Raw genomic sequence first — 134,112 nt, forward strand, 5'->3', positions numbered from 1 at the left:
GGAGGACACATAATGAGGAAAACCACCCCAAATGATGCCAAAGAATTCATCTACCGCTCTCCTTGCTGCTGCCACCAAACAAGATGCTACAGCATGCCTTACAGCTCCACTGACCTGGGCATGGATACAGTTGCTAGTACTGCTATCACTACCAGCTACTCTGTGACTTTGATCTTGCTACATTTTCTGCTGCTGCCAAAGAGGATTTTCCAAGATCACGGCTACTTTGTATCCCTAGCTTCCAACTGGTGTGCTCACATGATAGTTCAAGCCTAGGTCAGGCTCTCTTGACATCCTCCCATTCCCTTGACCAGTTTGTCTTAGTCACCTTTTTAAGCCCATCTTTCCCACCCCTTAAATGTTGATATTCATAGCAAAACTAATCATGGCGAAAGAAGCCAAAGGTGGGGTTACCTTTGGGTGGGGGACAGGGAATGATGGGGTAGTAGCATAAAGAATGCTTCTGGAGAAAAAAAAAAAGCTTCTGGGGTGTTAGGGTGCTACTAATGTGGGGGGATCTTTTTAGTTGGGTTTTGTTGTTGTTTTGTTTTGTTTTGTTTGTTTTAGTAATGTTCTGTTTCTTGATGTGGATGGTGGTTATTACACCGGTGTGTTCACATTTTAAATTTTCATTGAGCTGTACACTTATAAGTGGTCCATAACAGTCAATGTACTTTATACCTTAATTTTTTTAAAGATCTTTTTTTTTTAATTTTTTTTTTTTTAAGATTTTATTTATTTGACAGAGAGAGACAGTGCGAGAGGGAACACAGGCAGGGGGAGTGGGAGAGGGAGAAGCAGGCTTCCCGTGGAGCAGGGAGCACAATGTGGGGCTCCATCCCGGGACCTGAGCTGAAGGCAGAAGCTTAATGACTGGGCCACCCAGGTGCCCCTAAAGATTTTATTTATTCATTTGTCAGAAAAAGAGCACAAGCAGGGGCACGGCAAGCAGAGGGAGAAGGAGGCTCCCCACTGAGCAAGGAGCCCGATGTGGGACTCAATACCAGGACCCCAGGTGTCCCCAAAATTAATTTTTAATTAAAAAAAAATTTTTTTAAAGAGGGGCGCCTGGGTGGCTCAGTCGTTAAGCGTCTGCCTTCCGCTCAGGTCATGATCCCACAGTCCTGGGATCTAGCTCCGCGTCGGACTCCCCGCTCAGCCGGGAGCCTGCTTCTCCCTCTCGCACTCCCCCTGCTTGTGTTCCCTCTCTTGCTGTGTCTCTCTCTGTCAAATAAATAAATAAAATCTTTAAAAAAAATTTTTTTTTAAAGAACTGAAAATATGGGCGCCTGGGTGGCTCAGTCGTTAAGCGTCTGCCTTCGGCTCAGGTCATGATCCCAGGGTCCTGGGATCGAGTCCCACATCGGGCTCCCTGCTCGGCAGGAAGCCTGCTTCTCCCTCTCCCACTCCCCCTGCTTGTGTTCCTGCTCTCGTTGTGTCTCTCTCTGTCAAAAAAATAAATAAAATATTAAAAAAAAAAAAAAAAGAACTGAAAATATGTTGATGTCCTCACGGGGCTCTGTCTTTTGCCTTCTTCTCTCATTCTACAAACTCTCCTTAGGTGTTTCTGATTTCACAAGCCACTGGCAGTATGACCTGGGGCAAGTTACTTAACTTTTCTAATCCTCAATTATAACTAAAATTGGAACAGTATTTCCCTTTCTTGGTTGTGAGAGCTGAATGAGATAATGTAGGTAAAGTACTTAGAAGTCAAATTGGCGTGTATTAAGTGCTCTGTAAATGTTAGCTGTGGAATGGATGATGATGGTGGCGGTGGTAATAATACAAAGCGCTTAACATAAAGCCTGAAACAAGAGCTCAAAACACTTAAATTCTCAGGCTTCACTCATGTGTATACTGACGACATCCATTCTATACTCCAGCACAATCTTCTCCCCTGTGTTCAGATCCAAACATCCTCCTATCTCTGGATTCCTACGGGCACCTAAAACCCACATGCCCAATAAAGAACTAATGTATCTGCCCCATAAATGAGCTCCACCTCTTAGGTTTTCTAGCTCAGTTCGTGGGGCAGCCATCCACCCAATCGCCTGAGCCAGAGACCAGTGTGTAAGCAGGGACTCCTTGATGCAGTCCATTACCTCACCCTGTACAGAGTCCCAGAAACAAGTATTCCACAAGTGCCTGGATTTATTTACATGTCCACCTTCCTCCACTAGACCAAATCTTTCAAGAGTCTCACTTCAGTCTTATTGATATTATCATTTAGAAATGTGTTCCATTACCAGAAATAGGAAACCCTAGCAACAGTGACTTAAATAAATACAAGTTTTTTTTCCTCATGTGTAATAAGTCTGAAGGGAGGTATTCATTGGCATTGGCTCAATGCTCAACAAAGTCACCGAAGAGACAGGCTGCTTCCACCTTTGTCTGTACTTCACAACCTGGCTTTGGCCCTCAGAGGTGTGCATCTCATCACTGTAAGGGGATTGCTGAAGCTCCAGACATCCCATCCTCATTCATGGGGATAAGGAAGAAAGGACAGTATCAGCAGCAACTACTCCTCCTCTCAGACCCAGCAAAAAGTCTTAAAATGGGGTGCTTGGCTGGCTCAGTTGGTGGAACATCTGACTCTTGATCTCAGGGTATTGCGTTTGAGCCTCACATTGGGTGTAGAGATTATTTTTTTGAAAGTTGTTTTTAGGGCGCCTGGGTGGCTCAGTTGGTTAAGCGACTGCCTTCGGCTCAGGTCATGATCCTGGAGTCCCTGGATTGAGTCCCGCATCGGGCTCCCTGCTCGGCAGGGAGCCTGCTTCTGCCTCTGACCCTCCCCCCTCTCATGTGCTCTCTCTCTCTCTCTCATTCTCTCTGTCTCAAATAAATAAATAAAATATTAAAAATAATAATAATAAAAAAATAAAAAGTTGTTTTTAATAAACTTAAAAAAACATCTTCTTGGGGCACCTGGATGGCTCAGTTGGTTAAGCATCTGCCTTCAGCTCAGGTCATGATCCTGGAATCCCAGGATGGAGTCACACATCAGGCTCCCTGCTCAGTGGGCAGTCTGCTTCTTCTCCCTCTCTCTCTGCCACTTCCCCCTGTTTGTGCCCTCTCTCTCAAATAAATAAATAAATAAAATCTTTTAAAAAAATTAAAAATAAATTTAAAAAAACATCTTCTAGAAGGTGCCCACCTGCCAGTAATGAGAGGACAGACCTTTCCCTGCCCTCATGGTGTTTATAATCCAGTGAGGGAGACAGACATGAAACAGGTGTTCACATAAATAAATTCACACAAGTTGTGCTTACTCCAAAGGCAAAAAACAGGGATGAACAACTTTTACGGTGACTTGTTAACAACGGTAGTAGAATCTGAATATTAAAGTCCGTCTTTATGGCATAAAGTTCATGCCATGCTTCTCGCTCACAGATTCTTTCCTAGAGCTTCATTTTATCCAGTACCCAGCACAGTGCCTAACACATAGTAAGCATTACATCAGTAATAATCACGGTAATATTATTAGCTTAAGAAGTTAACTATAGGGATATCTGACTGGTTCAGTTGGTAGAATATGCAACTCTTGATTTCGGGGTGGTGAGTTCAAGTCCCACATTGGGTGTAGAGTTTACTTTAAAAGAAAAAAGTTAACTACATTTATTTAAGATTTATTTAGTTATTTGAGAGAGTGTGCGAACATGCAGAGGGGAGGGGCAGAGGGAGAGGGAGAGAGAAACCTAAGCAGACTTCACACTGAGCAGGGAGCCCCACGCAGGGCTCGATCTCACGACCCTGAGATCAGGACCTGAGCCAAAATCAAGAGTTGGATGCTTAATTGACTGTGCCACCCAGGCGCCCCTAAAAGTTAACTACATTTATTGAGCACTTACTATGTTCTAGACACTATGTTAAGTGCTTTATTTATACATAAATTGTTTACACTGTCATTGACATTTTTCTTTTTATAAAAACAACTTTATTGAGGTATAATTTACATAACATAAAATCTGCCCATTTTAAGGGTATAATTTAATGATTTTTTTTTTAAGATTTTATTTATTTATTTGAGAGAGAGAGAGAATGAGAGAGAGCACATGAGGGGGGGAGGGTCAGAGGGAGAAGCAGACTCCCTGCCGAGCAGGGAGCCCGATGTGGGACTCGATCCAGGGCCTCCAGGATCATGACCTGAGCCGAAGGCAGTCGCTTAACCAACTGAGCCACCCAGGCGCCCTAATTTAATGATTTTTAATAAATTTACCAAGTTGTGCAACCATCACCCAATCCAGTTTTAGTACATTTCCATCACCTCAATAAGACCCTTGTGCCCAGGGATGCCTGGGTAGCTCAGTCAGTTTAGCCTCTGCCTTCGACTCAGGTCATGATCCTGGAGTCCCAGGATCGAGTCCCACATCGGGCTCCCTGCTCGGTGGGGAGTCTGCTTCTCCCCAATCTGACCCTCTGACCCTCCCCGATCTCGTGCTTTCTCTTTCTCTCTCTCTCTCACTCAAATAAATAAATAAAATCTTAAGAAAATAAAAAAGACCCTGTGCCCAGTTACAATCACTGTCCTTACTAGCAGCTCCAGGTGACCATTCATCTACTTCCTGTCTGTATAGATCTGCATTTTCTAGACATATAAATAGAACCATAAAATATGTGGTCTTTGTAACTGGCTTTTTTTTTTTTTTTTTTAGATTTCATTTTTAAGTAATCTCTACACTCAACCTGTAGCTTGAACTCACAACCCCAAGAACAAGAGACCCGTGTTCTACCTACTATGCCAAGCAGTCAGGTGCCCTCCTGTTGTACCATTATTAGCTAGGATGCCATGGGAAGTTACTCAGCAGAAAGGACAAGGGGAAGGAACAAAAGCAAGGAAGGAATGTGTTTTATTTTGCAGAACCAACAGTTCCAGCCAAGGAGACACCCAACTAGGTTTTTCACCTGATAACCCCTTGCTAGAGGTATGTCTCACCTGATAGCCCCTTACATGAGCCACTTAGAGATGGATTGGAGCTTCAGACCTACAGATAAGTGCCCCCCACCCCCCATCCCCATTGTCCTGAGGTTACCTTTAGCTCATTATAATACTATGATCTCCTTTGTGTGGAGTTTCTACCATTTTTTGTTTTGTTTTGTTTTCCTCCATTTTTTTTAAAAGATTTTATTTATTTATTTGTCAGACAGAGAGAGAGAGAGCACAAGCAGGGGAAATGGCAGGCCGAGGAAGAAGAAGGCAGAGGGAGAAGCAGGCTCCCCACTGAGAAAGGAGCCCGATGCAGGACTTGATCCCAGAGCTCTGGGATCATGACCTGAGCCGAAGGCAGATGCTTAACGACTGAACCACCCAGGCACCCCCCCCCACCCCCTATTAAACTGAATAAAAACGTCCTCTGCCAGCTCCATGGGGAGACAGTGCTTTAAGCACTGCCTCTCTGTCTCCTTACTTCTAGCAAGTAATAAAGAGTTCTTTGCTTTCAACATTTTCTTGGGTTGTGTTCAATTTGGTGTACTCCAAGGAGTGAACCTTCTGAGTTAGGTTACAATATTGATTGACATTTGGGCTCTTTCTACTTTTTGGCCATTATGAATAGAGCTTCTATAAACATTTATGTGGAAATCTTTGTGTTGAACATGTGTTTTCATTTCTCTTGGGTAGATAATTAAGGGTGGAATTTCTGGTTGCAAAGTAAATTTATGTTTATCTTTTAAGAAACCACCAAACTGTTTTCCAAAATGGTTGTACCACTTCACATTTCCATTAACAATAGACGAGGGTCTCCATTTCTCCACATCCTTGTCAACATTTGTTATTGTCTGTCTTTCTGATTATAGCCATTCTAATGAGTATAAAGTGGTATCTCATTAGGGATTTATTTGATTTGCATTTCTTTAATGATTAATGATGTTGAACATCTTTTCATATGCTTATTAGCCATTCATACATCTTCTCTGGTGAAATATCCATTTAAATCTTTTGTCCATTTTTTAATTGAATTGTCTTAACATTGAGTTGTAAGAGTTCTTTATATACTCTGGATACAAATCCTTTATCAGATATAGGCTTTGTAAATATTTTCCCTCATTCTGTGGCTTGTCTTTTCATTTTAATAGTGTCTTTTGAAGCTCAAATGTTTTTAATTTTGACAAAGTCCAATTTATTGAAAAAATTTTTTAAATGAATTGTGCTTTTGGTGCATTGACATTAACATGTATATAGTTCTGCTCTGCCTGCAAAACACATCCCAAATCCAGCACTTACCTCCACTTCTGCTGCCACCACCCTGGGCCAACCCACCATCATCTGCAGACTGATCAGGATTCTTCTCCCTGCTTCTGTCCCTGCCTGTTACAGTCTCCCCAACATAGCCGACAGAGTGATTCTTGAACATTAGAAGCCGGATCTTGGTGCTCCTCCTCTTAAAAACACCAAATGATAGCCTGTCTCGTTCTGGAGAGAAGCCAAGTCCTCTGATGGCCTACAGCCTTCCCCTACCCCCATTCTTTTTTTTTTTTTTTTTTAAGATTTTATTTATTTATTTGACAGAAAGATAGAGCCAGAGAGCAAAAGTGGAGAGAACGGCAGAGGGAGAGGGAGAAGCAGGCTCCCCACTTGAGCAGGGAGCCCAATGCGGGGCTTGATCCCAGGATTCTGGGATCATGACCTGAGCCGAAGGCAGACGCTTAACCATCTGAGCCACCCAGGGGCCCTCCCCTACCCCCATTCTTGTCTAACTGCTCTCTCAGCTCATTCCACTTCCCCATTCTCTCTGGTGTTAATGGCTTGCTCCTTCACCTCCTTCAGAGCCTTGCTGACATGTCACCTCCTCTGTGAAGCCTTCCCTGACCACCACTATATGCTTTATTTATTTTTCTATCAACTCTCCCCATTTGAATGTCTGCTCCATGAGGGCAGAGATCTGTGTTTTGTTCACCACTATCCTGAGCACTTAGGACAGCCCCAGCCCTTTGTGCTAAATATTTGTTGAGTGAATGAATTTCATCCTCCTAATGAGCTTCAAAAGAAGGCATTATGACTGTCCCTGTTTTATAGCTGAGGGAATTAGGATGCTGAGGATTTCGGGAACTTGAACACCCGACTGGAGGGTATTGGTTGAATAAACGATTGAGTGATGAACTGAATGAGTAAACAAGCAGGAAGGACTGTTTGTATGCTAACGATGCTTTCGGTCTTCACCTCTGGGTCAGTCTTATTCCAACCCTTGCTTGTGGGCACTAACTACTAAACTTAAACATTTCTCTCTGAAGAAATGTTTTTGGAGGCTCTGGGCAAAGTGCCCGACACCAACTGCTCAGAAAGGAAGCTGTGCTCGGGGCTCCACAAGCAACAGGAACAGGGCGATTCAGCCTGACCTGCTCGGGCCCTGGTCGCTGGGGGCGGGGCTTGAGGTTCTGCAACCGGGTCAGTCCATGCAAATAAAAAGCGAATTTGGCCTTGCAGACAAGGTCAAGTTGGAAAGACCAGGGCCTACTAGCCTATGAAATATAAAAATACAGGGCGCCTGGGTGGCTCAGTCGTTAAGCGTCTGCCTTCGGCTCAGGTCATGATCCCAGGGTCCTGGAATCGAGCCCCGCATTGGGCTCCCTGCTCCGCGGGGAGCCTGCTTCTCCCTCTCTCACTCCCCTTGCTTGTGTTCTTTCTCTCGCTATGTCTCTTGCTGTCAAATAAATAAAATCTTTAAAAAAAAAAACAAATATAAAATGCTTTGATGCGACACACACATGCCCAGAAATACACCCTGGATCCCTCCCTTCAATAAAAACGTAATTTTTCCTAGCCCTGACTTATTTTCTGGCTCTGCAGAGGATGGCCCCGGGTTAGAGGCAAAGGCACAAAAAGCCTTGGTGAGCGCTAACAACAGGCGCCGCGGGGCCACTCCTACATCGCATTCAGCCCTTTATTCTTTGCTTCCACCAACTGTTCTATTTGGTTTTGGTTTTGGTTTTGTTTTGGTGTCAGGCGCCAACAGGTCTTCATCTCAAAGGCCAAATCCATCCATTCTTCAAGGTGTGACTCAAATTCTACTCATCTGTGTGTTCTTTTATTTACAGATGTTTTAAATAAGCACCAATTTTGTGCTGATTCTAGGGACCCAAAGATGAAGACAACTCTAATTGCCCACTCGGACTATTACTGGTATCTCAAACTCAACAAAAGCAAACTCTTGGTTCTCCCTGCAGCCCGCTCCTCCCTCAGTGTTCCCCTTCTCAGAAAAGGCACCATATTCATCCAGGTGTCCAGGCGCTCTAGATCCTTCTCTTGTAGCCCACGTTCAGTCCTACTGGCCTTAATTTCAAAACTATACCCCACATCCCGCTTCTTCTTCCATTGCCTGCCCCTAGCATCCCACATCAAGCCACATCACTGTTTACTTGGACTGCTGTAACCATTGCCCCTTCAAATCTGTTCTCCAAACAGCAGCCAGAGCGATCGTTCCAGAAAGTGAGTCTGAATTCACCACTCTGTTGAAAACCCTTTAAATCTTCCCAAGTCCCTTGCCTTGGCCAACCAGACCCTGAGTGATTTGGCCCCTACCCTCTCTACCCCGAACCCTGCACCACTTTCTGGTGCTCTCTGGGCTCTAGGCATGCTGGCCTATGTCCTGTTTTTCTAACATACTCGTGCGGGGAGCTGTGTTCCCCCCAGCTCAGAGCCTTTACTAAAGACCACAGAAGCCTGAGTCCCACGCCAGCTCTAGGCTGCTTTCATTGCATTTGGTGCTTTGCCCACAAAGCATCCAGGAGCAGAGCACCTAAGAGTTTGTAATTATGTGTGTACATAATATTTCTGGGACACCAGACTAAGCCTCTAAGGGGAGGGCTTTGTTTTCCACCATTGAATCCCATCACTTTGTGCAAAGCCTGGCTCAGGTAACACTCCTGGAATATTATTTGTGGAAGGAATGGGTAAATGAAGCCACACGGATCGCAATTTATATAGTAGTTAAGCATTCAGGCTCTGGAGTCACACAGAGCCAGGTTTATATCTAGGTTCTGCTCCCTTCCTGTGTGAGTTAGGGTGAGTTGCTCAACCTCTCTGAATCTTAGTCTTCAGCTGCAAAAGAAGAACATATACAACCAACTATTCAGGGCTGTTGGGGGAATTAAATTTTAGCGACACATGGCTTGATCTCGGGGTTGTGAGTTCAAGCCCCATGTTGGGCATGGAGCCTACTTAGAAAAATAAACAAAAACAAATTTTAACAAACCAGGTAGAGTGCTTGTCAATTTAAGTGATTAGCAGGATCACTACAGCATGTAATAAGTGTGTATCATGTTTGTTGGATTTAGGTCTTCAAGACCACTCAGAAGCTCAGATAGGAGTCACTGCAGAGACTGCCCTGAAATGAGGCTGGAAAAGGCCATCCCTGCAAAAAGGTTTGGGCCACAACGTGATTGAGGGGCACCCCACTTCTGGGGCCAAAAGCCTCTCTGCAGGTCAAAGTCTAGTCCAGGTCCTAGGTGACCCTTATTTCTTTATTAAAAAAAATACTGGGGGCACCCGGTGTCTCAGTCGGTTAAGCGTCTGCCTTCGGCTCAGATCATGATCCTGGGGTCGAGCCCCGCCTCAGGCTGCCTGCTCTGGAAGCCTGCTTCTCCTTCTCCCTCTGCCTGCCGCTCCCCATGCTTGTGTGCACCTGCTGTCTCTCTCGCTGACAAATAAATAAATGAAAAAAAAATACTGGGAGCACCTGGGTGGCTCAGTTGGTTGTCTGACTTCGGCTCAGGTCTGATCTCCCGGTCCTGGGATCAAGCCCTGCATCAGGCTCCCTGCTCAGCAGGGAGTCTGCTTGTCCCTCTGCCCCTCCCCCTATCATGCGTGAGCACTCTCCCCGTCTCTCAAATATAAAAAAAATCTTTAAATAATATTTTAAAAAAATACTGTTGGGGGGCGCCTGGGGGGCTCAGTCGTTAAGCGTCTGCCTTCGGCTCAGGTCATGATCCCAGAGTCCTGGGATCGAGCCCCGCGTCGGGCTCCCTGCTCCGCAGGAAGCCTGCTTCCCCCTCTCCCACTCCCCCTGCTTGTGTTCCCTCTCTCACTGTCTCTCTGTCAAATAAATAAATAAAATCTTAAAAAAAAAAATACTGTTGGGGCCCCTGGGTGGCTCAGTTGGTTAAGCGTCCAACTCCTGATTTTGGTTTAGGTCATATCTCTGGGTCTTGAGATAGAGCCCTGTGTTGGGCTCGGCACTCAGTGAAGAGTCCGCTTGACGTTCTCTCCCTCTCCCTCTGCCCCTCCCCCTTTGTGTGAGCTCTCTCTCTCTCAAATCAATCAATCAATCTTAAAAAATAGATACTGTTGCTTGGTAAATTTCCTTTTGAGCTCTTCCCGCCATTGGTGTGGGGGAAGGGAAGAAAAGCAGCTCATCAGGGAGAGGGTGGAGTCTGGTGTGGCGGATGCAGGTTCTTAGTTGAGGCGGCTGGGAGATGAGAAGTCTCTCCAGGAGCTGACTAGGATGTGTGCTCAGGGTGGGAGCAAAAGGAAGGCCTCAGAGGAGGTGGGAGAGGAGATGCTGAGGGCCGAGCGTGCTGGCAGCCCAGGCCAGAATTCCTCCTGACAAATCAGATTTTGCTTCAGGACCTGGGCAAACACCTCTCTTTCATCCCTTAGCAAATATTTATTGAGTCCCTACTTTGGGCCAGACGAAGCTGGGAGGCAAGTGAGACATGGTCCTTGCCTTCAAGAAGTTCACAGTCCACTGGAGGAAACAGATGAATCAAACCATAATTATAATGTTAATTTGCATTTCCTTTCTGCACTGCAGCCTGGATAATTTCTTTGGTATTTTTTTCCTATTTTAGTTTGTGAACAGCTAAAGAAGCAAGAATAATAATTTTGGCACAGTGCTATGGTTACTGGACCAACAACACAGCTGGATGGGAGGCTGTCTGGTTGCGGGTGGAGGAAGAAGGGGCTAAGACTGGGATTTCTCGGAGGAGATTTCCTGGGTCTTGCCTGAGGTGTGCCAGGAAGGGTGTCCAGGCATGTTCAGCCATGGCACGGACTGTCCTAGAATTGACACATTCTTATGAAAACGGTGTGTGTCAGAGGTAGAAAAACTAGCAAATGCATTTAAAACAGGGAGCATCACTACCTGGAAAATCACCGCGAACATTTTGATGTATATTCTTGCCAGTGTTTCTCTAATCTTAACACTCATACAAATACCTCAAGGAACTTTCAGAATAAAAACTCTGTTTCAGTAGGTCTGGGGTGGGACCTGAGATTGTTTCTAAAACATCCCCAGGTGAGGGGCTCCTGGGTGGCTCAGTCGTTAAGCGTCTGCCTTTGGCTCGGGTCATGATCCCAGAGTCCTGGGATCGAGTCCCACATCGGGCTCTCTGCTCGGCGGGAAGCCTGCTTCTTCCTCTCCCACTCCCTCTGCTTGTGTTCCTTCTCTCTCTGTGTCTCTGTCAAATAAATAAATAAAATCTTTAAAAAATAAAAAAATAAAACATCCCCAGGTGATACGGATACTGATGGTCTCCAAATTCACTTGAGCAAGATTGAAGACTATGTAAGTGTTGGTGTGGGTACGGGTATGTGTATTCTGGCTTATTTCCAACTTTTTACTATTACAAATGATGCTGAAACTATTACAAATGAATCTTTGCCCATAGATTTTTTAAAAACTATATATATAAAGATTTTATTTATTTAATTGTCAGAGAGCAAGCGAGCACAAGCAGAGGGAGTGGCAGGCAGAGAGAAAAAAGCAGGCTCCTCACTGGGCAGGGAGCCCCATGCAGGGCTCCATTCCAGGACCCTGGGATCATGACCTGAGCCCAAGGTAGATTCTTAACTGACTGAGCCACCGAGGCATCCCTGCCCAAAGATTTTTAACTATTTGTCTGATTGTTTCTTTTATATAAATTCCTAAATATGTATCGTTGGGTCAAGGATAAAGCATGTTTTTGTGGGTTTTTTGATATTTATTTATTTGTTTGACAGAGAGAGAGAGAGCACAAGCAGGGGGGAGTGGGAGAGGGAGAAGCAGACTCTCTGCTGAGCAGAGAGCCCGTTGAGGGACTTGACCCCAGGATGCTGGGATCATGACCCGAGCTACCCACTAGGTCACCCAGGTGCCCCAAGGATAAAGCATGTTTTAAGGCTTTTGATAGATATTGTAAATATTCCTCCAGAAAGGTAGAACCAGCTTATATCTTCACTAACAATATGTGTCCAGTTCCCCATACCATATTAACATATAACTTCTGCCAACCTGATAGTCAAACAATAGTACCTCTTTGTTGTTTCTATTTGCATTTCTTTTTTCTTTTTTCAATTTGCATTTCTTTGATAGTGAGGTTCGGTACCTTCCACATTTTTATTGGACTCATCCCAATAAAAATGTATCCCATTTTGTAAATTGCCTATTTGTGTCCATACCCATCTTTCTATTAGGGTGCTTACTTCTGTTTTTATTGATTTGAAAGAAGCGTTGGATTTAATCCTTTCGTTGTTGCAGATGTTTGGCATGATGTACTTAAGAAACAAGTATTTAGATCAGCCTGGGGTAGAGGGTTTAAGGAGAAATGAGCCACGTGTTGAAGAAGAGCATGATGGTCTCAACTGCCAGGCTGACGACACTGGGGATGATAAGAGGCTGCGGCATCCTTGAGCCGCACTACAGCACTTGTTCTAGAAGCTGGGATGACTGCAGACACCACACAGCGTCCCCTCCCTTTCAGCAGTGCAGGATGAGCACAGCTTGCTTTTGATCCCAAATCCTAGGTTTCACTGAGACTTCAGCCTTTCTTTGTTTTATGTTAACACATATTCCTCAGATACATTGCTGTCAGTTTTATTTATTGAGGTACAATCAAATCTGCAACCAACATTGAGGGAGGGGAACTTTCCAAACATAATCTAGAATCCGGTTAGAAGAAAAACAGGGGAATAGCACTACTTTTGAAAAAAATTAAAAGGTAATGCTGGGGGGGACCAGCTGTGTCAGGTAATTAAACAAAGCCACAACAGTTAAATGAGTAGTTTTGGCTTTGACTAGATAGATGAATGAAATAGACTTGAGACCCAGAAGTAGACACTGTATTTACAATGATTTCATGGGTGATAAAAAGGAGGTATTACAAATCAGTGCAGGGAGAAAGGTGATCTAACAAATAATTTGGGGGAGGAAGCCAACTCACATTAACCATACACCAAAGTATCTTTTTTTAAGTAAACTCTACCCCCAATATGGGGCTTGAACTCAGGACCCTGAGATCAAGAGTCACACGTTCTACAGACTGGGCCAGCCAGGCACCCCCACCAAAGTATTTTTAAAAGTAAGAATTCCAGGGACACCTGGGTGGCTCAGGTCATGATTCCGGGGTCCTGGGGGATCCAGTCCCACATGGGGCTCCTTGCTCAGCGGGGAGTCTGCTTCTCCCTCTGCCTGTCACTCCCCATGCTTGTGCTCACGTGCATGTTCTCTCTCTTCTCTCTCTCTGACAAATAAAAAATAAATCTTAAAAGAAGACTTCCAAAAAATAGTGAGCAGATTGTTGGAGAAATGGGAGCTGAGAAAACCACATTTTCTTAAACACAAAACAAAAAACTGCCACGTTCTTCTTTAAAGCCAAAATACTTGAGTCAAAGGTTGTTCTTCCCAAGAGAAGCTTGGACAGGTCTTAAGTTCAGAGTCTACAAATAAAAAATCAAAGTGGTCTACTGGGCAAATATCAGGGTAATTTGATAAGGAAACCCATTAGCAAAGCCTCCACAGTTGCCAAACAACCCCTCCTCTTTCAGCAACTAGTTAATACAGAACTAGGAAAAATACCTTCAGGTTTCTGGGGAAAACAATTTTTTTTTTTTTATAAAGAAGCCCATGCCAGGTCAAGTTAATACTGCGAGTGAGTGTAAAAGAAAGCTATTTCAGACATACAAGAATCAGAAAATTTCTAATCCTGTGAGCAAAAACCTCACAAGGGAGTACTCGCCAAAGAAAAAAATTAACAGCAGCTGAGTGTGATCCACAAGTGAAGGAAATAAAGAAAAAAATCAGAAAAACTTATTAGAAATTGGTGCTTGAAAGATTTTTCATAAACATACAATTAAAATGATGTTTATTGGTTTTCACTTTCTAGAATGGAAGACTTAATTGCACTAATAGGACAGAAAATATTGTAAACCTTGACAACGTGAAGTAACAAAAAATGGTAGGTGGAGGAGGGAGGAGGGGGAGTCCAGGAAAGTGAGCTCATGTCCTCATTCTTCATAGAGGACAATCAATAGGACCGCCGAAGGCAATAAATCAAGACATAGATGTTTAAGTATGTTGCTTAAAGTCATAAGGGAGGGGCGCCTGGATGGCTCAGTCGTTAAGCAGCTGCCTTCAGCTCAGGTCATGATCCCAGGGTCCTGGGATCGAGTCCCACATTGGGTTCCCTGCTCAGCAGGAAGCCTGCTTCTCCCTCTCCCACTCCCCCTGGTTGTGTTCCCTCTCACGCTGTGTCTCCTCTGTCAAATAAATAAATCTTAAAATAAATAAATAAATAAAGTCATAAGGGAGTTCCGGAAAAATGAAAAGTAATAATAGAGCTAACCAAATCAGGAGGTACAGGTGGGAGGTCACATGAATTGATTAAGCCCCCAAGCCTGGAATCACCAGGTGCTGTCTACTAAAGGTGCAACTCATCCTTCAATGCTTACCACCCCAGAAACTACTACCAGAAGCTTCAGGGAATCAAACGAGCTGGAGGGAGGAGAGCTGATCTTTTGTTTCATATCCTTCAAGATTTAATTATTTTTATCTATAACGTGCTTCCATTTTTTGTTTAGTAAAAAAACTGTATTGATAACCATTTTACAAACTTAGGGTGATGTGTAACAGTAGAGCGTGTAGCAGTTTAAAAGATGAGGTAGTGACGTAGGAAGGAGTCCACAATATATTTAAATGAAAAAGGGCAATTTGTAGAAAGACAGGACTATGATTCTAGTTGTATAAAAGAAATAGTTTATATACATGTTTGTGTATTCGTAGAAAATGCCCAGGAGGATATAGACTAAATCATTGTGACACCCTCTGGGGATTTTGGGGGCTGGGAAAAGAATGGGGACTTTAACATTTTCCGATTCTATCCTATTTGGAAGACTTTTTTTTTTTAAGAAAGAAGTATTCATTGTACAATTTTAAGTTTGTCTTTTAAAAAAATTAAAGTGATATTGGGGCGCCTGGGTGGCTCAGTTGGTTAAACGACTGCCTTCGGCTCGGGTCATGATCCCAGGGTCCTGGAATCAGTCCCACGTCTGGCTCCCTGCTCAGTGGGGAGCCTGCTTCTCCCTCTGCCTCTGCCTCTCCCCACTGTTTGTGCGCACTCTCTCTCTCAAAAATAAATAAATAAAATCTTTAAAAAAAAATATTTTATCTGTTCATTTGACAGAGCGAGAGCGAGAGCACAGGCAGGGGGCAGGGGCGACAGAGGCAGAGGGAGAAGCAGGCTCCCCACTGAGCAGGGAGCCCGATGCGGGGCTCAATCCCAGGATTCTGGGACCATGACCCGAGCCAAAGGCAGTCGCTTAACCGACTGAGTCACCCAGGTGCCCCTAGATAAAATATTTTCTAAAAATTAAAGCAATATTAATTCTTTCCAGTAAATTTGAAAAATTATGAAGAAAATCACCTACCTTCACAACTGTTTTTTAAATTTTTTTAAATTAAAAAAAAAATTTTTTTTTTCACCTCACAACACTTGGTGTATTTCCTTCCAGATACTTTTTTCTCAGTGTATCTCACTGTTCCTAGCTACTGGCAGGTAGCAATGTGGAAAGAGCCCTGGAGTCAGACAGACCTGGGAGTACCACCAACTCCACCATATTCCAGATGGGGATCCTCGAGTAGGTTATTCAACACTTATGTTCAGCCTTCCCATCTCAATAAATGACAACTTCATCCTTCCAGTTGCTCAAGGCAAGGTTGTGGGGCCAACATTAACTTTTTCATCTGGTCCCTAAGCAAATCTTCTTAATGCCACCTCCAAGATGAACCAGTGTCCGGCCACTTCTCTCCACACCTGGGTTTCTGCCAAGGTCCTCCCAAGGGCCTGGGCCTGGCTCCCATTTCCTCACTGACCTCATCCCCCACTGCTCTCTCACGCCTGGCTCACGGTGTCACGGCCACACCAGCCTCAACAATCGGGCGCATTACTGCTCAGGACCTTTGCTCCGCCTGCTCTTTGTGCCCGGATGCTCATGCTTTGTGGAGGCAAAAATCCCTCACCAGCTTTGTCTTCTTGACATTCAGTCTTTTTTTTTTTTTTTTTAAAGATTTTTATTTATTTATTTAACAGAGATAGAGAGCACAAGTAGGCAGAGTGGCAGACAGAGGGAGAGGGAGAAGCAGGCTCCCTGCTGAGCAAGGAGCCCAATGTGTGGGGCTCGATCCCAGGACCCTGGGATCATGACCTGAGCCGAAGGCAGATGCTTAATGACTGAGCCACCCAGGCGCCCCGACATTCAGTCTTTTCAGTGAGGCTTTGACCACTCTTCCCCACGTGCCTGATCCCTCCTTTCCTAATCCCCTCCCCATGGCACTTACCAGTAACAAACGACATATACATTTATTATTTTTCATACGCTCCATGTTTCCTCCTACGGATATAAATACTACAAGGGCAGAAGTCTTTGTTCAGGTCGCTGGTGTGACTAACACATAGCCAATGCTCATTAAGTATGTGTTGAATGAGTGGATGAGACCTAATTTTCTCATCTACAAAATGGGCATAATAGGACCACACTGTATTGTGAGGATTACATGAAAAAAAATTCAAATTACTTGCACAGGAGGGTCACTTAGCCTCATTTAGGATGCTTAAAGATAGCTTCTGAAGGAAATATTTCAGTGAAGACCTAATGAGCAGGATTTAGCCAGCTAGAGAGGTGGGGGAGAATGTTCCAGAACAGCTTGTGGGAAGGTATGGAGCTGAGAGGCGGAATGGTGAGGTAGGCACAAAGCTGAGAGAGTAGACTATGTCATGGCTAGAGGGCAGGGAGCAGGGGGCGAGGGGCAAGGAGGCTGCAGAGGCCGGGTTCTGCCACCTTGGAAACCCACGGAGTTTGGGCCAACTGTGAGGGCTTGGAAGGGTCTGGTCAAGACAGGGACATGGTCACGCCTGTCCCCAGGAAGAATCTTTCTGGCTGCTGTGCTGAGAATGGGTTGGCCAGGGCGGGGCTAGGGGCAGGCAGACCAGGTAGAAGGCAGGGCAGCAGTCCAGGCAAGAGAGGGTGATGGGGGGCACCAGCAGGGGAAATGCAGAGAATCGAACAGATGAGCAAGAAGGCCGAGGGGGCGGGGTTTGCCGATTAGCTGAATGTGGGGTGAGGGAGGAAACTGAGTGGATGGGATGCTACACACTGTGATGGGGGGCCCAGAGGACTGGGGGGGACAAGGCAGGGGAGGGGGGTTGACATGGGGCGAGGGGAGGGGCAGAGACTCTGGCGGACATAACCACGTGTGGGTCCCAGCTCTGGCGCTCACCTGCCCTGTGGTCTTTGACAAATGAATCCACGTAAGCCTCAGTCCTGTCCGTCTGTGAAGTGGAGAGGAGAGGGTCCGCTCAGTGGGGTTTTTCTGAGGCTTAGTGATCATGACCTAAAATACTCTGTGCAGAGCCTGCCCGGCAGTTCTCATGCTCTTGTTCAAGTGACAATCTGATAGTTCTCCCTCACTTGGAGATGTTTGACGGTTCGTTCTTTTATTTAGTAAACAATCACTCAAATTTAATACCATCAAGAGTAATGCGAGGATGATGTCATTTTTCTAAACAGGTAGAAATAGGCCAGGCACTGACCGAGGTGCTGGGGAGCCCAAATCCCAGGTCTTGGTCACTCATGGCCCCCAAGGAGACAGTGGCCAACACCAGACGGCGGCAAGGCCCGAGGTGGGAGTGGCAGGACGTGACGGAGGGACTTCACCTGCCCGGGACTGCATCCCTTCCATGTCAACTGAAACCTCTCAGCTGCGCCATCTGGCTGCTTCCAGCCAGCCTTCCTCACTGCCCCCCAAACTGCACCCCTCACAGTCCCTCCTATTTGTCCATCCGTTTCAGGCTTCCAAGCCTTTGTACAAGTTGCTCCCTCTGTTGGAAATGCTTCCCCCCCTTTTTAAAAGTGATCATTGCTCGCCCCTATGAAATGCTCAGAATCCAGTGGATGTCCCTTCCTTGGGAAGCCTGCGCTGATCCCGCTGCAGGGTCCGGGGCTGCCTCAGTGTACCCACCGCCCCTCCGTGCGGGGCTCGTCACAGCACTAACAACCTGGTCACTGCTGACTTCTCTCTCCCACTTGTTCTGGGTCCTATTTGTCTCTGTGCCCCAGGGAAGTTCCACGGCTCAACAAGCTGGTAGGACTGGTCTGATTGAGCCCATGCTGCTGTGTGTCTGGGGGTCGGACGGCCACACTGGGTCCAGAAGCCATGTCGGAGGGATGACGAGAGTCCTCACTAACCCATTTCCATCCCGTCCCTGCCTCCACCGGCACGTGCCATCTCTGTCCTCCCAGCAGGGGGGGCGGCGAGGGAAGGGGAGGGGAGGGTGGGGTGAGGAGTGGCAAAGCGCCTGCTCTTTGCCTAGGGAACTGGGGTCCCAGGTGGGTTGCTCTTGATACACACTGGGGTCTGGTTTTCAGGGTTCGTAATGCTCCTTTCAGAAAGTGAGCACCAGGGGCGCCTGGGTGGCTCAGTCGTTAAGCGTCTGCCTTCCGCTCAGGTCATGATCCCAGGGTCCTGGGATCGAGCCCGGCATCAAGCCCCGCATCGGGCTCCCTGCTCAGCGGGAAGCCTGCTTCTCCCTCTCCCACCCCTGCTGCTTGTGTTCCTTCTCTGTGTCTTTCTCTGTCAAATAAAATCTTTAAAAAAAAAAAAAAAAGAAAAAAAAGAAAGTGAGCACCATGCTGGGAGCCCCACCTGCCACACATACTCAGGACAGCCTCACTGTTCCCTTCGGAGCAGGAAATCTCCAGAATCTACCCCTAGGTACTGAACTGACAGAGCCCACTCTTTAGTTCCAGAAAGAGCTGAGACAGAGGCCCGGTTTGTAAGAAATCTTGATTATTCAAATTTATTACCATCAAGAATTATGCAACGATGCTGTAGTTCTCTTAACAAATAGAAAACAGACTGTGTACAACAGTGGACTCTACAGCACTAGCATCCACAAGGTAAAAATGAATGTTTCATCCAACATTACCAACCCTGGATTGTTGATCTTGACTGAGCCTAGCTAGATCTGGGGACGTCTGCTCCACGTCCCTCGGCTACAACAGCTATGCACCCTTCCCCGCCCCCACTTACCTACCTAGATAGTGCTGCCCAGAGGCCCTCTCCCTGCCCCTCAGCGAGCCGAGAGAATAAGGATTGATTATAGTACCATTGAGAGAAGTCCAGTAGTCTTGCCACATTGGTTTCTGAGGGCATCTTGAAGGAGTGGAAAAGAGGGACTCTCAGGGGCTTTGAAGACAGCTGCAAACCAGGGAGGGAAATCATCTGGCCCCTGCTCTGAGGACAGACGTGTGCTCCCAGGCCCACTGGCCTGGACCCGAAGGGCCAGCTGTGCCCCTGCTCGGCCCTGAGGTGTGCGGGGCGTGGTACACACCCTGACCTGTGTCAATCACCGAGGCCACACGGCCGGATCCACAGCTTACCAACACCACGCCATACCGCAATGCTGGGGACGAAAGCAAGGCTCTGTGGGCCCAGAGGTCAGCCCGGCAGCTCCCCCGGGAAGCCCAGGCACAAGGGGCCACCTACCCTCTTGGGGGTTGGAAGCAGAGGCCAGGGGGAATGATTCTGTTTTTTTTTTCTTGGTGGTTTTTTTTTTTTTTTTTGATTTTTTTTGTTTTGTTTTGTTTTTTTGTCTTTGCATTTTTTAACCTTTGCAAACACGATGGTGATGAGGAACGCCTTTGCCAGGCTCCCCGAGACACGTCTGTGGTTCTGGGCTGTGAATGTTCACACACACACACAGGAACAGACAACTGGAGATGAGTGTTTCCTATCTCCTCCCCGCCCACCACTGTCAGTGGCGCCTCAAATAAGGCTCTGAAGGAAAAACAAAGCAAAACTCAAAAAGAAAAAAAAAAAAAAGTAGTCGTGTTTCCCCGCTTTTGGCTGAAACAGGATCTCATCTGAAGGGCTGGAAGAGCAGCTAGATCAGTGGTGCCTCCCAGGCCCACAGCTGGGCCTCCACTCAGCCTGGTGGCCCCAGCTCCACACAGAGGAAGGCATGTTCTGTCCTTCAGCAGCAAAAGTCATACAAAAAAAAAAGGATCCAAAGTGAACTCAAAAAAGAAAACAACTGAACCCCAACCCCCACAGCGGCCCATTCTGCAATTAAGGATTTGCAAAAGGAAAATCAGAGGGAAGAGGCTAGAATCCCTCAGTCTACCCCACTTAATGTATAAAAAAGGAGATCTGCCCCCATCCCCACCCCATGAGAAGAAGCATGAGAAGCGCGGCAGTGGAACAGAGAGCTCGAAGCAGGCTCTGGGCGGGCCTAGTGGACAGAGACGGGCCACGGCACCTGCCTGCCGGCCCACCCACTCGCCCAGGGGTGTCCCGGGCTCTCCATTTGGTGTGGCAATGTTCCTGAAACGCTGTGACCCCGCAGGAGGCGAGACGATGGTCGGTATGGCTCAGAGGAGCTGGGTCCCCTCCGGAGCCCAGGCAGGGGCGGCGGAGGAGAGGGGAGCGCTAGTTACGTTGCATAGTGGTCAAAGCTGCCAAGGTACTCCAGGGCCGCACGATAACATAGCTGGTACTGGTCCTGCCGGGACAGGGGGCTGGTCAGCCGCAGCCCGGGGGGGGGGACGCTCCCGACACACCGGCCGGGGGCACTCCCGCTGCAGCGGGGGACCCCGGGCAGGTGCTAGCCCCAGATGTCGGCCCCAGGTGGTGTCCAGAGAACCTGGAGGGGCCTCTGAAGGCTCAGCTCTCCCCCTTTCCCACTGCCCTGCACCTACCTGCCTCCCCCCAGCCACCCCCATCATGTTTATATCTGTGCCCCATAAAGGCTGCTGTCCAGCCCTAGCCGGGAGCCAGGCACACTGCCGGTGCTCAGTGCAGAGCTGCGGAATGGGGAGCATGTCCACTCGTTGTTGCTCTGCGCCTCACGCAGAGCAACGGTAAATGTTGGCAGCTCGTGCCGGTGAGGGGCTGGGCTGACGCGCCAGCCGGTGGGCCCGCGTACCTCCGTCTGCACCATGGCCGGGCGCTGCGTGCGCAGGGTCTTCACGGTCTGGAACATGTCGACCACGCCCTCATAGCGCATCCGCTCCAGGACGATGCTCAGAGTGATAAACACGCCGGTGCGGCCCACGCCAGCGCTACTCAGGGACAGCACTGGATCAGGGGTCCTGCCCCCCAGGCCCACGGGCCCCGCGCCCTCCCCCAGCCCTCCACGGGGTCAGCCCTACCTGCAGTGCACCGTGATGGGCCCGTCCTGCCCGAACTGCTCCTTGGTCTTGTGCACCTGCCCGATGAAGTCGATGAAGCCCTCACCCGTCTTGGGCACACCCTGCTCGGGCCAGTCTGTGAACTGGAACTGCCGGATCGTCCTCGACTGCCCATCCTGGAAGAGGCGGGTCGGGAACACGGTTAGCACGTGTACCTCACGCTGCAGCCCTACCAGGCCAGATGGGCAGTGCAATAACACATGTCCGCAACCCATGAAATCCTGACACCCGAGGCCCCCGAGAAAGGTGCTCATGCCCCCCACCTACACCCTCACCTCAGATTTCTGCAGCTTGAGCCAGGGCACCACCCCACACGTACTCGGGCAACGTTAGAGACACGCTCTCATGCAAGCATATGCACTCCCCTCGCCACACTTACACGGGCGTCCGTGACCTTGAACTCACGCAGGATGTACTGGGGCATGTTGTACTCGGCCATTGGGTCAACGACAAAGTACTGGTAGCGAGCAGAGCGCTCTGCTGGCCAATACTGGTGGCATTTCTCCTGTGGACAAAGGGCCCGGCCCCCATGAGCAGGTAGGGAGGAGTGGGGGAGGAGAGCTCCAGGTTTCAGAGGAGTCTGGGGCAGGACGCTGCGGGTGGTGAGAAGGGGGTCTGACGCTCTGCTGAGGGGAGGCTGGGTGTGAAGGGAGAGAGCCGTGCAGAGGTGGTGGGTGTGCTCCCAGGTGTGGGAAGGGCCCTGGGCGGCGGGCGGGGCGCTCACCCTGCCCATCTCCCGAAGCCTGGTCAGCATGACGATGATGGTGGAGTTGTGCTCCCATAGCATGCGCCAGAAGTCCTCGGTGCTCTCTGCCAGAGGCCCCTGTGTGGCTATGTAGGCCTTCTGTTGTCTGGGGTGGACAGAAGACTGGACATGCTGGAGGTGCTGCTGCCCCCTGAGTCTCCCCAAGACTGCCTAATCCCTTGGAGTCCCACTCAGATCGCCTACCCCTCCTCCGGGAAGCCCACTCTGATCTTCTAGGCTGGCCCTACTCTGTTGTGCCCCCAGCTAGCCAGCTGCAGGCCTAGGCCCCTGGAGAGCGTGGTGGGCAGTCACAGGCATGCTGACCTATAGCCATCCAAGAAGCTGGCATTGATGTAGTCCGAGCCCTCCACGCCACGGATGGGCTGCAGACACACACGGGTCAACTCATAGGGCATGATGTTCACCAGGCGATTCTTGAACTTGTTGCAGGGCAGGTTGGCGCTGATGAAGCGGGATGTGTGGGCCTTGGAGCTAGCCAGCAACTAGACAGAGGGACGGGCTGGTCAGGCTTGGCTTCTTGGCGGTGGGGGGAACATCCCCATGACCCAGTCCAGGCCCCTGAGCCCACCTTGAACTCGAGCTCCATGGCGGTCACACTCTCCCCAGGAGGCACTTGGCCCAGCTTCTGGATATGGGCATACAGGCTGCGGGCAGGCACCTCTGTGTGTCCACACGTGGCGGCCTCCAGCAGCGCCTCGTGGATGAACACATACTGGTCCTCGGTCTGCACCATATAGTTCCGCTGTGAGCGCATGCACGTCACGTGGCCGTAGATGTCCACCGTCTTCTCGTGCTTCATCCGCTCCAGCATGGCATCGATCACGATGAAGCACCCCGTGCGGCCCACGCCCGCGCTGCAGGACAAGGGCTTGGCTTGGGGCAGAGGTCCAACCACCCTCCCGCCCCCCCCACCCCTCAGTGGCAGCCCCTTCTCACCTGCAGTGCACCACCATGGGCCCTGCATCGAGCGGGTTGCAGGCCTTGACCCGCCGCAGGAAGGCCAGGATGGGGGTGGGGTACTCGGGAACCCCGTGGTCTGGCCAGGCCATGAACTGAAACTGACGCAGCTCCCGCTTCTCACTGGAGCCACTCTGGGGAGAAGAGTACGGAGACATGATGGGACGGGGCGAGCATGTCTGCCATAGACTCTGGACAGGACCTCTGACAGGACTCAGAAGCCAAGGAGGCGGCCTGAAGGAGCTTGAGGCGCTGTTTCTGGTCATCCCACCCGTGGCTCCGGCTGCCCCAGGGCGCTCACACGCCTCTGAGCCCCCACTTCCGGCACCAAGTTCTCGCTTACCCATCCCCAGGACACCGTGCTCAGACCACTTCCGGACAGGGCAGGGCCATACCTTGTGGAGTGCGAAGGTGCGCACGGTGTAGGTGGCCAGCTCCACTGTGTCCAGCAGGGTCACCTGAATGAGGCCGTACGTCTCAGTGCCCCGGGCCGGCCAGTACTGGTCACACTTCACCTACAGAGCGACAAGTGGGGCAGGTGCAAGGGTGCTTAGAGGTACCCAAAGGCTCAGATAGGCGGGGGCCCTGGGGCAGAAGGGCAGAAGGTCTAGCTGACCTGGCTGCAAGGCCCCCAGCCCTGAACTCTCAGACCTGTGATGCCACCCCCCTCACCAAACCACATCAGGTTCTCCTGCTACGTTGCCGTTCCTGCCCCAGCTGGGAGAACGAGGGCCGTAATTGAAAATTATTTATTCATGACCAGATCACACCAGGCACATTTTCTGCCAAATTTACCCATAACGTTTATGCGCCATTTTCAAGCTCTGTAAATTTTACGTTCCAGTCGATGCTTTGCAGTGCGAAAGCAGATAACGGCAGCTCTTTCCACTAATTAACTTAGGAGATGTGTTAATGCCCCAGGAACACTCCAGCATCTGGGGAACACGTGAACATCCCGGGAACATGCTAGCAACTGGGGAACATATTAACATTCCTGGAAAATGACAACATCTGGTACAACATATTAATATCCGAGGAACGTGCCAGCATCTAGGGAACGGGCCACATCCCAGGAATACCCAGCAGCTGGGGAGCATGAGAACACCCCAAGAAGACAAGAGCACTTGATGAGTCCCTTGGGGAACTTTTGACAGAGACAGGGAAAGGTGCCTGGAAGTCATTTGGTGCCTGAGTTTCTCCCACCCCACCTCCTGGCGGGAAGGCCCCCGCAAGGTCCTACCCGGGACTTCTCCTCCAGCCGTGTCATCATGACCACAGTAGCTGTGCGCTGTTCCCACACCATCCGCCAGAAATCGCCCATGGTCTCAGGCAGAGGGCCCTGCGTGGCAATGTAGGCATTCTGCTTGCGGTAGCCGTCGATGTAGTTGGCATTGATGTAGTCACTCCCTGGGACAGCTGGGAACAGGAAGGGGCACAGGAGAGCATTATCCCCGAGCCCCTGCCCAGCCCACCATACCTCGGCACACCCCTGGGGCTCCTGGGATGAAGTGTTGCCCCTGCCAGCAAGGGGGCGGGAGGGGGCGCTGCGCTCGGCTCACCGTCGATGGAGGTAAGGATGACTCGGGAGTGGTCGTAGGCAATGACATTTGCGTAGCGGTTCTTGGGCTTGTTCACCTCTAGGTTGGAATTCTCCCATGTGAACTGCTGTCCAGGGTCAATGGACTATAGGAAATGGAGGAGGCAGATACAGCAAGCAAAGAGCTGGGGTGTCCCTACTCCCCCCAAGACCTGGGCTGCCAGGTGGTGCCCACATGGACCAGGGGCCCTTCTGACCATGGCACCAAATCCCCTTGCCCAGCAGAGCGGTCGGGGTCGGATGGGGGTAGGGGACAGTCCCTCCAGTCCTGCCCCCAACTCATGAAATGAGTACAGACCAAGATGGAGCCATGGCTACCCGGGTCATGCTGTACCCGACACCGCTGCGGCTTCTGGGCACCTGCTGCATCACCCTGTCCAGGTCTCCTCCTACCTCCCTGGCCGTTCCCTCTCTGTCTCCTCTCCTTCCGCTTGCCCTTCCTGCGGGCAGGGCCAGCACTCCTCCGGGGTTCATTCCTGGGCCTTCCTTGCACTACAACCTTGCTGGGGCCCTCATTTGCTCGTAGGGTCTTGCACTCACCTGCTGGAGCTGCCCGCGACCCCAGCCGCAGCCCGGCCCCCCTGAGCTCCCAAGCTGAATGGGCAGCAGCCTCCTGGGCAACCCCACCTGGGGGGCCCCACGGGCCCTGCAATCTCAACCCTTGCTAAGCAGAGATCATCGGCTTCCCCCCACACCCGGCTCTGCCACTGGAACACCGTCTCGGTCAAAGGCACCTTCACCCGTTTACCCCCAAACCCCAGCCAGAACCCTCAAGTCATCCTCAAAAACGCCTCTATGCTCCTGTTTCCTCAGTCACCATGTCCTCATGCTTCCCCACCCTCTCAGCCTGACCGCCCCAACTCGGACTTGGGCATCTCCCTGTCTCTTCGCTTTCGCCCCACTCTGACCTTCTCTGTCCTGTAGCCAGAACAACCCTCAGAAAGTGCAGCTCTGATCATCATTCTCCTGCTTCAGTGCCCCCAACGGCTCCTTATGGCCACAGATCATGATAGTGGAGACTCAGTGAGAGCCCTCTGTGTGCTTGGCACTGTTCTAAGCACTTCGCATGTTTCCTCCCCTCATCCTCCCATGAAGCGGGCTCTATTATCATCCCCGTTTTACAGAAGGATATAACCCAAGGTTCTCAGCAGAGCACACGATGCCCTCCGTGTTTGGGCGCCAGCCTGTTAACTCTCCACAGGACAGCAGGCTCTCAGCACACCCCACCCCTCAGCCTGCCTTGGTGCTGTCGGCCTTTCTCCGCACATTTTGTCATGTTTAATACGAGCGCAACTGTCGTACTCAGTCGGTTATCTGTCTGAGCTGGCCTTCCCACTGCCTGAGCTGCCTGACGTCTCCACATCCCCAGCACTGAGCACGTGTGACGACCGACTGACCGTTGAAGGAGACAGAGCTACGGGACCCTGGCCGAGGGAAAGCCCACAGCAGGCCCGGGCAGGCAGAGGCGGCTTCTTGGAGGAGGGAAAGCTCACACTGGATGACAGAAGTGGGCAGAAGGTGAGAGGGGGAGCACCGTGAGCCTGGACAGCGAGGTGCAGAGTCTCGTGGAAGGAAGGGCAGGCGTGGGATGGGGGACTGGATGGGTGTGGGCAGAGAGCACAGAAGGCGCTCCGGGCCGGTGAGAGAAGTGAAAGCAGGGAGCATAATTCCCCAACTTTGTTACCTCCACAGCAGGGCCTTACTGCAAAGCAGGCCCCCGGGGGTGCTCTACAGCTGGAGGTGACATGCTTTCCTCACAGCAGGCATGTTCATCAGTTTGGCGGCCAAGCTCAATTTCCTCTGCAGAAACCTGGCCCTCAGCCCTCGGAGCCTACCTGGCCCTCAGCCCTCGGAAGGGGAATCCTGGGACCCCAGGGAACCACACACAGCTGACGGTGGACATCTGACTAGAGGGAGCAGACTCACAGGCTGGGCTGCGCCAGCCCACCAGTCACCTGTGCATCCATTATGGATGGAGGGCGAGTCCTGGGCCAGGCCTGGGCTGGGGGCACGGGCAGCAGCAGGAAAGGAGCCGAGGCAGAACACCACCTCTGCGTGTGCTCCTTAGAGGAGGGGGGGCTCTCCTTTATCACCTCCTTCTCCAGCAGAGCCCTCCCTAGCTGGGCCGCCTGCAAGCCCTCAGACCCCCGGAGCCAGGACGTTGGAGCCCCCAGCAGGGGGCAGGTCGGAGTCAAGACCAGAGTGAAGAGAGCGCACGGAGGGCCGTGAGCAGGACGGTTTGTGCAGCCTGAGCAGCGAGCCTGGAGGCCCCCGATTCCCCCGCTCTGTGACCCGTGTCGCTCTGAGATCGCATGGGAAGGCATGCATGTGCAGGCCACAGGCTGTCAGGCAGGCCTGAGTCTGACTTCCGCTCCACTACGCACCAGCTATTTAACCTTGGGCAAGTCACTTCCCTTCTCCAAGCCTCAGTTTCGTCATCTGTAAGATGGGCTAATAAACGTACCATTTCATACTGCGAGGAGGACAGAAGGAGGGGACGCATGCAAATGGCCTAGCCTGGTCTCGCCTGCGGTTACCTCTTGATAAATGAGCTGTTCCTACTGATCCAAGTGTGTGTAGGGGCGACCTTTTGTCTGCTTCTGTTAGCATGTGGGCACGTGTCTGAGTGTTCAGACATGGGGTGCTTGAAAGGGCCTCTGCCAGGCCTCTGCCCTGAGGAGCGGAGTTCCCCACTCGCCACAGCCTGGAGCCCCCCCCCCCAGCTGGGGCCCAGGCCAGGCGCAAGGCAAGGGGTGAGGACGTCTCACCTCATACTCCTGGGAGAACTTGAGGCCGTCGTTGGCTTTGAGGCGCTCGATGTTGTCTGCCAGGTCGGTGATGGGGATGGGCGGGTGGTCTCGCATACCTAGGGGAGGGGGCACATCAAGGCGGAGTCAGGGCGAGGCCAGCGCCGGGTGGTGGAGACAGCCCTGATGCATGTGATGCGCACATGTGAACACGTGTGACCATGGAGCACTCGGCACTGGTGGCATGGGGACAGCAGCACATGCGGCGACAGGGATGGTGGGGCACACAGCGGCCGGAGGGCAGGAGAGGACAGAGGCAGCGTGTGTGCGTGAGCACGTGTGAGCGTGGGGGGTGGGGGGCACCAGGGCCCCGCCTGGCGGGTTCTCAAGAGGGAAACCAGGCTTCCTTCCTCCCGGGCTGGGGCTGGAAACCCAGGTGGGGGGTAGCTGCACACCCAGCCCACAGGCCCTGCCTGTGGGCAGCCCTCCTGCCCCTCACTGGCGCCAGTCACCGTGGGAGACTCAGTGACGTGGTCTCTACACCGAGCGCGTGGATGGAGTGGACATGGCAGAGTGACACGGAAGAACCCAGAGAGAGAGAAGCAGAAATAAGGAGGGAGATGGGGAGACAGGAGACAGGAGAGCCACCCGACAGGGTGTCGGATGGGGACTGGAGGCGACAGGGGCAGAGAGACAGGGCAGGGGTCAGCGGGAGGGAAAACAGGACTGGAGGAAGTTGTGGGGAGAGGAGGGTGGAGAAGGGGAGGAGAGCGGAGAGAAGGGAAAGAAGAGTTGAGAAAGAAGGGAGGCAATGGGGTGAGAAAAAGTTGGAGGAAACAGACACAGAAGCCAGAGTAGCCCCCGAACTCGGAAAACTAACTTGAGATATTCGGGCAACTGGGGACACTGGAACCTGCAGAGAAAGAAAACAAAAACTAGCGGGGCAAGAGAAGAAAGCCCATCAACCTTCTCCAGTTCAGGGGACACGTGGAGGGACGGAGCGGGAGCGGTGTCCCCACCACAGGGCCCCCAGATCGCCCCTTCCTGAGGAACGCAGGCCCATCTCCCACCCGGAGCAGAGTGCTCCCAACCCCCTGGGCAGGCTTGGGGGAGCCTCTTTTTTAGACCAAATTCTAGATCCGAACCAACCCTTATCTCCTCTGGTATCAAAATTTGACCTTGGCTATTTTCAGATAATTAGGCGAAAAGGGAGTGTGCCTTCACATAGAGAGATGGGGCACGTATGGCCAGAAACGACAGGGTCAGTCTGCACAAGGATACGCAGATGACGGACTGTATTTTCTGTGGGTTTGAAGAATTTTCAGAATAAAGATTAAATTATAGGAGAAAAAAAAAAAAAGCTTGCCGAACTAAAAAAATAGGAAGAAAACTCGCCATGCCCCGGATCCCTCCCCACGTCCCTCCTGGTCCCAGGTATCTCAACAATCCGGGGACCACCATGTCCGGGGATGCCTCTCCCCACTGGCAAGCCCTATTCCTTGAGCTCTGCATCTCTGGTGACTCATGGCTGGCCGCTTCGGGACACCCCCATCCCTCTGCACTTGACCTTTACCCCACCTGTGCACCCCCTCTTCATCGCTCCTTTCCTCTCAGACCCCTGTGATTTCCCTCCAGCCCCGGCAGCCAACCCTGGGCCCTTAGCGGCTCAGCAATCCTCCCAGGCATGCCTGTTTAGTGCCCACACCCAGGCCACACCTTCCCTGATGCTCTAACCACCTTCTCCTCTTCGTGGAGAAAACCGGGGCCACCAGTCCAGAGCTCCAGCAGCACGTTCCCTTGCACCAGCTCCCCCCAACTCCCATCCTCTTCGGGCCTAGAGCTCGGGAAAGCATCCCCACACTGTTCCTCTGGGCCACGTCACACCCCCACACCCAGGCCAGGGTCTAGAGCTGGCTTCTGGGTTCTTGCCCCACAGGCGAGCATTGCCACCCCTGCATCTCAAATGCTCACTTGAAGGACCACCAGCTGTAAACAATTTCCATATTGGTAAGAAGAAAAATCCTTTTCCAACCCCATACCCCTCTCCTCTCTTGCTGTGGTCCTGCCCATCCTATCCCTCACACCCTGGCCTCTGAAAGGGGTTTCTCCACCTGCTCACTCCCCACTCACCGCCCCTCAACCCACCGAGATGCTTCTGCCCCCAGGACTCGGCCACCATGCTCTCTCCACAGTCGCCACTGCCAAAGCCAACGATCCTCTGGGTACACAGCCATTCCTGCCCGGCCTTGGCTTCAGGGACGCCCCACCCTTCCCGTACTCTTCCTCTCTGGCCGCTCCTTCTTGATCTCCCTGGATACTCTTCATTCAGCCTTCCTCAACATTTCACCTCCTTCTTGGCTGCCCCCCATTCTGTACTCTGGCTTTGACTACCACATGCTGCTCATCTCCCACGTCCGTAGTTTCAGGCGGGTGGCAGTGAGGAGGTACAGACCCGCAGACCCGGGTGCTGCCTGGAACCCCCCCTGCCCATTGCTCAGCCATAAGCCCAAGCCCTGCTGCCTCCTCACACTGCCAGAGACTGCCCTCCACCCCCACAGCCACACTCCTCATCCAAGTCCTCGCCACCTTTCACTCATTCCCTGGCTTTCTAGTCTCCCAATTTCTCCCCTCCAATCTGACTTCCACATAGTAGCCAGCACGAGATCTCCAAATCACAATTCTGACCCTGTCGCTCCCCTGCTGAAAACTTTCTAAAAGATTTTATTTATTTGAGAGAGTGAGAGAAGGAGCAGGGGGAGCAGCAGAGGGAGAGGGAGCAACCCCCCCCCTGCTGAGCAGGGAGCCCCACGTGGGGCTTGATCCAGGGGATCCCTGGGATCATGACCTGAGCCGAAGGCAGATGCTCAACTGACTGAGCCACCCAAGCACCCCGCCCTGCTGAAAACTTTTAATGCTTCCCTGGTATCCTCATGATGAAGTCCAAACCCCTTAGCCTGGCACTCAGGTTCCTCTGTGGTGGACCTCTGCCTACCCTCCACTCTCATCTGTGGGCTCTCGGTACCCCAACTCCAACGCTGCAGGATACCCAGTGCCTGTGGGCTGCTTCCGCAGTGCTGTTTCCACTGGAGGGAGCCCTCTCCCATCTCCCCGTTTGCCTGACTCATGCCCACATGGCTTGGCATCCCCTCTCATCGGAGGCTTCTCTGCTCTCTAGGCCCCCAGCAGCCTAGACAGCTGATTCCTCACAGATACGATCGTGCTGGGTTGCAACAGCCTGCTAGGTGGCCCAGTGCACTTGCTGTCAGGATGCATGCCTTTGGACCCCAGGCACTGTGCTGTGAGGGAGCCCAGGCCAGGTGAAGAGGCCTCATGTGGCCGTCACAAGCTGACAACCCCAGGTGGGCTCATAGCTGACTCTAGCATCAGTGAATGAGTCCTCAGAATTCAGGGGACAGGAAACTTTTCCATAAAGACCAGATAACGAATATTCTTGGCTTTGTGGACATATGGTAGATGCTAGTTAACTTTGCCTTTGTAGTGTGGAAGTAGCCACAGATAATATACAAATGAACGGATATAGCTATATTCTAATAAAACTTTATTTGCAAAAACAGGTGGTGGGCCATATTTGGCCATGAGCCAAAGTTTGCTGATCTCTGCTTTAAATGATTCTAGCTCTCGGGGCACCTGGGTGGCTCAGTTGGGTAAGTTTCTGCCTTCAGCTCAGGTCATGATCTCAGGGTCCTGGGATGGAGCCCCGCGTCGGGCTCCCGGCTCAGTGGGGAGTCTGCTTCTGCCTCTCCCTCTGCTCATGTTCTCTCTCTGTATCTCTCTATCTCAAATGAATAAATAAGATCTTTAATAAATACATAAATAAATAAATGATTCTAGCTCTCAGACTTCCAGAGGAGGGCCCAGACATTCTGAAATAGAGACAAGCTTTTCCTGCTATACTCCTGTCTGAGTTTTTAATCCATAAAAATAGTAAGGGGTAACACATACCTATTGTTGTTTTAAGCCATTAAGTTTTGCAGTCATTTAACATGCACTAACTTAACTAGCTCACGTATACGTAAGTCCTGTGTGTATGTTAATTAATTCACTCAATTCAGTTGTCTGTGTGTCCATCTCACAGGTACCCCCTTAGAGCCCACTGCGTGCACAGTACAAGGGATGGTGATAAATAAGACACAGTTCTTGGCTCCACAGAACTTGGATTGTCATTGAGGCCATTCTCACCCAGGGTGAGAGGTGTCATTGTGGAAGGAGCAGAGAGATTCTGGAAGCCAGGGGAGACCCCCAGGCCTGTGTGGGGGCTGAGCTGGGCTGGAAGACCTCACCTCGGGGAGCGGTCTGAGCTGTGTCTCCTGGGGCATGGGGCGGGGGGAGGGGGGAGTGACATTTTAGGAAGAACGGACAGCCAGAGAACCATGGGAGAGTGGCCGGAGAAGGAAGGGCAGGTATAGTGCCCTGTGTGGGGTCCCTGTGCTCACACAATTAAGTCTGGGCACCCTATCCCACCACAAGTGTCTAATGGGGCATTTCCCACGAACAGACCCCTCTTCAGTGCGGAAGGGACAAAACGCAGGTGCAGACGCTGGCCACCCTGTGGCTGGGATGTGGGCTCTGTGAGGGTCCTTAGCTCACATTCGGAGGCCTTGAGCCAAGACGAGGCAGGGCCTAAGCAGCTGGGCCTCCCCCGAGAGGCTCTGGGGCTCCCGGGCTCCCGGGCAGCTGTTGCATATTGGAGCTTCTGTCACAGGGCACAGGGAGCGGGCAGCAGGAAGAAACAGGAGTAAGAAATGGGGGCACGAGGCCATGGGCTCTTGGTAGAGACTCCAGGACCTGCAGGCCTGGGCTGGGGCAGGTGGGCTGGGGCGCCACCCTACCTGGCGTCTGGTAGTTGAGCCTCCGCATCTCCACGGGGTCAGAGGAATGGGCCAGCAAGGAGTCCTTCAGCCCGACTGACTGCTCATCCTTGGACGATGGGGAGTGGGTCCTCTTCCTGGAAGGGCAGAAGGGCAGCTGGTGAGAACTTGAGGTCCAGGCAGAGGACAGAGACGGGAGGCGTGGCTGGCTGTGGCAGAGACCCTGTGTGTACGGCTCGGTCCCTCCCGCTGCCCCACCCCATCCTGGGGCCTCTGAGCACAGGGGGGTCAGTGGCAGAGCGGTTTAACACGGAGAACACAGGGTGGGGCGGGTAGGGACGCAGCAGGACTGGGGGACGGACGGAAGGCCAGTGCCACGAGGGGGGAAGGGGTTGCAAAGGCTGGTGGTGCCTTCCAACAGAGGGCAGGTCACTGCTGGGCAGTGGCTGCTGTCCCCAAGGCCGCCACAGCTGAGGCAGCAGAAGCCACCAGGAATAAACATGCAAACGACACACAAGCTACGCAAACATCACAGAGAGCTGGGCCCCAGTTGTCTGTCTCTCAGTATCAGGGTCAATGTCCAGAGCGGCAGGGGAGGGCCGGGGAAGGCGTCACCCTAGCTGGGCAGAGTCCTCCCTCACTGGCCTCAGCTCCCCTGTCTAGAAGGACAGGGTCAGAGACAGACTATGGGGTCTAGCTGCAGACGAGCATCCAGGAGCCGCTCCTGCTATGTGGACACAGGTGTCTGCGTAAGTGTGCACAAGTGTGTAAAAACACACACCTCCCCCTGCCTTGCAGCCAGTGCTCTTTGCACACACGTCTCCTGCAGGGCTTAGGTCATCTTAGAGAATCGGAGCCCGGTAGAAGGCTCTGGGGAGCTCGGAGTCAGTCTGTGCACTCAGGGAGGGCAGTGAGGTCTGCACTATGCTTGCGCCCTGGGGAAGGGGCGTCCCCTGTGCAGGGTATGAGTCGAGAGAGTCACAGAGCCCACCCTGGAGCCTGCTGAGCTGACCAGACAAGCAGAGGCCAGGAGGCTTCTGGTCAAAGCCCTGCCCCTCCCTGCTGGGCCTGAAATGTGCACAGGGGTAAGATGTGAAGGGGGAGGTGTGTGAAGAGAGAAGGAATGACTCCTACCTTTCTTGTTTACTAGGTCCCGAAAGACAGGCAAGGACAGAAGAAAGGAATGGTCATTGTTTCTGCCAAGCATTCAGGCCCTCTTACGACAAGGGGGACGCTGAGGGACCTCTTTATGGCAGTTACGTGGCACTCACAGGCAGGGGTTGGCTCTCCTGACAGACCTCAGGACCCAGATGGGGTGGGAAGGGGGATGAGTGGGTGTGTGGGACACTCCCCGGGCCGCCCCCTGGTCTCCATGCCCTGGACCAGGAAAGCCTGTGCCTTATTCACCCTGGGAGGAAGGAATGAACTCTTCAAGAAGGAGGCCCTCGGTTCAGGTCAGGGCCAGGGGAGAAATGGAGCACGGAGCAAGAACTGCTATGTGGAGACGAGTTCAGACATACAGACCAACGTGGGTTCGCTGCAAGTATTCACGAACATCCCCTATGGGCTCGGCAGTGTGGTGGGTGCTAGAAACACAGGCCTTGGGATGTGCCCACTGGGGCAGATGGGGGACAATGTGGGGAAGACGTGGGGACCCAGGAGAGTCTCGTGGGTACCAGAGTCTGGAAGGGAGTCTTTTTTTCTTTTTTTAAATTAAGTTCTAGGGGCTTGAACTCACAACCCCAAGATCAAGAGCTGCATACTCTGCTGATCGAGCCAGCCAGGTGCCCCTGGAGGGGAGTCTTGAAAGATGCAACGGCAGCCGCTGGGTGGGCCTGAGCGGGACAGCTGCAGTGTGGAGGGGGCGGAGCCTTGGCCGGCGGGGGGACTGCAGTAGTTCAGTGACGATGCTGGGAATGGCAGGAGGGGCCAGACTAGCCAGGTGTTTGATCGTCAGGTGACAGAGGTCACCAGTGTTTCATTTTGGGAGCCACTAAAAAGTTTTAAACTGAGGGTGACAAATCTCTGGGGAGTACCTTCCAGGCTGGCACGTGGAGAGAGGGAGCAGCTCCAAGAGGAGGGGGCTACTACCACCCGAGAGAGAGGGCCGAGGAGCACTGTGTGCCAGGTGCCCAGCTATGCCCACACATGTTGCCTTGCGGGGAGCCTCCGGGGAGAGCAGGAGCAAATGTAGCTATCCTCAGGACAGAAGTCGTAGGGGACCGGGCGGAGTGACAGGGGAGAGGGGGGTGAGGCTGGCACCCAGGTTTCCGGCTGCTAACTAGGTGGAGGGACCGGTCCCTTGTGATAGGGACTGCAGGGCAAGAAGGTTAAGGAGAAGGTTCGAGACACACTGAGTCTGGGACAGCTGTGGGTGCTGTGGTTACCCCAAGAGCTCAATCAACGTGTGCCAAGTGAATGTCCGTGGACGTGTGGGCCTGCCGCTGGGTCCGGACCTCTCGAGGCCTAAGTGGGAGAGCCAGGCTGGGGAATCACCTTGGGATGGTGGCAGAGCGAGTGCTGAAGGTAGGAGACCAGGGAGGGCAGTGTCCTGAAGCTTAAAGACAGACATGCTCACATCCACCGAAACAGAGAGACAGATGGATAGACGTGCCCAGGGATGCAAGTGAACCAGCCCTCTGTGAAGCTTTGGCTCCTCGACACACCCAGGTTACTGCTTCCACTGTTCCGGGCTTCCCACTGAGCCCAGGAGCTGGGGTGCGGGCCGCTGCGGCTGCCCCGCACCTGCAGGACCCATGCCAGGAAGGACCTCCGAGCCCAGGGGCAGGTGGCTGTCCCCCCGGAGCCCTGAGTGCAGCACTCACCTCTTGAACAGGAGAATGGCGATGACAATGAGGATGATGAGGATGACCGCCAGGACGGGGCCTGTCACCCACAGCATCTCAGGCTCCTCCTGCTGCTGGGCTGGTGTCACCTGGACCACGATCTCATCGGAGTAGGGGCTGGAGGCATAGCGCTTCTGTGGCCCAGTGGAGGAACAGAATGGGTGATGAGCTCAGTGTGACATCCCCCACCCTCTGCCCACCAAACCCGGAGGAAGGGCTCTGGGGCTGGGCTACGCTGGGCTCGCTGGGCTGGCTCCTAAGTGGCTGACCTGAGCCTGGCCAGCTGACTAAGTCTCTAGAGCTGGATCAGGTCTGGCCTCCTGGGTCCTTGGGGCTGATGTCTTTCCAGATAACCTAGTGCAGGTCTGGGGTCTCTGGGGCAGCCCTAGGTCTGGGATCGGCCCACTCTCGGGCTGCTGAGAGCTCAGGCGGCTAAGGCACACCTGGTCCATGGGTTCCTTCAGGGAGGCGAGCACAAAGCACTGATAGCTCAGGTCCGGAGACAGGGGCCGGTTGTAGAAGCCCCGATAGCTCTTCTTGTCCCCCAGGGTGAAGGTCTCGGGGAGCACGTCCACCTGAGCAGCCACGTAGGGCTTCAGCCGCTCTGCCTGCCGCCGACGTCGCCGCTCCCCACCGCCCTGCTCGATGGCCTCCAGAAGCTGACAGAGCAGAGCACAGGAGTCACGTCCGACCTCAGACCACGTGTCCCTGGACCTGTGGCCTCAGACGCCTTCTCCCTGGACCGAGACCAAGGCTCACCCTCTGTGTAAGGGGCCCGAGCCTGGCCTGGTCCACTGTCCTCGCGGAATAACGCCACACACCAGCACACAGCAATGCCACCCCCCCCACGCACCCTCCACCCTAGTTAGAAGAGGGCCCCTGGGCCACTTGCCCCCCCCCCCCCCCCCCGCCAACCAGAGAGGGCTGGCTCCACATATCTGCGAGAGCAGGATAGGGAATTCCCAATATGCTGGGGGTTCTACTCCAGCCCCACGGGACTGCCCCAAGTCTCTAGGGCTCAGGAGCCTCTAGACCTGCAGAGTGGTCTCTGCTTCCTCCTGTCCTGGGGGATTCTCAGCAAAACCCTCCAGGGAGTCTCTGTAAGCCTTCCAGGAGTTTCCTGAGAACTCCCAGGGGGCCGCTTCAGAGTCCCAGAGAGGCCCAGGCTGTCAGCCAGAGCAGCCAGAGACAGATTCCAATTTGGGGTTGTCCCTGGGGCTGCAGCCAACCAGTGCAATGGGGGCTGTCACGAGTGGTGCCCCATCCCATCCGCGGGTACCTCGTCCAGCTCTAGCTCCTCGGGGGTGCTCCATCTCGGGGCCAGCATGCTCCCGCCCACACGGTCCACGGGTACCACCACGATGTAGAACCACCTGGGCGGGCAGAGTGGGAATCAGGGCTGTCGTCGTCCATGCTCGCGGCCCCGGCCCTGCCTCTCCCCCGCGCGGCCTCATCTGCACACCTGATGAGGGAGGTGTCCTGCACGTGGGGCATGGAGAGGGTGAAGCGACCGTCCTCTACGTAGGCGGAGGCGGGCAGCGGCTTGTGCGGCAGGAGGTCCGGGGCCGTGCGGATGGACACGAGGTGCTGCAGGCCCCCAGCGCTGCTGCCACGGCTCATGAGCACAAACGAGTACTCTGTGTTTGGCTGCAGGTCTGCAATCAGTTTCCGCATGGAGTGCCCGTCCACCTCCACACTCTGCCCGTTGTACAGAATCTGGTGGGGGGAGGGATAGGCAGTGCGCAGAGGTGAGCCTCCCCATCATGGGCCCACGGGGCAGGGCAGGTGTGCGTGCCCAGCCGGGAAGCTGCGGCACCAACGCCCACACGTGGGACCGGAGGGACAGCCCCCGGCAGGGCCCTCACCCACCTTGAAGGGTACAGCTGACTTGTAGGAGTCGGGGACCTCCCAGCTGAGCAGCACAGACGTCTTCATCGCGGCCGCCACGCGGAAGTTCTTGGCAAACACTGTGGAACACAACGGCGGGGGGAGGGGACCGTCAGCTCTGGCCATGTAACTGGGCTGGGGAGAACGGTTCCCTGCCGGGAGCAGGTGCCGGTCAGGGCTGGGGGTCAGGAATGGCTGCAGAGGCCAGGTACCCCACTCCTAGCCAGCTTCCAATCAATCACACAGCTCAGATCTCAGCCCAAACTCCTCTTCACAGTGAGTACCGAGCCGGGCAGATGCCACAGGACCCACGGTCGGCATCTCCAGAGGTGCTGGTCAGTGACCAGATGTCAGTGGGATTTGGTCATGAGCAGCCTGTGACCCCACACCAGAGCACAGTGGAGCATGTTCACTAGAAGTCAGTGGGTCAGGGCCTTGAGAGATTAGTGTCCCACACCCAAGCATGGTGATGCAAAAGAGATCAGCGGGTCAAGGTCATGAGAGATTGGAGTCGCACAGCAGAGATCAGTAGGTTAAGGAGAGCAGAGGTTAAGGGTCGCACACTGAAACCGTGGCGCCTGTTGGCTAGAGGTTAGTAGTCACGGTCATGAGAGACTGGAGGGTCACACAGCAGAGGCTGGTGGATCACAGTCACCAGAGGTCAGTGGGTCAAGGAGAGCAGAGGTCCCCAGGCGCGGCCACGTGCCCGCAGCACACACCTTGCTCCATGGGCATGGTCCGGGACTGGATGCTGGGGCTGAGTGGGCCGGCGCCTTTGCTGGTCCGGGCTCGGACCTTGATGTCGTAAGTGGTGTCCGGCTTGAGGCCAGAGAGCGTGAGGCGGGTGTCGGCGGTGAGGTTCTGCAGCTCCTGCTGGCTGTTGATGTCACGGTACAGCACGGAGTAGCTGGTGATGCGCCCATTCCTCTCCGCCAGCACCGGGGGGTCCCAGGTCAGCTCCGTGGTGGAGGTGGTCAGCCCTATCACACGCAGGTTTTGGGGGAAGCCGCTGGGTATGTCCTCGGGAGTCGTGATCTCCTTCTCGAACTCCTCTCCTAGGCCAGCCCGGTTCTTGGCGGCCAGCTGGAAGACGTAGGTGGCTCCCTTGTGTAGGCCGATGACAGTGAAGTGCTGTCGGTCCTTGCCAAAATCCATGACGTTGGGCTCTGCCTCGTCGGCCCGGCGGTACTGCAGCCGGTAGCCCAGCAGTTCCCCGGGGAGCTCCTTGGGGGGTTGCCACTGCAGCAGTGCGGTGTTCATGGCCGTGGTGCTGACCATCATGGTGGGCCGGCCTGGGACTGAACAACCACGCGCCGGGCTCTGGCGCCGCCCACCCGGCTGCCCGCCCCCCCCCCGCCCCCCCCCGCCCCCCGGCTCTATCCCTGACCCCTCACTCACCTGCCCCCGTCGTCGCGACAATTTTGGGCTTGCTGCGGGCACCATCCCCCTTGGTGGTGTAGGCGGCGACGGTAACGGAGTAGGTAGTCTCTGGGGTCAGGCCGCTGATGGTGGTTTCCTAAGGAGGAGGAGGGGCTCGTTCCCATCACCGAGGAGCAAGGAGGCCAGACCGTGCCAGCCACCTCAGGACCTCAGCTGGCAGGGAGTCTCTGGGGCACACGGGGCCAGAGGTCCTGGGGGCGGCGGGGCCGTGCAAGGCTGGACGCTGCCGGATGCAGGGCAGGCGGGTGGGATGTGTGCCCAGGAGGACCCTGCCCGTCCCAGGAGCTGCACGCCGGGAGCAGACAGCTCCCTCTTCCTTTCAGGTAAGAACAAAGGCTACACTGTTCCTCGACTCCACTGCGCCGCGGATGACACCTCACGAGGTCTGTGCACAGGGGACACACGGGGCGAGCACCTTGCATGGCTCCCGGCACGCATGTGCACGCAGCCTACAGCTCCCATGTAAGCAGGCAGAGGGCCACCGCGGTGCATGCGCCATGCACACACCCGTCCACACTCACTCCCACAGGCAAGGTGGAGTGGGTCAAGGTGCTACCCTGCAGGACCAGGTCAGGGCCCCGTCTAACCTCATGTAGGAATGGGCTCTGTGAACACCGCGTGCCTCGCAATACCTCGTGAGACGGGGAAGAGAAACGAGGACAGAAAACCCCCACCGTGGGGAACATTACTTCCCTGCTGTCTCGGGTGAGGCCTAAGGAGTCAGCCAGGGCAGGGTGTCCCAGCCTCGGCAGGCCCCGCCTATGCCCATCTCCAGCCGAGGCATCACTTCCAGACATGCGGAGGAACACCACAGGAGGCCAAGCCACGCCACACGGGTGGGGGTGGGGGTGGGGGGAAGAGTGGGAAGAATGGGGGGGGACCACCGTGCGGTGGGAACAGAGCTGTCACCACCAACCCTGGTGTCCCTCCAGCTCCGGGTCTCAGGTGGGGCCACTGCAGCCACCACCGACCCCTCGCAGACACCCTCCTGCCCCAGCTGGAGCCCCAGAATGCACCAATGCTGGAACCGGCTCCCCAGATTTCCCTCCCAGCCTGGGCCCGGGAGCAGGTGATTTTTCACTCCAGGGATCAATAAGGCCTAATGATCAGGATCGGATTTAACTGCATCCCCGTCTGGCCAGAGCAGGGGCCAGGCCCTGGTCGATCACAAACACTGGCCTGAAATGGCTGCTCGACAGGCGAGAAGTTAAGGATTAGAGGAAATGCCAATCGCTGCTCAGCTCGCCGCCTGAGCCTAAATGCCAATTTTCTCCGGATGTGGCTGGTGCCCCGCGGACCTCGGCGGCTCAGGCTGGGGGGAAGGTGGGGGAGGGGAGCGTCCCGCGAGCCCAGCCTAACCAAGGTCTCGCCCGCGCTCGCACACCTGTTACTTACATAGTCCTCGGACTCCTCTGGCCGCCACTGACCGCGGGAGGGAGAGAAAGGGAGACAGGATGTGAAGGACTCTGTCTGCAGCGGGCCTGGCCCAGGCAGGGCACAGGGAGGGCACGGGCCTCTACAGGGCCTGCCCATGGGGGTATCACCCCAGGACCATTCCCCATCCGCAGATCCCAGCCCATGCTGTTTGCCAGGGCTGAGGAGGGGAGTGAGACTGGGAGGGCACACAGCCTGATGGGGAAGCGGGGGGGGGGGGGAGAAACAGCTCCAGGACACACAGGGACCAGAGAGCGCCACCTACAGGTGCTTTGAGGGAGAGGCCACCAGACATGGGGGAAGACACCCTACTCCTCTGGCAGAGTCTGGCCTGGGCCAGTCCCGGCCTATGCCTGTTGTTGTGGTATGATTATTCAGTGTCTCCTTCCACTTTCCCAAGTCTCCCAGTTGGAAGACAGATTACGCAGCTGGCCCAGGCAGGAGCGTAGCCCAGAAGAGAGCTGCACCGGGGCCAGGAGGGGGGCGGGCAGGCTGGCCAGCAAGATGTTGAGAGTGTGAATGCCAAGTGTGGAGCCTGGGCCCCTGCCCACAGGCACAGGGGAAGCCCTCAAGATGCTGTTCCTTCCTGGGGGTGCCTGAGATCTCACTGCGGTGGGAAGGCATATTTCAGGGCTGGCAATGTCGGTATTTCTTGGTACACTCTTCTTTAGGCCACAGTGTGTGTAGGTGCACTAGCTGGACAGACGGGGAGTGAGGTGTCCCTTCTGAGGTCCTGTGGCACCGAAGGGCTGAGGTTGGCCAGTGTCCAGCACCGCAGAGGGACCATGAGTCCTCTGGCCCAACCACCCTCAAAGTGCTGGTCTGGCCTCTGTCCCCTGACTCCAGTTCCTCCTGTTCTGGGAAGCTCTGTTGGAAAGGTCTTACAAGAAGCGTGGGACAGAATATGGCAAGAGGCCATCAATGGGTCCCGACTGGCCGTGACCACCTTCAACGGTGTGGCTGGGCCCACCTCTGCTCTAGCTTCCTTGTTGGGGCGGCGGGGTGGGGGTGGGGGCGGGGTGGGGAAGACTCTTGCTATCTATGCCAGGCCTGGGCATGAAGTCCTCACAGAGCACCTCTCCTGTGTCGGAGGCAAAGTGAGGGAGGAGAAGGAAAGACAAAGTGGATGAAGCAAAATGGAGGGAGAGAGGACGGAAGGGAGCAGCAGAAAAGAGAAAGGCGAAGAGACTGAGGCAGGCACAGTCAGTGGGAGGAGACAGAGAGAGGGAGGAAAAACGTACTGTGAGAAACAGATAAACCTGAGATGGAGACATACATAAAAGGTGACAGGCCTGGCCGCACACTCAAGGGGGGTGTGACCCCTGTGCTTCTTCCAGAACTGATGGGGGCCCTGGGCTAAGCGGCTGGGGCTGCTGGGTGAAGAGGGACCGGCTGTGGAGTCCTGGACGGGGTGGTCAGGGGACAGCTGGGCCCTGTGGCCAGGCTGGGGACCAGGCCCTCCACCTTCATTTAGCTTTCCTGGAGCCCCGGGGTTAATGTCCACCCCGTCACAGCATGTCTGAGGCCACAGGGACAGCGTCCCTCCTCCTGTGGCCCAGCTCCCTTCCAACCACTTGGAAGCAGAAGGGGGCACCTGAAAGGGTGGCTCTGAACCCCACTGGCTGCAGCTGTGCCTTGGCCCCCAAGGATGGGAGGGGCTGGAGGGAGCCCATTCCCGGGATGTTTCTGGGTGGGTGTGTCTGTGGAGGCTCCAGGAGGAGTCCTCAACCTGCCCCAGGAATGCACATGTCCGCCTCCTCCACCCTGGTTCTCTCTCAGCGCTGGCCAGGCTGAGAGGAGGAAGACAGCCCCCTTGGGCCAGAGAGGAATTTTGGCTGAGTGCTAAGCCCAGACGGAGGCATGAAGGCCCCATTTGTCCGTGTGGGTGAGCCCACCCTGAGCACAACAGCATGGAGAATACAGGGTCTGTCCTTGCACCTCTGGGCCCTGCCCAGGGACGGGGGGAAAGCTGGACAGGGTGGGCATGTGGGCTCTGAAGGGAATCTGGGCTCCTTCCCCCAGGGCTGGCTCAGTGCTGCCCACTGTGGATCCCCTCCCAGGGGCCTGATTCTGGCTAGGGAGACCTTGAAAGCAGACCACACCAGGTGTTAGGACTCTTCGGCAGAATATTTGGGGAGGAAACTCGCCATAGCAATTACAGCTCTCTCCAGGAGTCCAGAGACTGGGTTTCCTGTCCAAGCTCAGCCACTGACTTACTTACTGGGAAATTCTGGGCCATTCACATAACCTCCCAGTATCCCAGATTCTTTCCGGAATAGCAAGCCAGTGCTCAGGATACCCCGGGGACCTTACCCCAAGTGCACAGAGGAAGACATGAGGCTGGCTGCCAGGCCCACACCTTGAGTGTAAACACCAAGGGCTGAGCCATCCTCCTGGGGGCCAGGCCCAGAGCAACAGCCCAGCCCAGCCAGTCACAAAACTCCCTCGAGCGGGGGCAGACGGCAGCAGGAGCGCTGTCCCCGCCCTGGCTGGGAGAGGAAAGGCCGCCCAGCCCAGCCCAGCACTGTTGAGAAGGAAGGCAAATCTTAAATCCCAGCTTAACTGACAGTGAATGCGCTTCCTGCAAAACACAAAGCAGGGCTTGGTGGGGGGCGAAGCCTGGGCAGGGGGTGAGAATGGAAGCCGGGGTCTGTGCTCCTAACTGCTAGTGCCGGTACGTGAGCCACAGAAGTGACTGCCAGGCAGACCCAAGATGGCAGAGGGAGTGTTCCTGGAACCTAGGCCTAACCTCCTGGTCTGAGCACCTCCCAAACCTGACGCACAGAAGGACATCTCAGTGTCTGAGTCCTCTGAGGGCAGGCAGGGGACAGGGACAAACCTGGGCTCCACAGAGGTAGAGAAGCGTGCTGGTCTTGTCCACCTTCCCACCCCCCTACCTCCCAGGAGCGCACCTGGGCCTCCGCCAGCATGACGTCCTGGATGATGGGTGGGCCGCGGGGCTCGCCGTTCTCTAGCCGCACATAGGTGACCTGGTAGCCGCGGATCTGGCCATGCTGCTTGCTGGGGACGGGCAGCTTCCAAGAGACATGCACAGCCGTGGAATTCAGTGGCTCCACCTCTACCTTCCGTGGTGGCCCACTGGGCACTGGGGACCAGGAAGAGAACAGAGTCAGGCCTGGTGGAATGGACCTTGGTTCGGGGTGGGGGGGTGGCACAGCACGCTCCAGGGCCTTGCCTTTGCACTCCACTGCCCCAGGAATGGCCCTGGTATGGTTTCTGTACACTGTCCCTGCTGAGAACAGGGAGGGCTCCCTCTGCCTAGCACAAGGAAGGCCTGCCCACCCCTCTGGCCCTGAGCTACCTCACTTGGTGGGGAGAGTAGGGGTGAGGCACAAGGCCTTTGGCCACCCTAAAGTCAGCACAACCTGTCCCATCTTCTTCTGGGCCCCCTACATCATGCCAATGTCTGGCCAAGAACAAGTCTCGTTGATTCTACTCTGAGCGTCTCTTGCACCAGTCTTTCTAATCCCCACCTCCCAGATCTTAGGTGGGGGCTGCTTCCTCTGTCTTAGCCTTGCAAGGCCCCAGCTGCCTTGGAGCTAGCCCCACAGGCTGCGATTTGGGCACAGGCCATCCCATCAGCTGCATTTCCCCAGTGTGGGCTACTAAGCCTGCACCAGGAAGGACTCGCCTGCCTGGCTTGCGGGAGGCAAAGGCCCTGGGGGTGCGAGGTGCATGGTGTCTGGGAGGGGTGCCTCCCCTCCCCCGCCCCTCCCCTCGGCACCACTGCCTACCGTCCTCGTCTGTGCGCACTAGCACTGGGCTGCTCTCCGGGCCGGGGCCTACGTCTGTGTGCGCCCGCACCCACACCCGGTACTCCGTCCACTTCTCCAGGCCCACCAGGTCCCAGCTGGAGTGCTCGCGACCGATGCTCTCCACCACATGCCGCCCTCGGTCCTCGCCGTCCACTGCCTCGTAGGCCACCGAGTACTGGGTGATGACACCGTTGCGGCTGGCGGCCGGCGGCGGGACCCAACTTACCCGGACTGTGGTGGAGCCCGTGCTCACACAGGTCACCTTCTGGGGAGGGGCAGAGGGGGCTGGGGAAGACAAATGGGGGGAAGCAGGCAGATGGAGGGTGGGGGTCGCAGGCACAGTGACTGGTCACAGAGGATGGAAAACTCACCCAGGCGGGCTACTTCCTGAGCGCAGAATGGCTATCCCAGGGCCCCCCCTAGGCAGGCCGTCACCACCGCCGCCAGCCAACCCGGCTCCCTCTGGCCCACAGGCTCTACACACGCACGCGCACACGCACGGGGCCTCCCACACATACATATGGTGTCTTTCACACATATGGGGTCTAACAACACCTCACACACACAAGGTCTCTCCCACACATAAGAACTGTCTCGCGTAAAACACACACCCTGCCGCATACGCACAGATACGGGTCATGACTCCCAGACCCCTCGCCCCTGGTCACACACACAACCACGCATGGAGAACCCCCCGCTGCTGGGCCCATAGCTCTCGTCGGAACTAGCAACCCCAGTCTTCTGGCACAAGGTCGCTGTGACCTGTGCCTACTTGGACAGGGTGCCTGTGCGTGAGCCACAAGCAGCCACAGAGGCCAGAGGCCAGATGGGAAAGAGGCCAATGGCCCTGGCTAATTTGGAGAAAATGCACCCCATGGAGGTGCTCTCACTCAACGAGTTCCTTGGGGTTAGAACTGTGCCCCCCTCGTTCCCAGCGACGTTTCCAAGCCTTGTCCTCATTGAGGAACCTGGTGCTATTACACGGCTTCCTCGCCATCTCGAGTTCTGCCCCCACCCCTTACCAGAGTGACTTCAGCAGTCTCCCTCCCCGGCCCCGGAGCCCCTCATCTCCAGGGCTTTCTCCCCGGCCCTGCTGTGGCCAGGCCCTAGATATTGCCACGACTCAGAATGGCCCTACTCCCCAAACTGGGGCCTCCAACATCCCCTTGCAGACCCTCACCTTGTCCCAGCGCAGCTGCTCAAGGTCCCCAGCACTGTGCTGGCTCTTCACCCCCCTGGGGGCCTCCACCCACGGACCTACCATCCTTACCACCCTCGATATTGGGCTTTGACCCCGAAGTCCTGTACCTCACCACTCGACACATTCCCCCAACTCCCCACCTACTTCTCTTCCCACACTCCTGCCCAGCCTGTGCCAAGCCCTGGATGGAGCCAATCCTCTGCCCTCTTCAAGGCAGTGCTGTCAGCTGCCCTGGAAGGCTGGCATCCTATGAGCACGTCCCCAGTGGCCTCACCTGGGCCTTGCCTGCAGCCCGTGGCCTCTGTTCTCTGCCCAGCTCCCTCCGCCGCAGCTCCTTCCGCTGCTGCACACAGAACGCTTTCAACCTCCTCCACGCTCCGCTAACCTCCAGCTCTCAGCACACAACTATCTCCCACTTTGCAGAGAAAACTGAAGCCTCCCACCAGCAGCTCCCTCCATCTCTCCCTACCAAACCCACCGAACAATTGCAATCTCACTGAGCCACCCCTTGCTTCCCACGAGGAGGGAGGTGTGCCCTGCCATCTAAGGTGGAGCTCTCCCATCCATGCTCTGTCCCTGAGTCCCCCAAATCCTTCTCTTTCCCGAATTTTCAACTTCTCCATGTGGGCTCATTCCTAGTTCACATTTAAACATGCTCGAATTTTCCTATCTTAAAAGACAAAACCCATCCTCAGGCCCACAGCACCCTTCCTCCCGCTGCAGCGGTCCCCTCCCTCCAGCTAGTCCTCACAGCCCTCGTCCCAGGCCCCACCCCCAGGTACCCGACGCCGCGGACGACGCAGCGGATACTCCTGTGTTCCTCTGGCCCAGACGGCTCGGCAGCAGCATCTCATCTGCTCCTTCAAACTCTCTTCTTCCAACCTCCAAGACGCTCTCCTCTCCGGGATTTCCTGCTGTCTTTGGTCATCCTCCTCAAGGTCTCCCAGCTCTAACCCAGCATGGCCGCTCGCACGGCATAGGGCCTCCCTGGCTGGGGTGCCTGCTTCGGTCCCACTTCCAACCCTCTTCCCAGGTCTACACACCAGAAGCACAGAATTCGCACGACGCTCCCCTTTCCCTCAGCATCCCAAAGCCAGTCCGCCACCAGGTCCCGGGGAGCTGGCACCCCAGACGGCTCTCTAATCTACCGCCACCCCGAGCTGAGCTGCCACTTCTGGCTTCGACTACCGCCCGGCCTCCTCACCGGTGTCTGGCATGCTGCTGGGCTGTCCCGCATGTTCTCGCCCAGTGGCCAGCCAGCCCTCCCACCTGTCCCCTCAACCTGCGGCCAGCTGCTTCAGCCACACTGGCCCCCTGCTCGCCCCTGCCCACAACTAAGTGCCTTCCCGCTTTGCACCTGCTGACCTCCTGCCCGGGGCCTGTGTCCCCCCAAGGAAGCCCCCCCGCCTGGCCCCCTCAGACCAGACGAAGCTCCCACCCCGTCATCTCTCCATTGTCTGTCCCCTCCACAGCACTTTACCCAAATGTAATTAAAAGCTCATTTGGGTAACTGCAGGTTTAATATCTTTCTGCCCCACCAGACGAGGATCCCTGCAGGCAGAGGCCAAGCCCGGGTCATGCTGCCAGGCCTGCACCATGCACGGGCCCCGCAGGAGCGCAGCAGATGCTTGTAGGATGAACCCGTGCACACTAGGTCACGCGTGGCCTCCCCTCATCACTGGCACACTCACACCCAGTCCCATGTCACGTGGACCGCCTCACAGACACTGCTGTGTTTAAGGCTGTCACATGTGCTCACTGCCCCGTGCCGTGGCCCCCACGGTGAGGACACAGAGCCTCGCGGCCACTCAATCACTGCGGCACACCAGACGCTCACTCCTACAGATGCGGCACCGCCAGGTGGTCGGACGGGGTCGCACGCGGCCTGGTGGCGTCCGTTCCCCGTACACAGGAACGTATACGGAAACACAGTTAACACACAAAGCCACAAGGCAGTCACGCAAACGGGCTGGCGGGCAGCCTCACACGCGGAAGGCTGCACGCTCCTAAGGCAGGCACGTAGACCTTCTCACAGACGTGTCCCTACGTGCGGCTGGCTCAGTGGGAGATGACACAGCTCACATACTCTTCTCATGGTGGGGGGGTCACGAGGCAGGGAATGTAGGTGATAGGGGAGATGAGATGTGGGGATATGGAGAGGGGAGGACAGCTGCCAAAGCGGGGACATGTCTGAGACACGGCAAGCATGGCCGTCCCACCGCTGAGAGTGGCCTAGTCAGCTAGTGTGACCAGCACAGACGGGGGAGGGGGATGAGTCACAGACACAGAACTTACCTGGCCGGGGTGGGGGTGGGGGGCTGGGGAAGGGAGGGGCAGAAGTCGGGTGGGGAGCAGCGTGGCCAACAGCTGCCTGGACGCGGACCGGCGGGAACTTACCTGTCCCTCTCTCAGGGTCCGGAGCCGGAGCCCAGACCAGAGTCCAGGCCAGGGCACAGCAGACCTGACCACCCCCCTGGCCAAGGGGGAAGGGTGTGTGTGTCTGAGTCCCAGCCCAGCTGTAAGCAGGCAGGAGCCTCAGGAGACACTTACTGGACTGTGCCGTGCGGGCCTCAATGGTGGGGGTGGAGACGCCCACCCCCATCTCGGAACGGGCGGCCAGCTGGAAGTGGTACAGTGTGTCAGGCTTCAGGTCCTCTAGGGTGTAGGAGGAGGTGGGATCGAAGGTCACCTTGTGCTGGAAGAGCAGGGAGCACTCACTGACTGCTCTGACCTCACAGGTCACTCAGAGGCTGTTCCCCAACATGGGCTGCAGCTGACCCCCTCTGGACCCACTGTGGCTCCAGGGCTGGCTCCATGTCACACGGCCACCTGGACTGCACAGGGGACACGGCGCAGCCCAGGCCACGGACACCTCGCTGACTACACAGCCATGAACGCCTGAGACAAGGGCCTCCGGTGGGGAATTTGAGGGCTCTGCTAGTGCCATGTGAGCCACAGAGCCGAAGAGACCCAAGGACAGACCTGAGGACTCTGCCCCCAGCACAGGGGTGACAAGGACTACAGATCATACTGGCCACGTGAGCCCCAGGGCCCCAGGGAGAAACCTGGGGCCTGTGTCCATACAACCACAAAATCCAGAAAGCCTGCCGGGGTGAGCCCACCACAGACAGAGGGGCCCTCCTCCGTCTCTTGTCCCCGCCGAGCACTCACCTGCTGGCCTTCATCCTCTGCTGCCCAGTACACCAGTTCATACTTGACGATCCGCTCCTGCGGGGGCAGCAGCCATGAGAGCTGGATCCTGGTGTCCGACTCCGCCTCCGCCTGGAAGTCCGCCGGTTGGGCAGGCACTGCAACACCCCCACGCCAGGCGCCGTGAGCCTTCCCAGTTTCCCTCGAGGGCAGGGGTGCCCAGAGAAAGGAGGCAGGGGAAGACGCCCCCGCACCCCTGCCCTGCATCCCAGGCGACCACACACGTGGGGAATACAGGCCCTCCTCCTCCCGCAGCCCCTGAGCCCACGGCCTGAGGGCAGGGGCCCCGCCACGGCCTTGCCCGCCCCGGCTCCGCTGCCGCCGCCCAGCCGGCGTGCTGCCCGCACCTACCTCCCTGCTGCGTCTTGACCTGGATGGTGGGGCTGGGAGGGCCGTCGCCCACGGCCGTGAAGGCCAGCACGCGCAGGCTGTAGGTGATACCAGGCAGCAGGCTGCCCACGGTGGTGAGAAGCCCTGCATCTGTGTTGTGCTTGTGCCAGGCGCTCAGGGGGCGGCGGGAGTCGGGCGTGTAGTAGACGCGGTAGCCTCGCACCAGGCCGTTGGGCTCCTCGGGCGGCTCCCACTGCACCAGCATGGTGCTGGCGCTCAGCATGCGTGCCTGCACGCGGCGCGGGGGGCTGGAGGGCGCCTGCTCCCCCGTGCGGGCCCGCACCGCCTCGCTGGGCGCTCCTCGGCCAATGCTGTTCACCGCCAGCACGCGGAAGGCGTACTCTGAGAAAGGGCTGAGGCCGCCAATGCTGTAGCGGGTGGTGGCCACGCCATCCACCTCCTGGAAGGGCCCCTCCGCACCTGCCGCACGGTACTGGATGCCATAGTAGGACACAGGCTCAGAGTTCCCAGAGTCCCAGGTCAGGGTGACGCTGGTGGCAGTTGTCTCTGTCACCACGAGGTCAATCGGAGGTTTCGGCAGAGCTGGGAACAAAGTGGGAGGCTCAGAGCTGCCTGAGGTCATGACCCCAGGAGCCAACCCTGCCCTTGGTGTTACCCAACCAGAGTGTGGTTGACCTCCACAGCCCACCTTGAAGAATGGCCCGGAAAGCTCTAGGTGACCTCTAAGGGCACCACCTAGTGGGGGATGGTGACACTTGTCAGCGCCCCCAGGGGCCTTTGGTCACCTAGTGTCTACCTGCACCACTTCCAGAACTCACTGGATCCCCTCCTAATAGACCCAGAGGTGGTGTAGCCTGACTGGGTCTCGTGCAGATGGAAGGCGCACAGGCTGGAAGGTGGAGGTCTGCCTCTGGGGCTTGCCTACGCTCACCTGTGGCCACTCACGTATAACTGGGGTTGGTGTCGGGGACAGACGTGCCGGAGAGAACAGCCTGGATTTTAGAGTGATGGGGCTGCTGGCCCTACACACCTGTGGCTTGGCTCAAATTGAAGGTGGAGAAGTCCCAGACCCACAGCCAACCACTTAACAAGTAAGTACCAAGTGCCTACTAAGTGCTGGGCACTGCGCTGGGGCTGAGGACACAGGTCGCACAGTTGGGTCATATGCCTGCTCTCGTTTACATTCTAGGGTGAGTGGAAAGCGCCGAGTCCATAATCATGACTCTGGGGCAGGCAAAGAGAGCGGCAAGCAGGATGCTGAGCTGGGGCAAATCCACGAAGGCCTCACAGGGCTGAGACCTGGACAGTGAGAGGGCCAGCATGGCGAGGGCGCCGTGAAGGCCCGGTGGAACTGAGCTGAGCCAGTAGGGCCAGGCGAGGGAGTGAAGATCCCGGTCTTTACCCTAAAAGCAATGGGAAGTCACTAGAGAGCCGTTTCTCAAAACAGAGCGGTGACATCCTGCTTGACATCTTCAAAAGATCATCCTGGTGGCAGAACGGAGGATGGCTCTGAGCGGGGAGGAGTGCGCGTGCCTATCCCAGGGCTCAGGTGGAGAGCCCACGTCCCCATGGCCATTCTTTCACCACATCCTTGCCAGGAGGCTGGTAAACCTGAGGGTCTGGTGCCATGTGTAGTGGCTAGGGGGCCGTGCTGAGGCATCAGACCCCCAAGGGTTCAAGTCCCTGCTCTGTCATTTACTCCCACATGACCCTGCACCTCCGTTTCCTCATCTATACGAGGGGGACGGGAATGTCTACCTCCCAGGGTAGACACAGACTGAACAAAGTGATCTGTGCTTGCCACCACGGCATCTGCCCCCAGGACGTCAGGCCCTGTTGGCTATGATTATGAACACCAAGAATTACAGAAACCCCTCTCTCCACCACTGAGGGCCAGCAGGACCCCAGGGGGCACCCAGAAGAGGGCAATGACCCCTCGACCTCACCCACCCCCACAACAGCCGCGCTCACCTGCTACGGGTGCTGGGACCTCCTGGTGCCCTCCACAACGGGGCAGGCCACAGGCCACGGCAGGCACGCGTGTGGCACTCACCTTTCACTGTGACCTGGGCTGTGGCCTCGATCATGCCTAGAGAGGAGATGGCCACGCAGGTGTAGTTGGCAGAGCGCACGACATTGCTGAGCTCCAGCACATTGCGGCCGACCGGCATCTCATCCTCCTTGGTGAGCTCCTCGGCCCCCATCATCCACTTCACGTAGGGCATGGGCGCGCCCACCGCAACACAAGTCAGGTTCACGCTGCCACCCGGCATCACCTCCTGGCTGCTGGGAGGGATGGAGAAACGAGGAGCCACACGGCGCACTGTGGGAGGAGGGAGAGAGACACTCACAGGCCGGGCAAGACACTCAAGAGGATGGAAGGGCAGGGGCCCCTCATCCAGCCCCTCTTGTCAGAGCCGAACCCACCTCAGAGACAGGTGGGGCGGAGTCCCTGGGCCCCAGCTTACCACCTCCCATCCTGCTTTTGGGCTAGGAGTAGCCCTCACGCTCAGAGACTGGAACACGAGAGATTCCACAACCAAGCTCCCATTTTACAGCCTAGGAAACTGAGGCCTAGGAAAGTCCTGCTGTCCGCCCAGGGTCACACAGGGACTCAGTGCAAGGTTCAGGCCTCAGGTCTACACTGCGGGCCTCGTCGGGGCCACATTCCAGGTTGCCTTCCAGTGCTTGTCCCTACCTGCTCCTGCCCCTGCCCCCACCGTGGGTCTCCAGAGGGGCTAACTGGGGCACCAGTGGGAGAAGCCCAGGCACTGAAGGGGGGAGGACCTCAGAGCATGGCTGGGGCAGGGCAGAGGGGCAAGCCAGGAGTGACATGGCCACCTTCTCTGCAGTCACTGCCTCCACCTCCCGGCCATGATCCGAGGGAAGAGATGATCTCAGCCATGCTCCAGGCATAGCCTGGGAATCCAAGGGGAAGGGCCGCCCCTCAGAAGGGGCTGGGCAGGGGCAAGGGATCAGGGTGGGCCAGGGACGTGGTCCGCGGGCAGGATGGGCATGACGATGGCAGTAACATGATGAGGGCGCCGAACAAACGGCTTTCTGCGTCAATGAACAAGGGTCTCAAGGGGGAGGGTGGCTGTGCCTGGCCATGACCTCCGGCCTTGGGCTTCCCAGGCCAGAAGCTGTTCTGAGCTTCCCAGGCCAACGTGCAGCCTGGAACCCCCCAAAGTTGCAAGCTTGGCACAAACATTCGGAACATGCAGAGGGAGGGCAGTCAGGCAAGACCTAGCCGTGGGCAGGCATGCTTGGCGTGCTGACGGGTCATGCAGCTGGTGGGCCGAGGCTGAGGTGTGTCCTTCACAGGCACCCTACAGACAGGGCTGGAGAGGTCAGGCAGCGAGGCTACGTGACCAAAAGGCACCACTGAGAGTGCGTGTGGGTCTCCGAGGACCCATGCTGGGGAGCCTGGCATGCAGAGGACCCGAGCCGTCACATCAGGGGCCCCTCCACTAGAGGTTCCAGACTCTGCTGCTCGGATAGCCTCAGACCACAGAATCAGAGCCGGAAAGAACTACAGAAACCGCCCGGTCCGACTCTGACCTCGCTGCACTGGGGTCAGGCTGTGGCCCAGAGACTAGATATCCAACGAACCACCAGGTCCTGTTAACGGATGGCCCAAGGTGTCTTTCAAACCCACTAATTTCTTTTCAAACCTAGAGGCTACCGCCCCCACCAGAGCCTCAGCCACCGCCCTCTCTCGGCACCGCTGTATCAGCAGCTCTCTTCCAGAACCGGCTCTCCACCAACAGCTAGTGCGAGTCTGTTCACATCACCTCTCTGTTAAAAACCCCGGCATGGTTCCCTCAGTGATTCCTCAGGCCACACGACTGGACCCCACCTCACTACGCCCCTGCCTCAACTTTCCACACTGCCTCAGTCCAAGGCCTCCGGACAGAACCCCCAGGCAAGCCATGTGTGACTGACATCATGAGCTGAGTCCCCTCTGTGCCCCCAGGCCCACTGGGGGCTCAGTGTGTCTCGTGGACAGCTAGTGTTCTACCTTACAGAACCGGCCTCCTCCTTTTCTTTAGGGGAACCACCTCTTCCCTCTGTCCTTGCTATGTGGGCCACGTGACCCAGATGTGGCCAACAAGATACAGCCTTTAGACTTTTGCAAAAACCATTAGAACAACAACTTTCTCTCTGTACTGCAGTGCCCAGCTTTAAAGGAACTGAGGACCACCTTTCATAACACATGGGAGAACACGCTGGAGAACAAAGAAGTCAACTGTAGAGAGCAGAGCTAAGAGACAAACACAAAAGCTTGATCAAACTGTTTAAATATCTGGATCCAGCCCTCCCTGACACCAAATCTACTTCTACATATTTTAGTTTGATAAGACAAGAATCTCCTTGTTCTGCTTAAGCTGATTAAGTAGGTTTCTGTCACTTGTCCCAAAGCTGGGAGTCCCCACGGAATGATGACAGCATGTCATCATCGGCAGAGACTTCTGCATGGCAGACAATAGGTGGATCCCGGGCATGGCTGGCGGGGGGGACCCACGACAAAGAGCACCCTTTGAGCACTCCCTCAAATGGCGCAAGAGTGAGACCAGGAGGCATGGACATTAGCATCACCCAGCCTGGTGCTGCGGGCCCTCCCCGAGCTCTGGAGCTGGGCCTGGGGGCGGGCCGTGGGAGGAGAGGCCTAGGCAGGCAGGTCCGTCTGCTGACCAGGCCCAGGTCTGCTGACGAAGGGAGGGGTCCAGCACGGCCCTGGTTGGAGCAGGAAGGCACAGGGGCACAGCCTTAACTGATCAGGTCTTTATTCTCAGCCAGGGGTGGCCCATCTGCTCTCTGTTCACAGGCATCAGAACAAGCTCGGGAAGGGAAACCACTCTTGAGCTCCTACTCAAGGTGAGGAAAGTTCCCTTGCTATAGATCCCATCACCTCCAGACTGCAGACAAGGGGACGGACTTAAGACTCGAAACTTTTAAGTGACATGCCCAAGTTACGTATTATCAGGAGGTCGTCAGTGTGATGAAAAGCTCACACCCTTTTGAGGTCTGGCTGATAGGTAGATAGGCTGATAGGCACGATCTCCCACAGCTCAGGCTCATCCTCCCTGCAGTGTGAGCGAGGTTAGGGTATGTCTATGGAGGGAGGGTGGGGGCAAGAAAGGTAAGACACAACCTCCAAGGATCCCGAGAGCCAGTGGGGCCCTGCGTCCTGGACCTGCCTGGACAGTCACCCCCATCCTGATGGCCGGGCGTGGCTGGTGCCTCCCCACGGCAGTCCTGCCGCCACTCCTCCCGCTGTCCCAGACACGAGGCCTCCAAAAGGGGCAAGACTCGCCCTGGACCCGGTCTATTGACAGAAGCAACAGCAGGGAAGAAAAAACCAGAGCCAGGAAAAACGCACTCAGGGTCTGATCTTGGGCTCCAACAATGCCAGCCTATTACTGTTCCCCGTGCATCCTTGCTGCTGACATTTTATAGACAATTTCCAGAACAGGGCTCTGCCATTTCTGGATTATATTTCAACTGTAACTTTTAAGTCTAATTATTTGCACTGACAAGCCCGTATAATAGGGCGGTGTGGTGCCCGAAGGCATCGGCATTCAGTGGAGTGACAGCCTAATTGCAGGGGGAGGGTGGCCCCGCAATCTGCATTCACTTGCAGGGATTTCTCTGATGAAAATAACACAACATTAAGGAGGGGATAAGGGGCAGGATCCACTGTATCAAGATAAAATAACTCTTTAATAAATAACCTTGTGGCTGCCGCAGAGCAGTAATTAAATGCCGGCGCACTCGGCACACAGTTTTAAGTAAAGCTGGAAAAATGTAAGATGTAATTATCAGCGCCAAACAAATTACCAGCCCGGCAAATCCCCCTGGAATATTTAGAAACTCATTTCTGCCTTCCCGTTAAATATTTGTGCACGTGCTTTATTTTTGGTGGGACCACAGAGGGGGAAAAGGGGAAGGGACCAGGGACCAGGGCGGTCGGGGGACAGCGAGGACGGGGAGGTGGCTGAGGGCTGGGCTGTCTCTGCTGATGACTGCTTTCTGAACGCCCCGGCAGATCCGCCCGGTCAGCGAAATGGTGTAACCTAAATGCCCCAGAGCTCAGGAGTGCACATGGATGGATGCTCAGGGCTGATATCTGAGCTGAGGCTGCAGCCCTCCTCCCAGCTGGCTCCCTTCTCCCTCCCTTCTCCCAACTGGCTCCAGGCTACGGAGATGCCACGCAGAGGGGAGCAGGTGGCCCAAGTCTGCTCCCTGGGGCTGAGCCTAAAGCCCAGCGGACAAGTGAGTCTCCTCTGACCACGCAGACCATGTGACACAAGAATGACCGTTAGCCCCTGCTGCCATCCCCAAGACTAGGGGTAGCGGTCTGGCCCTGAGGGTGGGGCTGAGCACCGAGTCCCACATGAGAGTGCTCTGGAGGGGGCTAGAGCAGGGTCTCCGGGGAGCCCTTCCCAACCTGTGGCCGGGCTGGGGCCTCCTCTGTGCTCCCATGTGGGCCTCACTGAGTTGCAGTCAACTGTCCAGTCTGGTGGGAGCTCCCCAAATGTGAACGCTCGGCACCCAGCACAGGCCTGAGGAAACGGGAGCGGGCTTGGGGGGCCTGGGCAGAGGGGCCTGGGGCAGGTGGGAAGATCTTCATTTGGCTCTGGTCAGGGAGGGAAGAGACAAGAGTGTAGATTTCCTCCATGCCTAAGATGATGCCAGCCACCTGTGCCATGGACACCAAGCTTCGTGAGGCAGATTGGGACTGGCCGCCCCACTGAGCTTGGGGGGTACCTCAAGGTCAGGGCAGACCTGTGGGACTTTTGTCCTGTGCTGTAGGACCTTGAGGTGTGAGCTCATGCTAGATTAGCCTTTTCCCTGGGTCTTCCCAGTGGCTGCGGCTGAGCCGGGGCAAAGGTGGAGTTTAGGGGATGAGGTTGTGGAAGGAAGGCCCCACAGGCACGCGTGACGCACTACAGCTCTCACAGCTCCCCCGACCACTTCCGAGCCCCACCTGGAACGGACAGCTGGCCCGGCCCAGGCATAAGGGCGGGGCACAGTGTCCTGGCATGCACCATGCCTGCTTGACCGCCCCGGCAGGGGGGCCCAGCTAAGGGGACATGCAGACACGTGGCACATCAGGGACCCAAGCAGCAGAAGCATGCAGGGCAGGGGGCCTGCCCACCCACCCCTAGTCCTGCCGGCCTGCCGGCCCAAACAACGCAGAGCAGAGCCCGACCGGCGGGCAGGCCTGGCTGGAGCGAGCCCGAGGGAGCCGACTGAGCCCGCTGGTCCCTACTGACGGGAGCATCCCGTCGATGGGCGAACTGTAGATGGATAAGAAGTGAAAAGGACCAACCTTCTCGCTGATCTGAGAGATGAGAGTTTGGGTTGATGGCAGAGTGCGATGAGGATGAGGAGGGAATAAAAAAAGACAAGGAGAAACACAGAGAGAGTAAAAACAGGCCAACCTTCATCTGCCCACACAGCACGGACATGAGACAAGACTCTTGTGCCCCACGCACACGCACGTGCACGCAGGTGCGCACGGACCACGCCGCTCATGAAAGACTCAGGACTCATGGAGGACACGGTGGACAGGGCTGGGTCCCACTGGCAGGTGCCGGGATACCAAGGGCGGGACAGGGAGGGGTGGAAGGGGAGCACAGGCGGGCCCCCATGCCTCACGCACACCCCACGGCTCGACAGACCCAGTGAGCTGGGCTTTGGGGTCGGCCCCCGCACCCACCAGCCCACAAACCCACCAAGGCACACAGGCCACTAGATTCCCACCACCTTGAGGAAGCCCCACACTGCACTGCCCCAGCGTGAGGAGCTGGTCTGGGCACCTACGGGCAGAAAGGCTGTGGAGACACCGCCCCGTTTAGAGACAGCTGTGGCCAGCAGCCAGTTCCCTGCAGAGAAGGGGGACGGTTGGGGGCAGTTAGGGCACGGCCACGCCCTGGCCCCTGGCAGCTCCGCGTCCTGAAAGCTGGAGGAAAGAGACGCTGTGGAGGGAAGGAGAGGGTGAGTCACTCAGAGAGGGAGACAGATGGTGACACAGGCCGGTCCACCCAGCCTGCCTGGGCCTGCTGGACTGCGGGTGCAGCTGCGGGCAACTGAGCCAAGGCAGATGTGAACGGAAGACGCATCCCCCAACAGCTCTCCTGACAGCAACAGTGGTCACCGGCCACTAAGCGCTTCCCGTGTGCCCGCCACTGTGCTGGGGGCTTCCCACGCACTGTCCCGTTACATGCGGCAGGTGCCGGGGCCCAGAGAGACAGTGGGGCCCTCAGAGTCCGGGGGACAGAGGAAGGATGTGAGAAACTGAAGACCAATCCAAGGAGGAGATGTGGCCTTGAGCCCAGTGGACACAGCGGGAGAAGAAGGGGATGGAGGGAGATGAACACTGGCAGGAGGCTGTCCATCTAGAGCAGTGGTTCCCAATGTGGGGGGTGGGGAGGGAGCCCCCCAGGTGACACCGGTCAAGGTCTGGAGATGTTGTGGGCTCTCATGACTAGGGGTGCTGCTGGCATCTAAGGGGCCAGAGCCCCACATAACTGAAAGTCATCTGGCCCCAAGTGTCAATGTGCTGAGGCTGAGAAACCTGGGCTAGAGGCCACAGGGGCCCCGATGTTGAGGCTCCTGGCAGCTGGAGCCCAGTGGCCTGGAGGGGAACAGGTGCCTGCTCTGGAAGGGGGTCTCACAGCCGCTCTGTGGCGCTGGGGGATGTCTCCACGGGTGGCCCACTCACAAGCAGGCTTCAGGATAGAGCTGGTGGCCAGCTTGGGAGAGGCTGTCTCAGAGGAGCTGGGGCTGATGGGCCCTCAGTACCGCTGGGGACAGAACGCGCGGGTTTTGCCAGGCCTGAGATTAAAAGCTTTTGCCACACCAGAAGCAAAAGTCCTAGGAATTGGCTTTCTAGATGTCGCCAAGTCTCCTTAGTAGGGTGTGTCCTGGGGCTACAGGGCAAATTGCTCTTGACAAAACAGGGCAGGTACAGGTGCAGGTGGGGCCTGGCTAGTGGGCGGGTCTCAGGCACAGAGATAGGACTGGCCCGTGGGCATCAGGAACACGTGTGTGAGAGAGGGAAAGGCAAGCAAAGCCGCGCTGGGACAGCCTGCCTTAGGGTCCCTGGCAAGTGGGGCTAGAATTAAAGAAGCCCCCACACTCACTGCCCAAAAGGCCTGTGGGTGTGGGTCGGAAAGGTGATTTAGGAAGGCTTGGTGGGAGTGGAGAATGGGCCATGTCGGGACCCTGCCTGAGCCCACCACGTGGGGCTGGAGGTAAGAGCTCCCTGGTCAGTGCCTGAGCTGTGGCAGCTAAGCTCAGCTCATCTCCAGAGAGACCCCCCCGCCTCGCCTCAGGGCTGAGTCCAGTGTGAGGGTGACTTCAGAGAATACTACCCAGCCAAGATAATAATGCAGGGTCCATCACCTATGTCTGGACCTTCTCCTGCAGCTCTGGTCCAGAAAGTGTGCCCATTAGACCATGCCCATGCAGCTTGCTTGGGTTTCTCAGAGGCTCTGCTGGGCCGCTCCTCTCCCTGGTGCAGCCGCATACAGCAAAAGGCTTTCTTGGGACCTCCACTCTTTGGCCCTGTGATCTTTTGGAAGAAGTGTTCGGTCAGGACCACATAATGGTCCGGGTGGAAGGAGGCAGGTCTTTGAGTAGGGCTGTTCCAGCGCCTCCTCCCTAGGAGGGGGACTCGTCAGAGCCCCGTGCGCCCATCAGAAGCTCTGCCTGGAGCAGTGTGGGGGAAGGCTGTGCACTTCACAGCTCTCCTCATCTCGGCCATCCGGGTGGCTCTCGGGCTCCCGGCCTCTCTGTTCTCATGCTGTTCCTTAAGACAGGCCCTGGGGCCACTGAGGCAAGCACTTGGTGGGCAGGACACCTGACAAGGGGGCCAGTGGGAACCTCCCACCCCACACCCCCAACTCCAATGAAGTGTCATCCATGGTCTCTGAGACACAATCTGCCCGTCACCCGATGGGCTGGCAGCCTTGGCCTCTTGGGAACCTTTGCCCCGACATGGAGCAGCTCCTCAGTAACTACATGGTTGATGGCTTAATTCTCTCTGCCTTGTCTGACCATGTGGCTGGCCCTAAAGAGTGGGACAGGCCGCTGACACTGCCTGGGCGGACAGGCAGACGACCCCCTGGAGAAGCTACACTCAGCACTTAGTGTGATGAAGTCACCGCTGCAAGGAAGCCGTGTCCACTTTCCTTTTCAAATCCCCCGAGTGGAGATAGTTTCACTTGTAATGATGCCCGTCTGTGCAGGAGGGCTAAGTGAGGGGGTGTGGGGGTAGGAGGGGCTCCTAGGGCCCCTCCCGGGCACTGTGCATGTTCTCAGGAAGGAGCGGGTGGCCAGCTTTGGTCACCCCTGGGCTGTGAGCCTAGCAGACACTGGACACTCCAAATCAGTCCCCAGGCCCTCTCTGCTGGGTCCCTGGACTTGTGAAGATGCACGGTCCACCAAGTCTCAGCAAGGAACACCTGAAACACAGTAGGTAAGCTCACCTACAGGGGCTCACAGCTGCCTCAGACTGACCTTCTCTACAAGGGTCCTGACTGGTGACAAAGCACAGCTAGCTCCTCCTCCAGGAAGGCCCTGGGCAGACCTGGCCAGAGGGCAGGCTCACCTGGCCTGGAGCCCTCCCTGCTGGGGCGGGCAGGACAGACTCGAGGACTACCAGGGACGTATGCCCGCGTTTACACACAAATGAGTGTGCCTGCTTGTGCACACGCACGCACACACACGCACACAGTGAAAAGTCTGCTTGGAAGGCTCTAGACTCCCGTGGGGCTCTGGCACACGTGGCAGGACCTACAAGAGATACAAATGCTCCCAAGAGTTGCTGCGTCCCAAAGGGCCTGCAGGGAAGGAAGGCAAAGTGGCGGCGGACACCGGGAGTCTGCCCAGTGGGAGCTGCTGCGGTTGTTCTTGCTGCGGCAGAAAGAGGCAGGGAAAGGAGAACCTGGGCCGAGGGCAGCCCCCACTGCCCACACCAAGGGCTCCAGACAGCGTGCCCAGCAGGGCCAGTTCAGCTCCGTGGAGACAGGGCTAGGCACTGCCCACATCCTTACCTCGCACATACAGGTTGGCGGGGGCCGAGTAGCGAGTGCCTGCAGAGTTGGTCGCCACACACTCGTACTTGCCTTGGTCCGACTCCTCGCTGCTCTCAATCTGTAAGGCACCTGCGGGGACATAGCGACAGTCAGGCCTGGATCGTGGGGAGGAGTCTTGATGGCATTTGGGTTTGTGTTGACCAGATGTTGAAGATATCGGGGCCACACCTGGGCACCAGTGTTGCCTCCAGGAAGCTCTCCCTGATGAGCCCCCTGGCCTCGTGGCTGGAAGCAAGCGTTGTACTCTGCAGCACAATCCCGCTTGTCTTAACCCTGCAGCCTAGCAGAGCTTGCCGGCTGGGCTGCGGGCTCCATCCCATCCCCTAGCTCCATGGAGTGCCCAGTCCTGGACTCCAATCCTGGAGCCCATTTGCCAGTGAGCATGCCCATGAGTGCTCCCAGACCTACCAGCCCTGCCAGGCCACGTGGAGCCAGGCGTGGGTGGGAGCAGCCTGGGTCCCTGCTGGCCTGGGAGTTAGCTGCAAGCATGCAGTGGCCCTCATCGGGCAAGCGCCTGGGAGTCTGCCGCCCACCAGAACTCCACAGGAAGGAAGGGGTTTGCTCTGGGGGCCTGGTGCCCGGCAGCCTCTGCTCACAGCACCCATCCTCTCCTCCCACCCGGCCCCCACCCCGCCGGCCCCACCCATTCCGGCTCCTCTCCTCAGCCTGGTCCCGCTAAAGTGCTTCGACCCACCGCGGCTGCTGCATAATTCAGGAGGCTAATGGAGGCTGTAGCTCCCACTCGGGCCAGTGCCTGGAGGGGCTGCTCTGGCCGCAGACGGACAGACAGGAGCCAGGACTGGGGGGGAGGCAGCTGAAAAGGACCCTCACAGAGGGCCAGTTCTGGCAGGTCCAGGTAGGGGAGTCCAAGGCAGCAGGAGGTGGGGGGTGAAACCACTCAACGTGGCCACCCCCCAGCTCTGGCAATAAACACTTGAAAACACCGTTCTTGAGAGGACCCCAGGCAAGCCGTCTGTGACAGTAACACCCCGAGCCACAGGCAACACCCCCTCCCTGGAACAAGCCGACAGACAATCAAACCCACACAGGACAGTCCAATGGACACTTAATAACCCCACAGCACACAGCCTGACAGAAAACCGCCACCTGCACAGAACAGCCCCTTCCCAGGCCTCAGGCTGGCTGACGGTCACCACACCCACAAAAGACACAGACAGAACCTGCCGAACCCCACCTGAGCGGCCTGGATGAGAGCCACAGGAGGACTTCCAGGTCAATACTCTCATGGCCCAGGCCCCAGGGGAGGACCACCATGGGTCCCAGCTGCAGCCCCTTCACTGCCTGACACCCCTCTTCCATACCCAGACCCAGGGCAGCAGGAGGGGCCCTGAGCACGCTGGGGGCTGGGGGCTGGGGGCTGGAGGTGGGAGAAGCACCTGCCAAGGCTTAACCCCGGTGCAGGACAAAGGGCTGGCCTGCTCCATGGTCCTGCCTTCAGCCCTTCCCACTGGACATCAGGGAGCAATGCCAAATACCCATCTCCTGCAAGAACAGCCCTGATGGGCACCCAACAGGTCATGTGTATGGGATGGATGGATGCTGTTACAGAAAATATTCCTTCAAGCAGGTGGGGTCAGGCTCCCGGCTGGGGGCGGGGGGTGCTGCACTAGGTCAGCTCAGCTGGGGAGGGAGGGGAGACCTGGTGGCTGGTGCCAAAGGCAGGGACAAGAAGTAGTGGCTGGGTGAGACCCCTGCCGGGGGAGGAGGTTCCCTTGTACGGAGAGCTAGACCTGGTCAGGGACCCAACACAGCCCCTGAACCTGGATGCACACAGAAACCCCATCTGGAACCAACACCAAGACCCAGTGGCAGGGGCATCAAGAGCTAGTGCAGGCGGACAGGATGGGGGGGGTCTGGAGGGCGAGTCTTGGCCTCGGAAGGTAGCGGACCAGATGCCCCACAGGGAAGCAGTGGCTTCTCTCAGCCCTGGCTTCTGACCTGAGACCACCCTGGTCCTGGACCGAGGATCTAGATGTGCCCAAGGACGCTGAGGGAGGTGTGAAGAAATGATGTGAATATAATCAGTCCAGAAGCAACCATTTTCCAGTGGGCCTGCTCCAAGCCAGACACGGCCCAGACCCCTGTCCCTTCCTCTAAACCTCATGAGTCGTGAGGTGGGCCCTGGCCCCGATTTAAAGAGCAGGAAGCAGACTTCTGCGAGGTGGATCGCCTCTCTGAAGGCCACCCAGGTGAGTCAAACTTGCACCCGGATCTTTGAGTCCAGAATGTGATTTCTGAAGCCCAAGCCAGGCCACAGGGCTTTGGGGCACGAAAGCAGCCAGGCTCGGCAGGTCCCCATGTCACTGCAGCACCTAAAGTCTTCCCTGGGTGCTCTTCCTCACATGTGCTGGGCTACGGGGATTTACAGGATGGTCCTCACCCTGCTCTAGGGCCAGGATGTTAAGGGAAGTCAAGCAATCACTGAGGGACCCAAGAAAAAAGGAGCTTCTTAGGAGGAAAGGCGAGGCCTAGTCATGCTGCCCCATCTCCTGGGAAGACTCTCCATCTGTGGCCAGGCTTGGGGCTCAGCACTTGGCTTCCCTGTGGGAGCTGACAGGCTCCCTTCTGTGGGATTGGCCTGGAAGGCCCGGGACGTAGGGCTTGCCATCCCCACGGCAGGGCTCAGCTGAGTATTTCTACAGTCCAGACTTGCAATGGATGAGTCCACAGGAGGGAATGACCGAGAGTGAAGGTGTGTGGTGGCCGGTGGTGCTGAGGGGACCGGAGCTGGAGATGAGGAGGCTGGAGAGGTCAGGATGGGGATGGGGGAGGTGACGAACTGGACGGGATGGAGTGGTGGTGACAGCAGTGGCGTGTGGCGTGGCGAGATGCACGGACAGCATTCTTACCTCTGATTGGTGAACCACCTGGCGAGGTAATTTGAATGCAAATAAGATCAGAGAGAAGCATTAGTACAAAAGGAAGGAAAGCCACAAAAAGCCAAATCAGATAAAATAAAACATGAGAAAGGGCCTTAAATACACGGAGAAATCAAGGCCTGAGTTAGGCCGACGCAGGTGATAAGTGCACAAGGGCCAGGCTGAGCCAGGCCGAGTGTGGGTGAAGCGGGGTCCCCCAGGTCAAAGGCACTGTTCTGAGGCGGGCAGGGGTGGGGACTGGGGCTGGGGTCATGGGGCCGGAGGTGATGGGAATCAGGAAGGTAGAGTCGGGGCTCCTGCAGACCCAGCTGGCTGAAGCCAATGAGGAGAAAGTCAATAAAAGAGGGAGCAACCCCACTCCTTAGGGGCACCCACATGTCCCAGGTGGGCAAGATTTCAAAACAAAGCACTTACCAAAACCAACCAAGGAGGTTAAGCACACAGAAAGGGCTAAAGGGAGGGCCTGCCGTAGGCCACCACCAGGCCAGGTCTCCCTCATGCAGACACACCAGCCCAGCCCTGCCGTGGGACTTGGGGTGAGCTTACAACCCAGTGGCGGATGCCCCGTAGAGCCCACTCAACCCAGATAAAAAGTGAATGACCTTTGAGCTTCCCCACAACCAGACTGGCGAGAGCCAGAAGCCAAGGCCTCCCCCTTGCCTGTTCAGTGCCTCAAGCCCAGAGGGCCAGACGCACACTCTCCAAATGCCCCATGCAGGGCTGCTATGAGGTCTGAACAGCGGCCTCCTCTGAGGCTGTGCTCAAGCCCCATCTACTCCAGCCTCATCCCGAAAAGTGAGGAGCCCATGGGTGGGCCTGGGCCCAATGCTGTCCACCCTGCCCCTCTCCCCACTCTGCCCACTGCAGGGGAGGGAAGTGTGCCAAGGGACAAACACTGATCACTCTCTCATTGACCTTGATGACACCTGCCTAGGAGGAAGTACCCATGTCCACATAGGAATGATGAAACAAGCTGAGGAATAGTAAGTGGCTTCCCCAAACCCAAGGTCACGTGGCCTATAAGTGCCGTGGCAGGAACTAACCAGGCCTGCTGCACAGGCTTCCCACCGGATTAGGCTGCCTCCTGCAGACACAGAGGCTGGAGCGGGGGCAAAGGCAGTTGCTGGGAGCTGGGCTGGGTGTGGAGGGGCTGCAGAGAGTCTGGGAAGAACCATCATCACAGTGATCCCCCAGGCATGGTCCCGGGACTGTGAGTGTCCCCGAGACCCTTTCAGAAGATCCACAAGGTCAAAACTATTTTCATGACACTAAGAAGTTATTTGCCTTTTCCACTCTTGCTCTCTCATGAATATACAGTGGAGTTTTTCAGGAGCTCCGTGAAGTGTGATATTGCAATAGACCAAATGCAGAAGCAGACAAGAGAATCCAGCAGTCTTCTATCAAGCCCCCAATTAAAGAGATTTGTGAAAATGTAAAACAATGCCACTCTTCTCACGAAATGTTTTTGTTTTAGAATACAATTATTTTTCATTAAAAAAAACTTATTTAACATGTAATAGGTTTTTAAATTATTTTAACATTTAAATATTTAAAACCTTTTCTTAACACCTAATATGGTAAATTTTGATGGATAAAACCTACACAAACAAAAGCTCTCTGAGGTCCTCTAATATTTACAATCAGAGGTCCTGGAACCAAAAAGTCAACAACCGCTGATCTACTTCTACAGGGTAGACCCGGCCTGGGAGGGGGTGGCAGTGTAAACGGTCCAGGCTTCTGGCCTCTGCTCTCCCAGAACCTAACCTGCTGTGTGACAAGTCTCTGGACCTCTCAGAAGAGTCATTTCTCCACCAAACTGAAAGAAGAATTTGCCTTACCATTTTACAGGGTGGGCGTGGGAGACTGGACGGCCCTAGGAGTCAGCGCTTCTCCTGAGAGGTGCCAGTGTGCTCAGGCCAAAGGAAAATAAATCATGACCCTGCACCGCCAGTGTGCCCTCCTGCAGACCCAGTGGAGGGGTGGGGCAAGTGGGGGGACAGGCTCTGCCGGTCAGAGCTGGGCCAGCCAGCAGGGTAGGGGACAGCAGCCCTCAGGCCCACCCTGGAGTCTGCTCTGCGCCTGGCTCTGGGTCCCATCTGCCAGGGCCAGTGGGCCCTCTCCCGCAGCCAGATGCTGGCATCTCTGCTCAGGCCCTGCAGTCTCAGCTCAGGTGTCAGAGGATGTGCAAGGAGACTGTGCTCCGCGTGAGCACGTGGATGTGGTGTATCAGGTTGTCCTCAACGGTGATGGGATGGCGGCATGCACATTCAGGCCAAGGGGACGAGCGGAGCAAGGGAGGTTTCCTCGGCGCCCTGTCCAGGCTTGGCAGAGCGTGTGGGCCACCAGCTCCTTTCAGGACCCGGAAGTGGCTCTGAGCCCCACTTGGAGATCAGCCTCTGCTTGCTGCCCCAGTGACACCGTCTGCTCCTGACTTGATTTCCACTCTCCCTGAGTTTGTCTCCGTTCCTCCTACACCCACCCTGGGCTTCAAGGTCAAATTCCCAGGAGGCTCTTGTGGCAGCACGTCACGTCGCTTTAGTGAGGAAAACGCCTGTGGAGCAGAGCTCAGGCCTGGGCGGCGCCCACACTAGCGGCCCCCCCACCCCAGCTCCTGTTCCGGGCGCCATGCCCCGTGCCACGGCCTGCAGCTCAGCCTGCAGGTGCCTCACAGGTTCTGGGGGACAGCTCAGGGAGGGTGTGAGATCTGGAGAGGACAGGACTGCGGAATCTGCAGTGCTCACAGGGTCCAACCATTCCCCAGGCCCCAGGTTCGGCATTTGTGACGCCAGAAGGCCTCCGGTGACTGCACAGGGGAGCTCCCTGGCCCTGGATCTCCACGTGTGACCCCAGGGGCTCCCTTAATTCAGCTGTAAAGTGGGCATGATAATCACAGCCTGTCCTACTTCTCAGGGCTGCGGGAGAATCGAGTACAACAAAAGGCAGGGAAATACTTTGTGATCCATTGGTGATGCGTAAACTGTGAAGGTCCCTGTAACCAGCCGAGTACTTGGAGGCCTGATTCCCCTCCACGAAGGGAAGTCCCTGTCAAATGTGCGGGGACTGGCCCCAGCACCCTTTTACATGGTAATAGACAGGGCCAGCAGCTCCTGGAGTCAAGGGCCTGGTGCCAGGGCCAGGCAGGAATGGTGCGGGGAGACAGTCCTGTCTGTTACTACAGAGGCAGGATGATTAAGTCCCCTCAGGTGCCATCCCAGGAACTGGACCCTGGGTCCACAACCCTCAGGTTACAGCTTCCACGTAGCAGCAAAGGTCAAATAAGGTCCTCCTTGGACCTAAGAAGCAGGGGGAATGGACATTTGTCTGCAGGGACAGGGCCTGAAGGTCTCGTTCACGAGATACCTGTGCTATAGCTGGGCTTGTGCTGGGAGCTGAGGGAAACCTTGCAGAGGGGAGCCAGACCCATGCCCTCCCTGCAAGGAGTGCCAAGCCTAAGTGAGCAGAGCTGGAGCCAGGCAGTAACAACACGGAGTGGGGTGTGTCTTGAAGGAGTAGGCCTTACTTAGGCACAGAAGGGAGAGGCTTCCTGATTTGGTGAATTAGAGCAGACGGCAAGGATGGGGTCAGGGTGGCTCCGTGCAAGTGAGGGGAGGCCAGAGCCCTCCCCCATATGCCAGGCAGCGAACTAAAGCTTCGACTGCTGTGGTCTCGCTTAATCCTTTTTAAAGGTGAGAGAACAGAAGCTCAAAGAAGTTAAAGAACTTCATGAGGCCACAGAGCTAGTAAGTGGTGTAGCTGAGACCCGAGGAGGTAAAGCTGGCGACCTGAGCTGGGAAGATCAGGAGGGTTCTGTGCGCCTCGTTCAGGAGCAGGTGCCTGGCCACGTGGGCAGCTGGATTCCTGGGGAGAGCCTGGAGGCAGGGAGCGCAGGGCTTGGGGACTGGGATACAGCCAAGGCAGTGGAAGGACCAAGGGGGTCCAGCGTGAGAGCCGTGTGGGTGACAAAAGGACGTGATGCCTCCTTATTGGAGCAGGAGTCGGGGTGTGTCCCCGAGAGGTGGTCAGCGGGAGAAGGCCACGGCTGTTTGGGAAGGAAGTCACCACTCCCGGCAGGTCAGGGTGACACTCAGAAGGCTGCTAGATTTTTTTAGTCTAAAGCTCGGGCAAGCTGTGGGGTGTTGGGAGACAGAGTGAGGCGTGCGGGTGTGGAGAGGGTACCTGAAGCTACAGGAGGGGGTGAGCTGGCCTGGGGTGAAGGCCCGGTCCATGGAGCAAGTGCTGGGGATGGGGGCTCCCTGGCTGGCCGAAGGGGCGGAGGATGAGGAGGCCTCAGGGAAGACAGGCGTGAGGGGAAAGCCAGGGAGAAGCAGCCGGCGGAGTAACGGGCAGTGAACGGGTGGCACGGGGCCTGGCACACCGGAAGCACCGCATAAATACTTGATGAACGAGCGCGCGAGACAGTGAGCCTTCCCAGACTGCTGCCACGGACAGCCGGGGCCGTGCTGGGGCGGAGGCCAGGCCTGCGGGGAGGACCATCTGGCTGTTCGGGGAGCCTGCCTGGAGGGACTGTGGGGAAATGCAGAGGAGCCGAACCAGGCCGGCCGCTGGGCAGTGCTGGGCAGCGGCTGCAAATGCCGCCGGACCATTTCCTGGCTCGATTATGGCTGTTTTAATTAACTGCCTTACAGCTGCCTCCATCTTGTTGAGTTTTAATTAAATTAAATGAGCTCACGCTTTGTAGGCTGTCTCAGGTGGCCATGGCTCGGGCCTGAATCCTGCCCCTGCTGGGCAGCTCATCTCTCCCTCCCCCCACACCGGGCGCTGCTGGGGCATCTCCCTGGTGGGAGGCAGTGGGGAGGGGCTGGCAACCCAGGGAGTGGCAGGGGCACCTCTAGGCCTGTAGGACCCCAAAAGGGGCAGAGTCATGTCCTCCTTTGCAGTGCTGACCTCACAGCTGACAGGCAGCAGGGGCTCTGGCTGGTTCTGGCCATCTTGCCTGAGCCCACCACCCTGCAGCTGGCAGCAGAGTTTCTGGACCAAGGTCTCTCGGTCCAGGCTCTGCCGGAGGCAAATGCAGAATGCAGCTAAGCTGATGCTGAGCTGATTCTGAGCCTCCTTTCCCGCCTGCACCGTTCCCACAAAAACTGAATCAATTATCCTGGCGGGAGCCTCGGAGGCAGATCGATCAATGGGGCGACACCTCTTGCCTGGTCATGACGGCATCCTTGCTGCCAGGGCTCTGAGCTGGCTCGACTGAGATATCCAGAGGAGACAGGTAGCCCTGGTGGCCAAGGGATGGCAGCAAGTCCTCCTGGCTCTAAGCTCCTGAGGTTCAGCCTTTTGAAGCCTGATGAATCAGGCATCTTTGGCCTCTTTTCCTGGCTAAGCCCTGCTGTCTGGAGAAGTAACGAGAAGCATCAAGTAGGCCAGACTCCAGGCAAGATGGAGGAGGAACACCCACAGAGCACCTCTGCAGAGCCCAACACCACGCCGGGCACACTACTCATGCTGCAAGGAGCCGGGCTGGACCGAAGTCTAGACTCTGTCGATCCCAGGAAGGGAAAAGCATCACTGACAACGAGCTCTTGCTGTCAAGCTCTCTTCCCTGGGCCGGGGGGGCCTGTACCAAGATCTGACCTGCCCACTGGACGCCCTCTGCTCAGCCCGGAGGGTCGGCGCCAGGCCGAGGCCTCCTGTGGCTCCCAGGCCCGAGAGGGAAGGCTGTGCTGGGTGCCAGGTGGACACCTTTCCTGAAGTCTGTGCGGCCCCTTGACCCTCGCCCTCTGCTCACCTGAACGGAGCTGCTTGATGCGACCATTGCTCGTGGCAGGGTCCACAGGGAGGAAGTCCTTGAACCAAGAGATCTCGGGGTCTGGATTCCCGCCTGCGGCGCACAGCATGGTGGCTGTGCGTGCCTTCTCCACCACCTTCAGCTGAGGCCCCATGTCGATGGAGGGGAACCCGGGGGGTAGCAGTTCCTCTGCAGACGAAAAACAGAAGTGAAAGTTAGGGCCAGCACTGCCTGCCCGCTAGAACCCTCCGCCAGGGGCAGTGGCTCCTGACTCCCCGGTTGGCTGGGACCCTCAAGGCCCCTTGTCTCCCAATTTCTGACTTCTGCTCCATGTGGGGAACCAGACTCCTGAGTCCCACTACCCAGGCCTGCCCTTTGCAGGGCCGCAGGGGGAGGGAGACAGTCGGCAGTGGAGCATCCCCAGCCCTGTCAGGGAGTTCCCAGGTCTGAGAAACAATGCCTCAGACTGGAGACGTCAGCACTTATCTCTCCGGGCCCTGGGAAAAACAAGGATTGATGCTCTGCTGGCCACAGCAGAAAGTGCTACACAGATGCTGGGCTGTGGGGCAGCCCACGGCTCATATGGCAGCACCCAGGGCCACAACTGAGCCCAAAGGCCCCCTGTGCTGTCTAGTCCCCATTCCCTTTTCTGCACATGCAGTGTCCCCTTCACTGTTTGCATTTGGCCCTTAGCTCCACAGCACAGCAGAACCCCACATCACAGCCTGGATTCTGGACCTGACTCTGGGTACCCCCTGCCCTACCAGTGACCACACCCCCACAACCCCTGGTCCTGACCCTGACCCATTCTCTACTCCAGTCTTGACCCTGACCCTCTTCCCTCACTCACTGGGGGCCATGGTCAGGCCTGGGGACCATGTTGGAGCATGAAAAAGCTCTATGATGACACCAAAATTTGATGAAGGGAGACAAAACTCCCTGGCTGCCCTTTCCCACCTTGCTGGGGGCTGGCAGTCACGCAAGAGTCAGTTCCATGGGAGCAACAGACATCAGCACACACCCACTCCCACTGCACAGAGACTCCGGCACAGAGCCCGAGGCTGGGGGAGCGAGGCTGGCCGCTCTGCACCCACAGAAGCACGAGGGTCTGGGAGCACAGGCTCTGGACTAGTGCAGGCGAGTGGGGCTTCTACCTCCACCACTAACTAGCTCTGTGACCTGTGCGTGCATTACTCATCCTCTCCATGCCTCCATTTACTGTAAACTGGGTTCCAGTGCCCACCTTGTAAAGCCATCGCGAGGACCACATCTAATGATGCACATGTGCTGGAGAGTGTGACAGAGAATCCGCACAAATGAGTATTAGGTGACATTACCATTATAATGAGCACTGGCTGAGCCACCAGGGCAGTCCGGTACCCAAGACTAGGGCCTGGGGCTGGTGGGGTCTGCCCACCAGGAGCAAACCACAGAGCGTGTTTGGGAACTCGGCAGAGCCTCTCCGTCAGTGTGGATGCTAGACACGCCCAGTGGAGGATGGGGAACACCGTCAGTCTTGCAGTGGGGGAGCAAGGCTCCGCGGTGGCAGAGACCAGGAGACAGCATCACCTGGATCTTCCTCCCTTGGGCCCAGCATAAGATGGGCGTGTGGGGACACTAGCTGAGGTTGGACTCCTGTACCAGGGAAAAGGCACACAGCACCCTCAGAGGCGATTCTAGAAAAGGCCGGCAGGGCTGATCCTCCCTATAGACTCTCAGAGACCCGGGGGGGACTGACTGGGGAGCCAGGCAGGAGAGGAAGCCAGAGGAGCCCCAACAGGCAGGGGCAAAACATCCCTCTACCTGCTGCCAGATCCCGGGGGGGCTCTGCCAAGGCTCTAGCTGCCGGGGGCATCCCAAAGGGACCGTGGCCCCACGAGGAGACAGGGTCTTGGGCTGGAGAGCGGTAGGACTCCGAGCACGGCCTTGCCTCCCCAGCCTCTCCCAGCAGCTGGCAGTACGCTTACTTCTCCACCGGCAGCCTTATAAATCCCAGATGTGAACCCAGCATCTCCTTGGCTGTAAATATGGTCCCAGTGTCCTGCCTTCCAGCTCTGATTTTTATTTATTTTTAAAAAGATTTTATTTATTGGGCGCCTGGGTGGCTCAGTTGGTTAAGTGACTGCCTTCGGCTCAGGTCATGATCCTGGAGTCCCTGGATCGAGTCCCGCATCGGGCTCCCTGCTCAGCAGGGAGCCTGCTTCTGCCTCTGATCCTCCCCCTTCTCATGTGCTCTCTCTCTCTCTCTCATTCTCTCTGTGTCAAATAAATAAATAAAATCTTAAAAAAAAAAAGATTTTATTTATTTATTTGACACAGAGAGAGGGAACACAAACAGGGGGAACAGGAGAGGGAGAAGCAGGCTTCCCACAGAGCAAGGACACCGACTCGGGGCTCGATCCCAGGACCCCGGGATCATGACCTGAGCCGAAGGCGGACACTTAACGACTAAGCCACCCAGGTGCCCCACCAGCTCTGATTTTTTTTTTTTTTAAAGATTTATTTATTTATTTGAGAGAGCGAGAAAGTACATGAGAGGGGGGAGGGTTAGAGGGAGAAGCAGGCTCCTCGCCGAGCAGGGAGCCCGATGCGGGACTCGATCCAGGGACTCCAGGATCATGACCTGAGCCGAAGGCAGTCGCTCAACCAACTGAGCCACCCAGGCGCCCCAGCTCTGATTTTTAATAGGAAAATGTTAAACAGTGGCAAGGAAGCAGGACTTGGAGTATACCAAGCAGGAGGCAGCTTCCTTTGGGCCTGCTGCTACTTGCTTTAACAGGAAGGCCTAGGGCCCCCCTCCACCCTCTTTGCCCTCCTCAGCAGCTGGGGGACACTCAGGACACTTAGAGCCACCCTGGCTCACCAGAGTGACAGTCCTCAATCCCACCTGCTCAGCCCTGCTGAGCAATGAGGGGTGCAGGGGTGACAGTCTGCCAGAGTCCCGGCCCAGGAGTCAGCTGGCCCCCATCTCCACCGGCAAGGTAGATCAAGAAGGGAAGAAGTACAAACACCTGCGGCCCAGTGTCCCGGAATCTACTCTGAATTCCTAACACGGGGAAGGTCTTGGGGATTTACGCCAAATTAAGGACAATTAATTTTCCTCCCTCAATTATCGCGCCCTCAATCGCTCCGTCCTTGGCTCAGATCATGCCTCAGGCACTGCCGCCAGAGCCTAAAACCGGCATGTGTGAAGAGCTGTCCATAAAACAGCGGGACCCAAAAGCTGGTCCCTTGTGCCAACTAGGCTTCTAGGCAGAGCTCGGAAGGCTGCAGTCCTGCACCTCCAGCAGGGGAAGCGTGTCTCGCAGGAGGACTCCGGCCCCTCAGGAGTGCCCTGCTGCCGTCTCTTCCTTCCCTGCTCCCCAGGTGGCCTCCAGTACATTCAAACGTAGCCAAGGTCAGCAGCTGCTTACTGATGCCCGTCGTGTGTCTGGCCAAGCTGGGCACTGGGCACGCTGGTGTAAACTGACCCATCCACGAGTCCGGCACATTTATCCCCTGCACACCCCCAGTACCCACAGGGGCCAGGACCACTATAGCCTCAACCACTGAGGCTACGGACCTGGGGAAATCCCTCAGTCTGACGTCACATGATCACTGCAAACCCATCAACAATCAGGAAAACTGAGGCCCAGATAGGAGGCGTAGAAGGTTATGGTTACAGAGCATTTACTATGTTGCATGTAGAGAGTTAAAACGCTTTAAAAAATGATTTAATCTCACAAAAACCCTATGCGGTAGAGGAGTGACTGGGGGGGCTTAAAAACCGGCCAAGGTCACACAGCTAAATGAGAGGTGGGGCTGGGATGACCCCGAGGGGTGGGCCCCATGCCTGGCAGGGCTGGGCCTCGGGCTCCCGGGAGGGGAGGGGTGCCCCTGGGGACAGTGCCACCATCCTGCCCCATACCACACCCTCCACCCAGCTTCAGGGCTCAGCCGCTCCCCAGAAACCCCCTGCGCACGAGCGGCAGGACAAACCCGACTGTCCCCCACATGTGGCCACCCGAGGGCACACACCCACATCCCCACACCCCAACGTATGCTCATCGAGTCCCCCCCAAACCTGTCCCGCGGGCTGCGGGTGGAAGGAAGGCCCCTCCCCCTCCAGGCCACCCGGTAACCACGGCAACGGCGGAGAGGCGGGCTCGCGGAGGAAGGCTGCGCGTGCCCGTGTCCCAGCGGGCGCGCATCCGCGATTGGTCCAAGCAGCTGCCGCCCCTCCGGCCCCCACCTGGGTGGAGCGGGCGCGCCCCCTCCCGGGACCCTGCTCCCCCATTCCAACTCCCCAACTCTCCGCTCCCCTCCCCCTCAACCGGGTAGATGGGGCTCCCCACACCTGCCTCATAGCCTCAGCCGGGCATTCGCAGTGTGTGCCTGCAGGGCGGAGGCCCCTCCATTCTCTGAGAAGGGGGTCCTTGGGGGAAAGGGAAGCCCATGAGGCCTCTAAGGGACTTTAGAGGTAGCCGGGAGCCCAAGTCTCTACAGCTGTCTGTGGATTCCGCCAGCATGCGCAGGTAGGGTGCACACACGTTCCCAAGGGTCTCCCCCCCCCCCAATCTCTGCGTACCTGTGGTGGGTTCGCATGTGCACATTAACGGCTCCTGCCTCAAACTGCACTGGTCTTTAGATACTGCAGCAGGAGATCTGAACTCCTCCCCTGCTGTCCCCACCGGGCAGAGGAAGATGACAGGGTGCATGTGTGGGGGCGGAGGGTGTTGGGAGACTAAGGCTAGGGGAGAGGGGCAGAAACTTGGCTGAGGCCCCACAGCGGTGGTGGAGCTGCTTCAACTCCATGACTCACTTGCCATCTTGGTGGCTTCCTGGAGGAGGAGAGAGACGCAAAGGTACTAAACCCTTGAGCATGGGAGGCAGGGAGAGCTTTGGGGGGTGGGGGACTGCCTGAGTGAAGGCTATGGGAGGGTGGGGGGCCAGTAGGAAGGTAAGTCTGGTTGGAGCGAAGGCAAATTTTGGGGTCCTGACAGATGAGGCTAGGGTAGGGGTAGACAGGGGATGAGCTTCGGCTGCCTGCGATGGCTGGGGGGAGGGAGGCTGGTGAGGCCCCTACAAAGCACACACAGGTTTCTTTGTCCAGCTCAGCCTGGGATGCCTGAGGCTGAGTCTGGGCCAGAGGGAGGGGGATGCACCAGGGAAGCCGACAGATGGAGGTGCCTTGCAGGGTCCTGGGGCGGGCAGCACCGTCTGTCAGCACGACCTTCTCACCCGTGTTTACCCAGCTTCACGGCGTCTCTGTGCATACGCAGGCACACACTGGCACACGCATCCACAGGCTCCCTGGGGTGGCACCATCTGTAAGCCTGACCTCCTCCCCTGTGCCTGAGTGTTGGGCCTGGCCTCACCCTGTCTCTGAACACAGACACCTAGAAACATGCACAGCCAGGGACCCACAGAGAGATACATGGAGAAAGAGACAGGTGCAAAAATAGAAATGTACGTGCGTGTGTGGAGGGACACCTGCAGTGACAGGCACCTGTGGAAACAGACTCCTGTGAGCAGATCCAGAGGCAGTGCACACATGTGGACACATGCAGTCAGGGAGACGCGAATGCTGAGGCACGTGCACCCAGAGACATGGGAGCGGCAGACGTGTAGAGATGCATGAAGGAAGCACATGGGCAGTGGGGCTGCAGGTTCCCCCAACCCCTGTGCACTCTAGGGAAACCAAGGCCACCTCAAGCGTCGTCCCTGAGGCAGCTCCATCCTTAGCAGGGTTGGGGCCAAGACACCAGCTATCAATTCGGAGGCCCTCCCCAGCCCTGGAGACTCCTGCTCTCCAGAGCGCACCCCCACCCTGCTTCCAGGCAGTAAGGGGGGGCGCCCAGGGAGCCTTGGGCCCATCTTCCTTCGCAGCTTTCAGTCTCGATTTTCAGCTTTTTCTAAGAGAAAACTCCCACCTCTTCCAGCACTCAGATTTCATCAAACTTGGCATCTTAAAAGCCTGTTTTGTTTTTGAATCTGAGCTGTTTGGGGCCTGTCGGCAGCGAGAGCCCAAGAGAGTGGCAGTGAGAGCTGAGAGCAGCCATGGCCTCCCCCAGGGCTTCCCTGGCACCTCATACTGCTCTACTCAACCCCCCCCCCCCCCAAGTGAACTGTGGGGCTATCCCCAGCCGTACACCCTACCCACACTCTGGCGTCCGGGACCTGGCCCAGGCTGGACTCTCCTCCTGGGGTTCCCCTCCCTTGGCCCTACTCCAGGAAGATTCTTTTTATGTATTTTCTCTCCGCCCCAGGTTCAGGCCCAGTCACCCCAGACCACCGACAGCCTCCCACTCACTCCTCAGACCCCTGTCACCCAGCTGCCACCCCTACTGCTTCTGGCCAGTTCATCAAGGTCAGCCACGACTCCACGGGGCTAAGTCCAAAGGACACTTCTGAGTGCCCATCTTGTCTGCCCTCTTGACAGCACCCCGCCCCACTGACCACTCCCTCCTCCTTTACATATCTCTCTTCTCTCCATTTCCACAGCCTCCCTCTGGGTTTCCCTCCTCCCTTTCAGGCCCCTCCTCACCACATTCCTATGGAAACCCCCCCCACCGCCCCCCAACATGAAGTACTAGCCAGCTGGGGCTCCATCCGGGCCCTCTTCCTCCCTTCTTGGCTCTGGCTCCCTGAGATGTGCCATTTCTCAGCCTTCAAAACTCCATTTCCAGATGTCCCTTGGAGTGCCAGGTGAATCTGAACAAGGCCTCCTGGATACCTCCCCCTGGATGCCCGCACGTGCCTGATACAACAGATTTCTAGCTGGACTCGTCAATCTGCCCCTTCAGACCGGGTCCTGAAACTTAGAAAATGGTACCACCACCTACCTGGCCCCAGAGCCATAACCCAGAGTCTCCCACCTCCTCAGCCCCACAGTAGCCAGGTAGCTCTCTCCACCGCTTGCCACCCATTCCCCCCTTCCTCCCCTGCCTGCTGCCTGGGTTTGGGCCACTGCCCTATTGCCTGGGCTGCAGGGCTGCCCCAACCTCTTACTGGTCTCCTGCCACCCCACTCTGCACCCTCAGGGACCTTTCTGAAGCATACATTTGATCTCATCATTCCTCTGATTAAAATCCTCTCTCCCCGGCAACCAGAGGGAGGCACCTACCAAGGATAGAGAATGTGCACACATACGGGCATTTAAAACCTCCAACTTGGTTAGCTGTTCCCAGACCTGCTGGCTCCACTGTGTGGTCATGAGGCTAGGGGAGAGGGGAGTCAGCGAGGGGGCCAAGCACAAACCAGGGACTAGTAAGTACCTGCGATGGAGGGGCGGGGGCAGGCTGGGCACAGGGGATGTACCTACTGTCTGGCTAACAGAAAACACAAGCATACTGCCTATACCACAGGAGGGCCATTCAGAAGGGAGTCCAGCTGGGCCCTTGGAGAAGGATCAAGAGAAAATGGGGGATTCTAGGTACCAAGAAACCCAGAGTCTGAACTTCAAGGCCCTCTTGGCAGTGCCCACCTACCTAACACCTCCCCCAGCCCCATGCCTAGGGTCCAGAACTCTCCAGGAAATGGTTGCCGAGCCTCATGTCTGTGTGGTCCCCAATGCTACAGTGGTCATGATGGGGGGTGGAAGGACAGGTCACAGAGACCAGTCACTGGACCAGAAGCACGTAGGTCATGCCTCAGCTGAGAGGGGAGGGGCAGGAGTTGGTCTGAGAGGTGACAGGCCCAGCTTCTGCAAAACCAGCTTGTTACCCAGACACCTATGTAGGCAACAGGGAGAGGGCAGAGCCTGCCACTTGGGAAGTCATCTTCTGCCTGTGGTAGCCCTTTATCCAAACGCCCCCAACCCCAGGGAGGCCTGGGCCAGGGGCAGAGAGAGGGGTAGAGTAAGGAGTGCTAACTCCCTGGGAAACTCCCAGCCATCCTGAAAGCAAGTTCCCTTACTGACTCTGCTCCAGGTCCAGCCTAGCCCAGATCTCAGGACAGGGTCACATGTTGCTTATCAGTCCGCCTGTCCCTGAGGCTGTTTCCAAAGGGACTGAGTATGGGGGTGAGGAGTGGGGGGGTGTCTCAAGAGGTCCTTCATCACCCCACAGGTCCCAAAGCCAGCCAGGGTGGGAGCCACTGCAGAACTCATGGGTCCAGGCCCAGCACTGATTGCCCTGCTACCCCAGTCTCTATCCCACATGCCTAACAGTTGGCACCCACAGAGCCTGCCACGAAGGAGGCAAGACCAGACACACTCCATGTAGGCACCTGGATTCCTGAGCCCATGTGGCATCCAAGGATGGTACGGTCCTAGTCACCCAGCAGACATCGAGGCTGGGTGGAAACAGGTGAAAGGGAGCCTGGCCTTGGTAGGAGCAGGGGAAGAAGTGGAGGGCTCCCAAGGTCTGAGCAGGATCCCTATCTGTGCACCCTCCTTCCTGGCCTGGCTGCAGAGGACCTGCTGGGGAGCCACTGTACTTGAGAACAGGTCAGCCTGACCACTCTGTCCCACGTTCATCTGTCCAGCTGCCTCGCTGACCAACAGCTCTGGGCAGGGAACCCATGGGTCCCCAAGACAATGAGCCCAACAGAGCCTCTCTGACCATGCCCCCAAGCGTCAGACTGACCCCCACACATTCAGCTCAGGCTGCTTGCCATGCACACCACACCAGGCCCCACAAACACACCCGTGTGCGCACACACAGACACTGCATGATGTTCATCACCTGCTGTATATACCACACCTCCCCACGGTGCTTGATGGGAGTGCGTGCGTGCGCGTGCGCACACACACACACACACACACACACATCTGCTGCACACCCCCTGCTGTACACGCAGCACACCTCACACACTGCCTTACCCAGGGCACGCAGGGCACCCACAGCACACACGGGGTGCGTGTTAGCTGCTGTGTCCATGATCACAAGGCAAGCACTGCCACCGGCCCTCAGCGCCAGACCCCCCCCAGGACAGAGTCACAAACAGCTCATGCCTGCTCCTGGGCTCCCCCCCCCACCCCCTGCGGTCCTCCACCTCTCCCCTCCCCTTCCGTAGCCCTCCCAGAACCCACCCAAGTCACCAGGACCCTGCCTACATCCCTGCTGTCTGGCCTCCTTTGGGGCTTCGCTGACCACTGTCCTGCCTGGCCTGGAACCCACTGGCTCAGGCAGATTGTAAGGTCCAGAAGGAGCGCCAAGCCCCGCACTCTTCCCACCTCCTGGAGGGAAAGGCCAAGAAGCAAAAAGCCTGCCGCCCCTCCCCCTCCCTGGAGAGGGAAAATGTCAGATTCTCTGTCTCAGTGGCGGCAGCGGGCGGATTGGAGGGGGAGTGATTCAGCCGCTGCCTCAAGAGTGCGGAGTGAGAAGAGCTTTTCCTGCCATTACCGGGCGAGGGAGAGGCTGGTGCGCTAATGGCTTCAATTACCACTCAGACAGGAACACTGGGCGGCAGGGCCCCACGCGCGTCACAGCCCGGACGGCTCGCCCTGGCCCGCTTATGCCGGGCACCCCCACCCGGTCCCCAGCCCCAGGGCTGGGGGGCGGCAGGCGCAGCACCGCGGGGCCACACCGGGCCACACGTGGACACACGGGGAGTGGCAGTCAGGTGTCGGGGGAGCCGGGGGCAAAGGCCGGGACGAGGGAGTGGTGGGCCCCCAAGCAGCCTGGCGGTTCCCCGAGGCTGCACCGGACTGCATATGGGGGAGGCTTGGGCTGGTGCGGAACCACACAGGGCAGGGGGCACGGGACCACAGCTGTAGGCCGGGGCTCCCTTTTGGGGGCACACTGACTCCGCCCCCTGAGCCGGGTCGCCACAGACAGCCCTCAGCCACTCCCTTGATACGCCCAGTGCACAGTAAGCATGTGCACGGACCGTGCTTTCGTGCTTTGGGGCGTACGTGCGGTGTGTGACACCCGGAAGGGACTCACTCTTATTCCCAGCCCTCAAACCAGTCTCATCCTCTCCCCAGGCCTCCTTAGAACCTGTGGAGGCCTCCCAGGAGCGGCTTGGCTCTCCTCTGGCTCCAGCCCACGGCCCCACTCAGACTACCCTTTCAGCCTGCTCCGCCCCCCGCCCCGCCCCCCCGGCCCCCACACCTTTCAGGGCGGGCAGGCAGGGGGGGGATGCTCACAGTCTGGGCTGCTTCCTCCTGGCCCCGCCTCCTGGCATCTTTGAGACCTCCCACTCCACTCCTTTCTGCCAAGCCAGGAGCCTGGTCAAGGTTACACAGACCAACACGGTAAGTCAGCATTTCGTCTTCCGGGTGCCGCGTTTCAGGAGGAGGGGCTCCCTGAGGCCCACAGTTCCCCCCCCCACCAGGGGCGGGAGCACCAGCAGGGCAGGGACCTGCCCCACACTGACCCCAACCTCATCAGACACTTCCCACAGCCTAGAAACATCCCCTAGCCCCTGCTAGAGGAACCTTCATTCAAGAATGCCCCTCAGGATGGAGGGGTCCCCTCCAAGTCTGAATCCCCCTCACCTCAGGACCTGAAAGACCATCCTCCTCCTCCTCAATCCTATAAAAGATAAAGCTGCCTAGGGCAGTGCGGGGGAAGGAGAGTGCCCACAAAGGAACTGGGGCATAGGGATTCTGGGGAGGGGTGCTTTTCTTTCAACATTAGCACGGAGGTCCTCTTTCTTCAACAAGAGTCTGATCAGATGCCCTCTGGGGCAGAAGCCACGGTTCTGACCCTTTAGCCATCTCCCAAATGCCAGGGTAGGACAGATGGCTCCCTGCTGGTGCAGACGCCAACAGGAGGGAGGGCAGGACTGAACTACTTGTCCCTGGTTACAGTGACAGAAACTGAGGTCCTGGCCCAGGGCCTGTCCTCTGGGTCCCTGCTCCACAGGTCAGTCCCCTCCCCGCCGTGAGAATGGACAGTGGGGCTGCACCACCTAGATGATGCCACGGAAGCCAGGTACTGGCAGCTTCCCGCCCAGCAGCAGCTACCGTTCCCACTGGAATCCCGTGAACTACTTTACATCATATTCAATCCTCCAAACCAGCTCGGGTAGTAGGCATTGCCTCCCTGTTTACAGATGGAGCAAATGAGGCTCAGAGGCACAGTTACTTGTCCAGGTCACAAGGTAAGAGAGGAAGGGGTCTGGAGCCCTTGGTCTTAACCACTGTCCCTCTAAACTGGACCCCCGCCACATACACACAGGAAACACACAGGCGCAAGGGAGTTACTGAATGGATGCATGCAAACACATAAAGCCATAGCATAAAAACGGCCAATGTGAAAAGATGTTCAACTGCTCTTGTAATCAAAGAAATGCAAATTAAATTGAGATGCCATTTTTTGCCTATTAACTTGGCAAAGATTTTTTTTAATGATAATTCCCACTGCTGGTGAGGATGTGCAGAAAAGAGGCCCTCTCATGCCCTGCTTGGTGGGAGTGTAAACTGACACAATCTTCTGGAAATACTGAAACTCTTAAAAATTCATGTGTCCTTTGATCCAGCAATTCCACTTCCATGAATCTAGAATAAGGAAATAATCAGGAAGGTGAACACATCTTATCTGCAAGGAAGTGCATAGCACTTTATTTATAAAAGCAAGAAAATGGGAACAATATATGTGTCCAACAATAAAGGAATGGCTAAATGAATTAAGGCACCTCGTGTGATACCTACAGCCATTAAAAATAATGATACAGAATATTTAATGGTGAGGAAGATGTTCATGGTATGTTATTTTGAAAAACAGTCTACAAATGAGGGGCACCCAGCTGGCTCAGTCGGTAGAGCATGCAACTCTTGATCTCAGGGCTGTGAGTTCGAGCCCCCTATTGGGTGTAGAGATTACTTAAAAACAAAATCTTGAAAAAGAAAAAAAGCAGTCTACAGATCACTGGGCAGGATGTGATCCCATTTTTCTTACACAACCGACCCTTGAACAACACGGGTTTGAACTGCACAGGTCCACTTATATGTGAACTTTTTTCGCTAACTATAGTATAGTACTATACAAATTTATTTTTTCTCATGATTTTCTTTTTAAAAAATTTACTTTTTTTTACTAATGTCTACACTCAAGGTGGACCTTGAACTCACGACCCTGAGGTCAAGAGTCACATACTCTCCTGACTGAGCCAGCCAGGTGCCCCTCTCTCATGATTTTCTTAATAAGATTTTCTCTTCTCTAGCTTATTTTATCGTAAAAATACAGTATATAATATATACACAAGATATGTGTTAATCAACTTTACATTTTTTTTTAGAAGATTTTACTTATTTATCTCAGGGGGGAGAGGGAGCACAAGCAGGGGAAGGAACAGAGGGAGAAGCAGGCTCCCTGCTGAGCAGGGAGCCCAACGTGGGGCTCCATCCCAGGACCCCGGAATCATGACCTGAGCCGAAGGCAGACGCTTAAACGACTGAGCTACCTAGGTGCCCCTGATCAACTTTACGTTATTGGTAAGGCTTCCAGTAGATAGTAGGCTATTGGTAGTTAAGTTTTGGGAGAGTCAAAGTTCTATGCAGATTTTCCACTGCTTGGGTGGGGGGTGGGGGGTGGGGTTAGCACACCTAACCCCTGCACTGTTCAAGGGTTAACTGCATACGTAATGCCTGCCCAGAAAATGGACCCTAAGGAAATAATCAAGTGTCACTGGTAGAGGCAAGATAACAGGTGATTTTTACTTTTTCCTATGTGCTATTTTATACTTCTCAAATTTTCAACAGTGAACAGGTATTGTTACTGCAATTTTTTTAAAAAAGGCAACAATCAAGGCTATATTTTGAAAATATACACAGACATATTCAGGCTGATGAATCCATTGTGGCTGGGGGCCGATCATGTCACCCCCCCCACCCATGGTTTCCTACACCCCCAGGAGAATTCATTTCTCAGCCACGTCCTGTGTGATCTGCCCTCCAGCCTCTCTAGATCACCCCACCATCTCTCTGTGCCCTCAAACTCCATTCACCCCCCAAGCCGAACTGAGCAACTCAGAGTTCCCTGAAAGCCCCCTTCTCTCCTGCTTCTGGGCCCTGGCACATGCTGCTGCTGTTCTTTCTGCCTAGGCCCCCACCCCGACTCCCACTTACCCTTCGGGCTCAGCTCAGACAACAGTTCCCTCTCCTCTGTGCAACCCTAGCTGCCCCCATAAGACTTACTGGAGACCGTCTCGAGGGCAGGGCCCAGGTCAGATGACGCTCTGGACTTCACAGCAGCATTAGGGAGTATTTGTGAATGAATGCAGGAGCCAGGAGCGGAGAAGACACTAAAATCCACACACACAGTCCTAGCCCCCAGCCTGGGGCCCTTGTTCCTAAGGGCTATAGGGAACACACCTCTCTGGAGCCCCCCGCCAGGCTCCACAGGAAAATCAGATGCGCTGCCACAAGCCACGTCACCCAGACGATAGACAACCGCAGCCCCACGCGTCAAGTCAGACCTCAGACCCTACCCGAGCAATGCCACGGCTCCGTAGGAGGATACAAAGACACCAGGCACACGCTACACAGTCCAGGCTACATCCAGTGACCATCCCCGTCCACATCTGACCTTTGCCGACGCCAAGATGGCCAGTTCTCCTTTCTGCCAAACACACACCAGCCCACGGCAGAGGCAGGGCTGGCTCACTGGCTCTTCCCACACGCCGGTCTACCCACCCACCACGTCACGTTGCTCCCCGGCACGTACCTTCGAGAACTGAGAGCTTGGCACTGGTGTTGATCTCTCCCAGGCTGTTGGTGGCTGTGCACTCATAGATGGCTTCATCTCGCTGCACGCGCAACGGCTGGATCCGCAGCACAGACCCTGCCCCATCATCAAACTCAATGACCTGCCAGAGGACAGACACAGGCTCACAGCCGGCTCAGGGTCAGACATCCTCCCACCTCCGAAAGGCCCCCGAGGACGGAGACGAAGGAGAAGGGATGTAGGATCAGACCCCGGAAGAGGACAGGCTGACCGGGAGCCCTGCCTGCCCCTTCCTACCCAAGATTATACCTCAAAGCGCTGGGAGCTGACTTTCTTCCCCTTCTTCATCCATGTGATGCGCGGCTTGGGCTCCCCTGTGGCTTGGCACACGAAGGAGGCCACTCCTCCTGACAGCCCAGTCTGGTCCTCAGGGACCTTAATGAAGACAGGTTTGCCTGGAGAAATGGAGACACCAAGTCACCATGGCACAGTCCTACAGAGATGGCCAACACTCCACAGCTGGTAGGCATGGGAGCATGGTGGCAAGAAGATCTATACACAAAACATTAGGGGCATGTGGGTGGCACGGTCGGCCAAGTGTCTGACTCTTGGTTTCGGCTCAAGTCATGATCTCAGGGTCATGAGATCGAGCCCCACATCAGGCTCTGCACTCAGCATGGAGTCTGTTTGAGATTCTCTCTCTCTCTCTCTTCCTCTCCTCCTTCCCCCTCTCGCTCTCTAAAATAAATAAGTAAACCTTTAAAAGAAAAAGAAAGAGGGGTGCCTGGGTGGCTCAGTCATTAAGCGTCTGCCTTTGGCTCAGGTCACGATCCCAGGCTCCTGGGATCAAGCCCCGCATCGGGCTCCCTGCTCAGCAGGAAGCCTGCTTCTCCCTCTCCCACTCCCCCGGCTTGTGTTCCCTCTCTTGCTATGTCTGTCAAATAAATAAGTAAAATCTTAAAAAATAAATAAAAGAAAAAGAAAGAAAATACTAATAGTGACATCTAACCCTTAGAAAGCGTTTACTATGTGCCAGGCACTATCCAAAGAGCTATAGCATATGAAGTGGGTGCTACAATTGCGTGTGCTTATGAAGAAGAAAATCAAGGCACAGAGAGATTAAGGGATTTATCAACATGACACAGCTGGTTTGTGGCAGGCCTGAGATTTGAACCCAGGAGTTCTGAGTTTGGAGTCCATGCTTTAACTGCTACACTCTGTCTCCCCTCCCCCCCATCAATTCCAAGCTCGAGGACAAGGGCGTGCGGAAAGCTGCCCCACCGTCTCTCCCAGACTTGTCCCTCCCCCACTACTCTCCATCTGGGTGATGGTACCTCCATCTACCCCTAAGCTCAAGCCAGAAACCGTGACTTCTCCTCTCTCAGCCTCCACATACCAGCAGTCCCGAAAGGCCTAGACATTCCACCTCTTAAGTATCTCTGGACGTCTTCCCAGGTGAATGCTTTCCTGTAAGTCTGCACTCCCACCCACCCCCACTGACTGGGTTATTGCCTTCTGATAGAGCTAGCCTGTACATCTCCCCAGGGTGGCCACCGGGAGGTGGGGGAGGGGAAGGAAGAAGGGGCCTCAGACACTGTACCGCCATGCCCACATCACCTCGGTACAACACACCAGGGCTGACTGGGAGCACCTGTCCCCATGAATCCCACCTCCAGGGGCCACAAGACCAGAGAAACCTGCTTTCATTAAGACGTAGCAACGCCTCGTTAATCCTGACAGAGGATCCATTTCCTATTAATCAGGCCAATGAACAGCTCTAGGAAGGCTAATACCGTGAGAAATGACCTTTCAGACCACCTGCTCAGCGCCGGTGAGCCCCGCTCCGACCTGACCCAATCCCTGGCACAGAAACGTGTGTGTGCCATGATGACAATCTCTCCCTAAGCACCCACTCTGCACCAGGAACTTTATCTCATCTAGTCCTTCACCATTGTTATTCCCAGTTTACAGGCTCAGAGAGGTCAAGTCACTTGCCCAAAGTCACACAGCCAATGAGTGGCACATCTGAGACTTGACTTCAAGCCTGTCTGACTCCAAGACACCTGGTGCAGAACAGAGGGGCCTTGTGAAGAACAGGGCCTGTGGCGTGCTGGGGGGAGCCGGACCGAAGAAGGTGGAGGAGTGAGTGGGGAGTGAGGAAGGAGAGGGAAGAGTGCAGTGACCATTTACAGGACATTGGCTGTGAAGAAAAGATGGCACCTAGAGGGGATGAGGGGCCGAGGGAGGTTTACATCTTGGTTTCTTTTTTGGTTTCCTAAGACATGAAAGACAATATTTACATGCTGATGGCAAGGAGGCAGCAGAAAGGAAGAGGGTGCCGATCCAGGGTCCAGTGGAGATGGGCACGGTCCCTGAGGAGCGGAGGGGCTGGGGAACCACTAGGTCAGCAGTCACAGCTGCAGGTACAGAGAGCAGGAAGGGGACCACCTTACTGAGCACTCTGGGGCCCGGGGGGAAGGGGCGCTTTATGTAATTTTTAAGCAAGTCATTCATCATCTCCGAGCCTCCCTTTTCCCATCTACAAAATGGTGCTAGTGACCCAAGGGTCTGTGCAGACTCTCATTCATATTATTAGTCTTGAAACAATGACGCGGGTCGTCTTCGCGTCTTCTCTTTGAGAGATGGAGCAATGGCGGCTCAGAAGGCTAAGTAACGGACAAGTCACAGAGTGATATGGGGGTAGAGCTAGGGTTTGACTGGCATTCTAAATCTTAAGCTCATCTTCCAGCACCAGCACCCAAGGCTCCATGGAGGATAGAAACTCGGGCCCTACCTGACTGCTCTTGGAATAGAGGGGATGAGGCCACTGGGCCAGAAGAGCCAGGGCAGCCTTGGTGGGAGACAGAGTGGCCTGGGGATAACAGAGGTTCTAGAAGCTTCAGTTTGCTTCACATTTCCTCTGACTACACTCTGAAGGAGGCTCCAGACTCTCCCAGTCTGTGTTGGTCTGCAGAGCCTGTCCCTGTTTGCTAGTCCTTTCAGATGGGTCCTCTCGGATAGGATTCTGCCCACTCACGCTCCACTGGGTGTGCACCCCTCCCCCACACCCGAGGATCTGCACACCAGCAGCTCTGTGATCTCCTGTGATCTCCTTCTGCAATGCCACCACCTTAGTCCAGATACGACCTTCCCTTGACTGGACACTCCACCAGCCCAACAAGCTGTGTCCCTGCCTCCAGTCTTGCCCCCTCCACTCTGGTCTATTCAGCAGCCAGAGTGAACTGCCTCTCTCCTCTGATTAAAACCCAGAGGCGGCCTCCCACTGCTATCAAAACAAAATTTCAACTCATTTCATGGTGGACAGAGCCCTGCCAGGTCTAACCCCAGCCACTCTCCACCATGCGCCCCCCATACCCCCACCAGCCCTGGCTTTCCATCCCCTGGATAAGCAATGTTCCCTGTGGCCTCAGGGCCTTTGCATAAGCTGTTTCTGCCACCACAAACCTCTGAGACATCCTCTTTACCTTCCTGATCCCAACTTAAACATCATTTCCTCAGAAAACCTCCCTTGGTCTCTCTGTCATTGTCCCCTACTCCATTAGCTCAGTTCCTGGTTTTAAGCTCTCTGGTAACTCCCTCTGCCTCTCTCATAGCACTGCTCACAGTTTGTTACATAGTACGTGCGTGACGTTTTTACTTTTTCTACGTTTGGGGCGAGTATTTGGCTCACAGCTGCTTCCCCACCTAGAACAATACCCCAGGGCAGAACGGACACCATGCCTGCTTTGCTTCCTGCCCTGTCCCAGTTGCCCGACCAGTTCCTGGCACACAGGGGTGTGGAACAAATAAAGGAGGGACCTGACAAGGGGATGCCCAAGGAGGATGGAGACTGCAGCCCCTTCCACACCAGGGGGAAGCCCGTTCCACCAGGGAAAGCAGCCCAGGGTGCTGCGCTCCTTTGGCTCCTGCCTCAACATGTCAGCCGCAGAAACCAGAGGCTGGAACCTGCTGAACCGGAATGGCCGGGAGAGCACGCCGGGGGGCGGGGCCTCCCCGCCAAACAAAGAACCAGAAGCTGGGGAGGAGAGCCAGGTCTAGGTCACGAGAAAGCAGCAAGAAGGGAAAAAGCCTGAGTACTGTGTGGAGGCTGGATGGGGGCCCAAGGCCTGGGGCCACCGAGGAGGCAGAGCCCCCTTGGAGCCTGGAGAGGAGCCAGTGTGCCGCCCAGCCCACCCACCCGCCAAACTGGCAGAGCCTCCCCAGCCCCCTGCGCCAGGGGACAGGCCCTTCCCCCGCCTCCAGCCTCAGCCTCAGCTTCCCAAACCCACCCCGACTCCCACCCAGGGTCCCCTCACCCAGCACTGCAGCCAAAGCCCAGCTCGTCCTCGTCCCAAAGCCCAGCTCGTCCTCGTCCCAAAGCCCTACTGAGCCCTTGCCCCTTTTGTTCACCAGGCCAACTTTTGGGGAGCACAAATCTGACCAGGGCTCTCCCCAGCTACAAACTCGGTGCTGACTCCTCTCTCCCTGCTACCCTCCCCACACATGCTCCTGCTAACCTCTCTAGGCTCACCCTTCTCGACTCTTTCCAAACGGAGCACCTTCCATGGGCCAAGCACTGTACTTGGCACACGGCTCGGCCCTGGTGGACTTGCCCTGACAGGCCAGGCCGATGGGCGCCTCTTTGCCTTCGTGTGCGCCCTGCCCCTCTCCTGCACCCCACCCCCCGTGGGAGCCTGCCCTGCGTCCGGCTGCCCTTGGGGTTCCCATTCCAGCACTGATCACAGCTACACTGACTGCTGTCAACACCAGGCACCCTGACCACTCGGCCTGGTGCTGACCCCGAGCTGGTGTTCAGGGAGGGTCTGAAGAACTTCAGAGACCACGTGCCAGGAGGGGCTTTCTGCAACCCCCTGGCTCCCCTTCCTTGCTGCATGGAGGTCGGGGGCCACACAGCTCTTCAGGCAGCGGCCCCCAGAGGTATGCCCTGGGACACTCTCCATGCAAGCGGCCACGGAGCCCATGCACAGTGGGAATGAGTGGCCTCATAAAGGAAACCAGTGGGCTGGCTTGGGGAGAGGGTGGGCACACCTCTGGTGGGGGGGCTGTCCACAGCCAAACTGGGCCACTTTGGAGGCTCCTCCACAGGGAGACGGACTGCTATTTTGTGCCTTCCCTGTGGGGTACATACACACACGTACACACATGCGTATACAGAAGCAGAGAGCAGACACACAGCCCCGAGGCGGTGAGGGACAGCGAGGCAGGGGAGGGAGCTCCTGGAGAGGTGGATTCCCAGGCCCTGAACCGCCTCATGAGCTGGGGACTCATTAACCCTAGCTCCTACGACCACTCTTGGTGCCCTCCAGAGGGGAGTCCGCTCAGAGACACCCCGGGGTTCCCAGGGGACACGCAGGGAGCCCCAGGTCATGGCCTCGATCGGAGGGACCACATACTAAGTGCCAGGTGCTTTGAACATGGGACCTCAGTTAACCTTTCCAGGTAGGAATGATTACCCTCGTTGTGCAATAGGAAAACAGGCCCAGAGAGAGAAAGCAATCTGCTGGAAGCGCCACAGAGGGCAGAGTCTAGGCAGGCCACCAGGTCCTACCCACCCGGTGGCCCTGCCTACCCATAAGGCTGGCAGGGCGGGGGTATGACATGACACACACACACCCTCAGCTACGCAGGCCCCCGCCCCCCACCCCACCCTCACCCCTACCCCTCCAGCTGTGGGGCATCCTGCTCTGGGCTCTTATGATTCCAAGTCACTGGGCCGTAACCAGGGCCCCCGCTCGAACCTGATCACCTGTGTTGCATCCCTGCCTCTGTCCCATGCTGCCTGGGGACAAAAGGTTTTCACTGTAGCTCTCTCATGAGCTCCATGGAGAAGCCCAGGGCCATTAATGTCCCCCCGACCCAATCTCAAACCATTATGCACCACCCCCCATTAGCAAATATCCAGTCACTCTTCAGGGTTCCCTTCTTCCAGGAAGCCTCCCGGCGCCCGAGCCAGGTGCTTAGGTCGCTACCTCTGAGCTGGTGCCGCCCCCCGACAGAGCACACGCTGGAGTAACTCGAACGGCAGGGTCCGAGGGCAGGCCTGTGTGGACACCTGGCACCTGACTCGCCCGTTAGAGCAGCAGAAACCTCTTCCTGCTTGGGACCACCTCCAGCGCCACAAGCCGCTCCCCTTGAGAAACCACGAAGCCCTGGGCTCAGGAACTGCCCAACCCCGTGTGCCTGGGTCTCCACTGGAGCTGACTCGGCATTAACGCTGGGGCCTCTGGGCTAACTCTCGGCAGCTGCTTCTCCACCCTCCTTCCCTCCGCTCCCCTCAGAGGCCAGCGCTCCCATTCATTTGTCTCGTTAAGAGGCCTATAGAAACACATTTGTCCGCTCCGCACTTCACTGCTCCGGTCGTCAATTCTCTGGGGCGCCTGCCCTACCTTTTGCAGCAGCTCTGTCCACGTTTGCCCACTCATCCCTGGCTAGAAGTCTCCCAAGCCCAGCCTAAGCCTGGCCACAGTGGAAAGGGTACAGATCCAAAAGTGTATTTAGCAGGTCCTTAAGACCCAGGCCAAGGTCCCCATAGCTCCCAGCCCAGTCCCCTCTCCCATGGCTGTCTGCCTGGGAGCAGAGCCCCACTCACCCTATTTCAGCATCTCTAGCTGATTCCTACCTTCCAGACCCTGGTCTTTGGGTTCTGGGTCTCAAGGGACCAGCATGGAGGTTCTGGGACTCTGCTCCAAGTATTCTTCCACTCTGCCCCCCAAGTGGCACATGACCCAGACTCCTGGAGGAAGTGTATAGGAACTGGTCAGGGAAGAGGATGAGGAAGAGTGTTCCAAGCAGAGGGATCAGAAGGAACAGAGGCCTGGGAAGCGCATGGGCGACAGAGAAGTCAGCATGGCGGGATTACACGGCAGGGGGGCAGAGTGAAGGATGAGGTTGGTAGAGGCTGGAAAATGCAGGGCCTTGAGAAGCACTGAGACCCCTAGGCTTGATTCTGAAGGCAACAGGGGAGGAGAGTGAGAGATTTTATTTTATTTTAAAGATTTTATTTATTTGACAGAGAAAGAGAGAGCATAAGCAGGGGGAGCGGCAGGGAGAGGGAGAAGCAGGCTCCCCGCTGAGCAGGGACCCCCCTATGTAGGGCTCGATCCCAGGACCCTGGGCTCATGACCTGAGCCAAAGGCAGACGCTCAACCGTCTGAGCCACCCAGACGACCCATGAGGGATTTTAAACTGAGGGGTGACACAGTCAGGCTTTCGTTTTCAACCAGACTTTTACTTTGGAAGAAAGGCTTGTGAGGGAACGGAGGCAGGGAAGCCATAGGGAGGCAGTTGCGTGTGAAAGCCCAAACAAGAGCGAGGGTGGCTTGGGTGAAGGCAGCGGAAGGGAAGGTGGATGCATTCCAAAGATGTTTAGAAGGGAGAAACAACAGAAGTTGGCGATGGATTAGATGTGGGGTATGAGACAGGGAGGAGGCCCCGGGTTCTGACTTGGGTGCTGGGGCGGGTGGTGATGCCATTGGCCAGGAGAGAGAACACAGAAAGAGGAACAGGTTTGGGGGTATGAGGGGACGCGTTATGGCATGTTCGGTCTACAGCAGGAGGGGAAGGCAGCTAGTCTCCCAGGATGTGTTGTCTGAAAGCCCAGCTGGGAGCTCCTCCCTCAGCCCTCAAGCTCTTGTCCAAAGGCCATGAGAGTGTCCAGGGTGAGGTCGGGGAGCAAGGACAGGACTTCAGTGTCCAAGGGCTACTGACCACACCTGACTGTTGACAAGCTTTTGCCTCCCTGCCAACGTCAGAGTCACACCCAGTGACTTCGACCCCAACCTGCCTCTGCAGGCTCAAGCTCTCCCCAACAGCCCCAGCCAGGCCTGGAGATCACCCCCACCAGGGCCTGCACCTCAAAGCTTCCACTACCCCCCTCCCTCCGCCCCCAGGAGGAAGGCCCTCCCCTTCCCCTGGCCCTACTAGCCCCACCAGGGCCCCTCCTCAGAGGACAAAGGGCGGGGTGCCCTGGTCCCACCCCTCTCCGGGATCTGGTCCTGAATAATTAATGAGCCATTAGGAGAAAGGGCCTGGGTGGGGCAAGGAGAGAGATCTATGCCCAGATACTTGGAGTGGGGGGTGATGGAAGCCCTGTGGCCCGCTAACCCCCAGGCTGACCCCCACATTGGCCCTTGGCCACCTCTGGGCTCCCGACAGGCTGGGAACAGCCCCTTCCCCCAGGGACCTTGGCTCCGACCTCACCCCTCCCAGTCAGTGTGCAGATTGGCTAAATCGGACCTGTGCTCCGCCTCCCTCCAGTAACCAAGCAGTGGTAACCATGGTGACGGGGAGGGCTGCGGCCAGTCTTGTAGTGCCAGGCAGGGGGAAGGGCGGCAGGAAAGGGATGAAAGTTCGGAGTTAGATTTGGGCAGGGGACAATCCCACTTCCCTCCACACACACACACACACACGCGCACACACACACACACACAGCCCAGCTTCCTGCCGGCCAGGTGCAATCTTCCCCCCATTCCCCAGGCTGAGGGGCTGGGGGAAGGAGGATGGTAGGGAAGGGGTGGGGATGGTGGATGGTGGGGAAGGGGAAGGAAGGGCTCAGTGTTCCCACATGTGAACCCCAAGAGTCCGGCCCAGGGAAAGGGCTACGGTGGCTCTGGCTTCCGACCATTCCTTGGACCTGTGGACTCAGCCGGCACCCCATTCACACACCTATATACATTCCTCATGTGCCACCCCCCTATTCCCACTCAATTCTGACATGGCTCACACTGGGTCTTCTGCACAGATCTGCAGTGGCAGACACAGTACACGCCTAAGCACGCCACCCGATGACCACATGAATCCTGGACATGTCTCACCCCCGTTCCATAAAACGGGGTCACACTTAGCCATGCTCCACCTTGCAGTGCCTTAAGGGATTCCACAGGATGCTCCTAGGAAGCATGGGGCTGGAGTACTTCTTGGGGGGGGCGGTTCTCTAATAGTAGGAGGTCTGGGAAGGTGTCTAACAATCCTGCCTCTCATAGTAGCTGCCCATGTCCCCCACCCTAGGATCCTGCTAGGAGGAACGTGCAGCTTGAGGGGTCAGACTTACTGTCACCATGGGCACCTGCCACCAAACCAAGCATCATGAGCGCGGGCACAAGGGGCACCATCGTCTTCCCTGGGGCTGGCTCAGGGGCCATCCAGGGCTCTAGCACCACGGCCAGCCACAGCCCAGGACAATCCACCTGTGATGGAGAGAAGGGCACAGCCAGTTAGCTGGTATTCAGCGATGACCCTATCGCCCACCTGTGCCACCTCCTGGCCCCCACTCACCACCCAGACCCCGCTCATCCTCACTGACCATCCAGAGCCTGGTTCCACAGACACACTGCCCACCTTTGGACTGTGCAATGACCAACTGGACCCGCAGAGCCCTGTGGCGACCCAGGCTCCTCACCGATCCCCTCTTCTCAGTGACCCCGAGGATAACCCAATGGTCACACTGTAGGGAGACAGCACAAGAGGCCTTCAGGTCATTCTCTAAACCTGAGTAGCAGGGCAGGGGGCCACTGAGCCCAGAGGATGTACAGGGCTGTTCTGTCCCAGTTTGTGAGTTTCCAACTTGCCTCCGGAAGGGGACAGGAATGGGGAAACAGGGTCAGAAGACACAGAGACACACAGACAAAACAAAACAAGACAGAGACAGGGAGCAGTGAGAAGGTAGCAGACCCATGCAGGCCAGGGACTCTGGAGTCCCTGGGGCATCCCATTGTCTCTTCTCTCCCCAGCAGGGAGGGAGGAGGCAGTGGGCCAGACCCCGCATGCTGAGTACAGGCCCCAGAGCACAGACTTGTTCGCAGCAGACAGAATCCAGGTATCAGAGGCTCGAAGCCAAAGCCACAACCCGTCCAGGCTCGCCAGGACGTGCTCTTGACAAGTCAGAGCTGCCCCGCCTGGCCACCCTCAACCTACCCAATTCCCATGGCACCTTCCCACTCCAAAAGGAAACTGCAGGGAGGGCCTGGTGTGGCCAGGAATGGGGGTGCTGGACCCTCAGATTCCACCCACACCTTCTCTGCCCTTGCCCTAGTGGCCTAGTAGCTTCGGGAGCTGGTTGCTCAGAACTGCCTTCCAGACTGAGACCGCCACCTGTGCACAGGGAAGACTGTGTCTGGGATTGGCTGAATGCCTCCCAGGCCTTTGCTCCTCGGGCTCCTCCACCAGGTGTGCCCTCCGCAGTCTGCCACGCACCTGTATGAAGCTTTCACTACGGATACACTGCTCTCGCGCCACAGCCCCAATGCTGGACCCCCCACCCGGGGGGCTTTAGGGGACCCACAACAGTGCCCACCAGCTCTGCTCACACTTCACTCTGAGCAGGTGGCTGGCACATGAGAAGTCCCTCAATAATGCTCTGAAAGCACAGCCGGACATAGAGGGGGCAGGGGGTGATGATGAACATACCCTGGGGCCCTGCAGGGGTCCCATGGACTCCGGTGGGAGAGTCTAGGTTAGAGCCAGGTCCCAGCTGGCCCACAGTGGTAGGAGAATTTGCAAGGAAGTGCCAGGGCCGGGGAATGTGAAGGGGCAGGGCTCAAAGATGGCTCTGCTCCTGCCTGGAACTCGATCTCGGGTCTCAACCGGGACAGCCAGAGGTCCTAAGACCGGAGGGCGGTAGGTAAGCAGAGGTGCTAAGACAAAACAGGCAGGACTGTGAAGTGGGGCAGGGGCTGAGCACAAAGGGCAAAGTGCAGGAGATGTCCTTCGTCCCAAGAGCTGGCTACGAGTCTTAGACAGCAGCCGAGAAGCAAAAGCAAGAAAGCTGAAGGGGCACGATGGGCATCCGGCCCCACTGACACCGTGCCTGGGGTTCCACTCAGTGATCACAAGGTTCCAGTGGCTGAGACCCGGAGAGAGGGGGTCCCCACCACGATGCCCGGTACAGCCGGTCTGGGAAGGAGGTCCCCTAGCACCAAAGCCCTGTCTGAGCTTGGTCGCCACTGCACTGAGGTGAAGCCACAGCACCAACCATGGAATTAAAGTTCTCAGCAGACATGCAGCGGCGAACTGCCTGGCCAGGCTGCCACGGGGGCACGCCCCGACACAATCATCCTGTCGTCCTGGTACAGACACCGTGGGTTTACGGCTCAGTGGTGTGTTGTTGCACCAAAAGACAGGGGAAGAGGGGCCTAGTCAAGCTATTGTACAACAACAGCATATGCACAGAGGTTTCGTTCCCGGGTGCAAGCATTCTGGGTATGCACCCCCTCCCTGGGTAGACACCACGGCCACGTAAGCCACAGGAACACACAGCATGGGGGGCAGATCTCCCTGGTACGAACTAAAGGCGATAAGGCTACAAAGGAGAGGTCACGGAGGCACACGTGCTTGGAACTGTGAGCATGGGTTGGAACCCCCCAGGACGATTCTCACGGCGGGCGGCATATCCCTGTAGCGGCCCGCCTACAGTAATCAGAGCACCGTAACTCCCAGGGGGGCACATCCGGGAGGTGTGGCTGTCGGGGCCAGACCCCACCGGAAGTAGAGCTGCCTGACAGACGTTACCGGGCCATAACCTGCCAGTCCATTATTGTGGGGGTGTAACCCCCCCGACACAGACATCATGGGGTGTAAGTCCCCAGTACAGCCATCGAGGGGGCCTAACTCCAGAACAGAGGTCCTGTGGTACAGTCTAGAATGAGATTCCGGCCATGGGTGTCAGGAGAACTGGGGCCTCTGGTAACCCCAGCCCCAGTGTGGGAAAGACAAGTGACACTAACCTGGGGACTCCAAGGGCTCCCTATGTCTCTGAGTCTGGGAGACTAGCACACTATTCAGACACAGAAAGCAGGACAAAGGTAGAGAAGTTGAAAGCAAAGACATCCCCTCTCCGAAGAGCTTCTCCCAGACGTGCATGGACACAGGGACATGGCTACCCAGAGACCGGAGACACAGGGAACACATGGACACGGACACATTCTTCAGGAAGTACTCCGGCAGGCACACTGCTGTCCAAGCCGGGGCTTCTTGGGTCACCAGCTCCTAGCGAGAGCGAGCTGCTGTCTACCCCAGACTCTGGAAACACAGTCTGCCTCCAGCCCTGGGCCCCCTTCCTCCGAGTCTTGGATCCCTGGGCCTCGCCTTGGTCTAGACCTCGGCCCTGTCCCCACCCCGGAGTGCTCAGGGTCACCTGTGGGGAGAAGGTGGGAGAGGAGCAGGGAGGTAGGACTAATGCTAACCTTGCTGGGGTCGCCGAGAACCTTCTGAATCCAGTGCAACAGTGTTAAGAGCTGAGCGTCCACTTCCCCCAGCATGGCTGGGTGAGTCTGCGTTTCTAACAACTGAGATGAGAACAAGGCCTGCACTCTTGACATTAACGAAGGCTTGTCTCTGAAATGCACTGTGGGCCACTGGCTCCACCACGCTGACATACTGGGGCAGGAAAACAATTCCATACCGTACGACATTATAGGAATATAATTGGATGGGATTTTTCCACATTCAGAACGGTTTTGATATATCCTTTTCCTTTGCTATGTCAGTGTAAAGCTGCCAAATGCCCTTTCTTGGGAAGAACTGTCCTTTATTCTCGAATTGTGTTTTAGTGTTAAAATGTCCTTTCTTGTATGCAATAAGGGTGATAGCAGATAGCAGTATTTTCTATAATGTCCTTACTTGGCCAAATAATAAATTGCCATTCCGATATCTGAACCCCAAGTACTCTTGGAAAGTGTACTGGTTTGTGAAATCCAAGAGCCTGCGAGTCACTGCTCTGAGGAAAAAGGAAGGGCCAGGCACCACACCAAACCACAAGATTCAAATAAGAATGCCCTGGAAATGTATGGAACACAGAGGCCATGTCACCTCCATGCAGCCCAACCTAAGCACCCCTGTCAGCCTCAATGGGTTCCCCCACCCCTGAGAGACCATGTTATGCCAGAGACAGTGGGGGGGATCCCTGGCTGGAGAACAGCTGGGATCATTCTGAGTCCTCTTCATGAATATGCAAACACAGATTGATTTGTTTCCCTTGGGCACGTGTTATTATTCACAAATATTAATTAGTCTCCAAATACCACCTGTTCCTACAGCTCCCCCACCCCCAGACCAGGACCGTGGCTCCCCCGAGGCTGGGGCCCCAAAATGGACATCAACTGGAGGAGGGGCACCCAGGGCCCGCCCCCCAGAGGGGCTGGCCAAGAGGAGAGACCAACACTTGGGCAGGAGGAGCCTGAGAGCAGGGAGAGCCGGGAGCCACTCACGGTCAAAGCCGCGGGCAGCTAACCGAGCCCTTTTGTCATGTCCTGGACAGTTCACCGCGTGGCACTGCATCAGCAGCCGCGGAGGCGGAAACAGGCCTTGTTACACTTGGGAAGGAAAACCAACATGTTTCCAACTCTCACCAAACCGACCGCGGGATTATGACGGGAATAAATCAGCCTCAGCCTCGACCCCGGCCCCGGGGAAGGAGGCAGCCAGCAGCAGGCAGCTTCCCTCTGCCAGCCAGGTGGCCAGAGTCCGTTAGCACAGCCTGCAACAGCCCGCCCGCCCTCCTACAGCCGGGCCCCCTACCCTCTCACAGCCCTCGGCTTCTTGGGCTCCCCGGGGAATGGAGGGGAAACTTAGGAAGTGCATCCCAGAGTTTCTCCAGGGGGCACGAGGTCCAGCAGAGGCTCAGCTGGGGGCAGCAGACCAAGGGGACCAGCAGAGGCACCTGCCTACACCTATAGCCCTACCAAGCCACCAGCCCTCCAGCTTCCTTCCTCAGGCAGCGGAGCCTCCCTGGGGTGAATGCTCACCAGCACCTCCAGACCTCGGCACCTGCTGATCTCTCTACCGGGAGGAACGCCCTTCTCCTGCCCCCAGCCACCGACTCACCCCTCAGAACTCAGCTCAAGCGACCCTCCCTGGTTTAGTGAAGGCAGCAAGAGGTGGTGTTGACCAGGGGTTCTCAATCTAGAGTGATTCTGTAGCCGCCCCCCAACCCCCATGGGACATCAGGCTACATCTGGGGACATTTTTTATAGTCGAAGCTGGAGGTCGGGGGCAAGTGCTACTGACATCTCGTAGGGAGAAACAAGGGATGCTGCTAGATGTCTTACAGTAATAGGCCAGCCTCCCGCAACAAAGCATTAACTGGTCCAAAATGTCAATAGTATTAAGGCTGAGAAAACCTGGTATAGACAGCAAGATCCTTTGCTGATGTAGGCCAGGGCCTACCCCAGAACCCAGTCCCCTATGAGCACCTTGGGCATCCCAGCCTGGCTTAACCCTTGTATCAGCTGTACTTGGGCCTCAGGATCCTAGAGCATCCTCGCCTCCCCCTCGAAGTCAGCCTCACCTCCAGAAGCCAGGCCTTACAGCACATCTCCCACACCCTTTCACACAGGCCATCAGCAAGCGGCCTCTCTACGAGACAGAGAACTCTGCTCTCAGGCACCTTTCTTGCTGAGAATGGGCTCCCAGGTAGGTCAGACCCAACACCTGAGGACGGAAAAGTGAAGGGACACATGCCTCCCCATCTGACCCTTCCCACCTACGACACAGCCTTCCTGCTGCACAATCTACATGATCCCAATGCCCATCTTGCCACGCATAGGACCGGGCCCCTGGCAGATCCCCAATACATGCTCACTCCCTTTTCCTGTCTAGGCCAGACCCATCTCTCACGACCCTCCTCATCAGCTGACCATGCAGATCTATTCAGGGGGCCCTGCTGGGCCCTGAGCCAAGGGGCAGGGAGATGAATGAGAAAGCCATGGGCTGGGCCTTCCAGGAGCTTACTGAATGATGGCCGAACCAGAGCTCATCCTCCCCAGTACCGCCCCTCCTCCTGGTCCCCATCTTAGTGACAAGCACTACCACTGACCTGGTCTCCCAAGCCAGCCAATCCTCCTCAAATTCTCCTCTTTCTTCACCCCACACACCCCAACTGGTCAGGAAGTTTGGGCCTACACTGCCTCCACTCCAGCCACAGCATGCTAGTGAGACCTCAGGAGCACGGACCTCTTCAGGGGGCTTCCTGCCTCAGGTTGCTCCCTGTCTGCCCTGCACACAAACCAGTGCCCCCGCTGGCTTACAGGAACGCCAAGGTGATCATGGCCCTCGGGTGCATTCTGCTGCTTGACTCCACAGCAGACACACAGATAATGTTTCGGGACTCGATGGATGGGCAAGTGGAGAGATGGATGCATGGATGGTGCTTTTCTGCTTAAGAGCCATCATTGTCTCCAGATCACCCTCAGGAAAAAGTCTAGAGTCTTTAGCTGGATATCCAAGGCTCACCATGATCCATCTCCAACCCCAACCCACCTGCTCTGTGCTTCTGGCAGAAAGACGGAAGTGAAAGAGACAAGGAAGGAGGTGCCCGGATCTTGGGAGTGCCTTGCTCTTTCTACCACAACTTACAGCTGATGGGAACAGACTTTTCTCCAGAAACACAGTGAATGGAGAAGCAGACGGATCCCAGTGTAAGTCCCAGAACGTCACCCAGAAGCCTATTTCGCACCTACAGCAGCTAACGAGCTGTGTATCACTCCCCACCCACCTCCATCAAGCATTCTGGCCAGAAACCCAGCCACCATCCTTGACACCTCCCCTCCTCCCTCGTGTCCCACATTCAGCCCTTCACCATGTCCTGTCTCCTCCACGTCCCTAAAAGGCACTCACATCCCTTCTCTTTGCCTCCATCACCACCTCCCTGGTCCTTCACCATCGCTCAGCCATGTGCACACTGGACCGGGTCACGCGCCTCGTGGCAACCCTTCCACGGCTCCCCACCAGTCTGCATCACAATCCCAGCTGCTCAGCCTGGCCCACAGGACCCCTCTATGCCCCCAGCCCCTGCCACCTCTTGGGGCATACTCACCAGGTCTCTGCTTGCTCACGTCAGTCACTCTTGGACAACCAGCACTGAGGGCAGGGCATCGGGGTCTCCGCTCCTTCCTGGAGAGAGAGTAAAGCATGAGAAAACACCAAGAATTTCATCACAGCAGAGTAGATATTGACGCAGAAAGACATTCAAAACCTGCTGTTTATGACAAAAAAAAAAAGTAGGTTTCGAAACCATTCATGCAGGACATTCCCCATTCAGTAAAAATGCCCATCTCTTTACTCGCTCACTCTCTTTTCAGGACTCCTGAGCATCTACTATGTGCTGGGCTTTTTTCCAGGTACCAGCATAGAGCCATGAGCAACACAGACTGAGGCACCCACTACCCCTGCAGCTAGCCCTCCTGAGACCCCCCCCAGCAGAACAGAGGCCCTGCCCACCTCTGCAGCCCCACCGGCCCAAGCTCTGGCCTGCCAGCCAACCACAAGAACTTCCTCTTCTGATCTTCAAATGTGCCACATTTTGTGCAGTCTCCAGCCTTGTCAGTGCCTAAAACATGCTGCTCACACGCTTCTGCCAAGTATCCCTTAGATCTCAGAGCCAATGGCACTTTCTCAGGGAGGCCTTCCATGGTGACCCAGACTACATGCCTGGACCTTGCCTAGGAGTAGTGATGACAAATGTCATGAATTATATTTTTTTAATTTTTAAGAAGATTTTATTTATTTGTTTGAGAGAGAAACAGAGAAAGAGAACACAAGCAGGGGCAGCGGCAGAGGGAGAGGGAGAAGCAGGCTCCCCGCCGAGCAGGGAGCCTAATGTGGGGCTTGATCCCAGGACCTCAGGATCACGACCTGAGCCGAAAGCAGCCATTTAACCCATGGAGCCAGCCAGGCGCCCCACAGATTATTCTTTTATACAATTACCGAGTCATGACCATAAGCCTGGCGTGTGCCCGGCTCAGTTCTGTAGCCCCAGCACCCAGGAGAGAGCAGGTACATGGTAGGTGCTCCATCAGGACATTAGGATATGCCGAATGAGTGGATGAACACACGAATGAGTTCAAAGAAAACACTGCAGCTTGGAAGAACCACACCAGCATACGCGTAGCCTTCAAAGAAGCTTCAGCAGCAATATTTATTTTTGACTTTCTGCTTCTCTGTAATTTTTAAAATGAAGGTGTGCCCCTGGATGCCCCCTCCCCTGGCACACACACAGCCACACAGCCCGGCTCTTCCCTCTAGAAGCGTAGGCACCGTCCTGGGTGGGGGTGGGGGTCAGACATGCCCACACAGTCTCGTCCCCCACCTCGCCACAGCTCAGCGACTGGGCGCCACTGGGGCCCACTCAGGGCAGGCTGCACGTCACAGTGGGCTTCTCTTCAGCCTCCCACCCCCACAAACACAGCAATTCCACCGTGGCTCCTCCCAAAACGGACACTCAGGGACGGGGGTCAGGGAGCACCCTCACCAACTCGAAGCCAGCCTCCTGCACCTGGGAATTGTCCTCCCTTGAGACTGACCACCTTTGCCAGCATGGGGGAACGTCCTCATTGACGGGAGGCTCATCATAACGGACCAAGACGGGCCTCGCCGACCCACCACCATCCCGTGCTGACCCTGCAGCTCACCCTCTCTCTGGCCTCCACTGGCCTCTGCCCCTGCCCGAACCAATAGCCCTGGCCCTCAGGAGGGCTGCACACCTCCCTCCCCAGGTCCACTGAGTTTCCACAAGGTTCCCTGTGGCCGCTGCTCCCAGCACACAGGCTGCTGGGCGGGTCTGGCCAGACAAACCAGCTTCCATGTCCTAGACTCAAAGGCCGGTTTGTCTGGGGACGCCTGCCGGGGCCTCATGCTGCCAGATATGAGGCTGTTGGCTCCTCCACTGCTCAGGGACCCTGGGGCAGAGGGACAGGGTCTGAGGCAGAGAATGGGGAGGGTCCCTAAGCCAGCTGGCACTAGGAGCATGACCTAAACTGACCAGGAAAGGGGTTTATGTCCCAAATGGCCTGGAGGTGGGTCAGAGAACAGACAAAACTTTGCAACGGGAAAGACCTTAAAGTACACAGAACAGCATGAGGGCAGGATTCTGGAACAGCCAGAATAGTACCTGGCATCACACCAGTCCAGGATCAAACGGGCCCCAAAACAACCTAGACAGGCAATCAGAATCACCCCTCACGTTCACCAGCAGCAGCTCCCAGAACCACTCTAGACCCACTCTGGCACAAACCCAGAACAATCAGGACCACCAGATACACCCAGAAGGCCAACTGGAAAGCTACTCGGAAAGGGTCTGACTGATACCAAACCCAAGTCTGGAATCCCTGGTTGGCCCCCAGAAGGGCCTCAGAAATGGTGAGGTTGGCAGCAATGACCAGGATCAGGTAAGAGTCCTTGGCACCCACCCAAGGCTGGCCCCCAGGAGGGCTCTTGGTCATGTGCCACACCTGGAGCCCTGTCTGGCAGCAGGACAAGGAGCAAGTTGAAATCTAGAGGAGCAGAGACACCAGGGCCCCTCCAGAGCAGCTCCCAGGCAGGCCCTATGGCTACGCCAGAACAGTCCCCAGAAGTAGCAGCTAAAACACTGCCGAGGAGCAAAAAACACCGTTCTCTGATCTGGGGTGGGGGGGGCACACAGAGACCGGTGCATCTGGACCTCATTAGACACCCAGGGCCCAGGTGGGGTGGGGGGAAGGGGGGACTGAGCACACTGAGGCCTCTAGTCTCACACCAGCCCACCAGAAGGTCAAATACACCTGAGCAATACACACAATCCCATAGATGATGACGAGGGCAGGCAGCTTGGGGCCAAGCATTCTCCTTGTTGAGCTCCTCCAACCTGCGAACCTCAGTTCAGAATTGCAACTATTTTAGGAAAGCAGGTCCCCTAACCTCAACAAGGTATTGTTTCAAAGGCGCCCCCTTGCCAGCCCCCACCCTGTGATTCTGATGAGGGTGGATCTGCACCAGCCCCTCCGATAATTTCAATAATGACTACTTGCTAATACTATTGAGGTATCATGCTTACTAGAGGCCAGGCCCTCTTCTAAGTACCTCCTGCATATCCAGCCTTAATCCTCATCACAACAGCACGAGGCACGGAATTGTCTTATACCCACCTAACAAAGGAGAAGACGGATTCAGAGACGTTAAGCAACTTGCTCAAGGTCACACTGCTCCTTAGCAGAGTGGCACCTCAGCAGTTTGGAACCAGAGCCTGCACTAACCACTGACGAGCACGGCTCAGCACTCTCTCAGCCCCCTCCTGGATGTCTCCTCTGCCCGCACTGGAACTCAAATGTCCCAAGCATCTCAAAGACAACGTGTCCAACCGCGAGCTCGAGTTCATTCTCCACCCCCTAAATCTACCTCTCCTCCCTGTCCCAGCTCAGTGACGCTGCAGGGCCTTCAGGAAGGGCCCCACCCAGTCACTCCCAGGAACCTGGACCCCTTCCTCTTCCTCTCTTCCACCTCCACATCCAATAAATCATCCTGTCCTCATAAATGTGCCTTCTAGTTGGCTCCATGCTCCTGCCCTATCCAAGACACCATCACCTCTCACCTGACTTACCCTCACCCTCCTCACTGGGCATCCTGGGTCCATCCACTTCCCATAACCACAGAATCCTCTTCCGGAAACGTAAATCTGATCCTAGCACATTCCACCCCTCCCCCTCCCCCAGCTTTAAATCTTTGGCGGCTCCCTTCTGTGTTCTCAGAGTAAAGTCACAGCTATTTACAGGACATTAAAGGCCCTCTGGGATCTGCTATACCTTAGAATACCTCAAGACCTCTGAGTCTTCACCCACACTATTTTCTCTGCCTGGAGTGCTCTTTGTTCAACTGGAAAACTCCTGTTCATTCCTCAAAACCCACTTCAGATAGCCCTTTCTCGGTCTCTTCTGGAAGTCATCTGACTTTGACCCCTGAACTCTCCCTTGCCTCATGTGGCGGCAGCTTCCCCAACCTTGTGACGTCTGCTCAGGACCACAGCTGCTTTAGATGAACTGACGCTGAGCTCAACCTCAGCTGTTCCTGAGGGGAGGGCTGCCTCGTCCGCACAGCTGCCAGTCCCCTCGGAAGCAGGGCAGCCCGGCTGAAAGTGCCTAGCCCGGAGTCTGGCACACTGTCGGCAATCAGTAAGAGGTTAGTGAATTGCTCTGCATTCCCATGATGCAATCTGTTCCCCCAGGGACCATGAGCTTCTCGAGGGCAGGGCCCTGGCTGCAAGCTGGGCCCAAGCACACAACAGTGTCGGTCACACGAGGAGGGCCTGCCACTGCTGATTACCCACTGCCACAGCTCCCTTGGATGCTCACAACAGTCAGGGCTGGATTAGCTGTCCCATTTCACAGGGGGTGTAACTGAGGCGCAGGGAGGAAGAAGCTGGAAAGTGCAGAAGCTGTGACATGTGTCACAGTCTCTATCAAAGAGGCCTGGGTCCCACTTGCCCCTGACTAAGGGCCCTCCACACTGAACTCCTAGTCAGGGCTGATGGGAGACAGCGGGGAGATCGCAAACCACCAGGGCCAGCATTTTGCTGCATATCAATCCAATTCCCAAGAAAAGCTTTTCAGCCCATCTACTCTTCCTGCAGCCATCCCCCTCCAACTGCTTCACCAGCCCCCAAATCAAGGCCCTGGACACCACCCCATGCTCACAGTGTGAACAAGGCTCAACAGAGGGGAGGCCAGGAGCTGCAGGGGGAAGGACAAGGAGGAAGGAAGGAATAATATTAAAACAATTTCCTTGTTGAAAGAAAGAGGGAAGGGAAAGAGCAACTGGAGAGGAAAACCAAACTACAGACACATTTCAAATCACAAGGGGGAAACTGAGCCAGCCAAAATGTGCAAGAAAATGTGTGCAGGAAGAGTGCGCTAGACTGTGGGTGTGCACACACCCTTCCCCGGGATGTGCAAAGGGGTGCTATGAGGGCACAAGTGGGCACACAGAGTGGTGCGTGGGCACGCAAGCCCAGTAGATGCCTGAGCTCCGGCTGCGGGGCAGGCCCCCGTGTGCAAGTGTGAGGGCAAGAAGGCAAGTAGATGTGCAGTGTGTGTGTGGGGGGGGGGGAGCTGAGTGTGGGAATGAAGGGGTGTGTGTGTGTGTGTGTGGCCTGTGCCCGGGGCTGCGGATGTTGGGGGCTGTGCTTGGGGAGTTACACCTGCTCCTTCTTGAAGCCCTAGGCTCATTCATATAATCAGTGAAAAACAGGGATTTTCTTGCTCCCTGAAGCAAGAGTTAATAAGGCGCCAAGCATAGAATTTTCTGAGATTTCCTCTCAGAACCCTCCTCTGGATCCCATCAGATCTCTGATGCCTCCCAAAGGATTCTTCAGCAGATCCCTTCCCTTCCCAGGGGATCCCTCACCATTGAGGATCCCCCAGAAAGATCCTCCTGGATCTTTTTCTAGGCCTCCCACCCCAATGCACTCCCCTGGATTTTCTGGCCAGATTCCGCACCAGGTCACTCTGGATCCCTGCCCTTGTCTCTTCAGGAACCAAAGTGAAGCCTTCATCACCAACACTCAGCAGTCCAGCCTCCCAGGCTCTGCCTGGCCGCCCTCAGGGGAATCCAGAGAATCCCCTCCCTTCCAGTTCACAGCTCGGGTACCGGGCTCCCACCGCCCAACCTGCTCCACCTTGGGGGCCCTCCACTGAGCGGGGCTGGGGGGGCGGGTCGTTGAAATGGGGAGAAAGCCCAGCCCCTCCCCCACCCTGGGGATGGAAGAACCAGAGAGGCGGCATTCCAGAGAAATGAGGAGGGGGCCTAGCAGAGCGCGGGCAGAGATCCTGGTCAGTGGGAGACAGAGACACCGAAAAACCAACAGGAGACGAGAGAGAGAGACAGAGAGAGATGGGGAAGGGAGTACAGAGAGACGCGGGCAGGAAGAACAGAGAGGCCCGGGGAGGGAGCCACACACAGCGGGAGAAACCCTGGGGGCGCGGGGGGTGAGACTGGGAGGCAGCGACACAGGGAGATAGAGATACAGACACTGAAGGGCACTGAGACCAAGACACCCAGGAAAACAGAAGCTGAGCCTGAAATGTGGGCACAGCGATGGGGACCGGGGCACACCGGGACGGGACGGGACGGGCGCGGGGCGGCGACTGAGTGAACTTTCCGGAGCGGGTCCGAGGGGACACGTCCTCACGGGACAGGTCGTTCCGGGGCCTTCAGGTCTTTGCGCCGGGGTGGGGGTGGGCACAGCCCGCCCCGCCCCTCCCCTGCCCGTGCCGGCTACCGCGGCAGGCGGGGGGCTCCAAACTCGCGCCCGGCGCACCCCGGGCCCGCACGTGCGCCTGGGCCGCGAGCGAGCCGGGGGCGCGTCGGCTGCGGATCCCCTGCCGGCTGGGAGGGGGCGCCTGTGCGGCGGGGGCGGGGGCGCGGCCTGGACCCGCCCGGGGCTGGGGTGGCGGTGGGAGGTGGAGGGCCGCCCCCGGAGCGCGGCCCGCCGGCGGGGGGAGACGAGGCGGGACCGAGGACGCGGAGCACAAATGCAAAGGGAAACTTTGCACTGGGGGGCGCGGGCTGCGGCTCAGGTGCGGCGCGGAGGGCGGGGAGGAGGGGGGCGGCGGGGGGCGGCGAGGAGCTAGCCAGCCGGCGGCGGCACCAGTGGTGGGGGGGGGGGCGCGTCTGCCGCGGGGTAAGCGCGGGGAGGAGCCGCCAGGCTCAGAGGGGGGGCCCAGCCGAGGCTGCGGGCGCGGCAGGTGGGGGCGCGGCCCGGCCTAAGCGGCGCCTCTAGCCCCGCTCGGAGGACGCGGGGAGGGGGCGGCGGGAGCCGGGAAGGAACGGATGCGGAAGGGACTGGAGGGGGGCCCGGGGGTCACTCACCGCCTATCCAGGGGCCGTCGGTCCGCATGTCCCCCCCCCCCCCCCCCCCCGGGGCGCCGCCCCCGCCGCTCCTCTGCCGCCGCCGCCGCCGCCGCCGGGTCCCACTCCCGCCACCGCCACCCGAGCCGGAGCCGGAGCCCGAGCCGGAGTCGGAGCCGCCGCCTCTGCCGCCGCCGCCACCGCTCCCGCCGCTCCCGCGCCAGCTCCAGCCGCGCGCCCCCGCTCGCGCCCGCGCCCGCGCCCCTGCCCCTGCCGTGCGCGTCCCCGGCGCCGCCCCTCCCCTCGTGCACTCTTACTCGTAGAGCGGTGGAGCCGCGTAGGCCCAGCGAGGCCACAACCCAACCCTGAGTCTCAACCGACTGGAGCTCCAGTGTTGGACCAGAACCCCAGTCATGAGCAAGGACAGACCCAAACTCCCATACGAAGTCCATATCCTATGAGTGGCTCCCACTCCTAATATGAACCTGGTAACTACTCGAGGACCCCATTTCCTCCCTATACAAATCTGCACCTGATAGTGAGCCCAGACCCTTCCCCAAACGCAATATTGAGTCCAGACTCCTAAATCTGCTCCCACACTGGCACAAGTAGTCATTTTAATTTGCACCCCTATATTGACCCCAAATACCAGTTCTGAGTCTAAACCCCTTTATCATCTTTACCCGGCTAAACTCAGTAGTGACACCAGCACCAACTCTGGTCTTTCAATGGACCCCGGCACTAACGCTGACCCCCAGGCCCCTATATGAGCCTTAAAGTGCAACAGCTACCTTGCTATGGACCCCACTACTCTCTTCTGAACCCCAAGACTTACATAAAACTCTCAGTCCTAGGTCAACACCAATACTTTCCGAATTGGGATTCCCAGTTCCAGAACTGGATTGGGTCACCTGAAAAGGACCCTACCGCAGACACTGACCTTAATTAAACCCCACAAATCCTTGGGGCAATTTAAGACCCTAATTTACCCCAACTCTAGAAATAATCTTAGAATGCAAGATTAATGAGACTGACTTTGTGGAAACTCCACACAAATCTTCATCCCCATGCTCACCCTTTACTTATCTGACCTGGTATCAACCCCGGCCAGAGGCTGGCCAACACCCTAATACTTACACCAATTCCAGCTGTGAACCTGAATCAAGTCTTTCATTGGTCCCTGAGTTCAAGACTTAATAATGTCCCCCCAAACCTGATTTTAAAAAACAAAACACCCTTGGTACTGAGTTTCTGACTTCTCATAACAAACTCAAATGCTGACCTTATAAATTTCTGGGCTAAACCTATAACTTACCTGAAGATTCATTCCAAGTCCTAACTCAGAGGGAGACTTGCTGAGCTCCAAACCAAGAGCCAGCCACACATGTTGGCACGAAAGCACCCCCTTCCCCATCTGCTCCAGACCCACCCTCCCAGTCCGTGTCACCATCATTTAAGAATCAGCCACACAGCCCTCTCCTTCCCTTGGGAAGATGGGCACCTGCCCCTACTGCCCTAGGTCAGTTGACCCCTGGGGGTCTCTGATCTTCTATGGGTCTCCCTGATACCTTTGTGAGTTTGGAGGTCAGGTGAGAAGTAAATGAAGCTTGGGGATTGTTGAGGCACCTGGATTCAGGCATCACAGTGTTCATGTGCAGGGCAGGGGTGGAGGTGGCGTTTGCCCTTCTGGGCTGAGGGGTCAAGTTCTGATTCTCACCTAATTCACTGCCTGCTTTTGCCCAGAACTTGGATTCAGAAACAGTGTATGTGCGCCCCCTGGTGTGTGAGAAGGGGATGGACTGGCTCTGGTGATTCTGGGCAAACAATTAGATCCGGAAGACAAATAGATCAAAAATGAATATTCCCAGTCAGTGGTTTTTTACCCATTGGTAATTTTGGTGTATTGTGGGGGAGGTATTGTAAGTTTTATGTATCTTTAGACATTTTGCCCGGTTTTCTGAGTTCGGAGCTGGTTTAGTTTCTTGGTTTTTTTCCCAAATTTAAAAACATATACTTTTTAGCCAACTATGCCTGCTCTTTGCTGACTTCCCGTTGGCTTCAATGGCTTATACTTTACGCACTGGCTACCCTTTCTCCATCTCCTTTACCATCTCCTGCTCCTCCCAGGGTCTATCCTAGGCCACCCCTTTTTCCCCTCTGCTCCTACCCCCTGGACCATCCTGGCCACCGCCAACTGTATGCTGATGACTTCCAGTCTGTCACCAGCCTGGGCCTCTCTTCTGGGCTCAGTTCTCATCTAACCAAGAACCTTTTCCATACCACTCCCGGGATGTTTGTCAGGTAAACTGAATTCACTCTCTCTCTCATCCCAGATCTGCTGGCCGTCAGGAGTCCCCATCTCAGGCCATGGCATCCTCATTCATCCTGTCACAGGGCCAGGAACACGGACTCTTTCTTTCCTGCAACCCCATCCAATCAGTCACCAGTCCTGCAAACCTTGAAAAATCGAAAGCGACTAGAGACCACGTGGCTCTGTGAGGAACATAAAGGGCAGGAGGTAGGGGGAGACAGAAAGATGAGGAAAGGAGAGGTGGGGGATGGGGAAAGACAGAGTTTCTGATTTGGGGGTTTCAGTCCATACAAAGCCAAGGTGGTCATAAAATCCCTTGCACATAGTCATTAAGTAAAACCCCTTAAGATTTGTTCTTCCTTAGGTGGGTACCTTGGATTTTATTTATTTATTTATTTGTGAGAGAGAGAGCACCAGTGGCGGGGCCAGCAGGCAGAGGGAGAAGCAGGCTCCCCACTTAGCAGGGAGCCTGATGCGAGACTCAATCCCAGGACCCTGGGATCATGACCTGAGCCGAAGGCAGACACTTAACTGAGCCACCCAGGTCCCTAAGTGGGTACCTTGGAACCTGTTTACAGCCTTTGCTTCCTCCAGGAAGCCATGCTTAATCCCTGGCTGGGTTGAGGGCTTGCCTGTGGAAGTGCTAAGCACTAGGTATCAACACCCCACAGAGTGTGGGTTCCTTGAGGGCAGGAGGGATGAGACTGTATTGCCCACTGCCATATCCCTGTGGCCAATGTGGGGGCCTAACACGCAATAGATGCTCCGCATGTTTTTGTTAAAGGAGTGAAAAGGTAAACTTTCCTTTTCTGTGTTCAGGGATCCATCAGACATAAATGACTAGGGAGGGAAAAGCTCCCTGACCAAGCCTCAGAGCTCATCCAACGCTGGGGCCTCTGTAGGCCCAGCATATGCTGGAGGGACTTGTGATGTCTGCAGACCTGCATGCCTGCTAGCCCGGACCTCACTGGGTCTAAAGCTCTGGCAGTGGGGCTCTCTCTGCCCAGCCTAGCCTGGTCTGTGAACACAGCACTTGGAGGTGGAGTGGGCAAGGTCCTTTACACTCCTGCAGTTGAAGCCAGCAGACCCCACTCTCTGCTGTGTTAACCAGGCTCTTGCCTCAGCCCCCACAAGGACACAGTGGTCTGGAAAACTCAGCCCGCTGGGCTCCAGTCCCCTGCTCACCCATCTTTCGGTACCCCGTGTGGTCAAGTGTGGGCCGAAGCAGGGCACGAGGATGCCCATGTGCAGGCTGCCCGGGGCCTCACATGAAACCGGACACCAGGCCAAGGTAGAGAAACCAGAGGCCCAGGCCCCAGGGCCACACAGATAAGGACCTCAGGTGGCCGGGCCTGTGAGTACGTGACAGCTATGGAAGGAGAGGAGCCAAGACTCTGTCCAGACTGCCAAACTCTGAGCGTGGGGTCCGTGTGGGACTGACCTGCCTCCCTGCTCCTGGGCCTGGCGGGGAGGGATGTCCTTGTGCTCGTCTGTGAAGGCCGAGTGGTACCACGTGGTAGTTCTGTGTCTGCTGTGTTCCAGCCCCAGGGTGCAGGGTGAGGGGAGAGCCAGATGTCAGCTCCCACTTACTGTTCACCCTTTTGTGCAGGGCCTGGGCCCACTGGACGCTCTCCTCAAACTCATGTCGTAAATACATCTCTTAGTCGGTCTAAATCAGATTAACCTCAGCTTGAGTCCCTACCCAGGAGATCAGTAAGAATTCCATATCCCTCACAACTCTCGTCCGCCTCCCTCCAATTGTCCGAGAACTCCAGGGGCTGCACACCCCCCCAAAATGGTCAGTCTGTGCCCCGCAGCTTGGCAGGGAAGGGCTGAGGTCTTTTTCAGGCCACTGCTGCTTTGCGGCCATCAGCCGTCACTGCCGTGGGGCCTCCACTGCCGTGGCCTCATCTACAGGGTCTCCCTGGTCCAGCCTGGGCTTTGGTAAGGGGCCCCCCACTCCCTCCATCCAGGCTCTTTCAAGGGGACCTCTCCCCTAGATGCCCAAAGTGGCAGCCTTGAGTTCTTGGCATTTTTTGGTGATACACAGCTCCTTTCCTGGAGGCCCTGTCACCGGGGGATACGGAATGCCTGACCCCTGGCCCTGTATTCTTCCATGTTGGCCAATCAACTCCGAGATATGTGGTGTTCTCCCTTTTAGCCCACTGGAAAGAGTTCAGACTCTAGACCCGCACAGTAGTCTGTTTACCTTCTCAGGTGTGGGGCGGGAGAAAAAAGGCCCAGGCCTCAAGCACAAAAGCCTGGTTGATGCCTTTCATTCCTTCCTGATGTGTCACTATAAGGGGGAAAAATGGGCCAGGGGTTAATTTCTCAATAGAACACTCTGCTGATGATTTCGCCTTAAGCTTCTCTGAGGAAACAGAAGCCACCAGAGGAGGACTCCATCATCTCCCCACTACCAAATCCACAGGCCCACCCCCGCCTCCTTCCTCTCTGTCTCCCTCCTGGTTCCCACCATAGCAGGGGCTGATCCCCACCTGGGTGCAGGATGCTTCGGCTTCTCCGGGACTTGGCTTCTCCCCATCCCCCCACCACCCCCATCTTTTTTACTGTGTCATTCCCACCTGCTTACAGTCATGTTTAGATCTCTCCCATCCTAGGAAAAATTCCTTGCCTTGACCCCACACTCCCCTCAGAGTGGGAGACATTGAGCATTTCTCTGCTCTCCTTCGCAGCAAATCCAAGAGCTGTTTATACATGAAGCTTCCACTCTCCCATCTCATGCTCATACTCAGCCCACTACAGCCTCGCTCTCGGACCAACACTCCACGGCAATTGCTCTTGCCATAATGACTATTCACCTCCGTTTTGCCAAATCCAATGGCCCTGCCTGTTTTCAGCTTAGTGGACTTCCCAGCAGCCTTTGCTGCTTCCTGCCCTCTGCCTGGGTCACTTTGGTCCAAGCGCAGATAGGCCAGCTCCTTGACATCATCATAATGCCCATCTTCCAAAGGCCACTTAGGCCACCCATTCTTTTTTTTTTTTTTTTTAAAGATTTTATTTATTTATTTGAGACAGAGAGAATGAGAGACAGAGAGCATGAGAGGGAGGAGGGTCAGAGGGAGAAGCAGACGCCCTGCCGAGCAGGGAGCCCGATGTGGGACTCGATCCAGGGACTCCAGGATCATGACCTGAGCTGAAGGCAGTCGCTTAACCAACTGAGCCACCCAGCGCCCCTCTTTTTTTTTTTTTTTTTAAGCATTTTATTTTTAAGTAATCTCTACACCCAACGTTGGGCTCAAACCCGCAACCCCGAGATCAAGAGTCTCATGCTCCACTGACTGAGCCAGGCAGACACCCCAGGCCACCCATCCTTACTGAGCCGTGACCCCACCTCTGATCACACCTCCACTGTTCCCACCTTGCTCACGTGACCTCGAGATAGCTCTTCAGTCTCATCAGACCTCCACCCTGTTCACCTCTTGATGTTCTCCTAACACATCAGCTCTAGATGCCAAGGCCCCATACTTTAATAACACTTGCCAGTACCCCAAACCCTTTCCTCTCTGCCTTTTGATCATATGTGTCTGGCACACCCCAAGCCCCAGTGAGCCCTCCTTATCTGCCTTTTTTTTTTAAGATTTTATTTTTAAGTAATCTCTGCTCGAACTCGCACCCCCAAGATCAAGAGTCACATGTTCTACCAACTGAGCCAGCTAGGCGCCCCTCCTATCTGCCTTCTTGTGCTGTGTTCAAGCAGCCAAGTGACTCCACAGGTCAGCTTGATGTTCCCATAAATCATAGCCCCTAATGGCATATGGGCCTTCGGCACGTTTCTGCACCTGCTCCCTGCAATGGCCATTTCCAAACTTCCCCCTTCCCTTTAAGTCTCCCACCAGCCCATTTCCTCCTCAATAACAGAGGTGACCTTGCTGCTCCTTTAGAGAGGATTAAAGCCACTAGACTGGAATGCCCCCAGTCTCCCACTGGCACAGCCCACGTCTCCCTACATCTGCCCTCTCCCCTGCTGCATTAGAGAAAGCCCCCCTCCTCCTATCTCAGGCCAGTGCTCCTGCCCATCCTCCATTTCCTAGGCCACTCACTCAGTGTTATCCCCTCTTTCTCTGAGCACCCTCCCAACTGGATCCTTCCTATCCACCTGCCCCCTGCAACCTCCACCTGGCTCCCTTCCTCACTGCTGGCCATTTGGGGCTCCTATTCAGTCCAACATTCAGTCAAATTTGGCTTTCACCCCCCACAGCTCCCCCAGAACATGATGCTTGAGATATGACCTCCATGTCTCAAACTGGCTGGGCTTCCCCCCCCCCCCAGTATTCATCTTATTAGATCTCTTGATTACCACATTCTTAAAACACTGGCTTTTTTGACTCCCTCGACACTGTACTCTCCTGGTTTGTCTCTTAACTCCTTGGTCTTCTCCTCAGACTTCTTTGCGGGGTCGCCCTCCTCCACCAAATGCTCATGTTCCTCAAGGCCGATTCCCAGGCCTTTTCCTCCTCTCGCTGTGGACTCTCCCTGGTGATCTAATCCATGCCCATAGCTTCAATTACCATGCATCTGCTGATGATTCACATCTGTGTGTCTCCAGCCCGGGGAACCTCCTGTCTAAGCTCCTGACCAGCAGGTGCTGGGCCAACTGCCTTGTCAACATCTGCACCTTGATGTCTCAAAGGCATCCAACCCCAGCGTGTCCAAGACCTACCTCATCTCTCACCTCTCCAACGTTGTCTGTCTCAGTGAATGGCACCATTGTCCACCTAACAGGCAAGCCAGAGATCTAGGAACCATCATCAAATCCTGCCAATTTTACTTCTAAAGCATCTCTCTAACCTACCCTCTTCTCTTCATCTCTGCCGGTATCTCATTGGTCCCAGCTACCATTGCGTCTTATCTGGATTCCTACAGGGGCTCCTAACTGATCTCACTGCACCTGTCCTGCCCTTCTCCTGTCCTACCACGTCACTCCCCTTTTAAAACCTTCTGATGGCTTCTCATTGCTCCTGGGATAAAAAGCCAGCTTCTTACCATGTGCCGAATGCCCTCCCCTTGCCTATGACCAGTCTCATCCAGCATCACCCTCCCCCTTGCTCGGCTCCCTTCCGCTGTGCCAGCTTCCTTTCAATTCCTCAAACACACAATAACACCTCACTCCCAACCACCCGCACATTCTTTCTAGATGATTTCCCCACACCCACCTGTTTTACCTTTAGCTCATCTTCACTTCCGGCTCAAGCATCACTTCCTTGGGGCAGCCTTCCCCGACCCTTGGTCTAGATCAGGGTTGTTTGTTAGACATTCTTGCAGAGCCCTGTTTCTTCCACTAGTAATGATGCATACGTCTGTCTCTGGGACCCCAGCTCTGTGCAGAAGGTGGGGGAGTCTATGGGCATCTCAGACAATGTGGAGATGGGATTCAGAAGTGTGGTGAGAGCTTCTGGCTAGGGGCCTGGAGCTGCATAGGTGTATATTACGAACATCTCCAGGTTTCCAGGGACTCCCCACATGCCACCAATACCACCAACGCCACAGGCTGGACTGGCCCCAGTCAGGAAGACCAGATGTGGGGGGCAGCCTGGCGTCTGGAGATATACACCTGGTCTGAATTAGAGTCATGGCACTTACTATCTGTGTGGTCTTGGACAAATGACATCTCTGAACCTCAGTTTCCTCTTCTGTAAAAAGGGGACCCTGCTTACTTTGCAACATTGTGAGAATGGCATGAAATTGTGTTTATAAGGAGCTTCACCAGAGCTTCACACCACAGGTTCTTGAAAATAGAAGTTGTTTGATGATTATTAGAATTAGCATAATCAAGACTCTAATAGCACCAGTTTGGAGGACTATTTAAAAGCTAATCCCACTGGGCCCCATATCCTGGTAATCCTCAGCCACTATCTGAATGAGAGCTGGCTTCATCCTCCATCAACCTTCTTCTGCATTTCCTTTCCCCTGATCCGACCTCCCACTGCTCCCTCCTCAACCTTCCCTGTAGCCCTCCAGAAGCCCTCAGCCCCTTCAGAGGTCCTTTCTCTAATTCCTGCCTAACTGAGGACCCAGCAGCTGTCTCCAGGGGAGCTGCCATCCTCCACAACCACAGAGTGAGGAGGCAGGGGCAGAACCTTCCTCGTTCTCAAAAACCACTCCCAGATCATTATTCCTTCAGCCTCATGGAAAGAATCCCTGCTCATTTAAGGCTCATGCCATCTGGCTCTTGCAATTCATTCATTCAACCAAGATTTATTGAGTGCTTTTTCCTCTTTCTCTCCCTTATCTTCTTTCACAAAGGATTTCGGTGACTTAGAAAAAAGCATGCAATAGAAGATGCCTAGTACCTAGTAGGACTCTCTATATTTGTGAATAAATGAATGCATTTAAAACTATTACATAGATGTTTACCTCTCCCCAGTACCCCTTTCAGAGGTGGGTTTCATCTAACATAAGCAGAGAAGTGAAAGGCTTAGTCTTAGACCTCCCTTGAGTTGTTCAACTGGGAGCTGGCCTGCCATTTTAAGTGATCGTCTAAGTCCTAACGGGGATCACATCTCATAATGCTTGTCACCACCTTAATGTAGATACCTTAAGAAAACTTTGCTCCATCCCCATAAACCCCAGCAACGAGGTGGGGGTAGAGCAGGACCCCTGCCCCATTCACCACAGCACCTTTTTATTCTCCCCAAGACCATCATATGAGGCTGGGTTGCAAGATGTGACTTGATTTAATGAAGGGCAGGACAGCTTTAAATAGTAATTATAATGCAGCAAAAGAAAATTACAGCTGGACAATAAGCAGGACTTTCCTAGAGACCAAAGAGAAAAGTATCTCAAGATTCATTTTTTTTTAAAGATTTTATTTATTTATTTGACAGAGACACAGCGAGAGAGGGAACACAAGCAGGGGGAGTGGGAGAGGGAGAAGCAGGCTTCCCATGAAGCAGGGAGCCCGACGTGGGGCTCGATCCCAGGACCCTGGGATCACGACCTGAGCCGAAGGCAGACGCTTAAGGACTGAGCCACCCAGGCACCCCAAGATTCATTTTTTTAAAAAGATTTTATTTATTTATTTGAGAGAGAGCGCAGGAGCAGGGGGAGGGGCAGAGGGAGAGGGAGAAGCAGGCTCTCCCCTGAGCAGAGAGCCTGATGCGGGACTCCATCCCAGGACCCTGGGATCATGACCTGAGCTGAAGGCAGACGCTTAACTGACTGAGCCACCCAAGTGCCCCTAGTATCTCAAGATTTAAATGTTAACTTTACTCTCCTGGCCTCCTTTGAACAGCTTCTCTCTGGACTTCATCCGTCCTTAACTTCCCCTGGTAACCCACTTGCAGAAAATCCCTTGGGTCTTCACCAGTATAGGGCGGGGTGTGTCTATCTCCCTGGCTCCCTTCCCTCCCCCATTCAGTTCCCCAAGTCAAGATAACTGGAGAGTCACGTCTGGAGCTTCATTAAGTCGGTCAGTAACCTGCACATTGGCACGTCCTCCCGAAGCTCATGCTTGTGGGGAAGTTGGCAGTCTACATCCCATTTTTCAAGGTGTGTTTCTTTTCTTTGAGGGCTTTCTTCTTGATATGCTATATCCATATGGGTTTCCTTAAATGTTGAACTTGCTAAACACATATATTCATACCCATAGCTCAAAGACAGACGTTACTTCTTAGGTCTAACATTCTAAAGCCATTATTGAGAAAGGAAATAATTCCTTAACTGCCTCATAATTAGCAGTGTGTCTTCCCTTCTCTCTGGGAATCAGTAAATCCGATTATTGTGGCAAGGGTAGAATGTCTGCTCCTTTCTTGATCCCCTTTGGGATTTGTATGAATAAGAATATGGTCATAGTCCCTTTAATGACTTTTCAATGATTTTCACAAGAGAGGCTTTGATGGCTTGATTTTAGGAAGCCTCAATTACATTCTTGCCAAGAGCTAATATCAATATGGGGAAAGAGGAAGGGGATGACCTATTCTTCCAGTTAAATAAAATAAAGAGTAAGTGAGAAAAAAACAAAAACAGTAATCCAAGACAGTGTGATACTGGCATAAAGATACACAAATAAGTGGAACAGAATTAAGAGTCCCGAAATAAACCCCTAACAGTTATAGTCGTTGATTTTTGCCAGAGGTGCCACGGCAATTTGATGGGGAAAGGATAGTCTTTGCAACAAATAGTTCTGGGACAATTAGATATCCACATGCAAAAATATTAATTTACACTCCTATCTCATGCCATACTCAAAAATTAACTCAAGGGCGCCTGGGTGGCTCAGTTGGTTAAGCGACTGCCTTCGGCTCAGGTCATGATCTTGGAGTCCCGGGATCGAGTCCCGCATCGGGCTCCCTGCTCAGCAGGGAGTCTGCTTCTCCCTCTGACCCTCCTCCCTCTCATGCTCTCTGTATCTCATTCTCTCTGTCTCAAATAAATAAATAAAATCTTTAAAAAAAAATTAACTCAAAAAGGGCCATAGAGCTAAAACTGTAACAGTCTTAGAAGAAACACAGGAGTAAAATCTTCGTGACCTTGGGTTAAGAAGAGTTCTCAGGAATGACACCAAAACACAAGTAATAGAAGAAAAAATGCTACATCAGACTTCACAAAAATTAAAAACTTTTCAATTCAAAAAACACCAAGTGAAAACCAGGTTCAGACAGGGAGAAAATATTTATAAATCTTATGTCTGATAAAAAGGATTTATATCCAGAATATACCGCTCAATGATAGGAAGACAAATAACTAAATTTAAAAATGGGCAAAAGACACTGACATTGAATAGACATTTTGCCAAAGAAGACATACGAATGGCCAATAAGCATGTGAAAAGATGCTCAACGTTAGTTGTTAGGGAAATGCAGATTAAAACCACAATGAGATCCCACCCCACACCCATGAGAATGGCTATTATAAAAAAGACAGGCAATAACAAGTGTCGACGAGGATGTGGAGAAACGGGAGGCTTCATACATTGCTTGGGGGAATGAGAAACAGTGTGGCACTTGGCATCAGTTTGGCAGATTTTTAACATAAATTTACCATGTGACCCAGCAATCCTACTTGTAGCTATGTGCCCGGGAGAAACGCAAACATATGTCTGCAGAAAGACTTCTCATGTGAAAGTCCATAGTAGCAGTGTTCCCAATAGCCAAAACAGCTGAAACAACTCAAATGTTTTATCAATTGGTGAAAGGACAAACCAAATGTAGTATATCTGTACAGTAGAATACTATTTGGCAATAAAAAGGAATGAAGTACTGATAGATTCTACAGATGAACTTCAGAAACATTATGCTCAGTGAAAGAAGCCAAACACAAAAAAATCACATATGATATGATTCCATTTATATAAAATGCCCAGAAAAAGCACATCTACAGAAACAGAAAGTAGATTAGCGGTTGCCTGTGGGAATATGGAGTGACTAGAAATGAGCACAAGGATTCTTTCTGGGATGATGGAATGTGTGTGGGATAGTCGCACAACTCTGTAAATGTACTAAAAATCATCGAAGGAGACACTAAAAACAAAACAGACAAATGAAAAAGACAACAGGGTAGGAAAGGGACAACTGGAACTCAGGGTGATGTTGGTATCTACGGCGCTGTCGAAATTTGGCCGAGCTTCCTGGCAGCCGAAGGAAAAAGGAAACATGACTAGTATGTAATTCATAGTATCTTTAGGATTAAAAACACAACAAAATGACCTAGTTGTTTAAGAGCAGCTTTGCCTCTTCAGGTCCTTACACCCGAGAAAAATATTTCCTAGCGAGAGGACGGCATATGAACTAGTGAACACCCTGAGCCCTATCCTACAGTCAATGTAATTTTGAATTTTCTTTGACGGTTTCATATGACGTCCCTCATTGTCATTGGTGGAATTAGGCTAGAGTCGTGTTGTCCAATATGGTAGCCACCGGTTGCCTGTGGCTATTTTAATTAAAATTAATTAAAATTAAATAAATAAATTTATTTTCCTCAGTTACTCTGGCCACTTTCCAAGTGCTCAGCAGCCACATGGGCTTGTGACTACTATATTGGATGGTGCCTCTATAAAATGTTTCCATGACTGCAGAAAGTTCTATTGGGTAATATTAGGCCAGAGTGTCATTTAGTAAAAACAAGTAAGCTTGGAGCTTGGAATGTTGGTGAAGAGTGACTCTGTTCCAACGTTGGCAAGGGCAGAACTTTTTTCTTTTTAATTTTAGTAAAACTTTATTAAAGTTGTGAGCTTAAAATTTAATGTAAATATTCAGGAAACTATGTTTCTTGCATAGAGGTGAAGCTGTGGGACTCCTGGGTGGCTCAGTCAGTTAAGTGTCTGCCTTTGGCTCAGATCATGATCCTACGGTCCTGGGATCGAGTTCCGCATCGGGCTCCTTGATCAGCGGGGAACCTGCTTCTCCCTCTGCCTGCCGCTACCCCTGCTTGTGCTCTCTCTCTCTTTGACAAATAAAATCTTAAAAGAAAGAAAAAGAAGGTGAAACCATGAGGCAGCAAAAGTATTTCATTTGGTTTCAATTTAATTGCAACAAGCGGAACCCCCCCTTTTTTTTTTTAAAGATTTATTTATTTATTTGGAGGGGGGAGGGCCAGAGGGAGAGAGAATCCTGAAGCAGACTCCCCGCCTAGCTAGGACCCTGATGTGGGCTCCATCCCAGGACCCTGAGATCCTGACCTGATCCAAAATCAAGAGTCAGAAGCTTAACTGACTGAGCCACCCAGGCACCCCCAAGCGGGACCCTTGATCTGGGGGTGGTACAGGTCTCTTCCTCTGTATATTCCACCTCTTTCTCTCCCCTCAACGTAATCAGTCAAGGGTCAGTTCTCTGATGTAATTCTACCCAGTTTATTCACACAATGAAACATCTTATTATTGAGTACCAGATAATTACCGTTCACCCCATTAGTATTTACAGGCAACACACACATTGAACAAGGGATGGAACTTTTCAATCTATTTTCGTAACTGCACACATTGAGAAGGGGGTGGGCAGAAAGATGGGGTGAGGGTAGGAGTGGAAATGTCATTTCAAACAATAAGACAAAGTTGGATGCCGGTATGTGTCACGGAGCGGTGGGGGACGCCGAGGCCCACAGGGGCACACTCGAGGAACAACATTTGGTTAGTTTAGCCGCTTAGCTAATGACTGGGCTTTTGTTTTGCAAAGCGCCCTTTGGCTGGCTTCTCTTTCGCTGAGTGGAATATTCAGGCTGGCAGGATTTTGATACACAGAGCAGAGAAGGCCAGAGCCAGCCTGGCGGGCAGGGGCCAGAGCACCAAGCGATGGGGGGAGAGAGCGACAGTGTGGTTCTGCCTTGGGGAGAGGGGTGCTCCAGGAGCATGTGCCTGAGGGGATTCTGCTCGACAGAGGGTCAGGCAGCCCGCTCTTCCGGCTCTCCCAGAAACTTTTGGTGGCACTGGAGTTAGGTTTGTATCTGGGGGGATTTCATGATGTGTGACTTTAAGCAGTGGCTCAAGGAAATCCACTGAGGGGGGTCTCGTCTGAGATTTTTTTTTTTTACCTAATGGGTGATGGTTCTAGGCTACATCTTGGATTAAACCTTTCTTCTCAAGCTCCAGGGTACAAACTCACTCTGACTGCCAAGCTTGCAGATTTACAGCACAAAGAAATGAAGATTGATCAGGCCTGAGCTGTAATGAAATTTGGAATCCCATCTCAAGTCAGGGGGAAATTGTGGAAACCACTCTGAGATAGAAATAACAATGGTGGCCGTACAAGGTCCCCTGTGGGCCCCTCGCTGCCTTCCTGAAGCATGGGACATACGAAGACCAGAGTGACAAAAGGGCCGTGTGGTCATGTGACTTCCGACTGGAGAGTCAACAGCTCTTTCTGCATAATGGCACATGGCCCGATGCCAAGAAGAGATGGACGCTGGTAGTAGGAAAATCGGTCTTTATTTCTTGTAGATACTTTAACCAGTGGCCCCAGCAGCCCCCCCCCACCCCCACCCCCCTCCCCTGATGTGAAACCAGCTGGGACCAAACAACTGACAACTTGTACCAGAGTCCCAGGAGGTAGGTTCCTGCAGGAGGGAAGGGAAGGATGATGGGACACAAACAAGTGGGGCATCAGCAGAGAGCAGGAGAGTTTGAGAGAGAACTTTCCCTCCCAGTGTGGAGCCGGTGGGCATTTTAGGTGCAGGGAGAGCCTGCATGAAAAGCCCCTTGAGGGGCACCTGGGTGGCTCAGTTGATTAAGTGTCTGCCCTCAGCTCAAGTCATGATCCCAGGGTCCTGGGGTTGAGCCCCACATCGGGCTCCCCGCTCAGTGGAGAGCCTGCTTCTCCATCTGCCTGCCGCTCCCCCTGCTTGTGCTCGCTCTCTATCTCTGACAAATAAATAAAAATCTTTGAAAAGGAAAAGAAAAGAAAAAGAAAAGCCCCTTGCTTACGGAGGTGGTCTTAGGGGTAAGCCATCCCCGAAAACAGTTCTCTGGATGTTCTTGTAGAGCTTGGAAGAAAAGCTCGAGTCAGAAGTGGACAATGATTTTGTACATTTTTCTGCGCTTTGGGTATGCGTGTTTCTGGCTAGCAGTACGGTTATTTATGGTCCATGGTTCTTCCCCCTTCCTGCCATGTTTAGAGTGTCGTATTGGAGGGAAAACCACCCAGAAGTGTTGACCAAAGCAGGTGTCAGCTGTGACCAGACCCAACGATCCCACTGAGCCGAGCGAGCTCTGGGCCCCCTTGTGGCATCCGAGGAGCGGTAAGGAATGTACTGAGGAACTGTGGGTATCGGGCATGAGAGGGACAGGGAGGAGAGACCAGGCGGAGGCCACAGTGATGCCTGGCTCCGGAGCTGCCAGTGGGTGTAATTGCTGGGAACCACACGGCCACAGATGACGTGAACAGGAGGCAGTCTGTGCAGGGAGCTGTGCGAACACATTCGATCAGACCAAACCTCGAGCAACAGCTGCAAACAGTCATCACGGAAGAAACATCTGATGACCTGCTGCCATTCCCCAAGACCCATCCTTCTTTGGCTATGCCAAAAAAGACTGGAGAATCAGTTGTTCTGTGATGGGAATCACTAACCTTGTATATTTCAAGTTGCTAGTACTTTCACTAACGTCTGTAACTGTCCCAGGGATGTAGTAGGCCTTTTACTTTGTTTAGCAGGGAGGGAGAATCCAGGAACTCACATGAGGGTCTTCCTATGAAAAAAGCTCTTTATCCATACAGGTCAGGGATCTGGGCGGGGATCAGGGGCTCCTAGCACTGTGTGTTCCAGCTGCGCTCTTGGGAACTAGGTGAATGACCCTTCCGGGGCCTCCTGTAAGGGGAACTCAGGTTCAGATCTCCATTTGCCCCAACCCCATCCACTCCCACTCTAACCAGTGGGCCTTAGGGGCATCCTAGAACCCTAGGAATCAATGTTAGGTCAGTGTCAGTGCCCAAGAATCTCTAAAATATCTGGCGTAGCCCGGGGCCCTGAAAGAGGGCAGTGTATTCAGAAGCCCAGGGATCAGCTCGTCTGTGTGCCTCTGACTCTGCTGACCCCTCTGGCCTCAGTCTCCCCCACCACTCCCCCCCCGGAAGGTGTATTAGTTAGGATTCTTTCCACCGCATGTGGCAAAGAAAGGACAGCTGGTGTGGCCTTGGGAAAGTTGAGTCAATATATCTGTGCCTCGGAGCACCTGGCTGGTTCAGTCGGTAGAACAAGAGACTCTTGATCTCGGGGTCATGAGTTCCAGCCCCACATTGGGTGGAGGGATGATTACTTAAAATAAATAACTACATTTAAAAAGAAAAAGGAAAAAAGTCAGTTGGTTTGCAGAAGTGAAAAGCCCTTTGAGAAATTACTGATATCTGTTGCTGTGTAAGTTTAAGGTGTGTATCATGATGGTTTGGTTTACATATATTGTGAAGTGATTACCCCAATAGGTTCAGCTAACATCCATCTTCTTGTATAGACAAAATTTTAAAAAAGAAAGGAAAAAGGGAAGACAGGGTTCTCCTAGTGGCGAGAACTCACAGCTCTCCTACGTCCAACAGTGTTAGCCATTGTATTGTGTTTCTAACGTGACTCTGCTCTGTTCAGTACTTGTTTTGTTTTGTTTTGTTTTAAAGATTTATTTATTTATTTGAGAGAGCGAGAATGAGAGAGAGTACACGAGAGGGGGGAGGGTCAAAGGGAGAAGCAGGCTCCTCGCTGAGCAGGGAGCCCGATGCGGGACTCGATCCCGGGACTCCAGGATCATGACCTGAGCCGAAGGCAGCCGCTTAACCAACTGAGCCACGCAGGCACCCCAATGGATAAAGCTTTTTATTTTTTATTTTTTAAAAGATTTTATTTATTTATTTGAGAGAGAGAGAATGAGAGAGAGCACGTGAGAAGGGGAAGGGTCAGAGGGAGAAGCAGACTCCCCGCCGAGCAGGGAGCCGGATGCGGGACTCGATCCAGGGACTCCAGGATCACGACCTGAGCCGAAGGCAGTCGCTTAACCAACTGAGCCACCCAGGCGCCTGATCAGTACTTGTTTGTCTTGCACAACTTGGGTGAGGGGGAAAGAACTTTCAATTATTTCTCCTAAATGACAAGAAACTCTACCGGTCCTGTACTGCTGGTTAAATAAAACAAGACCGCGGAAGTCATACTCAGCAGGTTAAATATTACAAGGTTGATGGAAAGTTCAATATCCTCTAACAAACTTACGATGAGTAAATACAGTTTTCTACAATAAACAAGCATCATAGTCTCAAGGTTAAGGGTTATAAAACAATAAACCATTGTAGTTAGAGTGGAATATTATAGGAGAGCTTCTTGCATACAAACTACTCAACATCATCATGACGAGATACAAAATAAGAATAAATGTAATTTGAAATAAGATCTTAACTCCATATGGTTAATATTCTCCTTCTCCCTCTCTCTCTCTTTCTGTTCCTTGTACCTTTCCACTTATTCCTAATCTTTGCCACACAAAAAATTATATGCAGCCAATGCTTTGCATTCTCAAAAGCCCTCATGCCAGTAACTTCTCATTCTCCTAAAGTTCCTTATTTATTGTTACTGAAACCTCTGGTTTCAATGACAATTCTAAACAAAGGTGAAATAAGAGATGGGGGGCTTATAATATTTTATTTCCTCAAAGGATAGATGCTCCCAAATGGCTGGGGCCAGGGGCTCAAATCATGGTCACCAGAGTTATCTCTTTCTCTGTCTCTGTCTGTTCACCTCTCAGCTCTATTTAATCTCTGGTTGGATTAGCCTCTTGGCCTCATTCTCTTCTGTTGTACACTTTTTCTTCATGGGGACAGTGAAATGGCCACAGGCAGCTCCAGCTGGTGCTCTCTGGGAATGGAGAGCATTTTCTTTATGGGTCTGACAGAAAACTCCCAGGGAAGAATCAGGTTGGCCCAGCTTTGCGTGCTCCCATCCCTGAACTAATCACTATGGCTAGAGAAATGGAATGGTCTGCAGGCCCGTGTTGCATACTGACCTTTGGGCTCCAGAGATGGGGACCAAGTGGGGATCTGGGCCGTCTAAACCACATGAAGTAAGGCTATGCAAAACCACCTTGGTCTAGGATGAAAGGTCGAAAGGTAGTATCATATTAGGTCAGTGGGGATAATAAAATGATGATATTCGTTCATCAAAGTCCATCTGACAGTGAGGCCTAGACTATAGAGTTATCAGACTATAGAGTTTTAATGCTGAAGTGGATTATCGAGAATATATTTAAGGAATGTGAATACAGAGCACCCTACCAGTGTGGGTTGCTACCCGCCTCACTTCCTAGGGTTGAATCAGATATTAGAGGGAATGCCGGATTAAGCCCAGCGTTTTTGTTTTTTTTTTTTTAAGATTTTTATTTATTTTTTGACAGAGAGAGAGAGAGACAGCGAGAGAGGGAACACAAGCGGGGGGGTGGGAGAGGGAGAAGCAGGCTTCCCGCTGAGCAGGGAGCCCGATGCAGGGGCTCGATCCCAGGACCCTGGGATCATGACCTGAGCTGAAGGCAGACGCTTAACGACTGAGCCACCCAGGCGCCCCGAGCCCAGCGTTGTTATATGCTCTGAAGGTGCAGCTGCTAGGTTACAAAAGTCACATCCTCGGGTTGCTGAGACCATCTTTAATGAGGGAGTGCAGGCCAACTGGAATAGCAGAGGGGTCTGGAAAAGAGGCTCGGCTGACAACCTGGGGCAACCCTCTGAAGCTATACTTGTGAACCTTGAATTAAGTGACCCGCGTCTACCTCCCAGCCCCAGATGGAGGTGGGGGACGAGCAAGGAACTTTACTAGGAAGTGAGCAGCTGTTGACAGTGAAGGGGGAGAAGTGGGTCCTTTTGGCAGGAAGGATACAAAAGTCCTCTTGCAGCCTGAACGTCCTACTCCAGTGATGACAGAGACCACCCTGATTAGTGGGTAGTGCGCAGGATTCTGTGTGCTTCATAAATGAACTGTGGAAGCAGTTGGTACTGGTTCAAAAAGGCTGCCCCGCAGCAGAAGTCCACGCAGGATGATTTTGGGGCCTTGGGGAGGGAACAGATGCTGGGGCTAATTAGGGCATGGTTCCTCTGGCCCAGGATGGCAGAGGACGTCCACATAAAATGGGACACCTGCGCCCAGAGCACTACATGGACAACACTGCTCACCAAGCAGCTGATCTGGAGAGGACTCAGAGTGGCGCACTCTGAGGAATGGTGTGCCTTGATTATTATCTTCTGAAACCAGACAGTCAAAATCAGGACCAGACAGTTCCTCCTATGCCTGGGTCTCCCACCAGGGATCAAGAAGCTTCTTCTGCAGCAGAGGTGTGGTGGGAGAGGTTCTCAGTTTATGGTTTTCCCATCTTTTTTTAAGATTTTATTTATTTATTATTTTTTAAAAAAGATTTTATTTATTTATTTATTTGAGAGAGAGAGAGAGAGAGAGAAACAGCATGAGAGGGGATAGGGTCAGAGGGAGAAGCAGGCTCCCCGCCAAGCCGGGAGCCTGATGCGGGACTCGATCCCAGGACTCCGGGATCATGACCTGAGCCGAAGGCAGTCGCTTAACCAACTGAGCCACCCAGGCGCCCTATTTATTTATTTGAGAGAGAGAGAGACTGAGATAGTGAGAGAGAGCACAAGTGGGGAGGAGAGGGAGAAGCAGACTCCCCGCCCAGCAGGGACCCCAATGCAGGGCTCAATCCCAGGATCCTGGGATCATGACCTGAGCCGAAGGCAGATGCTTAACGGACTGAGCCACCCAGGTGCCCCTGGGTTTCCCATTTTTAAACATCCTCGCCAAGAAGTTGTGAGATTTTGAGGACGGTCTTGCCAGCAGAGTTGTGATGGCAAGGCTTGGACTGCTCCCCCAAAGGGACCCCAAGCCAAGGGATTTCGCAGAACTTTATTAAACGTGCGTGGAATGCTCCATCTAGGTCAAAAATGGCAGCGGTGCGGGCCACTCCGATCCCCACGGTGCCCTGGGGACAGCGCCACAGACTGCGCTCTTCTCTATCGCCATTGTTGTCCCCGAGGCACGGCCACTATCGATCTCACTCTGGGCTCGACAACAAGGGGACACACAGGGACAGTCTCACTCTGTATGCCACCGAGCTGAAGGATAAACTCCAGGTGGCTGATGGTTTGTCACGGCGGCAGCTTGATATAACACCACGCGGAAAACAAGACCAGAGCCTGGAGAGCAGACGTCTGTTGTTCTGGGCTGCCCAGAAGCCATCTATCCTCCGGCTGACTCCACTCCGATCGTCACACTGGGGACCACACACCTCAGCCACTCTGTCTCTGCAGCTTAGGGGCCAGGGCTGAAGGGAACTGACAACACCTTCAGGCAAGAAGAGAGGTAGATTCCCGACCATCTTGTTTAAGCCAGGGCTTGGCAAAGTTTTCTACAAAAGGTCAGGAGCAAATATTTTCAGCTTTGCGGGCTATACAGGCTCTGTTGCAACTCCTCGGCTCTGCACTTGCATTAAGTAGCCACAGGCAATATGTAACAAACGTGGCTGCGTCCCAGTGAAAAGTTACTAATAAGGCAAGCGACAGGCTAGACGTGGCTTAGTGGTTTACGGTCTGTAGTTTACCAACCTATTGTTTAAGTACCTGGATCCGGCTGATCCTGAAGCTAACTGCCCTTGTGACATTTCAATTCATGAATCAGTACATTCCCCTTCTACTCAAAGCAATTTGAGCTGGTGTTCTTGTCAACACAATGGAGAAGTTTCTTGCTAATTCACCATGTACAGAGCCAGGGTTGCAGACTGGAGATCAGATTTCATGATGGATCTGGTGGGCCCAGGTAGGCAAGAGACAGTTTAGCACTAAAGGAAACCCCCTATCAGAGGGGGGACTGCTCAGGATCCCGGGCCAGAGCTCTTAAGATTGTGTGTCCACCTAAGCTTCTCGCCAAGGGAGACCTGGAGGGATGGGAGGATACGTTTGAGGACACTGACCCTAGCCCCCATAGCCAGCTGAAGAGGAAATGCCCCAGTGAAGCCAAGGAAAAGCCAGCCCTCCCCTCAGGAAGACGAAGTGGGGAGACAGATGGTGAGGAGGAGGATGGTGAGCGGGGTACCTGGTGACCCTTTGGAATGGGAGTCCAGTGATGCCTTGATCCCAGGCCAGGGTGAAACACTCATGACTCCGTGGGGGCGTGGCAAGCCCTCTCTACCGCACTCGACCTGGAGACAGCAGAGGATAAGGAGGAAGAAAAGAGTACCACAGAGGGAAGGTGGTAGAAGGAACAGAGGGGGCATAGGGGAATCCACCAGTCACTCGGTTGATGGATTAGAGGATGGTTTTGTCCAAGACAGAGCCCACCTGCCTAGAGGCTGCCTGCTCTGTGGGGCGTGTGGTACACCCCAGGCTACCCCTGCTACCCTTCATGTAGAAGGGATCTGTGTCCCCCCATTATGAGGAAGTAGGAAACTCCAGCCTTGACGGACTTAAAATTCCTTAAGGAGTCAGATCTTTTCCTGGAGGAGGGAGGAGTTGGGAGGAGATACACCTTTGGGGTCCAGTCTTGCTTCACCCGCTGCCTGAGCAGATGCCAGGGAACAGGCGATGGAGCAACAAGGTACTCTGCCCCCAGGATGGCAGATGAGTTAGCGGAGTGGCTAGAACATGCCGGAGAAGTGTGGTCTCAGCTCTGAAGAGTCTGCACTAGAAGTAATGGGAGAGGGCTGCACCTGGCACAGTGCTCTGCCCATATTCCCCTGGACTGTTCTGGGCACACCAGCTCCCCAAGGGCTTTCCCACCCAGCAGCCTGCACTCCACCTCAGCCTGAGAACTGACCTGGGGGCAGGGGCAGCCTTTACCAGTGACTGCGGGGTTCCCCTGCTCCCCGTCAGGACAATCCTGGGGGTGTCTACACCACCCTCCAAGCCCACTGTGGGATCAAGCCAAAAAGTTACCCTCTGTGGAACTTGGCTCAGTATTTCACCGCACTTGACATCCCCCCACCTCCGCCTTGCCCCCCACCCCTACCCCGCCCCCATTAGTTTTTCCTGGGAACTCTTAGATCACCTGCATACCAATCCTCCTTTGAGGGTTTGCTTCTGAGGAACCAACCCAAGTGTCTGTGGTCCTGTTAGCTGGCAGCGGGGACAGCGCCTCACAAAGGGGCCTTCCAGTGCTGACTTAGTAACCCCAGATCACCGGGGTGGGGAGGCGCTCTCACACGTGTGCACCGTCTCTGGGAACATTTGGGCCGAGCTGTTTGACAAGGTGCCTAAGCTCAACTTTGAGAATCTGGGAGGGCTGAAACCAGTCAGTGTGGGAATGATTTAGCCAGGCTTTCCTGAACAATTTTAGACCCTCCAGAATCTGGAGGGGCCACCTGCATTCTAGATCTCAGTGAGGAGTAAGAGAGGGAGGTTAGGCTCAGGGCTGGCATCAGAGGGGGCTGGTGGTGATGTAGGTCAAGTTCTCAATAACTGAAGCCTGAGGAGAGGGGGAAGAGAAGCCCCTCATCTGAGGGCCTCTCAGGCCCTGGACCTGGCTAGCTACCGTTCCCTACTTTGTCTTTGGAGTGGTCCATTGGGATTACTGGGTCTCTCGGCACCCCTAGGCCTCAGCAAAAGTCCGGCAGTCTCCGGGACAACTCCAAACAGTCCAAGGCTTTGTGGCATAAAAGCCTCCGCTCTCTCCTGCGCTGCGAACGTGTACGGACTGAGGCCTTGAAGGGCGTCTTACAGCAGACCGTGCCTGTGGGAAAGGAGCATGGCAAACACTGCCTCGCTCCTGGGGAAAGGGGCCTGAAGTAGGCAGAGCAGCCACCCTGGTTGCTCCTCTTGGAGGAAGGGAGTGAGAGACATGGACTGGTAAGCCTGGAAGAAGGGGTACCGGGAGACCCGCCAGAAGGTGCCGCTTGCTGGCCCTGTGCCTGGGGAGTCCCAGGACTCACAGGTTTGCCTCCACAGCAGTCTCCCAGTCCTTAGCTCCTAGGTGCCATCCAAAGGCTTTGGTTACCCCCGAGGGTCCCCTGTAGGCCAGCTGGGGTCCAAGGAGAGGCCCTGGAGGGAAGAGTAGCTGAAGAGCTAGGCCGACGCTGGAGAGCACATCCCCAAGCAAAGCTTCAGGGGTGAAGGCAAGGCTGGGGAGCAGAGAGAGGAGGGGGCAGTGGGCAGGGCTTGAGCCCAAAAAGCCTCTAGGACACAAGCAAATAACACACCTCCTGCACTTCGCTGAAGACCACAGGCATCTGCCAAGCAGGAGAGGGTGGGGAGGTGAAACCAGGCCTCCTGGAGGATGCTGGGTAAATGACGAGTGCCCTCTGTCTGGCTAATGATGCTGGAGTTTTGCACGCTGATTTTGAGAGAGAATGGGTAAGGAGGCTGGAACCACCATGGAGAGAGAGCAAGGAAGAGAGGTTGCAGAGAGGGGAGGGACGTGCTGCAGGCATGAGAACTTGGGCGAAGGAGTAGGTGGGGAGCATTAGCACTCCTCTGTCATCTCACAAACCCGCAGGAAAATCCAAATCATTTATTGCTGCCTTGGGAGTTGGCATTCTGTGTGTCTGGGATGCAGAAACATAGAGACACATAGGAACGGGCCTCCAGGCTGTCAGAGGAAGATCTTTTATTCCGTCCACTCACATGCAGGCAACATGATAAGCCAGCAAAATCCAGAGAAGGTTCAAGTGGAGGTGTGAGAGAGGCCCCTGTGCTTGGAATCCCAATGAAGACCTCCTGTTTCTGCTCCTCTGTGTTCAGGACTAACATGACCCCCTGCAGCCCAGGACAGGTGGTTCGTCCAGAAGAATGGCTTTAGGACTCAGAGAACGCTCCCAGCTCTCCTCCCGCAGGATGGGGAGGGAGGGCTTTGTTGCTTTGGAGACCAACTCCAGCGGCCAGGTCCTGGAACGTTTCCGGGGACAAAGACCTGGGGAAGAGGGGGATTGGGGAGCCCACGTGCTTGTCCTGAATGTGATCCTAGGCCCACGAAGTAGGAGACTTTCAGAGCCATAGGGGCTTCAGGAAAAAGATGAGGGACTTGATGAGACCCCAGGAAATGCGAGTGATACAGACCACTGATGAGGGCAGGAGGAGCCCTCTCTCCGTGTCTGTGTGAGCCTGTCTCTGCCAGGACTCTCCTCTCCGGGGCTGGCCATTTGGGGAGCAGGGGAGTCTAGGTGTGATGCTTGTGATGGAAAAGGTGGAAAACCTGAATTTTAGCTGCCACTGGGTCCCCAGCAGCATCCAAGACTGATCACCCTGGCCCAAGGCAGGTTACGTCATTACCATGGGTCTGTTATTTAAGGAGAGTAAGATAGCTCTGAACAAAAAAAATATTCCTTCTTGTTACTGACATCTGCCAAGCTTCTAGACCTGTCGTTCTCAATGCTATCACACCCAACACACATTTCTCACAATGTTTCCTAACACCTCCTTTCCTATCCTGAAATAAATGCACGGGTAAGATTACCTACAATATTATAGTTTTGAATGTCTAAACTGTTCAAATGTCCAAAATGTCTAAGTAAGGCCCCAAGAGTAATATAAAGGAGAAAAATAAGGAGAATGGTGCATGATGATATATCGTGTATCAGTATGTTAATGCTCAGGCGTGACTGCCCTGAAGACACAATGAAGGGGTCAGATGCTCGTATGTGAATGTGGAATCACCAGGAACACCATGGCTACAAACGTAGTGTGTGGCATGAACAGATCTCTAGGGGCTTTGTTCTCAGTGGTTTTCCAAAATGGTGAGCAGGTATTGGAAAAGTTCTAAGCAAAACAAAGGCCGACTCTCCCTCCATCTACACGGTGCTTGCTCCAATCCTGGAGGGCTTGTCCATGAGGACAGTGAAGTCACTCAGGATGCTGGCAGAACTTTGGGTGGGGGGAGAGGTAAGCCCCCGTTTAGTCTTCAAAAGCTGAGGAGGAGTGTGTCCACGGCCCTCTGGGAGGTGTTTAGAAAATGTCTGGCAGTAGTTTTGGTTGCCTTCATGGAGGGGAGTCCTTGGCATTCAGTGGTCAGGTGCGAGGGATTCTGATGTTCTGCAAACCCAGGACAGTCGCTCGCAGTGAAGAATCACACTATACCCCGCCCAACTTGGGACCAACCCACTGGACTTTTACGTAAGTCGAAGGCCTGTTGATAATAATCTGAACCGAGACCCTAACTCTGTGTTGCAGAAAACGAAGCATGCAGGGCCTTCAAAACACTGTGGTCTGGGACCTGTAGCCCTCTACACCGATGCAGCACATGCTGAGGGCACGGCAGGTGCACGCAGGAGGCTTTGGCCTGGGCCTGCCTTTAACATAGCCCAGCAACTGGACATCGGGGCTGCCCCACTCTAGATGAAGAGCTAGCGCCTCATGCATGAAATCGGACTGGGTCTTCTACTAACTTGGTCTTCAGGTCTGATTCCAGAGGTGCAAAGTGATTTGGCTGAGTCTGTGTAGCATTTCTCCAGGGAAGCAGCCCTATGGGACAGAGCTCCCCAAAGTATGAAAGAGCCATCTGAAGCCACTGTCTTCACAAGGTGGCTTTGTGTAGAGCAGGCTCAAGGTTCCCGACTCCTGCATTTGCCTACACTCAGCGTGAGGACAGCACCTCCAGAAAACAGCTACTAAAAAGAGAAAACCGAAGGAACAGGCTGAGAGGGAGAAGTGCGTGCAAAAGCACTGGCTGCAGGAAGCGAAGAATACAAGAAAACCCATCGTGTGAGAATGGGCAAGTATTGCATTTGGCCTAGAAGCACATTTCTTTCTTGCTGTGGGTAACACCTGCTCTTCCTCTGGGGAAACCCTGCTGAACTCTGACACACGCTTGCGCGAAAGGCCTGCTGTCCCGCCCACCTGACTTCCGCCCAGGCTTGGCCAATCAGAATGCCCCACGCTCTCCGATGCCGTGATAGGGCCAGGAAAGGCATGTGACCTAAGCTGGGCCAATCACCAGTTGTCTGGGCCTTGCAGCTTTGCGGATGGTGAGAGAAACAAAGGCTTTGCTCCCGGATGTTGCTAAGCGAGGGGAATGGGTGGGTTTGGACCCCTGGCAACGTGGAGGCAATCCCCGTACCTTCAGGGTCTAGAACAGTGCCTGACACGTAGGGGACACTCAGTAAATGCTTACTGAAAAAAATGAACAAAGGCCAAAGTTCTGGACATAGCAGAGAGGAGGTGGAGAGTCGGGGAGAGTTTCCTCGGGAAGCCACATTTAAGCTGACCTCCAGAGAACACAGGTTGGCCAGGCCGCAAGGGCAGAGGGACAGGATCTGTGAAGCTGGGGCTGGCGGGAGGAGGCCAGCAGGGCGAGGCGGAGGGAGCAGGGGGAGGTTAGTGGCCCTGAGGTGTTGGGTGGGGGGCACTCACCCGAGGCCGCAGGGGCCACGCTCGGGATTTGGATCTTATTCTGAGAGCAGTGGGGAGCTAGTGTTCAGAGCCGGGAACAAAGTGATCGGGGTCCACAGCCTCAAGGATCGTAAATGAAGGTAGAGACTAAGAAAGGAATAGGGGGTCTAGGGAGAACAGAGAGACGCGTTCGAAGGTTGCTGCGTTGGCCCTGGAGAGGGATGACGGAGAGGAAGTCACAGCCAAGAGATATTCACAATCATGAGGAGCAAATGAACGGAATATTCACAGACCCCGGGGAAATGACTTCCTGTGCTGAGAAATGATGACGTAAGTCAGTCCACGAGTTCCAGGGAAAATTAATGAAGAATTGTATGAGGGCATATCCTGGCAATGAAAAACTTATTTTTTCTAAGACAAAAGAAAAAATATTATACGGATCCCTACGTTGAGTCGGGTGACAAAGGGAACACAGGCTTCGCCTCAGCATTTCTGAACACTAGAAGACAGGGAACAATGGTTAGAGCTTCGAGAAGAAAAGATAGTGACGCAAGAGTTCTGTACCCAACAAACTGTCATTCGCATGCACAAACGACAGAAATATATTCCAGATTTACAGAGAAGGATGTAGAAAAGAACGTACCACTCCTGTGTGCTAAGTAAACAACTTGAAGACGTACACTTCAGCTGCTCAGGAGATGAATTAAAATCAAGAGCTTGAAAGTGGGAACATTATAATACTATAAAAGATGGGGTTGTGAGCATTAAAACCAACTAAATATATCATAAGAATTGAACAACAACAAAGAGATATAGATGGTTGAAACGCAAGTTGGATTTATAAATCCCATTACATTTTGAAAGACTGAGAAGCGAGTGGGGAGGGGGCAAGGCAGGCTGAGGCACGCAGAGGTCTTCACCTCAGGTAGAGGAAGGGAGTTAGGAGACACTGACTGTTCTCAACTTTTCTAATCAGGGAAATAGAGGTTTAAGAATATATCTGGGGCACCTGGGTGGTTCAGTCAATTAAGCGACTGACTCTTGATTTTGGCTTAGGTCATAATCTCAGGATCCTGAGATGGAGCCCTGCTTGGGCTTTGTGCTCAGTGGGGAGTCTGCTTAAGATTCTCTCTCCCTCTCCCTCTGTCTCCTCACCACCCCCGTTCATGCTCTCTCTCTCTCTTAAAAAAAGAAATAAAAAATAATTAAGAATATATCTGGTGATATAAAAGTCAATCCCTAGTAAAATTTAAAAAAAGGATCACAACCTTTTATTTATTTATTTTTTTAAAGATTTTATTTATTTGACAGAGACACAGCGAGAAAGGGAACACAAGCAGGGGGAGTGGGAGAGGGAGAAGCAGCCTTCCCGCGAAGCAGGAGCCTGATGCAGGGGTCGATCCCAGGACCCTGGGATCATGACCTGAGCCAAAGGCAGACGCTAAACGACTGAGCCACCCAGGTGCCCCAAGGATCACAACCTTTTAAACCACAGGAGGTGACAAAAGAAAACAGAACATTCTAAGGCCTTTTTCTTTTAAGTAATCTACACCCAACGTGGGGCTCGAACTCGACCCCAAGATCAAGAGTCGCTCGTTCCGCCGACTGAGCCAGCCATTCGCCCCCAGAACATTCTATAAAGCAAATAGTGGAAAGTAAAGGATTCCTAAGTAATAGAGATGGAATGTGAAAAAATATTTTAAAAAATAATATGGTGCTAAGATTTCAAATGATTTCAATAAAACAGGGGACATGACGGGTGAGGAGTGGAGTTCAGGTGTATTATGAGCTTGCTTTGCTTGGGGGGAAGTCATTAACTGATATGATTCTTGACATTGATAGAGAAATTTGTTTCAGTATTTAACAAAATGTGAAGGACAACCACTAGAAGGATAGAAACAGAACGCAGAACGTCCAGACCACAAATGAATCAAAGATGTGCTATGGCCTCAAAAGGCAGGGAGGGAAAAAGGAAGTCAGAAAGCATGATCAATAGAAAATATAGAATAAAACAGTAGGCATAAATCCAAATACATCAGTAATTACAGCAAACTTATTTGCAAATGATACAATGGTCTCCCTAGGAAAGGAATGATAATCAACTATAAAACCATTAAAATCAAGAAAAATGTTCAGAAAGGATGCCAACATACCAAAATCAATAGCTTTTCTATTTGTCTGTAGCAATCAATTAACAATGATAACTCCAAAATACCTAGGAATACACTTAAAACAATGTGTGCAAGATAAGCAAATGACAAACTTTCCAATAGAAAAATAAGCAAAGGTTGCAAACAGCTCACAGCCAAAGAAAAATGGTCAATAAACATAAAAACATGTTCAAGCTCACTAGTAATCAGAGATATGGAAATTGAAACAGTATTAATATCAGGAGTGAAGAATGATTCTTAATATTTCATGATGAGGATGGAGTGGGGCAATGCACAGGAGTAAGAATCAGTAAAGCCGTTTTGTAGGGCAATTTGGGAATGTTTTACATTTAAATGCATGTGTCTTTTGACCCAGCAGTTGTGCTTTCAAGAATCTATTCTACAGAAATATCTGCACTCATGCCAAGATACTCGTGCAGAATTATTTATAATAATAAAAAAGGAGGGAAACAAATACCCCAAAGTAGAGGAACAATCAATTAAATTACGATATATCCATATGTAAGAGAGTGCCAAGCCGCTGTCCCTCTTCTCTGCTTAGGTGGATTTAATGTTTCACCTTGAAACAAGTCTCCTCCCTTCAGAGAAGGATACCCTTAGTGGTATCCATTATTTATGGGAGTGCATGTTAGATAGGCACCCCTTGCCCTGAGGGAATGGAGGGATGAAGCCTTCTGTGGCTTCATAGAAGCAGGATTCTTACACCCTTGGTGTGGAGGCTTGGTCTGTGAGGAAAAGGCTAACTGATTTGCATCGGAAGCCCCAGGCCTGTGAGAAGGAAGGGATGGCAGTGAGAGCCCTCCTTCTCTGATGTTTGACATTAAGTAGACCTGAGCTGGTCAGATGGAGCACTGAAGTGTTGATGTAGGTCTGCTGGTAGGAAGAACACCATGGTTTCCGAGGGAGGAATGACCGTGAAGGAAGGTGGGATCTAGGCTGGAAACGAGTATCCTAGAGATCACAGGGACAGCTGTCCTTTAGGCCAGAGTACCTCGGCATGGCATTGTTTTGGGGAAACTATCGCTGGGTTGCAGCTCTACTAAGACAGACCCAGGCCAACTAGTCCATCAACAGAGTAGAAAAGCATTCACTGGATTGCGGGGGGGGCCAGGTTCAACAGGAACACCGTGTGATATCAACCGACGAAAACATACTAGTGGTTCAGGGGGTCAAAATGCCCCCTTCCATGGAATGTCATGTAGATATAGACAACTACGGTGGCCTCCAAGACCAGTGTCACCTGGCCCTCTGTAGCAGTCTGACTCAGTATTTTATCACTGCCGCCTCGATCTCTCTGCTTCGGACCCGGCAGCCTCTTTATTGTTCCCCACACATGCTAGCATGCTCCTGCTGAGTCTTTGATCTTGCTCCATCTCTGCCTGGAAAGCCCTTTTCTATAAGTCTCGCTTCTTTTCTTTTCTTCTTTCTTTCTTTCTTTCTTTCTTTCTTTCTTTCTTTCTTTCTTTC

The 134,112-nt window shown here is 54.9% G+C and overlaps 1 protein-coding gene across 7 annotated transcripts; it reads right to left on the reverse strand.

The window, feature by feature from the left end:
• Nucleotides 1–19,018: 19,018 nt before the first annotated feature.
• On the reverse strand, nt 19,019–104,510 carry PTPRF (protein tyrosine phosphatase receptor type F). 7 transcript variants are annotated; one of them, XM_035018790.1, is made up of 36 exons: nt 104,456–104,510; nt 97,656–97,732; nt 90,897–91,032; nt 82,136–82,281; nt 81,827–81,968; nt 68,232–68,420; nt 59,541–59,651; nt 55,811–55,822; nt 50,528–50,797; nt 48,475–49,056; nt 48,085–48,221; nt 47,464–47,608; nt 43,692–43,997; nt 42,849–43,042; nt 39,898–39,924; nt 38,461–38,578; nt 37,782–38,360; nt 37,045–37,142; nt 36,638–36,891; nt 36,455–36,548; nt 35,619–35,834; nt 35,155–35,309; nt 32,351–32,466; nt 28,381–28,413; nt 27,522–27,619; nt 24,716–24,839; nt 24,397–24,572; nt 23,552–23,671; nt 23,136–23,290; nt 22,768–23,053; nt 22,503–22,681; nt 22,158–22,284; nt 21,813–21,938; nt 21,395–21,549; nt 21,169–21,304; nt 19,019–20,745 (listed from the first exon to the last, which is right to left on the reverse strand). In XM_035018790.1, the coding sequence occupies exons 3-36, from the start codon at nt 90,985–90,987 to the stop codon at nt 20,677–20,679; spliced, it is 5,766 nt and encodes a 1,921-aa protein (XP_034874681.1). In that variant the 5' UTR covers nt 90,988–91,032; nt 97,656–97,732; nt 104,456–104,510; the 3' UTR covers nt 19,019–20,676. The 7 variants fall into 7 exon arrangements, with proteins under 7 accessions (XP_034874681.1, XP_034874683.1, XP_034874684.1 ...); XM_035018792.1 differs by lacking the exon at nt 55,811–55,822; XM_035018793.1 differs by lacking the exon at nt 39,898–39,924.
• Nucleotides 104,511–134,112: the final 29,602 nt, after the last annotated feature.

This window comes from Mirounga leonina, unplaced genomic scaffold (genome assembly GCF_011800145.1).
Source record: "Mirounga leonina isolate KUSES-001 unplaced genomic scaffold, KU_Mleo_1.0 Mir_173, whole genome shotgun sequence".
NCBI classification, from domain to species: Eukaryota; Metazoa; Chordata; class Mammalia; order Carnivora; family Phocidae; genus Mirounga; species Mirounga leonina.

Excerpts from the sequence above, each read along its gene's own strand:
- PTPRF (XM_035018790.1), bottom strand. The coding sequence starts at position 90,987 with ATGGCCCCTGAGCCAGCCCCAGGGAAGACGATGGTGCCCCTTGTGCCC. Across the intron at positions 47,609-48,084 it reads CAGAGGATGAAGGCCAGCAG|CACAAGGTGACCTTCGATCC; the intron begins GTGAGTGCTCGG and ends CTGCTCTTCCAG. Across the intron at positions 21,550-21,812 it reads TCAAGGTCACGGACGCCCGT|GATGGGCAGTCGAGGACGAT; the intron begins GTAAGTGTGGCG and ends CGCCTCTTCCAG.